Here is a 144179-nt window from a genome sequence, read left to right as displayed (position 1 = left end):
TATCCACTCTGGATAACATGTGCGTAACTGCGCATTGATATGAAAATGCTCACCATTTCCTCAAATGAGATAGAATGACATGCCAGTCCTGCTGCCTTCGGATGGCTGTAGAAATGTCATTAACCACAAGAGAAGGGTAAGATACAGGCAGCACCATAGTGCACATTGTTTTCTCTATAAGACCCGTTTTTGCCAAAAGCCATAGTGATGTTTAACACCAGAGTTGCAGAACACAATGAACACCAGCCAAGAGGGCACTTTTGGAGTGTAAAGGAAAAAGGGCAGAGGGTCAAGCCCTTTTAGGGATATATGTCTGCATGTGCCTGCCCTTCTCTGACCCTCTATACCTAAAAGCTGCTCTGCTGGATCCTTTATTTGGCAGCATGCGGTTGACCCATGATGTTTTGGCCACCGAAAACATCAAGGAGGCTGTGTCTGTGATGATAAAAGGTATGATATGTTTTTGGTAGTAATCCAATTCAATGTCAGTGTAGTCGATCGAACACAGGAATAAACGAAGAAACTAAATTATTTCATAAACATTATAATAATCGGACTGTGGCTGGGTAATAAACTGGACTGGACAACACACACCAGCCACCTGTATGGGAAGACGCAAAGCAGGCTGTACTTCCTAAGGAGACTGCGGTCTTTCAACATCTGCAGAAAACTGCTGTGGATGTTTTACCAGTCTGTGGTTGCCAGTGTCCTCTTTTACACTGTAGTGTGCTGGGGGGGCAGCACATCCAAGAAGGACACATCCAGACTGGATAAACTGATCAGGCGGGCCAGCTCTGTGGACGGCATGAAGCTCGACCCTCTGGTGATGGTGGCAGAGAGGAGGACACTGGAAAAACTGCTGGATATTATAGACAATACCAGCCACCCTCTGCACACCGTCATCAGCGACCAGCGGAGCCTGTTCAGTGAAAGACTGCTCCTTCCCAAGTGTAGGACCAACAGACTTAAGAACTCCTTTGTCCCTCATGCCATCAGGCTGTACAACTCCTCACTTGGGGGGAGGAGGAAATAGGAGGAAATAGGAGGAATAGATAACCGGCAATACTGCAATACTGTGATTTCACTGTGCAATAACTTATTTATCTATTTATCTATTTATTCACATACATACCTGGACACTCTCACTTTCGTGCAATAATTTCTGTACAATGACAAATATACAGTCCTCTACATTTACATTTATTTTTATTTTATTTTATTTATCCTATTCTATCTTATTTTATTTTAATCTATTTTTATTGTATTCTATTGTATTGTATTTTGTTCTATTCCTATCTTTATTTTCTATTTTTTGCTAAGAGTTTATTTTCTCGTGAACTGTATGCTGCTGGAAATTCAATTTCCCTGAGGGAGTCATCCCAACGGGATCAATAAAGTGAAGTCTAAGTCTAAGTCTAATTTGATTGTAAGGCTCTCTGTGCCTCATTGGAATGCAGTAAATCAGCAAAGATATACTGCATTCCACTTTCTGCCTTCTAGACTGTAAAACTTTACCGCACACACTGGCTGTCTCTCTATCGGCTCATCCTTTCATCCCTTCTGGTTCTTGTCCTGACTCTTGGCTTTTGCTCATCACCTTTGTGGGCTCTTTGTGGTGAAGCCCCTCTGTCTGGCCATGTGGCCAACAGGCATTCACAGGTGCTGGCTTTTGATTTTCACTTTTTTACTGAGAGCTGAACGTATTCCTAAAAGCCTGCTGTTTGTCTGGCTCCATGCAACTCAGCTCTGCAGCTTATCCCTAAACATAACAAGACTGGAGAACACATCCTGTGTGTCTCTTCTGTGGCCTCATTCATAAGCCTGGATTCATCATCCTGAAGAAGGGCGGTTCAAGTTCCAGTGCCCAAATTCAGCTGATCCAGTATTTGGACATTTGTGATGGGCAGAGCTTGCTCCAGTTTTGGGCCATGAACAGACACACCCTCCCCTCTTTGTTCAAGAGTTATGGCAGTCCCTGCATCAAGTGCACCTGTTGAACATGTGTTCTGCCAAGGTGGGGTCATAATGCAACCTCAATGCTATCAATTGAAGCTGCTGTCAATTTTAATTTTTTTTGTAAATACAATGCATTTTAAGTAGCTCCTTATATTTCTAGGCAGAAAGATTGCTATGAGCTTGCCCCTTTTGTAATTCCAATTCCATCGTTCATGTGATACAGGGATGAATGATAATTTTTCGTTTTCTTCATGTGTTTTCTTCAGCAGTGTTGCTAATACACATATATGATGTGTTTGGTTTGAGAATACCAACGATAGCTAGCATCTTTTCCATAAAGTCTAAGGAATATTCCCATAGAGATACAAAGAGTGAGCACTTCTTGAAAATTCTGTGCTTATGTCATCATGAGACCAGGTGTGGCAAATGATCTTCACAACGTATGTAGGGACAATTGATTATTCTCATCTGTTGTCATGTGTATTCTGGCTCTAATATATTCCATTAAAAGATTGCATCCCAACAACTCTTTCCACAATGTGGCAGTAAGGTAGGATATTGAGATTTGAAATGAGGAATCAGTAGTGTTGTCTTCTATTTAGAAAACAGGCAAAGTCTTCAGAATTTACCACCGCAGCAGTGCCAACATTTAGGCAGTATTGTAAAGATGGGGAGTGCTCACTCTATGTGTCTATATGGTGGCAAGACTGCTTAAACTGGACAATTTATACTAAAGTGCAATATCCCCTAGCTTTTTGTGGCAAAAAAATCTTGCTAGTGTGGAAATGGACTGGACAATAAACAATGAATAGCATACTCCATAAGATTGAGGCATGCTTGAAGAATGCCATTAAGTGACATTCTAAAGTCATCAATGAGTTGTCATGATTTGCTGTAATAGTAATGTCAGTAAATGTCATTTTAGCCTATATATTGTTATCTTATTGTTTTTTATACACTGATCAGTTGTATCTGGCTTTGATGCAGTTGTGAGAAGAAACAGTTCAGTAGGAAAACAATGTCACAGTATTATTTGAGAACCACCTTGGTTGGAGAGAGTTTGTCAGTTTACCAGAAAATGTACAGTGTAGGTTAGAGTTTGTCAGTGAATAAATGCTGCAGTTTGTAAAGATTAAAGTAAAGCTCCCATGTGTTGTTTCCCAACTGCTGGAAAAGTGAACAAGGTGTTCATGTGGCTTATTTCCCTGTTGTTGACATTGTGGCAAGTTAACTGCTGGAGAGAGTTGTGTGCGTTGTTACTGCTGAGTTCATGAAAATTTGCTGTAAGCTCTTAAATTGCATAGTTTTTACAACTAGTGTAAATGTAGTGCGAATAAGTCTGAGTCAGAAACAGAACTCCAAATGTGGGCCTGTTTTCAGTTTGATGAGTAAACCACCTAAGACTATCCGCCATACTGGCAGTTTATAGTGAAACTCATGTAATTAAAAAACTACGCTGAACGTTTGTCGTATTTTGGTATTGTTTAATTCCATAAAATTACCTTTGTGTCTCTCCTCTGCTGTCTGTGTTTGACACACTCAGGACTTCATGGTGCATTCAGGTACACATCTTAAACTAAGTAATCTACAGTACTTCATACGGCACATAAGTGCACCAACAGGGAAGTCATGGTACATTCAAGTGCACCACGTAAACTCAGAAATCTATACTCACATGGCCATGAAGGTTGTTTCAAATGGGAGTTTCAATTTTTTTTCTTATTTTCCTTAATTGAAATACATAGGAATCCGTGTACCCTTTGTTCTTTCGTTTTTTCGTTTCAAAACCAAATTAAAAAAATGGAAAAACAACTTTGTTTTTCTATTATTCTCTTTTAAACCCAAAATGAAAAAACAGGAAAAACAGAATAACACAAAACCACATTTTGTGCCTGTTATTCTGTTTTAAAACAAAAACAGAATAACGTGAAAATTAAGTTTTTGATTTTTATTGTATCGATATTTTGATCTTTTTATTTAAAAAATATCATTAAAACTCGCGTTTTCCCCTTTCAAACTAGGGTACATGTATTTGTTGTTTTTTGATCAGTTTATTAGGCCTATTTTAGTCTATGCATTAGTCCATTAGATTCCTTCTGATGCTGACTATCGCACAAAAGGGTGTTTTAGAGAAAGTTAATAAGTGTCCCACTGAATAACAGGCATCAGGCTCAGGCCGACCTCTTGTTGTGTCCATTGGCAGCTCATTATGAGAGAGATCACCTCCATCTTCGGTGGGTGACGCACATTTCCTAATATGGACTTCACTCCTGGAGAGGGTGGGTCATTTGTACAACAGGTTGTAGAATTTGGTTTAAAACTCTTGTTAATAAAAATAGATCTGGCAACTAAAGCTTGTTTTTGGCTTAAATATGCACTTTTGTCAGAGTAACTAGAATGGCCAAGACAGTCTCACAGACAGTTTGGGTTTTTCTTTTGTAAATAACTTTGTTTACATTAAAACTACAGGTCTCTCAGTCCATGACTTTTCCTAAATAGTCTATGTGTTGTAAAACATATTGGAGCTTCTAAAAAAACAGCGATCACCACAGCTTCTCATTCATGCCAATCATATTTACCCATTAAAACACATAAGACTGAACAGTTACAAGGAGGAAAACAACAGAGGCGAAATAAAAAAGACGAGGAGGAAAGGTCCGATTCGTTACCTAGCAACCAGAAGATTCTTTGTAGCAATTTAACGTCTGCTACACTAACGGAAGTCAACACAACACATTTCTATTTCAAAATAAAAGCATTTGTTATTGTAACCTATTACTATAATTATTAATCTATTGTCAGAGAAAAATATTTACAACAATATGTAGGCTAATGTTTTCATACTATCACATCTATTTTTACCTGTATAGGCCTACCGGTATGTAAATCGGGCGCGATCGCACGCGCGTGCGAGAGAGAGAAAGAAAGGAGACACCGGGCGTTTACCAGCAAAAACTGAACGGTTAGAAATAAAAAAGAGGGAAATCACAGAATACAGAATATGTCCAGGAGACTCCTCAGGACGTGAGGGAGGAAGGATCAGATGGTGGCTCAGGTAGCGATGAGGAAAATATATATGGCTGCACATCTGTCAGCTGCACTGTAAGCAGGTGTAGCCTACACCATGCAGACATTTCTCAAACTCTATTTTGTAGGCTCAGGACAGACTAGATCATGATTGTATTGGATATAATAGGGTAGCCTAACCTAATAAATCTCTGGGCTGCTGTCCAGTCCGGTAATAACGGGTCTGTGGTGTGTACACTACGTCATCGCCAGGTAGAACAACTGTCAAAAATCTCCCAGCATTCCCCGAATTTTCAGAATATCAAAATAACAATGATTAGATGTTAACATAACATTAATATCCCATTTATTTCAACATGGATTTTAAAAATTATATTTAAATATTGTCAAGTAATCAAATTATTAGCAAATTCAACCATATTCCTGTGCAACAGGTCCCTAAGTATCCTGTCATTTTCAAGTTGTTTTACCGCAGCATTTTAAAATGATTAATTACTAAAGACGAGATGTGAAAGATGTGCCATTAATTAATTGAAAATTAAATGTTATTTTGTTATCACCAATTGTTCTGGACCCCTGTCTTTAACAAAAAAATCAGATGCGGACCTTCTAGTAAGATGTTTGAGAACCCCTGCAATAGAGTATAGTTGAGTCAAGCTGTAACATGCAGTGGACACACACTCTAGTCTTGAGACACGACTTTAGACCGATGCATTAGTAGGCCAAGGAGAAATGGGGTGACCCTCCTGAAGGAGAGCCAGGGCAGGACACTTAACATTGTGATGTAAATGCTTTGTGCTGTACTCCAGTTTTTACGTAAGAGCCCTATGAAGCTATAGGATTTCCATTGCTATTCATTTATGAGACTTCTTAGTAGCCCTTTTCACACAGAGACTCTGCATTATCGTCGCAGCGGAGGCTCGCCATTTCTCCGCCTTTGTTTGTTTACACTGAACCGAGCAGCTTCGGCGTAAAGCCCAACCAATTTGTCAATTGATACAGCACGCCGGCGCTATGGATCCAAAAGAGGCGTGATGGTACAGATCATGACGTTGAGATCTGTGTTTTATTTTCAACGTGTTTCCCAGATGTCCAACTGTTAATCTAAACATGTACCCGCTGACTGTTTATAATCATATGGATGCAGTTATAATGTGTTGTGATTGAGATTCTGACCCACCATACATCGTGTAAAGTTACAATTTTTGCTCTAAATTACATAATAACATAATCGCCATCAGTAAACAGCAGACCCTGTCTGGCTCTATCACTGGCGGGGAGGGATGCTGTCCTGGGGAAAAGTTCACTGAAGTCTCAGTTGGGAGGGCTGACCGTCGCTGGGATTTTTTTCAATGTAAGTTTCCAGAGACAGTTACTACAACAACACAATAGTGGAAGGAGACAAAGACATGGTGAGTTAAAGTTTTTTACTCTGAATCACATCACATAATCACCGCCATTCAACTGTTGGAGCCACCTGACTCTGCTGTGAGGGACAGACGCTGTTTTTCGGGCAGAACTGTGACGAAGAGTTGGTAGGACAGACAGGATGACTGACACACTCCATGTATAACTGCGGTATTTTTTTCCTCATAAGTTGCCAAAAACACTACCAGTTATCTCAGTACTGTTGATAGGTCATGTGAAGTTGCTTTGTGGGACATTTCTCTTTTATTTGATGAGTGAAGGATGTGTTTAGTTATCAGACTCTGAACGCCATCAGACTGACACACCCCTGATCCGTGCCTCTGGCTTATCCATTCACACAGATGCCAGCTCACCTCTGCTGCGGCTCTGATACTACTTCCGGAGGTGGATCAGAGGTGTATCACGCATGATTCCCGCACTGAAAGGGCAGTGTTAATGGGGATAGTGATTGCCACAAAATCTCAAGTATCAGTTAGATTTATGAGGTGTAAAGCAGGCTGCAACAGCTTTAGTTAATGTTGAAAATTAAAACTCAACTTTTCATGACGACTAATTTTAATGTGAAAACTGAGGAAATTCATCAGTATCAGAGCCATTGCTCAGTTCAAGCTAGACTTGACCTGCTTGACTTATATAGCAGGGACTCAACTTGACTTGCTGACTCTCACCATGGTAACATGGGACGTTATTGCAACTTGAAGGTCAAAACTTGATACTTGCTTGTGACCTGCACATGTATGACCTTCTCCCACTCCTATTTAGGCAGCAGGGTTATAAGCACTTGAAAGAAGACTTTCATTGACCCATCACTGTAGGCTGGGACAGAGTTCTTTTTCTTTTAAACAAAGAGGACTTTAAGTATACCGTTATTGGTCACAAATACAGTTGCTAAGACACATTTCTTGAAATTATGTTCCATTTCCCAAACTGAACAAAAATGCATAACTGCACACTCATCTTCACAAACTTCAAACTTCCACGTCATTACCTAAACGTTCCACTCAAAACCATGTAATCTTACATCTAAACAACACTTTGCCTTCAGACATCACACAAAAGTCATCAAATACAAATGCACCACAAAATAGCCATCACACACTGGTTAGATCAATTTTAAACATTATCATAACAACCTGTTACTACAATGGATAATGGCACTTGTGTTTTTTCCCCAAAACAACTTATTTAGGCTACATAATAAACACAATACACAGTATACATATGTATACATTTTCAATCTTGTTAATTTTTCAATGTATTATAGTAAAATAAACTGAAATTAAGTGAAAAAGTTACTGTATTGTAAAAATATGCAACTGATAAATAACGTAGAAAAATAATACTGATTACTGATATAAACCAATGGAGAAAGAATAGTTGTTGACATAAAGAAAAAAATAACATCACAGGCAGTATTAGCCTTAGCTAGGCAATGGGGAAAACCCCCTTGTATGTCTAATCCACCCCTAGCATGCCTCACTTTTAATATCTAAACAAGCCTCCTCCATGGCCTTGAGGAGATGAACATGGCTGTAGTGGTCTTGGTCATAGACCTTCTACCGCCAAGCCAAAATAAAAAAAACTCCACTCCTATGGGGTTTAGTACGGAAGAGGATTAGGTCCACTGTAGAACTTCAGTATAAAGTCAAAATTCTGAGAAATAAAAAGGTCAGAACAAAATCTTTTAAATGTATTTATTTATGTATATATTTATGTACTCATTTATTTATTTATTTATGTTTTTACAGTGGCCCTTATCCTCTCCCATAGTTAAGGAAGGGAGAAGTTGCAGGTAGAAAGACATTACTGAATTCTGGGTTGCTCATGAACCACCCTTCTCTACCATTCAGCTGTTTGCGGATCTATTGTTATAAAACATTTGGAACTGACCCATAGCCCTTTTACCTGTCTATCCTGAGGTTCAGATTGGTGAGTAAACATTTTTTGACTTTTAGTGTTTCCATGTGGGGAGTTATGTGTTACCGTAATTAGGTTGCAGCTGTGATGACTTGAGTTAATGGTATTGCTTGTGCTTTCTAAATGAGCAGACAAGTTCAACAAATCTGAATCATGTGTGAAGACAGTGAAATAGTGTTGATAGTTGTTGGAAACGTGTCTGTTTTTTGGTAGATGGTGTCATGGTTTGGGATGTTTAGTTAAAAGACCCACTTATAATGTTTAAGTGATTGAGAAAAACTGTAATTAGGAACAAAATGAAGCTCAATGTCAAAGAATATTTATGTACTAAAACATATCTGTGTCTTGTCCCTTTTCTGTGATATGGACCAGTGGAGTCCTCACACAAAGGTTCACCAAGTGCAACAAGACATTGGTTGCTGGGGACTGCGTCACTCTGACCTCAGCAACACACACCCTGTAGAGATGAAAAACTTTTTTTTGATCAATAATTCATCCGTGGCTGTTGTTACGTCCATGGTCATGTTTGGAATGTACAGCTATGTGTATGTGTAGTGCATGTGTGTACCTGTGAGGCTTGATTATGTTTGAACTAAAAAGACTTAAACTATTTTTTTTAAGACTATGCAGCTCATCTTTTGTGAATGTGATTCTGTCATTATTACATAAGGCCTGCAGAATGCATGTAATTTAAATATCACATTAAATTAACCATCTCTCATTTTGCATAAAACATCCCTTAACAAAGAACAACATAAAAGTACAGGGTTAAAAGAAAGAAAATAATTTAAAAAAACAAAATAAGTAAATCATGTAGTTGTTGGTTCCTCCTGCAGGTTCTCTTAGGGTTTGTTCTAAATTGCATACTAACATATTGCCTACCACATCTTAAATCACTGACACCGACGGTGTGTTTTTAAAATTTTTTTTTTTTATTACAGTGCTGTTGTTATTCACGTTTTCTTAGCTTAGCTTCCTCAGTATAGCTAGCTTCTGAGGCAGAATACAGACAAGTTACGGCACTGCCAAGATGGTAATGGCCAGACCAAGGATTTGTCTCTGGGTAGATGTACATTATCTTATAATATAATCTAAAGCAGCGCTCAACTTTAATAATGGAAAATACACATAATAAATACGATACAGTAGACAGAAATGTTGCTGAAGTCGTCTGTTGCATCGGCTGCAGAGGTCTGTGTGACAGTGGGGGGGAGCTTGACCAGCAAGGCATTAGCCAACCTGCTAGCTAGCTACCCCCGCATGTATTTGTGAGGCTGCTCAACTCTGAAAATGTTGAAGCATTTTTTCAATTTGCTATTAATTTTGTAAAACTCCTCATATTTGAAATGTACACAGTTGATTTATCATGTAAAGTATTCTCAGAAGTGAAGTTAGTGATAAAATAGCATACAAAAATTGTAAACAAAATAGCATATAGAAATTGTAAATAAAACTCCATTGTGGTGCTTGAACTGTCTGCCTCGCAGTCCACCACTGACCAGTCTAAAGAGACACAATGCATACTGGGGCAGGTGAGTGTGTGTAGTAAACTGTCTCAGAAAATCTTGCTAATACAGTATACATCTGGAAATATCTTCATACACAAAAGCCAGCACATACACAATCTGACATAATTTGTAGGTATGAATAGTGTGTTAGTATGCAACTCTGAATGCAGCCTAAGCCTGTGACAGTGGGTAGGACATACTAGTTAACCTATGATCATATCTACAAGTCTTCAGTTGTGATGCCTTTTGGGAAGCACCTCTTCATCTAAAGGTCAGATGGATTTAACAATCATTTTAGCCTAAAATACACAGTATGTCATTTCTGCCATAAGGGGTCTCTTAATAAAATCAAAATGAAAGGCATATGTAGCCTTGAATTATGGGAGTTGTGGTCACCATGGCCAATGAAAATCTTTCTATGTGACTCAGGCAGAAATACTCATGAACGCAAATTTTATTCACGTTGTTTAGTAATGTTCCCTCCTCACTCTATAAAATTGCATATTTCTCCAGGTTTGAACGATGTTGGAAACATTTAGGATAATGTACAACTCAACAACTATATAAACAGTTTAATCTTTAAGATGCTTTCAGCAAATGTTCACAAAATCTCTCTTGATAATTTTTCACATATTTCTACACCCATAAGCAACCCAATATAATATCATAAAATCTAACAAATGACTTAACATGTTGATCTTTCTGCTTACACCTGCCAGATGGTTTGTTTCACAGAAGCATTGGGAAATTAAAAACTGAAAAGGGCAGGCACTGTTAAAAAATACTTGGCAGGTGATTGGGTGAACCATCTATCGCCTTCTATCGTAGGCTAATGTCAACCAATCAGGTCAACAGTCGAAAGGCGCTAAAGCCACTTGGTAAGTCAAAGCCTTGCCGAGGCCAGTCGAGAGAAGAGCAGAAACATGTTTTCCTTTGAGTAAGGCCTTCAGTGCCCTTCTTTGCTCATCTTTAAATGAAGAAATACTGTCCAGTTGTAATATAAATTATGCTATAGCAGCATCAATGCTAAGCTCTCAAGGAGCAGTCATTGTCTCACTGATCAACACATCTTAATCACGCTCGTAGCTGCCAAAATTTCCTCACAGGATGCTGATTGGTTCAAACCACTGTGATTCTGCCACAAACACATAGCTTGAAGCCTGTCAAGATGGATTCACAACATTACTTGTTCATTGCCATGCTGTGACTACTTCACATCAATTCATACTTTCATTCTCACAATATGAAAAAGCTGGCTGACATAGTTTGCAAATAGTTGTCCAATTAATTAATTTACTTCAGCACAATTTCTAAGGACCGAAAAACAATTTTGAAATTATTTTAATCAATGCAACAGGGTTTCCTTCACATTGCAGACACACAAAGATGAAGAGTTTCCGTAGACTTCGTCTTGTTTTACTGTTGCTTTTCTGTCATTCACTGAGTGAAGAGAATTTTTTCCATGTCGTCCTGTCCAGGAGCTAGTCTTTTCTCATGCTCTACTCATGTCATGCTGCTAGACCAGGCTCCAGTATCGTGCAAATGATGCCCTTTAAATTATTACTGTTGATCTTTCCCAACCCACCAAACCACAATGTGCTATTTATTTTGTCTAATCACTTAACCCTTACATTGCTGTTTGGTGTTGAGTGTGACCACTGTTTGTCAGACACAATTCACATGCATGAGAATACTAATACATTAATTTACTCAATTTCACACAAACACATACACTGATGGTGGGACTTTGAGAACCGTAAGCAGAGTGACCACATCTTCACATCATCTAAGACCTCTTAGAAATACGAACAGATAATAAGATATGAAATGCGATACTCTAGTCCTACCTTTGTGCTGAAGGCAAGTGCAGACTGAGACCCCCTGCCCCCGCTCCTGAGCCAGAGAATTCTTTTATAGGGTGACGCCTCCTGCGTCATCACTGGTTGGTGGTATGTAGTGCCTCATAGTCATCCAATTCTTCTTGTGAGATTTGGCCCTACGGTGATTAGTGAAATTCCAAAATGTTGATTGCCATGTGCGCACTCAGATAGGATTTGAGATTTTATAGGATTACTGCGGTCTTTCCATAATAGATGTGAAATGAGGTTTGTGTTCAAGATAAAGGCCTGGAGGTCATGACAATAAGCACACAGTAAAAGTGAATTGGGCTTTTCCCAAAGAAAATTCAAATATTCACTTTTCTGTAACTGAAGAAACATATTTTTTTTCTCTTTCTGGGTATATATTTAGTTTCTTTTTAAATGATAAAGCCCTGAGACACTTTGCCTATTCATAATTTGAATATGTAAAACAATTTCATGACATAATGATTGATTGAGAGATAGAAACATGATGGGAACAATAGGTATCTTCTTTGACCTCAGTCAGGGAATGGCCCAACACTACACTGGTCATATTGTTGAAATAACACCAACCACAAATTATTTCATGGAATCATTGATTCATAAAGTTGTAATGAGCGTTTATCTTTACAATAGTGTGTCCTTTTACTACAAAAACCTAAATAAGCTGCCAGCTGGCTGGAGGGAGATTGCTAAGGGAGCTCCAAGTGGTAAGAAAACATACCATCTTTAAGTGCTGTTGGCCATATTGTATCATTTCTCGTAGTGAAGCAAATATATATTACAGTATTGAATGTGATAAATGGGTTTTCTGTTTTAAAGCATTTAAAACTGTAGTTTTGCAAACTCACCCATCTTTTATATATCAGTGGTCTCAAAGTAGAAAAATTACATTTCAAGTTGCCAATAGGGGGCGCTATGATTATGGAGCCAGATCAAGGCCAAAAGGTTTGTCAATTTGAAAAAATAAATTGATTGAAAAGATAAGATTTTGATCTTGAATTATATAAAAAAAATTCAGTTACAGTCATATATGGAGCCAGATCAAGGCCAAAAGGTTTGTTAATTTGAAAACAAATTTGATTGAAAAAATAAAATTTGAAACTGATAGTTCAAGTTCTGATCTTAAATTATAATTTCAATTTACATATAATTTTGATTTATTTCTGATATTCTTATTCATTTATTTGTAATTTTCACTTATATATATTATCATATTTAAGCTCTTATTTTTTTCAGTTGCAGGTTTTATCTTCTTTTTGCATTCAAATCTCATATTTTGGTTTCAGATATTTTATTCTTTACTATGCTAACTATATAACTATATTCTATACTAAGCTAACGGAGGCAGACGGATGCCATGCTAGAAGTTATCCACACAGACCTCATACAGGTGCAAATCCACATGCATCTTAATCACACGCTTCTCCAGACATGGACGTATTTCACGTGCAAATCCACATGTACGTTTACCACATGCAAAGTCACAGATTAGCTCCATCGTTCGCAACGTCTGCATGCACAGTGAGCGCACATCTGGTACGTCACCGTGATGTATGACATATGACATTGCCGTGACCATGCTTGTACTCTCCATCAACACCATGGAATTTCAATTCACAGAATGCGTTTATATATTTATTCATTATTTACCTCTGTATTTGTTGACATTCTGATTGTGAAATCATCATTTCATAAACCAGAATGTGATTATGGTGTCTTCTAGACACTGGAAGCGGAAGACACCACTAGGCTAAATTTTTCTGGGAAAACTGAAATTATGTAACATATGAAACCCAACGCTCAGGAATGATCAGCCTCACGTGTTTAAAACAGACCATGAAAAGAAAAATGTTTCTAATAAATGGAAAAAGTTGTTTGTGGTCCTTTTGTTCTCCTACAGTCCTACAGCTGACACAGTTTAGCTCACTGGTGAATCAGAAAACAAACAAAATATAAAACTTGATGGTGATAGACTTGAGTTAAATCATGTTGTGATATATCAGATCAGTCTGATCTGCTGCAGCGTCCAATCAATAACTAAGGGGGTGTGTCGGCCGGTAAAAGACTTCAGGGAAGGCAGCTCTCATGTGTCCTCACTCATCCCTCCTCAAGTGAAGAGTAAGGAAACGAAGAGAAAATAAGAGAAATGAGAAGCACCTATTGTGCAGGGATCGCCGCTGATCAATTCTGATACTGCGATGCGTTCACAGTCTTAGGGTTGTTAAACTTCACAATCTGTCATATTTTACTGCTCTTATATATTAATAATTGCCAAGAGTGGTCTCAAACAGGTTGTTAAATTTGTCCTGAGCATCACTAAATTCACTGCTAATCAAGTGAATGCAGTGTTGAGTCATATTTCTCAACATTTCCTGAAGGAAACGAAATCCGGGAAGGCCCCTGAGCCTTCTTTATTATGCTGTCAATGCCATGGCCCCCACACCAGATCAGGGCCAAAACTCTGAAACTGAAAAAATATGATCCGAAAGTGAAGATAAGATTTGAAAGTGAAAAAAAAGTCTGAAACCAAACAAATGTAGGAGATACACTACCAATAAATGTAATTCATTAATCATTGGCGATTAATAAAACACTCGTTAATGGGGCACCACCTCCGATGTTTTATCTATTTGAATAATCTGGAGGTAATTACTCAAATTCGACTAAACAAGGTTAACTTGTATCAATTCTAATCAATTTCAGATCAATTTATTCAATCTCATAAATGAAGTAGTGAATTCTACACAGATCCATCGGTTCTCCACATTAAAACAAACCTGCACAGACAACGACATACGGTTAAATATGCTTATTTACTAAATAAATCAGGGTGAATAAATGAAAGGGTGATTTAAGCAAACAACAATGATAACAGAAAATGTGGAGACTATATGATCATGGTAAGGGATTATATGAACATGAGCGGATGGTAAAGTCGCGAGTCTGGGAAGCATTCAAAGATTACGGGAGTAATTTTGACACTAACGAGACCCTAACCGGATTTCTTATTAATAAAAGATTACTATGAATGAAAAGTAAAGAGACACCAACTCAGTAAACATGCGTGTGAATCCAGCAGTGTGCAAGGGTGCTTAGCCTACTTTGCCTGGAGAGTTGGGACGTCCACCACTTTGAACCTTTCACCGGAGTTGATTGCTTGACTGCGGGCTTGCAGTGCCGGTCCAAGAGCCGGAGGGAAGTCGCGGCTCATCCAGTACTCAGCAGGAAGGTCCCGGTCCGCTGCCCAGCGGGATGGCACCGCTTGTGAGCGTTGGAGGCAGACCAGTCTCGGCTTGGCACAAAGTCTATCTTTCCTTGCAAACCGCTCACACGGTTTGTTGATGCAGGCAATTACTGCACGTCTTTATTAATGGTGTTGGTCGTAATAAAGGTCTTCTTCTTGCATGGAGTGGTGACTCTGAACTTTTGATTGAACTAATTCAACTTTCTTGACGAAAATAACTAGAGAAAAACGCTGGCCGGGCGAGTCCTCAGTTATTACTCAATATAAGACGAATTAAGTTAAATTAACTTCTACTGAGTAAAATAGTGATACTTAACAAAAACGAAAGCACTTAAGGTCAGTGCGTCCTCCTCGAAATTATAAGATTGAGGTAAAATCGCACGTGGTCAATTGTGCGGAGATTTCTGCCTAAGAGCGTGTCGCAAAAATAGAGAAGGTAAAGGTTGAACAATTTTAAAAGAAGAGCTTAAAAATAGAGTTTAAAAAGAAGAGTAAAAGAGGAGCTAAAGAAGAGAGCGAGAGAGAGCTGTCTCTCGGTTTTGTAGTCCTGAGTGGCAGGCGGGCCTCCAAGGGGCGGGCTGACGATGTTTACGCTGTAGACCATATCATAAGCCTACACTCACGAAACCTAATTAAATTTAAACTATCGATTTAATGTTTCGAGATCGTGCTTCACCTTTCTCAGAACTTTACCATGGCAAAATGAATGGACTTTGTCTAACAATGAAATAATATGACCTGATTAAAATCACTGAACACTTAAAAGAAATTAACACTGGATCAAAACATAAAAACACACTTAAAGATACAGTAGAACTGATAGAATTGATCACTTATACGCATTTCTTCTAGTTCTAGCTTAATACTCGTAAACAAAAACATATTAGAGACTGTGACGGCCCCAGGCCTGGGTTCTGTGTACAGTGCACTGTTGGTTTGTTTGTTTGCTTGTTTGCAGGTCCGAAGCAGTCGTGTCATTAGGTTGACAGGGAGCACCTGGCCCGCGCTCCCAGTTAGGCCTATTTAACCCCGCCTTCCCAGACGCCAGATCTCTCTGCTCTGCTCCCTCCACTCAGCACCAGACCAGCGTGCTGGTCTTGTCTTTCTTTGCATTGCCTTATTTTGCACTAACAACATGCACCACACATTGATCATAACACCCACACACTCACCTACACTCCTGATACTGACTTCCACACCCATATGGTTAAGTAATTTACTTTAATAAATTGTGGTTTGTTTGCAACTGCTTTTGTACATCTCCTCCTTTGTTGCGGCCTACGAGCTGGTCGTAACAAATTGGGGGCTCGTCCGCTTCGAAGGTCGGTTTATTTTCTCATTTTGTGTGATTTAGTGCTTGTTCCTCTTTTTTCTTTTTGAGTAAAGTTTGGTTTGAGCGCTTTTGTTTGTGTGAGAGCACACGTTAGCCCGGGGTAAGTGGCTGTGCCTGAGGAAAGCCCTTAATCGTGGGGTTGGGCTTTCGTGCGAAGGTGACGTCATGGTGAGGATTCCCTGGTCACCGGTAGCTAGTTCGCCCTTATATGGTGAGTTTGATTGCGCTCTGGGAGATGTGCTTTTGTAGTAAGTTGGTGCACCTGTGCAACTCGTCTCCTTGGTGTTGAAGAGACGGGGTTTTGTTGTCGTTCGCTGTCTCGGGTTGTGAACGTTGACGGAGGCATGAGAAGGTAAGTGTCGGTCCACCTGTATGTGTGTTCGTTGAAGGAGTGTTTCCCCTTGTAGGTTTTAGCGGCGTCTCCCCTTTGGGTGTCGTCGGGGGGGCTGGTAGTGTTGGGGTACGGCGGTTAGAGCTTCCTGGTCCCTTTTCCCTAAAACTGCTCGGGAGCACATCCGTGGTTTTGGTGGGGTTGCCAGTTTCTGGTCGCCTCTCCGAACCAGCGGGCTCATAGTGCATAAATACCCGCCACTACGCCTCATGAAGACTAGGGAGGAGTTATGTAGATAGCTTCTGGCTAGGTAGTTAGCGGGGAAGCTCCGTTGAAGGCTACGTGGGCCTGTCGACACTGGGTGAGTCCCGTCACGTTGCATTCTCTTGTGTTCGTTAAAATGGATGAAGTTGTTGAATCATTCGTGCAGGCGCCAGCTGAAGCGTTGCTGGATGAGTACACGAAGGATCAGTTGGTTAAAATAGCTGGCCATTACAATGTTGATGTTGGTGATAAACGGGTGAAAGAGACAGTGAAGGCAAATTTGAAGTTCAAGTTATTGAAAATGAACGTGTTGGGTGCGGGAGAGGCTGTGTCCGTCTCCGCAGGCACTGAGGGCGTGCCTCCGCCGGTAGTAGAGGGTCCTGGTGACGGGCTGTCTTTTGCGCAGCAGAAAGAGTTGCTATTGTTGCGGATGAAGCTAGAGACTGAGAAAGAAGTCGCCGTAGAAAGAGTGCGACAGAGCGTTGAGCTGGAGAAAGTGCTGTTAGTTGAAAAGGTGAGGCAGGAAACGGAGCAGGCGAAGATTGATCTGGAAAGGCAGAAAATGGTCTTAGTTAGAGAAGGGAAAGTTGCGGTGGATGATGTGCTTGCTCACGGTCCTTCCGGTCCGGGTGGCACCCCGGTAAGGTCTGATTTGTGTGATTTGAAGCTGGTTCCTAAATTCAATGAAAGAGACCCGGAAACTTTTTTCTTACTGTTTGAGCGTCTCGCTGAGGCTCGCGGATGGTCTGAGTCCACTTATACGCTGATGTTGCAGTGTGTGTTAACCGGCAAAGCGCAGGAGGCGTATTCTTGTCTCAGTAGCAGGGACAGTGTCAAATATGATGTAGTGAAATCGGCTGTTCTCAAAGTGTATGAGCGGGTTCCTGAAGCTTATCGCCAACGGTTTCGGGGTTGGAGAAGAGGCGATAGGTCTCATTTGGAGTTTGCTCGTGAGTTGTCCACTCAGTTTGATCGTTGGTGTACTGCAGCTGAGGCTGAGTCGTTTGATGGTCTGCGGGATCTCATGATTTTGGAGCAGTTTAAAAATTCTGTGCCGGGGCGCATTGCAACGTACATCAGTGAGCGTAAGGTTAAGACGGCAGCTGAAGCCGCCGCACTGGCCGATGACTATCTGTTGACTCATGGTGGGGATACTTGGTATCCGGGGGCGCGTGGTGGTGGTGCACATAGGGAGAATCACTCAACTGTAGGTGCATGGTCTAGTCGCCCAGTGAGAAATGTTGGGATGGATCAGAGAAATGAGCGTGGTTCTCGGGAGGCTGACAAAATTTGTAATTATTGTCACAAGAGAGGACACTGGAAAAGAGACTGTTACTCTTTTAAAACCAAGAGTACAACGGGAGCGAGGTATCCCAAGCCGGCAATGTGTGTTGGGCCTGTTCCTGACCGGGCGTTGGAGCCTTTAAGTGAGTTAAAACCGCAGGTGGTTAGTCCAGATCTGCAGTCTTATTTGCCTTTCATCAGTGATGGGTGTGTTTCCTTGGTAGGAAGTGATGAAACAGTGAAGATTAAGATATTGCGTGACACAGCTGCTTTTGATTAATTTATTGTGGAATCAGCTCTACCTTTTTCACAGGAGTCCTACACAGGTGCTGTTATACCGGTGCTCGGGATTGGGCTGCAGGTTCTGCAGGTGCCTCAGCATAAAATTATGTTGTCCTGTGGGTTGTTTCAGGGTGAGGTGGCGGTGGCTGTGCGCCCAGCTCTGCCCGTGGATGGCGTGACGATGATTTTGGGTAACGATGTAGCAGGAAGTCGGGTGTGGGCCGATGTTCCTCCTCCTGCTATCATTGTTTCAGCGCCTCTGGTCACCAGTGAGCCTGATAAAAATGTAATGGATTTTCCTGAGGTGTTCAGGGCATGTGCTGTCACGCGCGCGATGAAACGTGCGCAGTTGGTTGAGACAGATTTTTCTGAAAAGGATGACACTTCACAACAGCATGATGTCATATGTTCTAATGTTCCTTGGTCTGTTTCTCACAGTGAGTTGGTGTCGGAGCAGCGTGCTGACAGTTCTCTCAAGAGTTTGCTGGACATGGTGCGGCCTTCTGGTGAGGTAAAAAATAACTCTCAATGTTATTTCATCAAGAATGAGGTCTTGATGAGAAAGTGGGTGCCCCAGAGCGAACATTTTGTGGGTGAACCTATTTACCAAGTCGTGGTGCCATCTAGGTTTCGTACTGTGGTGTTGCAGATTTCCCACGATGAGTCTGGTCACCTGGGCGTCAGGAAGACGTACGACCGCATCCTAAGGTATTTCTTTTGGCCGCGGATGAAGAGAGACGTTGCTGCGTATATAAAATCATGTCATACATGTCAGCTAACCAGCAAGCCTAATCAGAACCTGAAGCCCGTTCCACTGTGTCCGATACCAGCCATAAGTCAGCCTTTTGAACATCTTATTATTGACTGCGTAGGCCCGTTGCCTCAGTCTAGGTCGGGTGCAATGTACCTGTTAACAGTGATGTGTCAGAGCACACGGTACCCAGCAGCGTACCCGTTGCGCACAATAACGGCCAGGTCTGTGGTGCGTGCGTTATCACAGTTTTTTTCCATCTTCGGAGTTCCCAGAATCATTCAGTCTGATCAGGGGTCAAATTTTTCATCTCATTTATTTGCACAGATCTTAAAACAGCTGCGTATTGGTCACAATCAGGCATCTGCTTACCATGCGCAGAGCCAAGGGGCTTTAGAGCGGTTCCACCAAACGCTCAAATCCATGTTGCGCGCATATTGCCTTCAAATGGACGGAGATTGGGAAGCCGGTTTGCCATGGTTGTTGTTGTCTGCTAGAGAGGTGGTCCAGGAGAGTACCGGATTCAGCCCTAACGACCTGGTGTTTGGCCATACTGTCAGGGGTCCTTTAGCGCTTTTGCAGGATAGCTGGAAGGAAGTACAACCACCCCAAAACCTTATTGACTATGTAAATGGATTTAGATACAGACTGTATAAGGCCCAGGAGGTGGCCAAGAGTAAGTTGACGTCTGCGCAGGGCAAGATGAAAAAACTTTATGATCGCCAGGTAGAGAATCGTGTTTTCCTCCCTGGGGATCAGGTGCTTGCTCTTTTGCCTATTGTTACCTCTCCATTTCAGGCTAAGTTTTCTGGCCCATATTCAGTGGTGAAGAAGGTCTCAGATCAGAACTATGTGATAACTACTCCCGATCGCAGGTCACCTACTCAGTTCTGTCATGTTAACTTGTTAAAATCGTACTATACTCGTGCGTCGCAGTTAATGGAGCAGAAAGCGCAGGTGTCTGGTGCCCACCCTGTTTGTATGTCAGTGTCGGTGTCTCCTCAGGCTGTGGCAGGGCAAGAGGAAGATGACTTACCGGGTCCTGATGAAGCTGTACTGTGTGGTCGTCTGAAGAACTCCGAGTCTTTGCAGAATCTGGATGGTTTGCTGTGTCATGTGGATGTGTCGAAGCGTGGTCAATTAGCTGACTTGATAAGGCGGTATCCAGGTCTTTTTGGTGATACACCTACTCGTACACATTTGGTGGAGCATGATATAGATGTTGGGGATTGTAAACCCATAAAGCAGAGGTTTTATCGTGTCCATCCGGAGAAACGTAAGTACCTTGACGCTGAAGTCAAGTATATGCTTCATAATGGCATTTCACAGCCGTCTTCTTCTAGCTGGGCGTCTCCTTGTCTTTTGGTGCCTAAGTCCGATAACACGCCGCGGTTTTGCTCAGACTTCCGTAAGGTTAACAATGTGACAAAGCCGGATGCTTTCCCGCTCCCTAGGATGGAGGACTGTATTGATCAGGTGGGGTCCGCTAAATATGTTAGCAAGTTTGACCTACTAAAAGGGTACTGGCAGGTCCCGTTGTCAGAGAGAGCGAGGGAGATTGCTGCGTTTATTACGCCCACTGATTTGTATGCATATACTGTAATGCCCTTTGGTTTGCGGAATGCACCAGCAACCTTTCAACGCCTTATGAATATGGTAGTTGGAGATCTGGAAGGTTGTTCGGTGTATTTGGATGACGTTGTCATCTATTCGGATAGTTGGAATGACCATCTTGACCGTGTTGAACAACTGTTCGACCGCTTAGCTCGCGCACAGTTAACGATAAACCTGGCAAAGTGTGAGTTTGCCAAGGCCACAGTGACTTACTTGGGGCGAGTAGTAGGGCAGGGCACAGTGTCTCTGGTGCGTGCAAAGGTGCAGGCTATTGACGACTATGCCCCGCCTCCAACTAAGAAGGCGCTGATGCGTTTTCTGGGGCTAGTTGGATATTACCGGTGTTTCTGCAGGAATTTTTCTACAGTTGTTGCGCCCCTGACAAATCTGTTGAAATCCAAAGTAAAGTATGTTTGGTCTCCAGAGTGTCAGTATGCTTTTCAGAACGTTAAGGCCTTGATCTGTAATGCTCCTGTTCTGGCTGCTCCACATTGGGATAGAGCTTTCAAGTTGGAGGTGGATGCTAGTGCTGTGGGCGCAGGCGCAGTGCTATTGCAGGCTGATGACCTTGGGGTGGATAAACCATTGTGTTTTTTTTCTAGGAAGTTCAACAGACACCAACTGAACTACTCTGTAATTGAGAAAGAAACTTTGGCATTGATTCTAGCTTTGCAGCATTTTAATGTGTATGTCAGCTCTTCACCTGTGGTGGTCTTCACAGATCATAATCCTTTAACTTTCTTGAGCTCTTTGCAGTCTCCCAATCAGAGGTTGATTCGTTGGGCTCTCTTCCTCCAGTCCTACAGCCTCGATATTCGCCATATCAAGGGACGGGACAATGTAGTGGCGGATGCGTTGTCTCGGGCCCCTTGTGAATGATTGTGTAATATGTATTCTTTTTTGGTTCTTTTGCCTTCCACTTTTGATCCCATCTTTCTTGGTCTCGCTCTCCTCTTAAATTTGCTTCAGGGATCCAGTTGCTGAGGTAGTGGGAGAACTGAAGTTTGTGAGGGACATAAGCGGTGAGGGGTTTGTTTCTATCTTGTTGTTGTTGTTGTTGTTGTTATTGTTATTGTTGTTATTATTATTATTATTATTATTATCATCATCATCATCATCATGTTAGAAGGAATGCAGCTATTGATAAGTATAGAGCTTGGCAGTTTGGGAGCCAGGGTTCCCTTTGGGGACCCTGACTTTATGGGGGGGGGGGGGGGGTGTGACGGCCCCAGGCCTGGGTTCTGTGTACAGTGCACTGTTGGTTTGTTTGTTTGCTTGTTTGCAGGTCCGAAGCAGTCGTGTCATTAGGTTGACAGGGAGCACCTGGCCAGCGCTCCCAGTTAGGCCTATTTAACCCCGCCTTCCCAGACGCCAGATCTCTCTGCTCTGCTCCCTCCACTCAGCACCAGACCAGCGTGCTGGTCTTGTCTTTCTTTGCATTGCCTTATTTTGCACTAACAACATGCACCACACATTGATCATAACACCCACACACTCACCTACACTCCTGATACTGACTTCCACACCCATATGGTTAAGTAATTTACTTTAATAAATTGTGGTTTGTTTGCAACTGCTTTTGTACATCTCCTCCTTTGTTGCGGCCTACGAGCTGGTCGTAACAGAGACTTTTACTTGTAATCAGAAAAAAACGTATTAGACAAAAGATCTCCCGACAGTCTAATCCATTCGTACCAGGACTCACCACTGGAGGGTACTGTGGTTCCACCAAACACAAGACACATTTAAACATTAAACTTGATTTCAGTCAAATTTCACCACAGAGAAACAGGAGAAAGATCAGTTTTATGAACTTCTTTTACTGACTCTTAATTTGTTGGAATTAAGAGGGTGAGATCCTGACTAAATGGTTAATTAGAAATGGTCTGAAATCTGGAGGAACACAGAGACCATTTAGGTGGAATGTCCCACAGATAGTGAGACCAGATGTGTCGTAAATAACAAAAGACAGAGTAAGAGCATAGAACAACAAGTCAGAAGGTGTCTGGTGTCCACTCTGGAGAGTGTGTTTGTGAATCAGAAGTCAGAGAGACAGAGAGGGTGAGAGAGAGAGAGACATCAGACGTGTTACTTAATTTGCAAATGTAAAGACATTAGTATTAACACAGCCTCTGATGACCAGATAGCTCCGGTCCCTCCTGATGTGGAGAGAGTAGGTGACTCCATGCTCACTCAGACTGACCTGTGAGGGAAGAATTTATCTGTTTGGAGGGGAGAGAAAGTTCAATCATAGGAGTTTAAGTTGTAAATTAATTAAGAGTGTCCTCATCTGAAGTCTTTATGGTTGAGGAAAAACACTGTCCTCTCTGCCAGGAGATAAGGTGGCAGACTTTAGGGCGCCTTCTTCCTGTGAATAGTCTTCATCCAGATGAAAAGAGTTAACAAGAAAAACAGGGCCTCAATGTAATGCAGAGGCGATGGACATGTGTTCCTACATATCCCCCACTTCGATCTGAATGACCGTAGTAGCGGGAACTTTGGATCGATGAAGTCATGATGTCCATCGTCGAGGAGACTGAACTGGTACACTTCATGATCAGAGTTGGTGTCTGTCTTTAGCATGTGCTGAGGTCTAATCATATAAAAAAAATTGTATATATATAAAAACAAAAGAGGGAAAACGATAATAATACTGACGACCCTAACTCGGTTAGTGGAAAGTTCTACTCTTATTCTTATAGGATTAAGGAGCCTATTAAAGAGCTGTCAATAATAACTGTTATTAACTAACTGTAAGAGTCGCTATAACTAAATGATCACTGCACTTGAGTAAGCGTGTTTGCTCTGAGTGTCTGTTTGTGGAAAAATTTAGATTTCTTGATTTTGCTTTCCCATTGATTTGTGTCCAAATGATAGAGCTAAATTTTCAATGTATAGGGTAACGTTCTCTGGTAATGGTGGATAAAATTTCCTTCACCAGAAACAGTGGGATAAGATGCAGAAGAATCTTATTTATGGCTAAGCTGTTCACTGAGGATCCAATGTCTCTCAGCGTGTCTGCCATAACGAACTGCTCAGTTGTGTGTGAGCATAATCAACTGACATGACTGAAAGGAGAATGATTGCTTACATAAATATTTATTACACTGTTCATGTAGATGTACATTTCTGCTTATTTTCTAAGACTGAATGGGAGCAGCTGTAATACAAGCAATATCCCTTCAGGGATCACTAAAGTATTACTGATTTTATAGCAAGGCGAGTTTTATTCAGAGCTTCTGGTCAAAACCCACTGTCTTGCTACGTCTTCCTGCATGTGTGGCCAACAGGCTACTTGTTGGAGTGCCTGGTATGTTGCTTTGGCTCCTTTATGTCCTGCGCATGGGGAGTTATGGGCCTGCATTAGCATCACCCCCCTGTGGCTCTGAGGCACCACGAATGCATGTGAAGTGAGAGCGTCGGAGACATGTACAAGGAGGCCTTCGACAATGCGCAGGGAAGTGTGTGCGTCATACAAGTGTTTCAAGTCAGGACCAGAACCTTTCAGTTCCGAAGAGTCGGCAGGAGCATTGACTGTTGCCTGAGCTTGAGTGACAACACCAACCCCAAGGGTGGGAGGGTTGGGAAGAGATTCAGGGTTGAATTGCCAGGGAGTTTCATCAAAGGCACCAGGTGCCAAGACATCTGGCTCAAGTACATAGCACTGAGTTTCAGTGGGATGTGGAAGATCTATGGGCAGTGGTTGGTGGACCTGTGCCCAAATCTTCAAGCGTTTGAAGTCAATCAGTGGCTCAAATCGGTTGAGGAGATCTTTACCGATGAGAAAAGGGATGGAATCAAAGGGGGACACGTACACAGGGTGGACGAGGTTCATTGATCCCATAGTGAAATTAATCAATGCCCTAGTGGTCAAGGTAGTACCTGTGGGCGAATATGGTTGGACTTCAAGTGAGCAGTGTTGCAGCTTTAAGTTCCTGTTGGATTGGTGTACCATTGTTCGCAGTTTGTTGAAAAGCATTGGTGACATCAGGGTGACGTCTGCACCTGTGTCAAGGAGTGCTTCATGTTCAAGCTCGTTTTCAAGTGTAGCAGATAGGTAGAGTTTGCGTGCAACCCCCCTTTCTTTAAGATTGCCTAAGAACTGTTGAAAAGGTGGTTCAACCTGAGAGATTGACGGGCCTTCATCAGGAGGAGTCTTGTTTGAGTCTAGCTGAACCACTAGGATTGCACTAGAGCCTGGCTGTTTACGCCCTTGGTCTGATTGCTCAGGTGTGCCATTCTTGGCCATTGGGACCTGGTCCTGAGGCAATGCATGTTCAGGTTCAGTGGGGCCCATGTACGACTCCTCTTTCACCACCACATTGGGTTGGTTGGATGAGGGTTTTGGAGAGGAAGTTGCTGGATTCTCAGGAGTCGTCAAGCGAGCAACTACTGAGAGGAGGTCAGCTTTTTCTTTATCTCCTTTGTACACGTGTTCAATCACGCGTTTAATAGCGTCAAGGTCTTTCTTGCTCATACCTGATTGATTCAACTTATCAGGGTTGGTTGGTTCGGCGTTTTCGTCTGTTGCTTCCTCATCAGATGGGTTTTCATGTTGCCCATTTCTGGATGGATAGCTTTGAGACCCACGTCTGTCGTGTTTTCTACCGTTATAAGTTTGACGTTTTTTTCGCTGGTCCGGTGGGAACTTGGTTCGGTGGGAGTCAGGAAAGTGACGTTTTGCACCGAATCGTGGTTGGTACTGACTTCTGTCAGACCGAGATGTTTGTGAATACCTTCGACCTGAATCAGGTCGGTGAAATGAAGGGTTTTTCTGCCCTGTTGGAGGTTGGTAAGGTTGAGAAGGGGGTGTGGTGGACTCACATGGTTCGACACCCGGAGCTCCTTCCAACTCCAGAGGCAAAGACTCAGTGGAAATACTCAAGATATTTGTTTCAGTGGATTTGACCATTGTTTGTCTTTGTTTAGCAAAACCTTTTGTGGCCAGTTCACGTAGTTGTAGACTAGTGAGGGTTTCTGGACATGCCATGACGCCAAGATGATGGCTAGTCGTGGGGTGGAGGTTTTGTACGAACAGTGACTTGAAGTGTAGTTCTTCCTCCATTTCTGTCTCATTCTTGGGTCCGAAATAGGCTTCATGAAGCCTCTCGTAGTACTCTTGAGGGGATTCTTGTCTTCCCTGTTTGACAGCTAAAGCGGCAGTTAGACCTGACTTTGTAGTGTAGCTTTTAAATTCATCCATCAGTGCTTTGCTGAGGGCTTCATAGTTCTCTTTGACATGGCGAGGTTGTCGCTCGATGAATTTGCTGACTCTCTGGTTAGGGGTTACTCTAATTAGGTAGATTTTGTCATCTACTGTGGCATCTGGGAATTTCCTCAGATAGAACTCTATATCATTTAGGTAAGCGCTGGTGTCATGAGTGCCACCAGGCTTGGGTTCGAAACGGTTTATGTTTCGAGCCATTTTATCTAGGTCCCTGTCGGAGGGGCCTCGCGAATAGTGCGCGCTTGAAAAAGGGAGAGGCTGAGGGGAGGAAGACCTTCTAACTCGGTCACGCAAGTCCCTTTCAGTCCGAAGGCGGACGGCGGGATCTATGGGCGACATAGACCGCAGCGAGGACCTGTCTAATTGAGCATTCCTGTGGAATCTGCTCTCTTTGCTTTCCTCACGAGAGTTTGCACCCGCAGGCGTTTTTGGGAATGAACTATACTCGAGAGAATGTTCTAATTCCCTTTTAACCTTGTCGAGCTCTTTCTCTTTCTCCATCTGTTCAAGATGGGATTCGTTAACTTGGGCCCTGGCTTCTGTTAGTGCCTGTCGCATGTCTTGGAGACGTTTCCTTTCACTTTCTCTGGCCCTGTCCCAGACTTTGAGCTTAATTTTTAGATCCTTATTTTCCTCGGTTGCTTCTTCAAGGTCTTTGTTAGCATCTCTAAGATGTTTAGTTACTTCTCCAAGTTCATATTCTGTTTTATCTAGCTCTAGCCCTTGGGCTTTTAGGATCTGTTTTAGCTCTGAGTTTTCTTTCCGCAGTGTAGCTTGTTCATACTCTTGTGCTTTAACTTGAGACTCCAGTTGTTTATTGTAGTCTTTTGCTCTAGCTAAAGATTCCTCTGACTCAGTTAAGGACTCCTTTGTTTCCTCATGTTGCTTTTTAAGAGCTTTGTAGTTGTCTTTCCTGACCCTTATTTCAGCTAAAGCTTTATCTAGCAATTCATCTCTGTGTTTTTGTTGCGCAGCCATAACAACAATCATGCTCCCTAATATTTTCTCTCTGTTTTTTCCTTGCATTGGTTCGGTTAGGGATTGGCATATTAGCGCAGTCATTATACTGTGTAGTTCACTAGGGTCGGTCTTCTGGATTTTGTCAACGTAACCTGGCAGCAAATCTGTTGTGAGCTCCGTTATTACTGCATCTTGCTCGGCTAGGGGATTCAAACTTGCAGCTAGTGAACCGCCAGGATCCATTGATTCGGTCATTGTTTAAGTTTGTTTTGAAAATTTTTTTTTTAAATTTATTTTCTTTGTTACATTTATTTATTTTATTTGGGCTTTAAATTTTTTATTGTTTTCAGTTAGAGGTAGGATTCACTTTTATTTGACTTAACTTGTGAAGTTCAAAAACAAGTAAGCGTTTGGATTTTAAAGAAACAGCTAATGTGTTAACAACAAAGGCTAAAGTATTTGATCTAAATGTGGCTTTCGATTGAAACTACTTGGATGTGTAGTTAACAGCTTAATTATTTGACTTGCATGAGCGTAGCATATCAGAATCAGATTCCAAATAATACACTAAAAAAAAAAAAATTTAATTGAACTTGGATTAAAGTTGTCGAATCTGGTTAAAGTTGTCAAATTTGTAATATACAGCTAGATTATTTTTGATTTATCTGAATAATGAGACACGTTAATTTACTATGGTAGTTATTGCAGTATCACAAGTTTCCAATAATACAATTTAGCAAGTACCTGTGTGAAAATTTTTAGTTTATTAAAGCTGAAGGATCAAATTCAGTTAACCAAGTTAGCCAGCAGAGTATGCTATTTAGACGTATTTGTTCTTAACAGAATCAGCCACCAGGGGTGCTGTCACAAATTTAATAGTCACAGATTTGGTCATTAGAGGAAGCTATCACAAAATAAAAATCTTTTACCGAATCGTCCTACAGAGGGAGCTATCACAAATTTTGAGGTTTTAACAGAGTCGAGCAACAGAGGGCACTATTACAAATTTAGAAGTTTTAATCGAGTCGAGCACCAGAGGGCACTGTTACAAATTTAGGAGTTTTAATAGAGTCGAGCACCAGAGGGCGCTATTACAAATTTGGAAGTTTTAATAGAGTCGAGCACTAGGGGCGCTGTCTCAGAATTGAATTTTAACAAGGCTATAGGAAGAAGAGTCTAGAGGAGGGACCTTTTAGCTCCGCCCACTGATATACCCCCCTGTTTTAGCAGGATTTGGCTCAGTGGTGGTTTGGGCTCTGAAGAGTTCACTTCTCAGCTGTGGAAATGGCAGCAATTGAGTTCACTTTTCGGCACTGATTTCTTATCACAGACAGTTTTTCCAGCACATCAGAAAACATTCAACCAGCAACTAGCATTGCATCCATTTACTTATGTTTTCACAATTTGAGCTGATAGAGGTTTTCTGCCCTCCTTTACACAGCCAAATATACTGTCTTTGATCGGATTGTTGCCACAGCAACCAATCTTGATACTACGGGAGTAGAACAATTAAAACCTCTCACTGTTTACACAGCTGTTTTCTGTTTAGGTAGCTAATCTAAGCCAGAACACACGAGGGTCTGAGCAAGTTACAAATATCTCCGGAACATCGCGGCAAATACGACCTTTATTTCAGGATGATTCTCTAGGCTTTGGCACAGCTCAACAGCTTTGGATTCATCAAACCGGTTAAATTTAGAAGTGTGCGGCGACACTTATGCATGCAAATAAATCACAGACCTGGCACAACACAGGGTCTGTACACGAAACATTAACGCACGGCGGTGCTGAACAACTCTTTAACTCATAGATCTGGTACAACGCAGCATCTACACATTAATTCCAACATGCGGCGATGTTGAAGGCTCTTTATCACACACGGATCTGGTTACAACGCAGCATCTGTACACATTAATTTCATATTAAGCAGCGCGATCACAGCTCGGCGGAGTTTTATGCTCACACACAATTCAAGGTATATGCAGTCAAGAATATGAAGTTAAGTATCGCATTAATCACTCAGTGGACAGCTAAACAACATTAAACAGCTTGGGTTTTGATTTTAAAACCGATGTTTGTCTGTAGCCTACACATCAATTTAATGCAGAGAACTGTGGTTTTAGGTGGCCTCGCACGGACGGCACCATAATATAATCAGTGTTGGGTGTAACGCGTTACAAAGTAACGCGTTACTGTAATCAGATTACTTTTTCAAGTAACTAGTAGTGTAAGGCATTACTCTACTGAAAATAGTAATAATATTACAATTTTCCGGGCTCGTTACTTGCGTTACATTTGCTAGTAGCTACCAGCTACTTCACCACACACGCATCACACAAAACAGCACGGAGGGGGGGGGGGGGGGGTGGGCGTGAATGGATCAGTGATTGGTTGGGGTTTGACACGAGGTATCATTTACCATCACCGATTGGTCGCCAGCGGCACCCGCCAGGGCAGATGGGTAAAAAATGGAAGAGTCAACAAGTCCGGAGCATGTTGCTGCTGCTGCTTCTGCTAGCTCGTGTCCTGAAGAAGGCACCGCTCTGCAAAAAACCTCGTTCGACGGCTGGAAATTCAACCACTATTTTCAATATTAGTTAATATTTCTTTGTATTTGATTGCACAAGTACACTTGTTTGTATTTGCACTAGACAATGTTAATTGAGGAAGTTAAACAGCATGTAGGCCAGTCTGTTGTTGGGTTAATAAAGACCTTCAAGAAGACTCCTCCTTTGTCTGCTCTCTTTCCATCTTATGCATCTCAGGCAATTTTAGAGTAAGTAGAAAAAAAGTAACTAGTAATATAACTAGTAATATAACTAGTTACTTTCTCCAGGGAGTAATATAGTAGTGTAAGGCATTACTATTTTTGAGAGTAATATGTAATCTGTAATATATTACTTTTTAAAGTAACTAGCCCCAACACTGAATATAATGTAGGAGATACACTACCAATAAATGTAATTCATTAATCATTGGCGATTAATAAAACACTCGTTAATGGGGCACCACCTCCGATGTTTTATCTATTTGAATAATCCGGAGGTAATTACTCAAATTCGACTAAACAAGGTTAACTTGTATCAATTCTAATCAATTTCAGATCAATTTATTCAATCTCATAAATGAAGTAGTGAATTCTACACAGATCCATCGGTTCTCCACATTAAAACAAACCTGCACAGACAACGACATACGGTTAAATATGTTTATTTACTAAATAAATCTGGGTGAATAAATGAAAGGGTGATTTAAGCAAACAACAATGATAACAGAAAATGTGGAGACTATATGATCATGGTAAGGGATTATATGAACATGAGCGGATGGTAAAGTCGCGAGTCTGGGAAGCATTCAAAGATTACGGGAGTAATTTTGACACTAACGAGACCCTAACCGGATTTCTTATTAATAAAAGATTACTATGAATGAAAAGTAAAGAGACACCAACTCAGTAAACATGCGTGTGAATCCAGCAGTGTGCAAGGGTGCTTAGCCTACTTTGCCTGGAGAGTTGGGACGTCGTGATTTGTGTGATGTAGGCCACGCCCACTTTCAAGCTAGAATTCCATTTGCAAAACGTCGCAAACCTACTTTTTCGAACTCCTCCCAGGCAATTTCTCCGATTTGCACCAAACTTTGCACACAGCATCTGTGGACCCTCCTGACAAAAAGTTATTAAAAGAATTGTGATAGTCTAAAGAACGCCCAAAATATAAAACAACAATTTCCTGCAAATTGTGGTCAAACAGACAGTCTTGCATATCTTGATCAAATACAGTCCCATTACCACAAAACTTTTGCTAATTGTCTTCCATGGCTCGGTGACGGCTTCTGCAAAATTTGGTGCCAATCGGACAATAGGTGGCGCTTTTATTGCTAAATGACAAAAGGACAGCTTCACTGCCTTCACTTTTCATTGTAAATTCAGGCTTTCTCCAACAGATGGCAGTGCTGCCTTCCTTAATGGACACAAACCTCTGTTTAACAGTCTGTAGGGTCATGCAGTGTAGTTGTCTCATTATTTGTTCTTCATGTATATTGCAGGGAGTTCTTCGAACTTCAGCATACATTATTTACTACAGTCAGGAGCAGCCCACCCAAACACGGACAGTTAAGACGTGTGTACACAATAATTGGGCAATGGGGCCGGGTAAGCAGCACACCCCGACAGCAGCACGCCCCGACGCGCGTGGACTGCGAGGGCCCGTTCATCGCTGCTTGCAGCTTTAATTTTGTTGTTGTTGTTGTTAATGATTTTGTTTTATTTTTATTTTGAATTTAATTCCCAGAAATGTTGTGTTGACACTTTGTGTCAAAAGGGAGGAATGTGAGAAATTAAATAGTTTTCCATTCAGTAAGCAATGTACTGTAAAGACCATATCAGGATGTGAGAGAAGGAGGGGAGAATCCCCTTTTGGAGTGAGGTTCAGGAAGTCAGACGAGAGGCAATTGTCTCTGTCTGGGGTGTTACAGGCAGATAGATGGTAAGATGACATTGTTTGTATTTAAGTCAGAAACATTTGGTAGATGGAAGAGAACACTTCAGGTCTTCTCTCCATGCAGCATGGATTAAAGAGATCTGATTCATGATACTGATTCTGAAATTCTTCAGAGAATTAGCAACTCTCTACCTCAACAAGGAGAATTTCCCTTACAGACTGCAGAGTGAAGGCAAAGCAGCCAACAAGTGCTCAGCACCTCTGGGAACTCCTTCAAGACTGTTGGGAAACCATTCCAGGTAACTACCTCATGAAGCTGATTGAGAGAATGCCAAGAGTGTGCAAAGCTGTCATCAAAGCAAAAGGTGGCTACTTTGAAGAATATAAAATATAAAACATATTCTGGTTTACATACACTTTTTTGTTTACTGAATAATTCCATGTGTTCCTTCATAGTTTTGATGTTTTCAGTATTGATCTTCAATGTAGAAAACAATAAAAAAAAATAAACAAGAAAAAACATTGAATGAGAAGGTGTGTCCAAACTTTTGACTGGTAGTGTACGTTTACATAATGTAACGAGCTGCACATGCAGAGCTGTTCAGCTTTGCTGATGAGAAGATGCCAACCTTTGTTCAAAACATGCCATAAAACTAAGTGGTTTTAAAAAAAATCATCACTTTCACATTTAACATTCATTCAACCTTTGTCAAGGGCACTGACTAGAGAATTAACCTCCACATACATGTTTTGATGGTGGGGGAAAACCAGACTATTTGGAGGAAACCCACGCAAGCATGAGGAGAATATGCAAACTCTGCACAGAAAGGCCCTGCCCCAGCAGGAATCGAACCAATACTAACCATTGCACCACCATGCATCATCACCTTTTGTCATAGGATTTAACACACTTTGACAACAAAATGACAGTCATATTATGGTCGGCCAGAGCATTGCCTCTTGAAACAGGGTCCTTGGATTTGGTGTGAGCTTCACATTTAACAACAGCATAAATGAAGGTAGTTGACATGCATCTAATAATTCACCAACATCAGTTTGCCATGTTTAACGGGTGTCCCTGAGGATGTAATGAATCCTCAGTTCGCCCATAGAGTACCAAAATCATGTAAACATCCAAAAGAATATCTGGAGTCTATGTAAATGGTGACAGTTTTACCTTTTGCTAGATGACAGGTTCTCATCAGTGCGTACAACTCAGCTACTTGGGCGAAACTTGAGGGTGGCAGGGCAGCGCTTTCAATTATTGAAAAATGGCACTCAACTCTCTATAAGCAGAGCCATCAGTGTAGAAAAACAAGATCAGAGTTGGAAAGAGGAGTTTCTGAAAGGTTAGAGGTTTAGAAGAACATGAGATGACATCCATGCAGTTATGGGGATCGCCATCATCTTCTGTAGACAATAGTGTAGCAGGGTTAAGAGTAGAACATCTTTTTAGTATGATGTGTGGAGCAGTGAGTGTCAATACATGTTTTGCCTCTCTTGTCCCTGTCACATGTCTTTGTGCTTCCCTGGAAATCAAAGTCAGTGCATCATGTGGGATTATGACTGTGAGTGGGGAACCTAGGACAATATCAGCAGATTTGTTCATTGCAAGCGCAACTGCAGCTACAGCTTTAAGACAAGGTGGAAGTCCTCTCTCTACAGGGTCTTGTCTTGAAGAAAAATAAGCAACAGGTCTGTAGGAAGAATTATGTCCCTGAGTCAGAAGAGATTGTGCAAATCCACATTTTTCATGAACAAAGAGTATGAAGGTTTGGTTATAGTCAGGAAGCCCTAGTGCAGGAGCTGATAATAAAGTCTGTTTTAGCTTGTCAAATGATTCATCAGATTGTGGTGACCAGGTAAGGGGTGTAGTACAGGTTGAGGGTTTGGATATATCTTGAAGTGGTGCAGCAAGTGATGCATAATCAATTATCCATTGTCTACAATAACATGTCATTCCTAAAAATGTCTTCATCTGTGACATATTTGTGGGTTTTGGCATTTCGACTATAGCTTTTATCCTGGCAGGAGTAAGGACCCTTGTAGAACCAGATAATGTGTGTCCCAAGTATAGAACCTCATTCTGACACAATTGAGCCTTCCTAAGTGAACCCAGAGGAAAGGAAAATGCGAGAAGAGATCTCAGTAATGTTTCGTTTATTTCTCCTAGACAACTCTGAGATCTGTGTGAAACCAAATTGAGACAAGGGCTTATTTCTCCTTTTTCTCATTTTTTTCTCAGGAGAAATATGATGTGCAAAATCTCAACTTAGACTCATTAAAAGTTTCAAGAGAGATCTCATCAAGCTCTCACTTAATTATCAGATTTTCTCAATTTTTATTTCTCTTTTTGATCTCAAGCTGAGACATCAGAGAGATCTCTCTGTGAATTCAATCTACTCTCATCCCAGCCTCCAAATTCATGCATCTCAGGTTTATCACAACCAGAGCAAAGAAAGAGCTATATAAAAAAATCATCTCACTTTACTGTAGTACACCTTCATTTCATTTAATCAATTAATTTGTATTAAATTATTGTGAACTGCTACTCTTTGTAGTTGTCCATACCCAAATAATATTTTCTGTGAAAAAATGTACTTTGATTCATAGACCACTTAATAAAACAAACCATTACATGGTAGTATTACATCTATTAATTAAAAAAAAAGCAACTTAGGTTTATATTTTCATCTCTCAATGGCTTTTTGAAGACTGTTTGACAGTGTCTAATCATGCATATGGTTGGAAGCATAGATTTACTTTGCATCAATATTATCATTGTTATCATTAATAACAATTATAATAATTTAATAGCTTACCGACCTTTTGACATATGAAAATAAGTCCCAGTATGTAAAATCCTCATAAAACCTATAAATATACGATTCCATAGTAATAAAAATATATAAATTCAGAGACTTAAATACATTGTCTTCATTTTAATTGATACTACACACTTTTCCATGATAAAAACATGTAGTTACAAAAGTAGACATCACAATATCTTTTCATGAATAATTCAGCATTGCACACAAGTGATAAAAATATGGAAAATGATAAATTAATCATGAGGATGGTGGCCATACAAAATAAACCATTATTAACATCACTCAGCTGAAGTAGTTCAACATTTTATACCAGAAAAAACATAATTTCAGCTGTATTAAAGTACTGCCAAAATCTCAGATGGCAGCTGTATCTTCTCATGCACTTCTTTGACTTATGTGTTTAATCCCTTTCAAATCTGTTTGGGAAATGTGCCACAAACACAATACCAGGCATTGAGGACAAATTCATGAACATCAACTTTCGCAAAATTGTTTCAAGTTTAACTACAGTCCTTTTTACTGGTACTTCCAGTAGTGCCACAACATGAAAGCATGTCCCACCGGTCAGAGTATCCTGTAGGAAACTTATGTTTGCAACTGAGAATACATTCACAAATGCAAGTTTTATCTCACTTTGACATTCACTTGTTTCTTTGAAGGAGCACAGTAACTCAATCTGGCCGTATTTGATCTGCCTCTTATCACAAAAGAACAGAGTGTAATTGTTCCTTCGTTTGGCTTTCACACACTGCTTTGTAGTGTAAACAGTTTTCCCTACTTTAGCTCTGTTATATGCCTTGGCAACATTATTATGCAAGTTCTGACCAAGAAATTGCTCCACAAGGGACAGATCTTCAGCTTCAAGAGAAAGATTGAATGATGCACAAATCATTTCCACACTGCTGATGACTTTATTTGCTTGATAACTACTATCCATTGTCATTCTGGCCAAAAACTCAACAGTTGCAGTTTTCAGCTTAATGTTTTGCGTAATGCTTGGGAGACATTGTATAGTCTTTACAGCGTGAACCATTTGGACAGGTATGTTCTGGGTACCATGTATAAGACGAAGTAAATGCCCATTTTTGTCTTCAAAATGAAAACAAGAGTGTGTCCACAGAGGTCCAAGAGTTCTTACACTATCTGCTAAATGAACAAGCAAGTGCATGTTGGCTGTCATGTATTGCTCACCATACAAGCCACTCATTTGAGAACAGAAATTCCACAGCAGTTTTTCAGCATGATCTATTTGTGCAGGTGTTATAGACTCCATGAGAAGAATGAAGATTGCTTCGCTAAGGAGCAGGAAGTGGTTGTAGTATAGATCTGCAAGAATGCCCCAGAAAACAACTGGCCTATAAAACAACAAAATGGACCGGTACTCAGATGCCTTAAAGAACATTCTGTGAGAAGACACAGAGCGAGGGAATCTGATCAGGAATGGTGGTTGGATTTTTTGCATGCATTTGTCTACTTCTCTGATTGACCTGACCATGCTGAAAGGGCATCGGGAAAACTCTGTTGAAAACCATAAAAACATCAACAGACACATGACTCCCAGTAGTACAGAATGCATGTAGTCTATGCCAGTACCCAAGACTAAATCATAGTTTTTTAACCTGCTGAGACAAGTTAGACCTTTCACGCCTTTTACAGTGCTTTTGGTATCAAATGCCATCTTTGCGTTATTTACAAACCCATTGTGGGTACGAGCAGGGCCTTTTGGGGATGTCTCCTGAAAAGGGAAGGCATGGACATGACCTCTCTCTCCTGTCTTTACTGTTTGACCAGGCTGCTCACACTTTAAAACCCAAACTGTCCATTGAATTGAACAGAATTAAGTACTAAAGCTTTTGCTGGCAAATCACATGTTCCAGCAATGGTCAAAACTCTGCATATGAAAGGTTCTTCAGCTCCTGCAAACTGAACAGAAACTCCATCTTTTTCAATCTTATTCAGAGTGTCACATAGTGGTTCAAGGAACGTCAACATTGATGGCTTTGAGTCCCCAAACCAAAGACCTGAAAATATCATGTTTTCTCGTTTTGTGCGCTGAGCAAAGCTTAACTCATTTATGACACAATAGAAAAGCCAAACAGAAAACTTTGAGGACTTGAAAATGGGTATGCCATCTGTGTTCCAAGTTAAAGAAATGTTTCTGGGATCACTGAGAGGCCCATTGCCAGTGGTCAATTTCTGATAGACTTCCCCATCATATATTTCCTCGATACTGTTGTGACATTTTTTCTTTCTGTTAAACCTGAACTTTAGTTCCTCCTTAAATCCTTCCTTAGCAAACAGTGACTGCAACTGAGCTTCAATAGAACCTTCAATAAAATAGGAAGTTGAGCCCTCAATCAACACATTTGCTTCACAGGATTTACACTGGGTGTCTGTATTCTCAACAGACATGAGGCATGCACTACAGTATTTGTGCAAAAGTAGGTACGAGGAAGGGAACTGGTCAAAAAATGTTTTGAATTTCTGTAAATTCTGAAGACATTCTGTCTGGATGTCAGGGGGGCAGTGTAGAGTGATTAGTGTGAGCAAGTCACTTATAGCTTTTCCAGTTAATTTGTGTCTGTTGGCAAATGTCATTATGAGAAGAAGGCTCTCTGCAACAGAAATTGGTGCGTCTCTGTAAAGTGGCTGATCTCCATTTTTGTCGAGTTTTTGAGTCCTGTTCCCTCCTCCAAGTTTACTTCTACACTGCCATCAATTGGTAGGTCATCATCAAAAAATGAGTCATCATTAAATGACAGGTTATCATATAAAGTCTCCTCTACAAATTCAGGTAGGCAATCAACAAATGGATCTGTGTGCTGTTCACTCTCTGATTCTGCATTATCGTCTGCGTGATGTGCATCTCTTGCATGTTCATAACATTGGCATAATGTACACAAACTTTTGATTGGAGGATCTTCCTGGTTGGCGGAAACATCAGCTTCCATTGCACAACTGGGTACTTGTTCGGTGCTGCAGTTATTTTGGATAGTTGATCCTAGCAACACAAGACATAATATACAGTCATGGAAAAAATTATTAGACCACCCTTGTTTTCTTCAATTTCTTGTTCATTTTAATGCCTGGTTCAACTAAAGGTACATTTGTTTGGACAAATATAATGATAACAACAAAAATAGCTCGTAAGAGTTTAATTTAAGAGCTGATATCTAGCCATTTTCCATGGTTTTCTTGATAGTAACCAAAATCACTTAAGTTCTTACATCAATAGCTATGGCACTGTACTGCCAAAAACACTGCTTTTAAGCATTCCATGTTTTCTTTTCTGTTTGCTTTAAACACATGATACACACAGGAGTTAGTACTTGATTGCGTAACCATTGTTTTTGATGACTGAAGCCATGCGTCTTGGCATGCTCTCCACCAGCTTCTGACATTGTTCTGCTGTCACAGCAGCCCATTCCTGTTGCACAAATTCAAACAAATTTGCTTTGTTTTTGGGCTTGTGGTTCTCCATTTTGAGTTTGATGATTTTCCATAGGTTTTCAACTGGATTCAGATCTGGTGATTGAGCAGGCCAAGGCATGGTGCGAATGTTGTGGTTCTCCATCCAGGCTTAAACTAACCTTGCTGTGTGGCAAGGGGCATTGTGTTGTTGGAAAATCCAGTCATTCGAGGCAGGAAAGAGTTTTCCAGCTGATGGAAGAAGACTGTTTTCAAGAGTAGCCCTGTACATGACCTGGTTCATTCGCCCTTCACACAATTGCATTTGCCCTGTTCCACTCATACTGAAACAACCCCAGATCATCACTGATCCACCCCCATGTTTTACTGTAGGGGCAAGACAGTCTGGTTTGTAGGCTTCTCCAGGCCTCCTCCTAACCAGTAAGTTAGCTGGAGTGGGCATCAACTCAAAATTGGATTCATCACTGAAGAGAACCTTAGCCCAATCATCAACAGTCCAATCCTTGTGATCCCTAGCAAAGAGTAACCGGGCCTTCCTGTGCCTTTCGTTGATGAAGGGCTTCTTCCGTGCTCTGTGTGACTTCAGACCAGCTTCAACAAGTCGGTTTCGAACTGTCCTTGCCGAACAAGTCACATTTCTCGACAGTGCCCACTCATTTTTAAGGTCCCTGGAGGTCTGACGACGATTCCTGACACAGGAACGGACGAGTGCACGGTCATCTCGTGGGGTAGAGAGACGTTTCCTGCCACGGCCAGGTAGCAATTTGGTAGTGCCGTGTTCGGCTTGTTTTTTCTTGTTGTAATGAACAGCTGTCTTGGAGATCTTTAGTTTTTTTGCTACCTGTCTCTCACTCATGCCAATTTCCAGCAGTGCCAAGATGGCTGCCTTTGTGGCTTCACATAATTCTTTTGTTTTAGGCATTATGTGAGAGCTGACAACTTCTGAGTTGTGCTATGGCTTGAATGTAAGCAGGAAACCACTCTAAGCCTTTGCATGTGCAGTGCTGCTTATGACATGAAATGGCCTCTTATATACCCTGGGAATACAATTAAGCTTAAGAATGTCAAATAGGACATAAAGTATTATGTGATCAGCTGCATTTTTTGTCGTGTTCATTGTATTATACCTTTAGTGGTACCAGGTATTAAAATGAACAAGAAATTGAAGAAAACAAGGGTGGTCTAATAATTTTTTCCATGACTGTATGTGCTCTCCTGTTGTAATCAATAACAAAAACAATGATATCGGTGATAGCTCAAAGTAAAAAATCACGGCAGCACACTGACTGGACTTGCCTATTTTATTCTTGGACGAACAAATGATATTAGTGAGTTTGTGGCTTACTGGTCTCTTGCTTATTTTTCAGTGCAATTTTGTCACTCTAAACACCTTAACAATTATGACAACAAAAATATCACAGTCATAGTTCAACACATGGAAATCTAATTATAGCTAGCAAGTTTCCCTTCAGTAGCAGTGTATTCATTCTAAATTAAAACTACCACTGATTTCTGCTTAAAAGGTCAAAGGGAATATGGGATAACTTATATTACCACTAAATGCTATCTTTGAAACATTACAATATTTATTTTCTAGACTAGAATCAAAATCCAAGGAAAATGCAGGCCATGCTTCATTGATTCATGAAGTCAGAATTTATTTTATTTTGTTACCTGTCTCTTCTACTCCTTCTGTGAGATGCTGAAAATAGAGAGAAATAACATTTGCAGTTAACATTCTTAATACTTGACTGTCATTCAAGCAAAACCCACTTCTTAGATAAAAGTGTGGAGCAATGCTGTCATAAGCAAAGGAGCTGCTGAAATTTAGCAGAGAAAATAGCATATAACAACAAAGGCAAATCCTCACCTTTTTTCTGTATCTTTTGAGTATTTTCTTGGCTCTTGACTTTTCTTCTCCAGCGTGAGTTACAGCTCTGTGTCATTTTAACATTTAATAGGCCTCATCTGTTTGTCTGAACAGCTGTGTGAACAACAGACACATAAAGAACCTCTTTGAATTCAAACAAGCACGTGAAAATTTGACATAGGCTATTTCAAAATGAAAATGCCTCACATGAATCACAGAGACAGACAACAGAAAAGACAAATAAAGCATTGCATTTCATCCACACGGTTAAATATGCTAGTTGGAAGTTACAGTAGTTTGTCCCACTTTTCTGAAAATAATTTGATTACCATGAAATATTATGATCAAAGTTGTAATAATGCTATAATAACAGCATAAAATTAGTCAGCATTAGATCTGTTGCTGGCATTTCATATACAATATATTTGTCTTTTTCAAATTGCAGAGGGCAGTTGATTTCACTATAATGACATTTTGGAGGTGAATTTGGCTGACTACTACTTCTGAGAGGTGTTTATTTTCTTTAGGGTAGACAGTACCAAAATATGCTAATGTTATAATACAGAGTGTTTATTTTAATAATAATTTTGTTATTGATGTGATTATGATAAGTTCATGGAGCAAGCGAGAGAGAAGCAGAGGGAGAGCGCGAGAAGACACCGCGCAGCGCACACCACTAGCAAAAACCTAAACGAGCAGTTATGAAGAGAGGAAAACACAGAGAGTATACGAGTCCAAGAGACAAATGGCTACACAAAAATACACCGAGGGGTTTGTTTACTTATGAAAGCCGACATCCGACGCTGTCTGTGGAAATAAATTGCTGTTTTGAGGGATGTAAATAGCCTTATCATGGCGATGCGGGGAAAGACGGAACTACTGCATAACAGAAGCCATTAAGAAAATATTCAGATTCCTTCTTTTAGACCTAAACTATTAGGGAACTATAGCTCCAGGCTGAATTTGCCCGGAATTGTCCTTTAATCACGAGTAATGTTAAATAAAGTAATATTAAATAATTGTACACTTACCACATTCGGAAGCTGCACAATATTGGCGCAAAAAGATGTAACCTCTGAACCCTGGATCAGCGCTGTCTGCCCTGGATGACTTACGCATGCGTCAGCTTGACTCTTCATTGGATAACAGCATGTCCATCACACACTCTGCATTGTGATTGGTTAAATCCATAGAGTGTATGAAAAGGTGAAATCGTAGGTGAAATGCAAGCTGCTCTGCAGAGATGGCGAAAGGGAACACCAACAGAATAAAAAAAAGAGGGTAAGTGACATCCTTGTTATTTTATGAAATGTTTATTATACTCCTTGTGGAACCTGGTCCGCGTGTATTGTATTGTGTGTTAGCCACATGTGACTACAAACTTAATTGGTCCGCATGGTAGCGTTAGCCATCGATACCCAGCGTTAGCTAGCCTTAGCTATCGATAGCTAACGCTATGGTCCGCATGGCAGCGTACCACTGTACTATAGGGTTTCTATGTAGGTTATGGATTTCATCAACAGTTTGATGCACATGCACGCACACACACAGGTGAAATAGAGGGGCAGAGAGAGACTTAGGCAAAATGCTGCAAAATAATCTGAAAAATATGTATCTGATATTTTTAGAGCAGCTGTTTTTACTGGACATTTATGTCCTTAAAGGTCCATTGTGTAAACTGTGACATCTATCGTTCAGATTCTAGATTGCAGCGCTGACCTCGCCCTTTGGCAAAGTGACGGTGGCCTCTGAGGACAAAAAAACTTAAACTGAAAATATATATTTTAACTCCAAAACTTCTCACTATGCTCTACCGACTAACTACTAACTAACTCTCTATGCTGTTTCCTGCTCCTTCTTCTTTCCTTCCGCCTTCTACTTAGTTGGTTTATTTATGAACATGAAACTCTTGAAAGGTGCTCTCTGACTGGCTGGATTTTCCCTTTGGGCTGCCGTACAAACATGCCGGCACAAGATGGCGTCACTCTCTAAAACAAGACCCTTGCTATATGTAGATATAAAACAAGAATTATAAGGTTATGAAAATCAAACAAATTTTATTGTTTAATGATTATACAGTGACACAAATATATTTATGGGTAGTATATTCAGATTTTGCCAATAAACCTTGACAATTATTACACACTGGACCTTAAGTGCACAAGTGTAACTTTTTTGAAGTATACTAGAGGGTTAAAGTTTTCGAGTGCTTTATAAGTTTAAAGCCATGAGCTAAAATACCTGATTTCTTCTCTTCCTTGACCTCTGTAATGCTTCTGTATCCTGTTTAACAATGACTCTTTCTTTGTTACAGGGGGGTGAAGAACTTCAGGCACTACGGGGTTTTTTGGACAAGGTGGAACAGGCTCAGCTTCAGACAGGGGCTATTTCTCCTCCAAAAGTCAAATCTGGGAAGCGAGAGCTTTTTCAAGACAGTGGCCTATATCTATCCTCTACCCGCTTAGCTGCAATCCATGGAGAGGCAAGAAAAGACTGCCTTCGATTGTTTCATCTTCTCTTCGAAGAATTCTTTACCTCAGAGGAGTGCCAAAATGCAGTGGCGTTCGGAAAACATGGAAAGGTGCCAGATGGGAAGACGGCCCTCAACAGAAAGAAAGTCAGTGGAATTCTAAGTAAGTACAGTGCTCAAGTGTGCATTCATCCCACAAGACTGTCATTTTTATTTTTTTTAAAGTGTTGTATCATTAATTATTCCCCAATACACACAAATATTAGAACATTCTGACCTAGGTTAGCAGTAGAAAAAAATAGGATGAGTGAATGTGTATCATTCATTATTTTCATATAAATCATTTTACATTTGTTTTCTTTCATTTGTGCAGCTTATGTAATGAACTGTGGGACCCTGGCTGGCTGGACTTCTGTTGAAAAAACAAGAGTCTAAAAGGTGTTGATCAACAAATGCCGCATCCGGGCTGCAAAGACTCTTTAATGCGTTGTGTTGGAGGAGAAACCGTGGATCTGCTGACTTTGAACATGCTGTGTAAGAGGATGTATAGAGCTTGCCTGCCTGTGAGAATATGTTGTGTTCAATCTACATATGTTGCCTGTGTGAATATGCTGTGTTCAAGCTACAGATGTAGTCTGAATCTGCTGTGTTCATTCTAGAGATGGTGCCTATGTGAATATGCTGTGTTCATTCTAGAGATGATGCCTATGTGAATATGGTGTGTTCATTCTACTGATGTTGAATATGCTGTGTTCATTCTAGAGATGGCGTCTGAATATGCTGTGTTCAATCTAGAGATGGTGCCTGTGTGAATATGCTGTGTTTCTGCTGCACTAATAAAAGGCTTCAAAGAGAGTGTGTGTATATGACTCCATAATGGCTCCAGTATTGCTCATTTTTTTCCAAAAAGGAGATTTCTCTTTTAAGTCTCAAGTAAGTCTCCACCAGCTACTTTTTTTTGTCTCATTTATTTTTCCTAGTGAATTTTAGGAGAAATATTAGAGAAACATATACAATATAGATACTAAAACGAGGCTGAAATGAGAATCACAAGTTTGTCTCCTGAGCCGTAGAAGAGCAACCTTTGAGCAGTAAAATTTTCCTCTGGGAAGTTTTGTGGCCCTTCACAGCTAAAGCCTTGAGAAGAACAACTGTGTCAGTCTCACAAGCAGCAGCAGAGGGAGAGGCTAGAAGTAAGTCATCAACATATTGTATCAGAGTGGAACCTCCTGGAAATGAAAGATCTTAGAAATCATTGTGTAAGGCACGAGAGAAAATTGTGGGTGACTCGGTGTACCCTTGGGGTAGTCTAGTGAATGTATATTGTTGACCTTCATAAGTAAATGCAAACAGATACTGGCTATCTTTATGTAGAGGAACAGAGAAAAATGCACTACAGAGGTCAAGTAATAATAATAATAATAATACATTTTATTTCATAGGCGCCTTTCTGTTACTCAAGGACACCTTACAGTAAATAAGAGACAATGCACAGTACACAATAGAATAAAATAAGATAAAAATAAAATAAATAAATAAAAAAGAAAGCCAAAAGAGTACACAAGAGTAAAAACAGTTAAAATGGACAGGAAATTCAGTTAAAGGGAAAAGGCAATCTTAAACAGGTGTGTTTTGAGTCGGGACTTGAAATGTGATAGTGTACTGATGTTCCTTATTTCGGGTGGCAGATAGTTCCAGAGCCGGGGAGCAGAGTGACTGAAAGCTCTGCTCCCAAAGGTGGTGAGACGGGCAGGGGGGACAGTCAGCAGAATGGAGGAGGATGAATGGAGGGTGCGAGAGGGAGTGGCGATATGGAGAAGATTGGAAAGATATGAGGGGGCAAGATTGTGAATGGCCTTGAATGTTAGCAGAAGGATTTTGAAGTCAATGCGGGACTTGACCGGGAGCCAGTGGAGCTGCTGTAGGACGGGAGTGATGTGGTGGATGGAGGGGGTTCTGGTGATGACACGGGCAGCTGAATTCTGGACCAATTGAAGTTTGTGCAGGGATTTGTGGGTGAGACCAGAGAGGAGGGAGCTGCAGTAATCCAGGCGGGAAGTGATGAGACTATGGACAAGGATAGCAGTGGTATGGGGAGTAAGGGAGGGGCGGAGGCAGTTGATGTTGTGTAGGTGGAAGTAAGCAGACCGGGTGATGTTGTTGATGTGAGATTGGAAGGAAAGTGTACTGTCGAGGATGACACCCAGACTCTTAACCTGTGGGGAGGGGGAAACGGAGCAGTTATCAATGATGAGGGGGAAACTGTCGGTTTTGGAAAGTGTTGATTGTGTACCAATGAGAAGAATCTCAGTTTTGTAAGAGTTGAGTTTTAGTAGATTTGAAGTGAATCAGGATTTTATTTCAGTTAAGCAGTCGGTAAGGGAGGAGGGCAGGAGGTTGGAAGTGGGCTTGCTGGCGAGGTAGAGCTGGGTGTCATCTGCGTAGCAGTGAAAAGTGATGTTATGTTTGCGGAAGATATTGCCAAGGGGAAGGAGATAAATGATAAAGAGGAGGGGCCCCAGGACAGAGCCCTGAGGCACACCTGAGGTGACAGGGGAAGGTTGGGATGTGAAGGTTTTTAGCTGGATGAACTGAGTGCGGCAGGAGAGATATGATTTATGAGTATGAGTGATGCCGAGGGAGGATAGTCTCTTGAGGAGGGTGGTGTGACAGATGGTATCGAAGGCTGCACTGAGGTCGAGGAGGACGAGAATGGAGAGTAAACCAGAATCAGCTGCCATGACGAGGTCGTTGGTTATTTTTATGAGTGCAGTTTCTGTGCTATGGAGAGGGCGGAAACCAGACTGGAATTGTTCGTACAGGTTGTTGTTGGATAAATGAGAATGGAGTTGAATTGCTACTGTTTTTTCAAGAATCTTGGAAATGAAGGGGAGATTAGAGATTGGACTTAGGTTATTGAAGTTTGTGGGATCTGCACTGGGTTTTTTCAAAATTGGGGTAATTGCAGCAGTCTTGAATGGTGTAGGAACAGTTCCAGTGGAGAGAGAGGAGTGGATGATGGCAGAGATGAGAAGGACCAGGGAAGGGAGGCAGGCTTTGACCAGAACTGTGGGGAGAGGGTCGAGCTGACAGGTGGATGGCTTGGACTTGTGGATAAGATCTGAAATTTCTGAGGTGGTGGGGAGCTGGAAGGAGGAGAAAGAGTGGGTAGGAGGAGGAAGTTCGGATACGACGTTGAGGGTGGTTTGTGAGCTGAGATGTTGGTGGATCATCTGGATTTTCTGACTGAGGAATGACATGATGGAGTTACAGAAAGCAGTTGAACAGAGGTGAGATGGTAGAGATTCCGGGGCTTGGGTGATATTCTTGTACAGTGAGAACAGTGATTTGGTGTTACCTTTGTTGGAACAGATTATGCCAGTGTAATAATTGGATTTGGTTTGGGTAATGCAGTTCTTGTAATGTAACATATGATTTTTGTAAATGTCTTTGTAAATATGAAGTCCAGTTTTCCTGTATAGCCGCTCGAGTTGTCGTCCTTTGGCTTTCATAAGTCGAAGTTCGGGGGTAAACCAGGGAGCGGAAAGGGAGAAGGAGACAGATCTGGTTTTTAGCGGAGCAAAGGAGTTGAGTATGTGTTGGAGTCCAGTGTTGTAGTGTGAAACCAGCTGTTTGAGGGTGACTGAGTTGTGAGTGGCCATGAGGGAGTCGATGCTGGAGGAGAGGGAATCTAAGTTAATGTCCTTAATATTGCGAAAAGAAATGAGACGGGGGAGCTTGCTAGTGGAGAGAGGGAGTTTTACACTAAATGAGAGGAGGAAATGGTCGGTTATGGGGAGTTCAACTGCAGTTAGATCAGAAGGGGAAACACCAGAGCAGCAGATTAAGTCCAGAATGTGACCCTTGGAGTGAGTGGGGGTATCGGTGTGCTGTTGAAATCCAAAACTGTTGAGGCAGGATGTAAAGTCTTTGGTAAGTGGGTTGTTGGTATTGTCCATGTGAATGTTAAAATCTCCCAGTACAATGTCGTTTGGTGAAAGGGTGGATAGGTGGGTGAGCAGAGCAGCAAAGTCATGTAGAAAGTCATTGTTTGGTTTTGGGGGCCGGTAAACAGTTGCAATGATGGTGGGAGTAGGTCCAGAGAGCTGACAAACAGTGGATTCGAAGGAGGTGAAAGCAGGGGTAGGCACCAGTGAGACTTTCTACTTCTCGTGATGGATTATTGCGAGACCCCCTCCCTGGCCGGTGCCACGGGAGTTGAGTTGGGAGAAGTCGTTGGGTTGTTGCCAGGTTTCAGTTAAACAGAAAAAGTCAAACTTATGATCAGTGATGAGATCCTGGATGAGATGGCCCTTGCTCGTGAGTGAGCGGATATTAAGTAAACCGAAGTTGACAGTGGTGCTTTCACAATTGGCAGTGGTGCTAGCCGACCGGGGCAGGGAGGCTAGGACACTGTGGTCAACGGCCCGGCCGGTGTTGCGTGAAGGGGGACGGGAATTGGACCAGATGGATTTTATTGGCTGAGTGGGAGGGACGGGGGCGCTAGAGAGCTGGACTGTGCTTTGTACTGCTGCTGGCGTGGGGTGAGGAAGAGTGACTATGGAGGGGGTGTGTGGTGTAAATAGTCAGTCACGTGGAGCATAATGTACGGAATATTGGATATTGGCTGCAAGCATGCGAGCACCTGTGGTGCTAGGATGGATGCCATCGGATTTAAAAAAGGAGGGGCGGTTCCAGAAGAGATTAAAATTGTCCATAAAGTTAAAACTACGGACTTAGCAGGCAGGTTTGAGCCAGGTGTTGAGCATGAGTAATCTGGAGAAGCGCATGTCGCCGTGACCAAATGTGGGAATGGGGCCAGAAATAAAAACAGATTTTCCACAAGTGCGAAGGAAGTCCAGGAGGGAGATAAAAGCCCGTTTTGTCAGTTCAGAGGCACCCCAAGCCATGTCGTTGGTCCCTACGTGCACAACTAGTCATATAATAATGGAGGACGGGAGAGACTGCAGCAGCCCAGGAAGTTTTCCCAGGATATCCAGGACTGTGGCACCGGGGAGACAACAGGTGGTGGCATTGAAAAAGCGGATATTCCATGTAATGGAGTCCCCAATGATCAGGGTGTTTGGTGGAAAGAGTGGGCGAGGATAAGGTTGAGCCGGGAGGGATGGTGGTGAGCCAGCGTCTGGGGTGTGTGCCGTCAGCAGGATCGGCAACTGTGCCTGGCATGACAGGTGTTGCGGTGGGTCGGCCGCCCCGGCCCCAAGAGGAAGAGAGTCCGCCAGCGGTGTCGGGTGGCGCACGCCTCCAGAGCGTCGGAGAATGGCTTCCTTCAGGAATTTGCGGCGAGAGGTGGTTGTTCTGGAAGACAGCTGGCGATCCGTGGCCGAAGCACAGTGGCTCTGGGCACCGGCGAGTACCGGCGGGGAAGAGGGCCCCGCAACACCCACGGGCACCGGGGGTGCCGCAGGGCCCTCCCTCACCGCCAGGATGATCCCAGACGCAGGGCAGACGGAGCGGGGAGAAGACGCACCAACAGCCGCCGAGGCACCGGGGACACGCGGCCATCGGAGCAGGAAGCCACAGGGACGCCACCGGCCGCAGGTGTAGGACCAGCCATCCTGGATGTGGAGCTGCTCGAGACCGAGTCCGGAGCAACAGCGGTCGCAGGCGGAGAGGGGCCAGCGGCTCCCCCAGGCAGGCAGCCCGCAGCAGCCGTGTGTAGGGAGCAGGCGGCGGGGCCTCCCGGCACCGGGCGAAGATCTGGATTGTCGGCCAGGGCGTCAAAACGGTTGGAGAGGCTCAGGCGAGGAGGAGAGGCAGCATCCTGGGCTCCCTTTCTGCCGCGGATCACAACTTCAGCCCAGGATGACTGGAGGCTGGGGGTTGAGGAAGTGAAAGGCCGCGGACAGGTGGAGGTATCCCATGGAGCAGTATCCTGGAGGGCCGCTTTGAGTGAGACTATTTGCATGGATTGTTCGTGGGCAATGTCCAGGCAGGAGGTCAACAGGGCCTGTTTATTCTGCAACTCCTGGGAGAGTCAACGGATGTCGTCTTTAAGGTCAGATATTTGTTTAATTGCTTTTATGAGGGTGGTGTTGTCAGAAGCCATGGCTGTAGCTCGTAGGCTAGTGTGGGTTGAGCTAGCCGGCTCGGATCGGAGGAAAACGACAAAATATCACCACAAATCCTTCAATATGTACGCATGCTGCACAAACCCTCCTGATCCAGACTTCTCTTCAGTAGAGATCCTGTTTAGATAAGCCAGTAGCCAGCTGCTGCTACCGCCGCAAAGTACCGTATAATGAGTCGAATTGGCTGGTATTGAAGATAATACAGTTGTAGGATTTGGAACTAAAGGGAAATGGGGGAGTACCACTTCATTAACCCTCTAGGCGCCAGAGTTTATTTAGGAAAATATTCTGTTTGGACTGTAAGATTTCAAAAGGCTGTAGCTTGGAAGTGGTGAGAGATAAATTCATAGTGTAAATGAGAAAAATATTCATAATAACCTAAAGTTTGTGATGGGAGTAAATTTAATCATCTAATTTGCATATTGTGACGTCACCAGGTGACTGAAAGTAACTTTCAGTAAAACTGATTTTTGAACATATTTACACAGAAAAAAAACATTTATATTGTCATCTCATCCTCAAAATAAAGGAACAGGAGTTTGATTGGAGTAAATTTACTAATCTAATTTGTATGTCACCAGGTAAAATTCAGTAAAACGGAATTCTGAACATATTTACACAGTAGATTTTTTTTTTTTCATCCTCTCATCCTCAGAGTAAATGAACAGGAATCTGATAGGAGTAAATGTCCTAATCTAACTTGTAAAAAGAAAAGAAAACTCTCGCCGTGATCAGCGTGTGTTGCTTGTGTGACAGTGTGCGCAGCTGCAGCATCGTCAGTCACTCGTCTCTGACGAGCGATCGTCATCAGAGGGCAAATCGTCTCCTTCTGAATCGCGATCAGCAAAGATCTGTGCAAGCACCTCATCCACACTGTAAAGTCTTTTGGGCATTTTGTTTTTATTACAAAAATCACTATCTGTCTCTCGATCTGTCCAGCACACTTCTGCCACCGCTCCGCGGCTCTCTCCTCTCCCACTCTGCCCGCTTAGCCGCTGCCGCTCCGACAGCCGGTGTCGGGTTTCAAACACGCCCCCAAATGACGTCAGGATTGAAGCTGAATCTATTGGCTATCTAGTGGTAGCAAGCAGTAACAGCACAAGGCAGTAGATTTAAAGATATGGGCTGTTTTAATGAGCAATGTTGCCTGTCGCAATAATGCGACTTTGGCGCCTAGAGGGTTAATAGCTCGTAGATCTTGTACAAATCTATATTCTGGCTTGCTTGGTTTTTTAACAGGAAGTATAGGAGTATGCCATGGACTGTTACATGGCACTATTATCCCTTGGTTTAACAGAGACAGAATGGTAGGACGAATGCCTTCTCTCTTTTAAGTTTACGTTGATTTTCCATTCACATTTATCATTAAATTAAGTTCTTCTTTTGTTTTTGCTAATTTAATTGGTGGAGCTTGGGTTACAACTTCACCTGTTTCAATATGGTCACTGTCCTGACAGCTCTACTGGTAAATACTGTGGGGTTGGTGGGTCTTCTATCTGGTTACTTGATGGAGGGGGAGTATGGAGGGCACACATTTAATATAGTGGTAATCAAACCGGGTCTAGACGTCCTTTTATTAACAAGTTGGTGTTAGCAAATGTGTATCTGCAGGGTTTAGGAGACAGACAGGAATCACCATTTACTCCAAATGTGTATTTTCTTCCTCAGCAGCTAACATGGCTTCATTATCTAGCATTTTGCTTTATTTTAATTTAAGATAGCTAGTACAAATGAAGAGATCAAGATTGGCTTTATTTGTCCCACAACCGGGAAATTCACTTGTTACAACAGCTCGAGATGCAACAGTACAGGAAAAAGAATCAGAAAAATATGCATAAAGTTAAATAGAAAATAAAAAGATATTTACAAAAAAACAATAAGATATTTAAAAACAAACAAGTGAGTGGAAAGTGATTGTTCGGGTAGTGCTTGAGTTACATTTACATTTTACATTGAGGGCATTTAGCAGACGCTTTTGTCCAAAGTGACTTACAATAAGTACATTTGTCACAAGAAAGAAACCACAACATATCACCGTCAATGAAGTAGAAAAAAAAATAGAAACAATTTTCAAGCCCTCATCTGAGCAAAGTAGCTGCTATTTACTAAGTGCTATGATGTAAGTGCTAAGTGTAAGAACATACAGTGGGACATCCATGTGATGTGATTGCAGAGCCTAGTGATCTAGTGTATAGTGAAAACAGAAGTGGTTCTAGTACTGAGCCTTGAGGGACACCAGTTTCCAGAAAGCAGGGTTTGGACAAGGAGCCATTCCATATGACCTGAAAGGTGCGATTTGTCAGATATGATGTGAACCAGGTTAGAGCAGAGTCTAAGTTGAGGATAAGTTGAGGAGAATGAGGACTGACGAGTGGGAGGAGGCTCTGGCGGCACGGAGCGACTCAGTCACTGTTAGAAGGGCCGTCTCAGTGGAGTGAGCAGTCCGGAAGCCTGACTGATTAGGTTCAAGGAGGTCGTTTTGTGAAAGGTAGGACAGTTGGTTGTAGACGGCATGTTCCAGGGTTTTAGAGAGGAATGAGAGAAGAGATACAGATCTATAGTTTCAGATGTCAGCTGAGTCTAGGGTGGGTTTCTTTAGGAGTGGCTTTACTGTAGCTGTCTTTAAAGGAGCTGGAATACGGCCTTAAGTGAGGGAGAAGTTGATCAGGGTGGTGGGGAAAGGCAAGATGTCGTGTGAGATGTTTTGGAGAAGAGAGGAGGGAATCGGGTCGAGGGGTGTGTGTGATCGTGCTGGTCGGAAGGTGAGGGGACAGAGAGCGTTTAAAGAGGAGGAGAGGGAGGGTAACAGAGTGGAGGAGGCTTCCTCAGTGGACAGTAGTGAGGAAAGAACAGTTGAGGAGAGAGTGGAGGGAGAGAGGGATTTCAGGTTGCAGTGGGTGGTGACTGTGCAAGGTGTAGGGGCGAGGAAAATGGTGGACTTCAAGGGGAGAGAGAAAGCAACGAAGTGGTGGTCGGACACAGTGAGCGGGGTAACAGAGAGTGCCGAGGTACTACAGGACCTTGTGAAGACAAGGTCAAGTTGGTTCCCTGCCCGGTGGGTGGGTGGAGAGGGGGAGAGTGTGAGGTCAAATGTGGAGAAGAAGCTGATGAATTCAGATGAGCACAGCTTCTCTGGGGGGATGTTGAAGTCACCCAGGACGACGAGCGGTGTGCCATCGCCAGGGGAGCAGCTTAGGAGGGAGTCCATCTCATCATAGAAGTTGCAGAGAGGACCAGAGGGCGGTAGATCACCACAATGTAGAGCTTGAAAGGAAGGGTGACAGAGACAGCGTGGAATTCAAATGCAGATCTGGGTAGGTGGTCGAGGGTAAGGACTTGGTAGGACCACATGGGTGAGATGAGGAGTCGAGTTCCTCCTCCTCGACCTGTTTGTCTCGGGGAGTGTGAGAATGAGTAGGCAGTTGAGAGGGCAGCTGGAGTGGCAGTGTTTTCTGGAGTGACCCAGGTCTCTGTAAGGCACAGGAAGTGTAGAGTCTGCAGGGAGGCATAGGCTGAAATGGTGTCCGCCTTCTTGACTGCAAACTGGCAATTCCATAGCCCTCCTAGTACTTCAAGTTCAGTACTGGTGGAGAATATTGGGTAACAGAGATTGGCTGGGTTACAGCCTCGAGCAATGGGTCTCCGGTGAAATCTTCTCTGGTTAGATGTCCTGACTGGGATTGGGTGGGACTCATGGCTGCAATCTGTGGTGGACAGTGAGTTACTTGGACTTCCTCGATAGACTCCCGCAAAGAGACTCCCTAAGTCTTTGTTCGGCTGTCCTAGCGCTGCAGCTGATGCTGTAGTGACTAGCCCATATGTGCTAGATTTACCTCATGCAGACTTAGCTCTGCCCTACAATCAAGCCTATTAAACACACCTGACTTTGCAGAAGCTCACTGATAGCTACTTAGCTTCAATGGTTTCACAACAATTCACACAAAAGTATCTAGACAAGATTAAATATTTCAACTAACTTTTCTCACAGAATGCCTAAACACTGAATCTACAATTTCTCCTTACTCACCAGCAGTAGTTCACAGCTTCCTTCACCTGGACAAAATGTATCGGTGTGATGGCTGTGGGGATTAATGATCTGCTGTAGTGGTCCTTCTTACACAGTGGGTGTAAGAGTCTGCCGCTGAAAGAGCTACTCAAGGCTTCCACAGTCTGGTGCAGGGGGTGAGAGGTGTTGTCCATGATTGACGTCAGCTTGGCTAACATCCTCCTGTCACCCACCACCTCTATGGAATCCAGCGGACAGTTCAGGACAGAGCTGGCCCTCCTAACCAGTTTGTTGAGTCCCTTCCTGTCCCTGTCAATGCTGCTACCTCCCCAGCAGACCACTGCATAAAGGAACGCTGATGCCACTAGCCCAGTAGAGGTAGCTTCATGTAGCTAGCATTCAATGTGCTTCATGCAACACTTGTTTAATTTTTGTGGTAAGCTACTATCACAAGGCATTTTGATTTCATTTGAAGTGCTTATTAACAGAAAAAGGTTGATGATGTTTTTATAATGTCAGGGTTCAAGCAATCCTCCTGCTGCTGCTCCGGGTGGTATTGGAATCCAAAATGGGTAGATGATAGTGTCAGTAAGTTGGTCTCCATCTACATGAAGCCAGGATAAATCACACACACAACTTCAAATACAATTTATGTGGGTTTTCTTTAATTATTATTTTCTCAAATCATGAGAGGAACTTTCGTATCAAAAAAATAAGTATAAAATAAAAGACAGCTTATGCCCCCCTTTGAAGCTGATTTCCAAGTTATCAGAATCAGAATCAGAATTCCTTTATTAGTCCTGCAAACAGGGAGATTTGTGCGTCACAACAGTCAAAGGACAGTTCAATATAACAATAAACAATAATAATATAAAAAAATAAACAATATAATAAAAAGGTTATAAATAAATAAAAACAGTTAAAAAGTACAAAAAGATATAGAAAAAGAGGAGAAAGCACAGAGATGAGAGAGAGCTGCTCTAACAGGCTGGCACTCACACGGCGCCATCTATAAAATGGTATTGCTCAAAGCAAATAAACAAATCCATTACTATTCCTGTGCAACTACAGTGCAACTACAGCATCAATACAATAAAAATATGATACAAATAAGGCAGTGGCCCATTTCTAATCCACAGATAATGAGCTCTGGTGGCCAACATGTTCTGTTTTCACTCCACGCGCATCAGACATCTGTGCATGGCAGCAGCAGCCCTTCCAACAAAATAGCGCGTAATGTTTTCTTCCTGCATTTTCCCAGCGTACCACTTGGCTACTCAGCACCGCACACTGCCCTGATTGACAGTGGAAATATGCCCTCTACTGTCCAAAGTAGACAACAACAGCACTGCTACAGCAGAAAATAGTGTTTACAGTGGGTTTATTTCATGCATATAAACGTCTTATTTTACCACCAAGTTACAGTTATAGTTTGCATAAAGTGTGATCAAGAAACTTTGTTATGTGGTATATTTTTGCCCCTTTTTCCAGTGTTCTATTTCCTCTCCTGTTTTTCTCCTGATTTTCCCTCCACACCTGTCTGGTATCTGCTTAATTAGCCCAGTCCTGTTACCTGAGTTCTTCCCCAGTCAGTTATCCCTATACACCTAGACTGTATGTCCTTCTCTGGCCCCTCCCATCTTACAGTATTTTTTGGGTCCACCTTTCCTTGCTCCAGCATGACAGAATGACTTGACCAGCCATGGACCCAGCAGAGACTTACCTCCCTGATTTTCAGCCTCTCATCCATCCTCAAGACCCTAATGGTGAGTCTTATCACCAAGTTATAACAATCCATCCATGAAGAGGATCCAGCCCTGGCCACAAGGACGATGGCAGCTCACTGGGAGTCTGTGGAGTTTGTGCTTTCCTGCTACCAGTCCAACCCTCATCCCTGGGTTCCCAGCTCTCAGCCCAAGCCTCAGCCTCAGGTTTCCAGCTACCAGCTCAAACCTCAGCCTTATTTGATTCGGCTTGGGTAGTGAGCCTGCAGCCTCACTGTCCTGGATTGGCTAGCCATTAGCTCGCTAGCCTCTCACCACCTATGTCATCTAGTCATCCACTGGCTAGCTCCCAGCAAGGCTTGTCTTCACTGCTGCCCAGCAGCTCATCTTGCCACTGCCCAGCTGCTTGCTTTGCCACTGCCCAGCTGCTCCGGTGCACCCGAGCCAAGCCTGCCCAACATCCCAGCAGACATTCTGTCCGTTCCAGTGTCAGCCCCGGCCTCCAGAGGTCTTCCGCCTTCGCCGCTGGCCTCCTGCCTGGCTTTCAGAGGGCTTCTGCCTTCACCGTTGGGTGGAGCCTTTATACTCCCTGAGCAATGGGAAGTCCTTGTCTTTGCAGTTACCATAGTCATTGTACATGCACTTGTTGTTGGTTTGGTCTTTACGGTCAATGTTTCCAGGTCAGGGGTGTTGAGCAACTTAATGCTGCAAAGCTTTTCAGCTACAAAACCCGAGTTCTCATGCAAAACATTCATGTTTCCCTATTAGAAAGCCTTGGGTGAACCACCCAGAGTGGCATATGTAAGAGTGTAAAACAAAGAAGAGGAAACTGCAGTAGTTCATGTGCAGGTTCTTCAGGAAGTCCAAAGGAATCTCTTTTGCATCCTGATCTTGGCTTGTGTTACAGTCTGCTTTTTACCGTCCATCAGACAGCTTTTGTGGCCTCTGGTATAAAAGGCTTTTACACTGTCTTTGAAGTCCTCTTCCACGAGGAAACATTCCTTCCTACTGACTTCTGTCACTCTCTGGCGAAGCCAAGGGCACTTTGGGCATATTTCTGTTACCTGTATTTCTGCACAATCCTCCCTGTCAGCAGATTACTGATCAGTCTTCTTTCCTGACTATTACCTGCTTGATGAATGTGTTGCTTTAGGTCTTCAATCAATGAGGCTCTGATTATCTCTCTCAGACAGTAAATGTTGGAACTCTGCCACTTGGTGTTGATTAATGGTTTGCCTCCTGCTAAAAATAGAGGAATATGCCAGAGAGGACACGATGGGAAAGAGACTTCTGTTATTTTGAGCCTTTTATGGACTAATTTGCAATTGTGCAAGAGATGTTAATTACTGGATTATCAAGTTATGCATGAGGATTTGGATACATCCATAAAGAAGCCATTGATAGTTTGTTGTTAACATTAGCAATAATTTGTACCTCCAGCCATCCCCAACTGCCTTAAACTACTGCAAAGCTCACAACATAGGTTTTATTGACAATTTTAACTTGTTTGGGGACAGCCCCTCCATCATCAGGGCTGACGTCCACCCCAACAGGCTGGGTAGCCGAATGCTAGCAGCTAACTTGCAGCACGCTGTACAGTCTTCTACACATGATTGACTATTTACATCCCACACCCCCTCACCGGGACCTCCCTCTTCATCTATGGTGGTGTGGTGGCACGAGGGTCGTACTTTGGGCAGCACTTGATTAAGAATGAATTTCACGCCAAACAACGCCACCCTGTGGGTTTCATCCAGGGACCCTTTTTTTAAAGGACTATTTCCAACCAAAGAAGGCACTTAGGTACGTTTTACAAGCGAGGCAGACACAGCATTTCTGGTTACAAAAATATTTATTAGTTAAATTTCAAAACCTTTAAAGCTCCAACATTAAGGAGTCACTCACTGGGGGCAAAACAAGGGGAGCCAATCAGGGCTGAGACTTACTGGGCAGATGGGTCCAAAACAAAGGGGGATCCCAGGAACACCACACGTGAAGTAAATGAAAGTGAAACAAAATCAACCCAAAAAGTGCTAACACAAAGGGACACCGCCACTGGGGCCCCAATCCGCCACCCTAGACTCAGCACCTGAATGGGGGGACAGCAAGTGAGAAACAAAAGAAATTAGATGCAACTAATCACAAAACACACAAGAAATCAAGAAATTAACTATACAAAGTCTCTAATAATTAACACAATAACAAATCAAATTACACATTAATGAACAGAATCAGTCCTTGGAGAAAGAAGCAGAACTACTTCTGTGATGGGACGACAGAAAGTCTTTTTGGTTCCATCCTTGTTGACTTCCACTTCGACTTTCCGGACCAATCCATCTTCTCCTGGAAAGGTTTTTCTAAGTATGCCCATAGGCCACTCATTTCTCTTTGCTTGATTGTCTTTCAAGAGAACTATGTCCCCTTCTTGGAGGCTCGTCCATTTCCCTTGCCACTTGTGCTGAAGCTGCAGTGTTTTGAGGTATTCACGTTTCCACCTGCTCCAAAACACGTCTGCCAAGCCTTGAACTTGTTTCCACTCTTCTCTGAAGAGATCTACTTCATCATAGCTGCTTGACGGGGGAGGAGGCGCAGTGCTTGTCTTGAGGGTCAGGAGCATTGCTGGGGTGAGGATGAAAGGCGATTCTGGATCCGATGACACTGGGATGAGCGGTCTGGCATTCATGATTGCAGCTACCTCGGCCATGAGTGTGGTAAGAACCTCATGTGTCAGGCGAGATTTCCTCTGCTCAAGCAGCATGCAATCCAAAATACGGCGGGCGATGCCAATCATATGCTCCCACACGCCTCCCATGTGAGACGCTTGGGGTGGGTTAAACACCCAGGTGCAGCCCTCTGTGCTCAGGTACTTTTCTATGCTGTTGAATCCTGGATTAGTCTCGTCCATCTCCAGCTCACGGGAGGCGCCAATGACATTAGTTCCGCAGTCAGAGCGTATCTGCTTTGCCGGGCCCCTGACTGCAAAGAACCTTCTCAATGCATTGATAAAGCTGCTAGCACTCATTGCCTCAATCACCTCGATATGAACTGCCCTTGAACACATGCATGAGAACATCACAGCCCATCACTTTGAGTTAGAGACTCCTCCTCTTGTGCGGCGTGAGACGATGTCCCATGGTCCAAAAACATCGACGCCTACGTAGGTGAAAGAAGGTGCTACTTGTAGCCGTTCTGCTGGTAAGGCTGCCATCTGCTGATGTTCGGTCTTTGCCCTCAGTCTTCTACAAGTGATACATCTGTGAAGCAGACTGCTGATACAGCGTTTGGCTCCCACCAGCCAGAACCCTGCAGCTCGAATGGCACCTTCGGTCAGATGTCTTCCTTGGTGTTTCACTGCTTCGTGGAAGTGGGACACAAGCAGGGTTGCGAGATGATGCCGGCCAGGAATGATAATGGGGTGAGTCTCGTTCATGCTTAGATTCGACCGTCCAATCCGGCCTCCTACTCTAAGAAGTCCGTCTTGGTCTATGGTGGGGTGTAATTTCCACAGGCTACTGGAAGATGGGATGTTGGATCCTGAGTTAATGCACTTGAGTTCCTCTGCATAGCATTCATTCTGAACACTCTTCACAACGCACACCTTGGCTCTAAGCAGCTCTTCCTCTGTAGGACGACAGATGTGCCACCCCTGACATTCATCCTGGGCGGAGTGGGTGAAGGAGCGAGCTACGTGGATCAGGTGTGCCATGGCTGTGAGGAGAGTGCTGAACTTGGAGAAGCGTTCAAAGCGTTGTGGGTGTACCACATCTATGATAACGTGTGTGAAACTTGTCGTCACCTGGGGACGCACGTCAGAATCGATGTCAGGGTCAATGAGATCGTAAGTCTCCTGAAGCTCAGATGGGTGCAAAGATGCATCATGGAGAAACGCTGGTCCTTTGAGCCATGTTGTGCTGCTAAGGAGAGCTGGTGTCACAGTTCTTGATCCAATGTCAGCTGGGTTGAGATGTGTTGGGACATACTTCCACTGGCCAGGACAAGGTGACTGGCGGATTCGCTGGACTCTATTATGTACGTAGACATAAAATCTCCTTGACTGGTTGTGGATATATCCCAATACAACCTTGCTGTCCGTGTAGTAGGTGATTTTGTCGAATGTTGTATCCATCTCTGTGGCGATCATCTCAGCAATCTTGACAGCGAGTACGGATGCACAGAGCTCAAGCCTTGGTATAGTTAGGCCAGGCTGGGGGGCCAACTTTGCCTTCCCAAAGACAAACCCAACCTCAGTCTGTTCTTGGTGGCTTGTCACCTTGATGTAGGCCACGGCTGCAATCGCTTTGATTGATGCATCTGCGAAGACACAGAGTTCTCTCCCTAGCGCGCCTGAGGTGGAGAGGGACGTATAAGGGCGTGGTATTTGGAGCCCTTCTAGGTCTTGGAGTGACTGTTTCCATCTGGTCCACTCGATCTCCATGTCTTTGGGGAGTGGCAAGTCCCAATCCTCTGCTTGCGTGGTGAGTTCCCTGAGTATAAGTCTTCCATGAACCGTGATGGGTGCGAGGAAACCTAGGGGGTCGTAGAGGCTATTCACTGTTGAGAGTACCCCTCTGCGGGTGAATGGCTTCTGGTCATCTTCAATCTGAATCATGAAGGTGTCTGTGCGCATGTTCCAGAATAATCCAAGGCTACGTTGGATAGGCAGATCATCAACGAAGAGATCTAGGCTGTTGACATCCTTGGAGCGATCTTCTGAAGGGAATGTCTCTATCACTGCAGGTCGGTTTGATGCAATTTTGTGTAATCTGAGGTTGGAAGCTGCAAGCATCTGCTGCGCTCGCCTGAGGACACTGATGGCTTCTTCCTCAGTGCTGAAGGACTTTAAAGGCATCGTCAACATAGAACTCACGGTCGACGAATCTTCTTGCGTCGCTGCCGTAGTTGGCCTCTGCTTCCTTAGCTGCCCGTCGCAGACCATACACAGCAACAGCAGGTGAGGGACTGTTCCCAAAAAGGTGAACTCGCATCCTGTAGTCCACAATGTCTGAGGTCAGGTCGTTGTTCCTATACCACAGGAAGCGTAGAAAGTCCCGGTGGTCCTCTTTCACAACAAAACAGTCGAACATGTGCTCGATGTCAGCGGTGATCGCCACTTGTTCCTTCCTGAACCTCATGAGAACACCTAGTAGGCTGTTATTAAGGTCGGGGCCAGTCAGCAAAACATCGTTGAGTGACACTCCTCTATATGATGCGCTGCTGTCGAAGACCACACAGATCTTGTCTGGCTTTCTGGGATGATACACGCCAAACAGGGGTAGATACCAGCACTCCTGTCCGGGCTGCATTGGCGGGGCGGCTTCTGCGTGTGCTCTCTTGAGCATCTTCTCCATAAACTCTAGGAAGTGGGCTCTCATCTGCGGTCGTTTTTCCAATGAACGCTGGAGTGAGACAAGGCGGTCAAGAGCCTGTTTCCTGTTGTTGGGCAGTTGCTGTCTCGGTGACCGAAAAGGTAAAGGTGCGACCCAACTTTTGGAGCTATCTTGGTGGCACTCTGCTTCCATTATCTGGAGAAACTCCAGATCTTCCATCGATGGAGCGAGTCTGTGGTCGTCAGGAGTACGAGAAAATACAGTTTGCCCTAAGTTGTCTCCTATGAGCTTCGTTGCGCCGTGTGTGGAGATTGGTGCTAGATGGTGCTGATCTTTAGGTGCTTGACTGAACACCTCTTTCACTCTGATCACGTTGTTGCATGGCTGAAGATGGCTTGCACGACCGTTCTCTAGGATGGCTGTCTTGTAACTTCTCACCTCCTGTGGTCTGTGAGCACCTCCAAGGCATACATCACCGACGACGACCCATCCTAGGTCAAGCCTTTGCGCGAACGGTGCATCTCCTGGGCCACTTATCTGATCTCAGACCTTGTGCACCTGTAAGATGTCTCTGCCCAGAAGGAGGAGTATCTTGGCATCCGGATCGAGAGGTGGTATTTTGTCAGCAATGCGTTTCAGGTGATCATGATGGTGGGCTGCCTCCGGGGTAGGAATCTCAGCACGGACATTGGGAATTTGGTTGCACTCTAGGAGTGTAGGCAGAGGAATGCTCATTTTCTTGTCTACTGGCTCCACAGAGTAACCACTGGCTCTCCTCCCCGCTGTCTCTGTACATCCCGCACAGGTCTTGAGCCTGTATGAGTAGGAGCAACCAGAGATTTTAAAGACATCGAAGAACTCTGACCGTGCAAGGGATCGATTACTCTGCTCATCCAGTATAGCGTACATCCTTTTGGACTCCTCTCTGCGTCCGTTTGGGAACACACTGACAAGGCAGATCTTAGCACATGCTCTGGAGCTCAGACCTTCTCCACATACTTGTGTACATGTCGACTTGACCTCCTGGTTGTCCGCTTTGTCCTCCTCCCCGCTGTCCTCTGAAGTAGGAGGGGACGACTTAGATTTCCAGGTAGGTGGGTTAGGGTGAAGTGCTGTCACATGGGCAGTGCTCTCACACTCCGTACATTTTATTTCAGCGGTGCAGTTCTTTGCAAGATGTTCTGTGGAGGAGCAACAGCGAAAGCAGATGTAGTGTTCTTTCAAGAGCTGTTTGCGATCACCTATGCTCTTTTCGCGGAAACCTCTGCATCTCCTCAGAGGGTGGGGCTTTAGGTGCAAGGGGCAAAGTTTATTTGGGTCAATTCTTTCTCTGTCTTCTTTAGACTCAAACTTGGCTGTACCTGAGACCTGTGTTTTGTGAACATATACAGATGTCTTTGTGGGCTCCCATTTGCTGTTTCTCTCTGCTGGAACTTGCATGAAGAGGCTAAAGCCTGGGTCTGTGCGAGCCTTTGCCTCTGTGCTGATGAAGTTTACCAACACGGAGAAAGGTGGGAAGCTGACAAAATGTTCGTGTTTGTATCTTGTCCCGTGGTATAGCCACTTTTCTTGCATATTGTATGGGAGTTTCTCAATGATAGGCTTAATGCCTCTGGAGGTATCCAAGTATGACAAGCCTGCGAGGTAGCCATCTTCCTTGGCAGCTTGTAGCTCTGACAACAGGTCGGCTAGATCCCGGAGTCTCTGCGGATCCTTCATTGTGATTTTTGGATGGCGAGCCATATATTTCGTCGAGACGCTCCCATGCCATGCACAATCCAGCAGACGGATTCCTGATGTTTACAGTTTTTACTCTTCTTACTTGTTCTGCTGACTCTTTCCCCAGATACTTGTTTAGGAGGTCTAGTTCTTCTGTAGCAGATAGGTCTAAGTCAGCGATGGCATTTTTGAAAGATGTTTTCCAGGCCCAATAGTTCATTGGCTGGTCATCATACATAGTGAGACCTGATGTCACCAGGTGGTTGCGGGCAAGATATTTCACAAGGTCTAGAGTGGTTGTAGAATGGTCATGGTTAACTCCATAAGGTGTCCCATGAACAGGCAGGTGTGCAGGAGATGGGGAATGTTGTTTGAAGTTCTGTTGTAGTGGTGCTCCACTTGACTGAAGAGACTGAGGAGAGTGGTGAGGCATAATGGTAGCAGAAGCAGCAGCTTGTGTCTGACTTACATTGAGTAGGTGGGGTGTTGAAGGGTTAACTTTGCTCTCCATTATGGTGGATGCACTATTGCTGTGTAGGCTGGCTTGTGCTGACACGTAGGCAGCGGTGCGCTGGTCTTTCATAAACTGAGGGACTGGGTCTTTAGCCTCGCTGCGTACTTCAAAGCCCATTTCTTGTAATCCGGCCACGAGAGTATTTGCCTCCGCTATAGCAGCATCTTTTTCTTTTTCTTCATGTAATGCATCGAGGCTGGCTTGGATACGTGCCTGCTCCACTTTAAGTTCAATTTCCTTTTTCGAATGTGACGCTCTAGCCTGTGCTGCTTCAGCTTTTGCCTTTGCCATGGCGATGGCCATGCTAATCTTTGAGCTGGACGATGTACCAGATGAGCGGCTGCTCCTTGAGCGTGGAGACTCAGAGTGGTTACCTCCATTCCCTCTGTTAGCGCTGTTATGTTGTGACATTACTGAGACTCAGCGTGGTTTCAATATCAGGAGAAGAAAGCTAACGTGAAGCTATCTGAAGCTGTAATGCTAGCCGCTTATCTTTTGATACTGAGTAGCTTCGTAGAATGGCAATCCTTGTGTCCCACGTTAGCTGTGTTGCCGTCTTTTCACTGTCATGGGCTAAGGTTCCATTTCAGTTTAAACACTCCCAGAAACCCCAGGACAAAGATGATTACTTTCCATGAAGTTTACTGAGAATCTTGTGAAAAGACGTTGCTTTAGCAAAGAGGGAGGAAAAATAGCCTGCTAACTGAAGAACTGATGACTGTGCTGACACAACTGTAGCTGCTCATAACTTTAACTGCTCATAACTGTAGCTGCTCACAGAACTGTAACTGCTACTTTGTTGCTATGGTTACGAAAATAAACAAATGACAGAACTATGTTGTTCTAGAAAGGCACACATTTTCTAGGGGCATAACATACATAATCAATGACATTGTTACAGAAGAAAAATAAAGAATATACCATAAAAAGCAACTAATCATGAAGAAAATAAAATAAGAAACTTTCCCACTACACACACACACACACGGATTAAGAGGTGACAGGTCCAACAATACACAATATGGCGTCGCCGAGCAACAATTCGGCCATGGCAACGCTAAAATAAGACCTGAACAAGGAGCAGTAAGCTATTGCTTAGCTAGCTGTAGTGAGCAGCTGGGAGCCAGGCAGACAGCATTAGAGCACCGCGTCAGCGTGTGCAGATAAAAGTCTGAAGGCGAAGCACTGTGAATCCAAGCAATGAGAGTAAGCAATAGCAATGAAACAAAGCAACAGAGTTGCGAGGCAAAGCAGCAGTGATTTCCTGCAGAAGGGTTAGCGGGTGCTGTTCCGCGACACAGGTATCTTTACCCTACAATAAAAGAACAGATATGAGCAACTTACTGATGGCTGGAGGAGGAAGCTAAGGTCACTGTGCTACATACCGGCCAGGCAATCCTGAGCGGCACGGCGTGGAGCGAAGCGCTCGGCTACACGAGGGCGACCAGCAGCGGACAGTGAGCAGCACACAGCAAGCGGTGAGCAGCATGCAGCCAGCAGCAACACCCGAACGAGCCTCTGAAATAAAATAACCAGAATGAACAACTGGATGGACAGCGCGAGACCAGACTGCAGTCGCCGCCGCCAGCCTACCTGCCACCAAGCGAAAGAGGAAATGGAGGGAAGTGACGTGACCCAGGCTCCGTCAACCAAGAGGACAACCAGGTGCCTTCTGCCTGCCTTTATAAGGTGCTCTCTCCCAGCGATTGGCTGGGAAGAGCCACACAGCTGAAATCCAACATACACAACTTCATACTGCTACAGTGGCATCTCAGAGTACTGTCTCCCATGAGAGCTCCCCACTACAGGTCCCTCCTACCACTTATACCCCTATCCGATCATACACATTTTTCTGTCTCTTCTATTAGTCCAAAACCTCCCACTCCCACACCAATAGACATTCCAGTCAGAATCACTGACAGATCCTATAGCAGAGCTAAAGATAAAAATATAAATGTGCCTACACCACTCATGATGAAGCTTAGCTACTATTGCGTGTAGGCCTTTGAGTGTAGGCATGTCTCCTTTGATGTTTTTAGCTCTTTTGAATATCTTGCTACTGTTTTTAACTGTCAACCATATTAACAATCACTGTATATAGAGCACCAAATCACTATCCCAAGTTTGAAATGGATTTTTCAGAGCTTTTATATATATTGTGAATACAAATTACAACAAAATTCTTATTGTTGGTGATTTTAATTTGCACATAGACTTGGTCACTTGAACATCTTGGTTTCACACATCTACATGCAAACCCACAATCGTGGCCATACTTTAGATCTGGTAGTTAGTGAGGGGCTGAATGTTGAAATGTCATTGACGAGATGTTGCTCTATCTGATCATTGTTGTGTTGAATTTAGTGCGTCAGTGCCCAGGCCACAGGTTAACATTGAACCCACAGTAAAGAAAAGACATGTTACACCTGAAGTGGCTGAACGTTTTATTATGCACATGAATCTGTTGCCCTCACAAACTCTCCCTTCATCTGTTGACTCCTTAGTAAATGAGTTTAAAAGTTATTAGAAATGTTACATTTCTTAAAGTTTTTAACACAATCTGTTAAAAATATTCTGTAACTCAATCACATTGATTACAAAACAGTCTCAGAGGTCACCTGGGCTACCCAGAAACATATGTGATTTGCATAGTTTAGGACAACACTTATAACAACATGGCTCAGAGGTGTGTTATTGAGAGAAATGAACCAACTGAATATGTTAATGATTAGCATGTTGAGGGACATAAAGTATTACAGTCAGGACTTGATAATGAGGAGAACAACTCTACAGGTGTGAGGTGATTTTGGTGAGATGACGTCATCATCCACATGACCCAGTGCTTCCGTCCACGCATGTCTCCTCTGTCAGCAGGGAGCTGATGTCTCACCGTCTCTTTTGTCTCTTATTTGACTTAATACTCAATGGTCACTGCTTTTGTCTTCAGGTATTCGTTCAGAGCCTCTTGTCCTGTTGGAGTGACATGGACACTGTCAGTATGTATGGATATCAATCAGGACAAACTTGAGTACTTTGTCCAAATTCTGCAGACAGAGGTGAACCACTGAGTAAAGAGGGATGACAGGCTGATGTTTGGAAATTCAACACAGTGAACAGCTGCGTTTCAAAACATCAACAGCCAGCTTAGTGGAAATGCTGTCATTTAATGAAGCTACTCGCCACCATAATGAAATCCACACTAACTTAAAATACAGTGAAACAGCCAAGAGCTGGTCAGTATAACAGTAGTCTCACTTTGTAATGTAGTACATTTGTAAGGAAGGATATATTGCTCAAAATTACTGATAAAAGTCTATAATATGTAGAATACAGATACATAGAAATGCATTATTATATCACAGTCTTATCAAGAAGGACAGATTTTGTGATGACATCTCCGGATGTTCTGCCATAATTGTGTTGGACATAAGAAGTCATATTCAAGCTTAATGCAGCATGTCAAAAACTTCTCCGTGTCTGTTGAGTATTGTTCCTTAAACCATCGGTGCTCAATTGCCAACAACTGGACTGGTGAACTGTTGGATACACTAAGCTCTGAGTACTGCTTCAGAGTGGTATGACTGACTAGTGTCAGACTAAACATCTTGCATAGCTTCGTAAGTCAACTATTTTCTTTCTACTGAAGCACACCCGACAAACCGTATCAGGACACAGAAGGAAGTGTGCATCTACTAATGGACGAGAGGCTAGCTAACTGAGCTAGCTAATGTTACAGCAAGAAGGAGGCCATTCACTTTAACGTCCCATAATGTCAACACAAGCCTCTCTTCCATGAGTAGATGCGCACTTCCTTCTGCCCAGTGATTCTGCCTCAGAACAAGTTCTGTGGATTATCTTGAGTAATCAGGTCTTAATTTCTGGAAAGAGACATTCCTGTTGTGGTTTTCAAATGTTTTTTTTTTTTTGTTTTTTTTTACGCTTTGAGCACTAGTTCGATTATATTCGAGAGAAGACTCTACAGCCAATATCTCCAAAACTTGGCAGCTCACACCAAAACAATGTAGATGGAAAAAAGCACTGCAGGTAAGTATTTTTGATATTTGTTCTTTTAACTTCTCTTCTGTTAAATACCTCTTTAATTCATCTCAACTTATCTTTCCTGTTTATCTTATTTATGCAACATTTATTCAACATTTTGTGAAATGAGAAGATTCCTGAAACTCTACACTTAGAAAATTTCAAATTGTTCTCAAATTTCTGTTTTTGTACAGTTTAAAGACCTAACATATTAATAAGTGAGCTTTAGAGGTGGTGGCAAGCAGATTAAAGCTAACTGGAAGATGGTTCTAGCTACATATTTAGCATTCAGTCATTAGAGTGGTATTGAACTTCTCAAGTGATAATAGTCTTTACCAAAATATCAAACTAATCTAAGTGTACCTGCCCTGGCCTGAAGGGATCTTTTTTTCCTTCCTCTTTTAATTGAAATGCTTATTCTGTTAACCTACATGAGTAAAAGAACCACAGTGACTCAGTGACAGGAGCAGTTTCTCTTACCCAAGTCTTTGCCGAAGCCAGACTGTTTGAAGCCTCCGAAAGGCGATGCCACGTCAGTCTTATTGTAGGTGTTGACAAAAACTGTGCCAGCGTTGAGCCTTTCACTGACGTACAGAGCTTTGCTGATGTCTCTTGTGAAAACACCTGATGCCAGACCGTACTCTGTAGCATTGGCCCTTCTCAGGACATCATCAACCTCGCTGAGGGACATAGACAGACAGAACACAGGGCAGGAGGGAGAAACAGCGGAAAAGAGAAGAAAAGACAAGGGGTAAGTTTGGTGATGTTTTGCAGCTGTGGTGAATGTATGAAATAATCGTGAGTTTGCCTTACCCGCTCTGGAACTTGGAAATGATCATGACCGGGCCGAACGACTCCTCTTTAGCGATGAACATGTGGTCTTCCACATCAGTAAACACCGTGGGTTCAAAGAAAAAGCCTGGAGGCAGACATTTAACAAGTCAAATTCATCATCTGTCATATCAGAGGTGGAGCTCACTAAACCATCAAGCTTCAGTGCAGATGACGCTGCCTTACCTGGTCGCTGCACTTGTTCGCCACCACAGACCTGTGTGGCTCCCTCCTTGATGCCAGTCTGACAGTACTCCACCAGTTTGTCTAGATGGGCTTTGTGGTTCTGAGGGCCGTGGTCTGTGGAGCGGTCCAATGGATCACCGATCTTCATCTTCTTGACCTCCTCAACCTGAAAGACAAGACATCCAATTAAGACAACCACAAAAGTAAAGCTGCACCCTGTAGACCCCAAAACCTTAGTAAAGTTGACATGCAAAGGATTTTGTAATTACAAATCTTTTGTTCTTAAATCTCTCTTTCTCTTGTTCCAGTATGTGAGTCTGAGTTTTTACTGAACTGACATGTATTTCTGAATTTCAATCAAATCTATTTGGCTTTGTGTCTAGAGTTGAGTCCTGCTATCCTCCTGGTTGCAGTAAGACTGGCTCAGTAAAGCTAGCCTTGTACAGCTGCTCTATGTCTGGGAATAACCACTTGACAATCAATTCATATTATGACTATGTGACTATCAATGGATGCTAAATGACAGGTATATATCAGGTTCATTAACACACTGGAGCTGGACGATATGGCCTGAAAATAATACTGTCATGTTTTTAGGCTCTATCACGATACACAATATACAGCATCTCTCGATATTTTGAAATCTCCTCAAAAGCACTTCAGAAACACTAGGACTGGGCGACAAAATCAAATAATATTGATATTGTGACAGTATTGTAGTGATGACTATTGGTACTTTCACAAAACATTAACCCAATGAGATTGTTGATCAGTAATCATCAGTAATGTGTATGACTAAGTGGGTAAACACATCACTTTACTGTAATGCAAACGCTTTTAAAACCACAGATATGTCACAGTATATCACAGTATAAAGATATGAAAAATCTAAGACCATATATAGTCACATATCATGGTATTGATAACATGTCAATATATTGCCCCGTCCTGTTAGACACTAGATGTAGTAGAAAGCAGATATCAGCATCTATAAGTAAGGGATAATGCCCTACAAGGTGTCCATTATCAGGAATTAATGGACGACGTGGAGGCCTGAATCGTCAAGTCAACAACATTGTGTACGGTCGACAAACAGTAAATATCATTTCACATCATGTTTAACAACAAGACAAACTATCTAACCAGCCATGTCACTGTCCCCAAATAAAATTAAAAACCTAACAAATGAGTGTCCGGCTGCAGACTGAAGTAGTGAGTTAAACAGTGAACAGGATGTGGGAGGATCTCTTGATACAGTCAGCTCAGAGGAACAGTGTAGCAGCTGTAGTGAGGAGTGACACATAAAGTCAGTTTAATTAAATCAAATAGGGTTACTCACCTTTTTATGAGTAATTCATTACTTGTTATGGACAGATCAGCCAGCGGACACTTAGATAACCAACTTTTTAATTTACTACAGCCCTGAGTGTAGGCTTTTTGTTGCACACATAACACATTGTAACTGAAGTTTTATCCGAAAAATGTATACACAGATGAAATTCAATGTACTTATTATATTTATTATAATAATACAAATTATAAATTATTTATAATTATTTTAAATGTTTTTTTTATTGGGCTATTTAAAGTGGCTGTATCATTCATTCATTCATTCATCACATGTACCTGTAACAGTGATCTCAATCACCATCACTTGACTACCTTAAATCCAAACACAAATTAGGCTGAAATTAGCTGAAGTAGTTATTGTTATATTCTCTCACTGAAGTATGCATGAGGTGCTCACATTTTTGCTGCACTTCACACATTATAAATATGTGGGGAATGGTGTATGTATGGTTTGGTATATACATCTGGCTATGAATATGTACAAAATTAGTTGTTTGTTCCATTTTCCCCTGAGATTACAGTCTCACCAAATCTAAGTGAAAGAAGCAAACATTGTGGGATTGTTCTATTCTACAGTGAAGCTGCTTTGGCTCCAAACTCATGAAAACCACCTCTGAGGAGTTACGTGTGTTGGCAGTGGCACTAGTGACAAACTGTGTATACAAATCTAATGGTCTCATTCATAAAAACATACTTACAATCATTTATGATCTTAAATATGACTTAAGCAGAGAACAAGTATAAGTAGTTATCTATAAAAAACGGTCTGTGACGTGTAAATGATCTCATCTCTAAGTCTAAGACTAGACTAAGTCTTGAATTTACTGATGTGGTTCTTGTTGTGTTGCTACCTATAGGTCTATATGCAAAACAATTCTACATATGCAATCACAGAGCACACTGACACACTTGTGGCTGTTTCAATCACTTCTTCTGGACTTCTTTTATTGCACAGAGAACTCAACAAGTTACAGAGCGCAGGTGCCACCTACTGGTGACTATTCATGTAGCGCAACATTAGTTTCATACATAGCATTTCCTCCCCACTAAGATATGTTGTCAATAAACACAAAGTATAGTTTCTTTAGCACAACATAAGATACGTTTTTTTTTATTTTATTTTTTTTTTTTACCTCAAATAAAAAATGGGAGTTATTCAACTTGTTGTAACTTGTATGTTGAAAACAATATTTCTCAGAACTCAACCTTACACCCTTATTTGAACTATTCGGTGTGTTCACTCATCACAGTAACAAACTGGTGGTTTAGTGATCCTCACAGGATAGCGTCCAACAGTCTCTGTCACCTCAGTCTGTCTCGTCTGTGGTGGTACATTAGACTGATTAATCTTTGGTGATTCAGTGGTCTCAGAACCTAGATCATCATTCTTTCCAGAGTGAGTGGTGCTCGTGTGAAGTTGAGGGCAACTACCACTCTGGGGTAGTAACACTGGGGGGTTTACAGGTAAGTTCACCGCAGTGTGCTGGGGCTCTGGATCAGGGCGTGCCAACATTTGATCCACATGTCGTTTCCATACCCCGTGTGCTCCTACATTCACCTTGTATGAGACTGGTCCAGTCTTTTCCATAACAACCCCTTGTGACCACTTCTCCTCCCCCTTCCTATAGTCACGCACCAAAACTGACTCTCCAACATCAAACTGTCTGTCCTTAGAGTGCTGTTGGCGCTGTAGTTGTTGGGCCTCCTGTGACCTGTGCACGGCCCCAGCCACACTGGGTTTCAGGAAATCCAGCCGAGAACGCAGCCTGTGTCCAAGGAACAACATAGCCGGCGTTTCCTTCGTAGTGGTGTGGGGGGTGTTGCGGTAGGACAACAGAAATGCATCAAGGCGTTGCTGCACAGGCACTGTGCCCCTGGAGGATTTTAAAGCATGTTTGAATGTTTGCACAAAACACTCAGCCAAGCCATTGGCGGCAGGATGGTATAGTGCCGAGCGGACGTGTTTGACTCCATTGAACTTCAGGAACGCACGGAATTCTTCAGAACAAAACTGAGGTCCATTGTCACTCACAAGTACGTGGAGAGTGCCATAGCGACTAAAAGGGCGCCTAAGCACTTGAATGGTCTTATTGGCTGTGGTACTGTCCATGACATGCACCTCAGGCCACTTGGAATGCACGTCCACCGCGACCAGATACACGTCCTTCAAATGGACCCGCAAAGTCCACATGTATCCTTTCCCAAGGACTGGAGGGCCACATCCAAGAGTGTAGAGGTGCAAGCCCAGGCTCTTTTTGTACCCTCTGACAAGAGGGGCAGGATTTACCCTGGAGCTCAATTTGAGAGTCAATGCCGGGCCACCACACCTGGATGTGCTGTGTGTAGCTCCTTCAGAACCCGGGGGCGCAGTTTAGGAGGCACAATCACCCTAACACCCCACATAAGGCATCCCTGCTGTATTGTGAGATCATGCCGGCTCAGCAGATAGGGATACAGCTCTTCACCTGTGTCTTTTGCAGCCGGAAAACAACCAGTTGAAACCATTTCTAGGACACGAGACAAGGTGGGGTCAGACATGGTGTCACGTCTGATCTCAGGGTTACTTACTGACTGGTAATGTGTCCAGCTGGGCAGAGTCGAACACCTCTACTGCGCCTGGCTTCTCGTGATGAATGTAAGGGAGTGGTAACCTTGAAAGTCCGTCCGCATTAGCATGTAAGGAACCTTTCCTGTATTGAATGGTGTACTCATGCGCTGACAGGAGAAGCACCCACCTCTGCATTCGGGCTGCAGCCATTGGTGGTGTACTTTTTAATGGACTCAGGATGGAGGTCAGTGGACAATGGTCAGTGAGTAAGGTGAATTTGTTACCATAGAGGTACTGGTGGAACTTGCATACTCCAAAGACTATTGCTAATGCCTCTCTCTCTATCTGAGAATAATTTTGTTCTGCCTTGCCAAGAGTTTGTGATGCAACGGCTATAGGTCTTTCGGTGCCATCAGGCATGATGTGTGAGAGCACAGCTCCGACCCCGTATGATGAAGCATCACACGCAAGGCGAAGGGGCAGCTCAGGGTTGTAGTGGATCAGTACCTCTTGTGATCCTAGTAGTGCTTTAGCTTTCTGGAATGCTGACTCACAGGCTGACGTCCACTGCCATTTCTTCCCTTTATTGAGCAGTTCATTTAGTGGTTGCAGGACAGTGGCTAGGTCAGGAATAAAATGTCCATAATAGTTTAACATCCCTAGAAATGAACGTAGCTGACTGACATCACATGGCGCTGGTGCTTCCACAATGGCACGTACCTTGTCTGGAGATTTGTGGAGACCAGCCGCATCAATGATATGGCCCAAGTATTCCACTGACTCCTGGAAAAACAAGCACTTCTCCTGCTTGTGGTGCAGGCCATGCTCCTCTAGCCTGCCCAGGACTGCATCCAACGTTTTGAGGTGTGACTGTTCATCAGGACCACTGATGAGGATGTCGTCAAGGTAACAGTGAGTATACGGCAGTCCAAGTAGCACCTGATCCATAGCCTTCTGAAATAAGGCAGGTGATGATGCTACGTCGAATGGTAAATGATTAAAACGGAATAGTCCTTTCTGTGTAGAGATAGTCAGCAGCTTCCTGGACTCCTCTTCTACCTCCATCTGTAGATAGGCATTTGATAAATCCAATTTACTGGAGTGTTAAGTGTTGACCTCCTGCTAGTGAGGCAAAAAGGTCCTCAATGCGTGGAACGGGGTATTTATCAACACAGAGGGCTGGGTTGAGGGTGACCTTAAAATCCCCACACAGTCTCACTGTGCCATCCTTTTTGCGGACCGGCACCACGGGTGTGGCCCAATCACTATGCTCTATTGGTGAAATCACCCCCAGCTCAGTTGGTTTTTTTTAGCTCCACTTCCACTCGAGGTCGAAGAGCATAAGGCACGTTACGTGGAGAGCAGAATTTGGGTACACTGTTGGGTCTCAGAGTCAATCTGGCTTGAATTCCTTTCATTGTGCCTAGCTTTTTAAAGAAGACAGCTGAGTGTCTAACACTGTCTCTAAATTGTCTTTTTCTCTTTGCTCAATGGCATGCACAGTCTTTAAGTCTTTCCAGTTCAGTTTAATCACTCTCAGCCATTCTCTACCAAACAATGGAGGTGCATTTACTTTCACTACGTACAAAGGCAACTTAGCACATTGTTTATTTAGTTTTACTTGCACTTTGATGACCCCTTCTGGGGCCAGAGGTTCTCCAGTGTACGTCTTTAGCATGACATCAGTGTGTTGTAGGGGCAGTTCGCTCAGCGTGTTTCTGTACTGTTCCCAGGGAATCAACGACACTGCAGCCCCTGTATCCAATTCCATCTCCATTTTCTTTCCATTTACTATAGGCAGCACAGCGATTCGTGAATATTTCCCTTTTTGAGGCAAAGAATACAGTCCCAACTCACAGTCTGTGTCAGATTTAGTTTCCTCACTTTCACTTTCTCTTGCCTCTACATGATGAATTCTCCTCTTTTTATCTTTTGCCCTGCGTGTAATTGCATTACCTTTCTTTTCCGATTTCTCCACTTTTGGTTTCCTTTCTCTGTCTTGGCTGCTTTTGGCTTTACTCCTACACATGCGCTCGGTGTGGCCTTTCTTCCCACACTGGTGGCAATCACGATCCTTGTACCAGCAGTCATCATCAGTGTGATTCGTTTTCCCGCAGCGGCGGCATCTGTCACCTCTTTGTGAAAACACCACGTTCACTTTGAGAGAGCTGCTTAACTGCTGAAACATGAGATCTTTCTCAGTCAAAAGACGCTTCTTCCAAATACGCATCAAACTCACAATGTTCTGACAGTCCCTTTATTACTGCCACATGCTGTGCCACTGTTTCCTCCTCCCCCTGATTCCGCTTGTGGAACCGGAATCTTTCCGCTATCACCAGTGGTTTCGGAGCTAAATGGGCTTGCATAACGTCCACAACGCGGTCATAATCCAGCTCCCTAGGCTTGTCAGGAGCAACCAAACTGCGGAGTAGTCCATACGTTTTAGGTCCCATCACACTAAACAACACGGGCACTTTTTTTGCGGTCCGAATCTTGTTAGCCAGGACGTAATGTTCAAAACGTTCAATATACGTCGTATATTTGCTCTCTGGCCTCATCAAAAGGATCCATATGTCCAATTACTCCAGCCATGATGCGTCTTTCGGCAGACTGTCCCGACCTGTTAGCCTCGTCGGAGGAAGAGCGGCTCATTACCTCTCAACAGCCCACACTAGCATACTAGCTAGCTGTTCCATGCAGCGTGGTTGATCTTTTACATCCAAACTTGACCCACACCGGAAGCTCACTTGCAGGTCATGAGAAAAGTCTTCTGGACTACACAACTCATCGCCAGTTTATGTTGTGTTGCTACCTATAGGTCTATATGCAAAACAATTCTACATATGCAATCACAGAGCACACTGACACACTTGTGGCTGTTTCAATCACTTCTTCTGGACTTCTTTTATTGCACAGAGAAGTTAACAAGTTACAGAGTGCAGGTGCCACCTACTGGTGACTATTCACGTAGCGCATCATTAGTTTCATACATAACAGTTCTCTTGCTGGTTATGTCTGGGTATTGCAGTTTGGGACACAATTGTGTCTAAGCCTGTGGTGAACTTTGTATGAGCTTTATGAACAATTTGCAGCGGTGACAGTCCCAAGCTGTGTATTGAACCAATATTTAGTTCACTGAATGATACTTGTTGGCTGGCTTCTGTCTCCCTTACCGTCGCTGTGAAGTTTGATTATCTCTTTTTCTTTTGTACTGCATTTATATAAGAGGAAATCACACAGATCACAGGTGTGTACATTACAAAGTGGATTCTTATAAACTGTATAAGCAAGGAAGCAAGAACATAAGCACTTTCAAACCAAGTGATCTTAGGTCTAAGCTTAACTATAGATCTAAGAACATTTTGATAAATCAGATGAGACATGCACTAAGATAAAGATGAGAAATTAATAAAATGCCACCAAGAAGCTTTTTGCTGTTCAGTTGGGTGAATAAAATGTGAAACATCAGCAGTGTGAAGTAAGAAGACACATACCACTCTTTTTACAAACTGGTCATGAATGGTGTCCTCAACAAACAGTCTGCCAGCTGCGATGCAGTTCTCTCCCTTGTTGAAGAACACTGAGCTCATGCCCTGAAATGCACACAGAACACACAGTGGTTTTCTCTTCAACTGTTTCAATGTGTGCAAAAAAAAAAACAAAGATCATGCTCCCATGAATGAACTGACCATGCGCACAGCTTTGTCCATGTCACAGTCACTAAAGATGATAAGGGGAGATTTTCCTCCCAGCTCCAGAGACACTTTCTTTACATTACTGACTGCACAGCTTCAGATGAAGAAAACACAGGCACACAAGGGTTAGCAGTCATGTTACATTTTGTTTTGATAGAGTTTTTAAAAATGTGCTTTAGCCCTCACCTCTTCATGATGTGTTTACCGATCTCAGTAGAACCTGTGAAGCCCAGTTTACGGACATCAGGATGGTCAGACAGGCGCTGTCCCACCAGAGCACCTAGAAGAAAAGGAGGAGTTTAATAAATATATATTCATTAGCCCATTAATGTCCACAGGGAAATTTCATCATTTTCTTTACAGCACTTAAAAGCACAAATCCATTAACGTTTTTCAAATTGGTCGAAGTACAAAGCTAAAGGTTTTCTTCACATTTTTAATAGTCAAAAGGATGTTAAACCACCTTTTTGTGATTGTTTGCATTTCTGTCTACCACCAGTCTACCAAAACAGGATAAATATGTGAAATCAAATAAGAAATGGGAGATACCCCGTGCACAGTAGCGCTCCTCTTCTGGGTGCGACCAGTACAGCGCAAGTCACAGTAGAGAAAAAAATATCCTCAGAATGAAGTACAATCTAATTCATAGAACAATTAATAGAGAGTTTTGCCACCCTCGTACAGGTAAAAAATACAAGATTAAAGAGTTTTTTACCTGTATGTCTACACATCTATATGCTGAAATGTCCATGTGGCTTTATATATGTAGGCCAAACAAAGCGTAATCTGAAGTTGAGAATAGTTGAACATAAAGCAGCCATAACAAATGAGAACATGGATTACGCTATGGCTATGCACTACAAGGAAAGAAATCATGGTTCCGCTGCTTCTTTTAAATTCATAGAGATTGAGAGGGTCACTCCTAACCCTCGGGGTGGAAACATCAGAAATCACTTATTAAAAAAGGAAGCATGGACTTCCGGTGGCTGCCCAAGCGTGATGCGTGTGTAGTTCTGAGCTCCGTCTCACAAGTCCGATAATACATGAAATATCCTACAATTCAGAAACTATTCTAGTTTAAATTATTATTAAAGTATCGCTACAATATGTCGAGCAGGAGAGGGGCGAAGAATAAATCGTCCACAGACGAGACAGCGGGCAAAAAGAAAGTTTCGGACCAAGAACCGGAGGATACTTCAAACGCAGCCGTCTTGTTAGCATTGCGTGAGCAAGAAGAAAGGCTAACCAGAAAAGTTAAGTTGGCTGTGAGAGAGACAGTCGAGGAAATGCTTGCCGGTGAAATTCAAACCCTGAAAGCTATGATTGAAGCCTCCAACTCGGCAGTGAACAAACTCAGCGAGGAGATCACACAGCAAGCCGAGGTCGGTAGGAAGCTGCAGGGGAGGCTAGACGCTAAATCGGCTAACATCAGAGCGGTGAAACACGATGTTGGTGACCTCCAGAAAGAGCTGCTGAACCTCCGCCAGAAAGTCGCTGAGATGGAGGACAGATCACGGAACCTCCGACTTGTCGGCCTGCCAGAGTCAGCGGAGGATGAAAATGCCATCCAATTCTTACAAGATAACTTGTCCGTGTGGATCCCCTCCCTGGCCGGGGAGAAGATTGAAATTCAACAGGCTCATCGTATATTTACCACCCAGGACAGGACCAACCGTCTGCGGACACTCATCTTCTGGCTACTTCGTTACCAGGACAGGGAGAAAATTCTCAACGGAGCCAGAGCCCTAAACACCTCGCCTATACACCAGATTTCCAGCGAGGGGCGGACATTGACATCCAGGCTGCTGTTTTTTCCTGACTACAGCAACGATACCGCGCAGAGGAGGAAAGCCTTCGATGTGGTGAGAAAACAGCTTGCCAACAGAGGACTGCGGCCGTTCCTGAGATACCCAGCAACCCTGAAGGTTAGACACAACGGATCGCTGCACTTTTTCGAAAGTGTGGCGGATGCGGAGACATTTATGGCCATGCTCGACCGCAGCCCTCGCCCAACATCCAGTGAAGCCGGCACCCCCCGCATCTCTTTCCCCACCATACCGGATGACGAGGAACCCTCGGCGGATACTTCTCCCGCTCCAACTTGACCCAAACAGAGGATTACTGAAGGTGTCATGCTGCTTACCCTCTTCTGGACTGCACTGAGTATTTGACCTAAGTCTACTTAAGAGGTAATGTGTACAGGACTTTACTTTACAGGTTTATGGCCGTATATTTGATGTTTTATAAATGCCATTACAGGACACTGTGATAAACTATAGTTTTGATTAGTGGGGATTTGGCACAAATGATGAGTGCTTCTTTTTGTTTTCATCCCTCCCTTTTCTGTATCATGGCCCCTTTTTTAATTTTATACAAGCATACTACCTCTTAATACTGAGTAAGTCACTTTAAGTATTCAATTCAGGTTAATGTCAACTGATTCTGAGGAGATAACCTGATTAGAGCCCAATTTTGCTTTACAAGCGGAAGGATAATTTTTCTGATACCCATACGGACTCGGACAGGAGACGTGTATCACTGTTGAAAGCCACAGTTAGTCAATAAGAAAGTCCCTTTTTTATTCCTTTTTTAAAATTATTTTCTTCTCCATCCTAAGAGACCATTTATCATCTCTTGCGGATGGAATGTTTTGTTGTAATTGTTCTGTGTTTGCTGCCAAAGCCTTGCCATTTATGTAGAGACTGTTATACTTTTTTTTTTTATTTGTCTGCTTCACGATTGAGGAGTACGTTGGGTTACAGGGTAACCCTGGTTCTCTGAGTATAGAGAATATCTCTCCACCACATATAGAATATATGTTATGGGATTGCTGACATCCTGGCAGCTGACGTGAATAATCATTTAAGACACACCACGCCTACCGTGGCGTCCCCTGCGCCGTCTATAAGTAGACCCCACTGCGCAGAGTACCGTTGATTACTCTGATTTGAACTGGTCCCGAGCGGCCTCGATGTGGAGAGATATTCTCTATACTCAGAGAACCAGGGTTACCCTGTAACCCAACATTCTCTTTCGTATGAGAATATCTCTCCACCACATATAGAATATATGTTATGGGACTCTGTAAGACACACCGCGAGGGTACCAAGGAGACAGAGCAGACGCCGCTCCTATAGCCACTCACTCTGGTATTTTCGAATGAGACGTCACCGCCACCGGGTGCAAAAACCAAACAAAAACACAGTGTGTGTAAATCACCCAAGAACTATATACAAACATTTGGGACATCACCCTGGCTGGTCTAACACCAGCACAGGGGCATAGTGGATTCTTCGTCTATTTCGAAGTGGCCCTCAGCACACGCTCACCGAAGGAGGTACTGGCAGCCACATTCAAACAATAAAACCGCATAAACGTGGTCGGGTCGACCATGTAGCGGCTGCACATATCTCTGAGAGGGTGGCGCCCCGCCATAAGGCCCAGGAGGTCGACACGCCCCGCGTGGAGTGTGCCTTTACTCCCACTGGCACCGGCTCGCCTGCTTCTCTGTATGCCTGTTGAATTGCCTCCACGACCCAATGGGACAGCCTAGCCTTAGACACTGGCTCACCCAGGCACTGGGGCCTGAAACAGACAAACAGCTGATCTGTTTTCCTGAATGCCGCCGTACGCTGAATATAGATCTTCAGTGCTCTGACCGGACATAGCGCTGACTCCTCCTGACCCTCGCCTGCCTCCTGGGAGGGCCTAAGGGAGCGCAGCTCCACTGACTGACTCAGGTGAAAGTCGGTGAGCACTTTCGGCAGGAACGCCGGATTCAGACGCAGGATGACTCCTGTGTTGTCTGGCAGAAACCTACAGCAACTCTCATGTACAGAGAGAGCCTGCAGTTCCCCCACCCTCTTGGCTGATGTTACTGCCAAGAGGAATGCCACTTTGAGCGACATCCACTGAAGGCTCACAGATTCCAGGGGCTCAAAGGGCTCCTGCTCTAAGGCAGACAGAACCCGACCCAGGTCCCACGTCGGGCTGGCTGGCCTCCTGCTGCGTGGCACAAGCCTCTGCGCACCCTTCAGGAACTGTGATAGAAGGCCGCTGTCATCCACAGATAGCCTAGCCTCACCCACACGAGAGGCCTTGATGGCTGCCACCACACCTCTCAGGGTTGATGGTGATTTCCCCGCCTCCAGGAGCTCCTGCAGGTACCTAAGCACCTCTGGGGCCGCACATGTCACTGCGCTGATCTTGTTAGTGGCACACCATGACACGAACAGCTCCCAGCGATAAGAGTATGCCGCCCTGGTCGATGAGGCTCGAGCACTCTGCAGGGTCTGAACCACAGAGCTTGTGAGCCCCATGTCTAATAGACCGGCCCTCTCAGGGGCCAGGCCCAGAGATTGAGCCCCTGGGGAAAGGGATGAAACAGGGTCCCGTTTGCCTGGCTCAGCAGGTCCCGGCGAACTGGCAGTTTCCATGGTGTCCCGTCCAGGAGTGGTGTCACCCACGAGAACCATGTCATGTGGGCCCAGTCTGGCGCCACCAGGATCACACGGACCTCCTCCCGACTGATCCTCTGCAGCAGGTTGTGCAGAAGGCTGAATGGGGGAAAAGCGTAGAGCAGCCCCTGAGGCCACTGGTGTGCCATGGCGTCGATGCCCAGAGGAGGCGAGTCCCTCCCCACGGAGTAGAACAGCGGGCAGTGAGCATTGTCTCCCGAGGCAAACAGATCGGCCACCGCTCTGCCGAAGCGGTACCAGATCTCCTCTACCACTGCTGGGTGCAGCCTCCAGTCCCCAGGATGTGGTCCACTCCTGGAGAGGAGGTCTGCCGCTACATTCCCCACTCCTGGCACATGCATGGCCCTGACTGACAGGAACCGCGTATATGCCCATGTCCACAGATTGTGTGCAATCCTGCACAGACGTGGAGAGCCCATGCCTCCTTGTCTGTTGACATATGCTGCCGCCGTGGTGCTGTCGGTTCTTACAAGAACATTGTGGCCCTGCAGCCTCGGCAGAAAATGCCGAAGGGCCAGGTGAATTGCCCTTAGCTCTAACGCATTGATATGCTGGCCCTGGCTGAGGACACCCCAGCGCCCGCTGGTGCCCCTGCCTTCGTGGAGAGCGCCCCAGCCCTTGAGGGATGCATCCACAGACATCACCTGGCGACGCAGGACTGGACCCAGCCTGCTGCCTCTCGAGATGTTCGATGGCACCCTCCACCACCTGAGGGCCACACACAACCTCCTGGTGATCAGTACCATTGCCCATAGGTCTCCCTGCTGGCACAAGCCCAGACTGTAGAGACACCGCTGCACTGGGCGCATGTGCAGAAGAGCTAGTGGTACCACCTGCACAGCAGCAGCCATGAGGCGGAGACACAGCCTCCAAGTGACTCTGGCCCCTAGACGAAAATGTGTGAGACAATCGCTGAGGGAGTCCTGTCTGTCCTGAGTCAATCTCACCAATCCCGTCCTGGCATCCAGCCACATGCCTAGGAACTGGGTGGTCTGAGCTGGCTGCAGACTGCACTTTCTGTCGTTGATGCACAAACCCAGGTCCTGGATGTGTGACAACAACATTTCCACGTGACGACGACATTGCTGCTCTGTCTGAGCGCATATTAGCCAGTCGTCGAGGTAATTCATTACCTTGAGACCCTGCCGCCGCAGAGGCCCCAAGACTGCGTCCATGCACCTGGTGTAGGTGCGGGGAGCTAGTGAGATGCCAAAGGGGAGGACACAGAATTCGAAGGTTTTGCCGTCGAAGGCAAACCTGAGAAATCTCCTGTGGCCCTCCCAAATTGGTATTTGGAAATATGCGTCCTTGAGGTCGACTGTTGCAAACCAGTCGTCCACAAGGACAGCCTGTTTCACTCGTGGCACCGTCAACATCTTGCACCTCAGAGGTCGGAGGAACTTGTTCAGGCCCCTGAGGTCCAGAATTGGCCGGAGTGTCCCATCGCGTTTTGGGATAAGGAAATAATGGGAGTAAAATCCTGCCTGCCTGTCTTCCTGCCCCACCTCTCTGATAGCCTTTTTGGCCAGAAGAGTGGTCAGTTCTGAGCGCAGGACCTCTCTGTGCTGGTGATCTGCGACAATGGAAAATGCAGGCACCGTAGTCACAGGAGGGGTGCTAAGAAACTGAAGACGATACCCCTTGGTCATTGTAGAAACAACCCAGGGGTCCGCCCCCAGGGCCTCCCATGAAGCCTGAGACCCCTGAGGGCGGAGGCAGGCTGGGGGAGATGTAGCGTCAGGATCGGGACTTTGGGCCTTGGGGTGCTTTACCACCACGGCCCTTGTTCCCCTTTCCACCACGCCGTGCCGCATCCAGCCTAACCCTCAGATCGGGCAGGGGTTGACTGAACCGCTGCTGCTGCTGCGGCTGTTGCAGCCGACGCCCTTCCTGCCAGCTGGTGTTCGGCCTCAAAGTGCTAGACATCTCTCGGGCTGCGCGACGAGCCTCCTGCGCCTGCTGAATCATCGCTGTCGCGTCTGGTCCAAACATAGCCGTTGGCTCCACCGGCAGCCTGAGTAGACACGCCTTGTCTTCAGGCTGCAACTGGGACTGCGACAGCCACAGGTGGCGACGTGCCTGCCAGAGCCCTGACAAGGCCTTGCCCGCTGCCACCCCTTGCTCCCTCATGATCTTAGGGAGAAGTGAGGAGACCTCCTGTAGTTCACCTACCAGCTGTCCCCCACCCTCTTCTGATAGTTGCTGGACCAAATGCCGCTGATACAGAGACAATATGGCTGCCGTGTTGGCCAGTTTTGTCTGAACTGCCATCGCGCTATGCATTCTTTCAAGCAAGCTATCCATTGCGCTGCAGTTCTTGCTTCGGCTTTTCCCTTTCCCCAGAACTGAGTTGGAGGGAGCCACCAGAGCTGCCAATGCCGTGTCCACAGAGGGTGGTGGCCCGCAGCCAATCCTCTCTGGAGCATTTACTGCAGTCATGGCTCGACAGAGCCCAGACCAGTGACCCACTGTCAGTGGTGTCTTAAACTGCTTCCTGACCACATCCTCAAAATCTGAGAGGAGGGGCACCAGGAACCGCGGCGTAGGTTGAAACCCTCCCATCTCGTCATCAAAGCGCGATGGGGCAGGTTCTTGGCCGGGTGGCATGTCCACCTCCAAGGCAGCCGCGGCCCTGCTGATAAGACCTTGTAGACGAGGTGACCGCTTCTCGTCAAACTCCTCCTCCCCTTCCCGTTGATCTATGGAAAGGATATCTATCTCCTCGTCCGAGGGATGCAGGGAGAGACTGTCGTCCTCGTCCCCCTCCACATCTATCAAGGGGCAAGAGGGATGGAGATCTATGACATCCTCATATGAGGGCCCAGCCCTGACTGGGCGGGGTTTAGTCACAGACCGCACCCCCCCTGCTGAGCAAACAGTAATAGAGGCCTGTGCAGCGTCTGTACCAGCCCTCGACCCCACTGTTGCAGTCGCAAGCCTAGACCGCTTGGCAGGCTGCGGCCCTGCAGAAGGGGTGACTGCCCTAAACAATCTGCGGCGTGCCTCTCTCTGCCTTGCTGTCATGCAGAAACAACTCATACATGCAGCAGGATCTTCCAGTACTGCCTGTGCATGGTCCTCCCCCAGACAATAAACACAAATATCATGGGAATCTTCTATAGGGATTTCCCTCCTACAGCCCAAGCATGTCGGGCCCTCCCGGCTTGCCATAGCCATGACCTCACTGTCACGTGACCAGGAAGTGCCCACAATGTTTTGATAACACCGGCAAGTGCTAGCCCTTTCCCTTTCAGTGACCTCGCTTTGCCGATATACCAATAACTGAATAAATGGAGGGGGAGAGACAGCCGACAGCCCTTCGCCATGCGCTGCTCTTTATTCAAGTTTTTTTTTATTTTTTTTGTAACGCGAAGCAACCCAGGGGGAGGACGCCGGCCATGCCCGCGACTCGTCGCTTCTCCGGACCAGCTGTACCGCACGCGGTACCCCCTCCCGATGGAAAACTTCAATCGCCCAAAGTGGAAGAAGAGGAATGTAGTGAGAGAGGACGCTGGCTGCACCCGCGACTATGTCGCATCCTCAGACCAGCTATACCGCACCCGGTACCCTCAGCTCACTTTTCCTCTTCAAAGGAAAAGAGAGAGCAAGACAGCGACTTTGCAACCCTGAGAGGAGCCTAACGTTAGACCAACTCTCGACCCAAAGGTAACGGATCACCCGCAAAGCCACCGTTCAAACTCCCCACTCTTCCTATTGTTTCTGTCTTTGTTTTTGTTTTTCACGTCGTCTGATCTGCAGTGAAAATCAGAGGATCAACGGTACTCTGCGCAGTGGGGTCTACTTATAGACGGCGCAGGGGAAGCCACGGTAGGCGTGGTGTGTCTTAAATGATTATTCACGTCAGCTGCCAGGATGTCAGCAATCCCATAACATATATTCTATATGTGGTGGAGAGATATTCTCATACGAAAGAGAACTATTTTGTGCAGACCTACATGTGATATCCTCCAGTTGATAAGATGGCACAAACTTGAATACGAATAACTCCTTTAATGTAATGTCGTGGAATGTACGGGGCCTAAATTCTCCAGTAAAACGTACCAAATGCCTAGAATTCCTTAAACGTAAAGAGATCTCCATTGCTCTGATCCAAGAAACACATCTGAAAACAACTGATATTCATAGGTTTCAGAATAGATTTTATAAGTGTGTTTCTCACTCTTCTGCGACAAGTAGGACAAGGGGAGTGGCTATTTTATTCAGTAGGAAGTTAGGGGTGAAGGTGTAAAAATCCGGCAGTGATGACATTGGCAGACTGTCTTACGCCTGTGTTACGATTAACAATACTAAAATTTGTCTTGCATCAATATATGGCTCAAACATCCACGATCCAAATTTCTTAAGCACAATTTCTAATATTCTCTTAGACTTTCCAGGTCATCAGCTTATAGTCGGGGGTGACTTTAACCAGGTGTGTGACATGAACTTAGACAGATCGGTAAATTCAAGTTCAACTCAGGACTCCCTTCGTGGGATTAACACCTTTATTTCTGAGCTTAATATTATTGATCCATGGCGCTTAAGGAACCCTCTAGTTAAGAATTATACCTTTTTCTCGGCCAGACACAAGACATATTCGAGAATTGATTACATCTTCATTTCTGCCTCCCTGAATCATTGTATCAATTCCACTGATATCCTTCCTATTGTAATATCAGATCATGCCCCTGTACTATATAACTTTAAATTTCTACGGACCCACAGTAAAGATACACACAGGTGGCGTTTCAATACAACATTACTCCAGAATGCAGATTTTTTGAAAAAACTGAGAAATAATTTGAAAGTGTTTTTAGAAATTAACTCAGAGACAGCAGCCTCACCCCAAATACTTTGGGAAACAACTAAATGCTTTATAAAGGGGAGAGGCCTTGTCGTTTGCCTCCCATCTGAAGGCGACCAGGAGGCGCAGGGTTACGCAATTAGAAGATGAGATACGAACTTTGGAATCTGGCCTAAAACAGCAGTTTTCTGAACAAAACCATTCAGCTCTCTCTGCCCTGAAATTTGAACTGAATAATTTGCTCAAGGCTAAAGCTGAGTTTATAATTCATCGTACAAGACTCACATATTATGATCAGAGCGAAAGATGATGAAATAAATAATACTTTTGCAGAATTTTATTCCCATCTTTATACAGCGGACCCTGCTCCTGACTTGGCTGACCTTAAATTGTATCTGTCAGAGCTTAAATTACCATCACTGACGGACAATGATGCAGAATCCCTTGAAACACCACTGACGCTTCTAGAACTTAAAGAGGCACTGAGATCGATGCAAAAAGGGAAATCGCCTGGCCTTGACGGGCTGCCTCCAGAGCTGTTTTTGGAACTGTGGGATATCGTTGGGCCATTGCTTTTAAATTCTCTTAACTATGCTTTAGACATTGGTTTCTTCCATCGTGACCAGAATACATCTCTCATATCAGTAGATATGAGACTTGGAGACTTGCATCAGACAATGTCCGACGCCTTTTGTATATAATACATGCGTCAGAATCGGATACACACCCCGCAGCTATATTCAGCTTGGATGCGCTAAAAGCCTTCGATCGAGTGAGCTGGATATATCTGTGGCAGGTTTTGGAGAATTTTGGATTTGGCAAAAATTTTATATCAATGATCAAAACATTATACACCAACCCTTGTGCAGTTGTACAAACAAACAATATTCTGTCTAAAACATTCCCTCTGCAGCGTGGAACTCGGCAAGGTTGCCCACTGTCCCCGCTCCTTTTTGCTTTGTCACTCGAACCGTTAGCCCAGATAATTAGATTAGACCCGCACATTTCACCCGTCAGTGTACAAGGTACACAACATAAAATTTCGCTTTACGCGGACGATGTATTACTCTTTTTTACCAATATTTCTGATTCTCTACCTCAAATACTCAAAGTCTTCATGCGGTTCAGTCTATTTTCTGGTTATAAAATTAATTTGGATAAAACCCTGCTCATTCCTTTAAATGCCCCTGCAAAACACCTCACTTTACCAGTCATTCAACATATTCAATGGCATAACTCCGCATTTACATATCTAGGCATAATTGTAACCAATTTCTCAGATATATCACAAGCAAATTACAATAAACTTAAAACAGAGATTGCATCGGACATTCAGAGGTGGTCTGATCTCAAGATGTCACTGCAAGGCAGAATCGCGATACTGAAAATGAATGTACTCGGCCGACTGAATTTCCTGTTCTCTATGATCCCTATGCCTCCGCCACCTAAGTACTTTGAGGAACTACAGTCCCTGACCACTAAATTCATATGGAATGATAAAAGAGCTCGTATTCGCCTACGCACGTTACAGCGACCAAAACGTTCTGGAGGCTTGGCAGTACCTGATTTTAAATTATACTACTGGGCATTTCAAATAAAGCAATTGACAACTTGGTGCAATGAGAATGTTGTCACACCCTGGCATCAGATAGAGAAAGAGATGGTAAAACCACATAGGATGACAGATATACTATTTTGTGGGTTAAAATTTAGATTTGTGTGTAGAAAGTTTGGGCCAATCATAGGCAATTCCTTGAAAACTTGGTTTGCTGTTCAGAAACATATGGGATGTAACATAAAGTTCTGTGACCGCTCTCCTGTTTGGTATAACAATTTATTACAGCATTCTGGTCCCTATTTTAATGACAGTTGGGCTTCTCGAGGAATTCACACTCTCCAAGACTTGTATGACAGAAATGGCTTGATTTCACTCCAGGAGCTCAAAGAACGTTATTCTCTCCCTGGGTTTCCTTGGTTCTTGTATTTCCAGCTGAGATCTGCAATCCGTGCCCATGGAGTCCCATGGGATTCACCTTTACCCTCTCACCCGTTGGAGACTTGGATTTCCTCTCGAACACCCTCTACTGGATTAGTGTCCGTTATCTACAATGACCTGCTCTCTAAAGGTGTTAAACCTTTGGGAGTGATCAGTTCTTGGAACCGTGAACTTGAGGGTCAGGGTTATGACCTGGACTGGGACAATATTTGGACCAACATACCCATCTCATCAAAGAATCCAGCACATCAACTTATTCATTACAAGTTTGTGCACAAATTTTATGCCACACCATACAGACGCTTTATAATGAAACTGACAGATGATCCCAACTGTACAAAATGTGATCAGAATATTGTAGGCACATACCTTCATGTTTTTTGGGAATGCCCCTCTGTGTCTGGCCTCTGGTCCAAGGTGCGTAGTTGCCTTGAAAATATTTTGGGATTTCCCATTCCTATGCACCCCCCCTACTTCTATTCAATGATGACTCCGTTCTTAGTGGCAATACCAGACTGGCACATAGGAAAGTCATATTTGCAGGATTGACTGCCGCTAAAAAGACTATAATACATTCTTGGTTTTCCCCAGACATCCCATCGGCAAAAGAATGGCTAAACCATTTTAGAGACATTGCTCTTTTAGAAAGGTCATTGGCTGTTATACATAAAGCATGAGCGTCTACTGTGCAGGCCTGGGATGCTCTTATCGGTTCTCTTTCTGACATAACTTTGCTTGCTCGCATATAAGGTGTTACTGTGAATTATATGTTTTCTGACTGCAAGACTCTCCTCACATAGGTCATCTAATGCAATGGGCTCCGACTGGTGGATCAGGAATTTTTTTTTTTTTTTTGCTTACTTTATCTTTGATGGATTTGAATCTTTAATGGCAGAGCTATGGCACTATGTTTGTAATATAATGTTCAAAATGTTCAATAAAAAGTTTGTCACAAAAAAAAAAATAAAAAAGGAAGCATATTGGATACATACTCTTAACTCATTGGAGCCACATGTGCTAAATGAGATACTAGACCAGTCCATTCTTGTACTGTGTACTTGTATGTCTAACCTACATTTTCTCTGTGCCTACAGGTGACGTATGTAGGTAAAGTTGAGCTACAAAAACACCCCTCCTGGCACAACCCCTCGCCCTACCCTCCCCATTTAATAGGCATGTTTATGATCTCATTATTTTTGTATTAAATCATGAATTTTGTATAGTAACCTCATATATTTTTTATATTTCTGATATTTTCTGGCATTGTATAAATTCTGACTTATAATGTAGTGAAGTGGATTATCCTTTCCTGTGTATATATACTTTTTGTACTACTTTTTTCTCCTAAATTGATATGATATGAGGAAAGTTATGTACTTTATACATATTTATGATATCCTATGAAATCATATACATTCTGCATCTAGTTTTCTGTGATCAGATCAGCCTTATTTTGTATTCTGATGTTATTATTATTATCATTATTATTATAAATTGTATCTCATTGTCTTATAAAATGGTAATGTGGGGCACTGTTTAGCTCAGTTGGTGGAGCAGGTGTCCCATGTACAGAGGCTTTGTCCTCGCTGCAGCAGCCCCGGGTTCGAGTCCCGGCCTGGGGCTCCTCACTGCGTGTCACTCCCCCCCCCCCCCCCCCCCCCCTCTCTCTCCCTCATCCTGTTTCCCGTCTATCAATAAAGCCATATAAAGACCAAAAAAATACTTTAAAAAAAAAAAAAAGGGTAATGTAGGTTTATGTTTTTTTACAGTGGAATTGTCATGGCTGTTGCCTATTGTTTGCTGATATAGTACAGTACTAAAAGTAGATAAAGAGAACCCAATTAAACAAATGAGACAAAAATATTATACTTGGCCATTTATGTATTGAGGAAAATGATCCAATATTACATATCTGTGAGTGGCAAAAGTATGTGAACCTCTGGGCAGTTAATTTGAAGGTGAAATTAGAGTCAGGTGTTTTCAATCAATGGGATGACAATCAGTGGGTTCTATTTAAAGAACAGGGATCTATCAAAGTCTGATCTTCACAACACATGTTTGTGAAAGTGTATCATGGCACAAACAAAGGAGATTTCTGAGGACCTCAGAAAAAGAGTTGTTGATGCTCATCAGGCCGGAAAAGGTTACAAAAACATTTGTAAAGAGTTTGGACCCTACCAATCCACAGTCAGACAGATTGTGTACAAATGGAGGAAATTCAAGACGTCGGCGAGGTCACAAAGCCAGAAGGCTATTGGAAAAATGTTTTGTGGATGGATGAGACCAAAATAGAACTTTTTGGTTTAAATGAGAAGTGAAAGGAAAGGAAAACACTGCATTCCAGCATAAGAGCCTTATCCCTTCTGTGAAACATGGTGGCGGTAGTATCATGGTTTGGGCCTGTTTTGCTGCATCTGGGCCAGGACGGCTTGCCATCATTGATGGAACAATGATTTCTGAATTATACTAGCAAATTCTAAAGGAAAATGTAAGGACATCTGTCTGTGCACTGAATCTCAAGAGAATGTGGGTCATGCAGCAAGACAGCGACCCTAAGCACACAAGTCGTTCTACCAAAGAATGGTTTAAGGAACGGTGTAGTTTCTTATTCCTCAAAGTGCAGCTGGAGACCCGCGGGGGTACCCTCCTGCAGCTAAAATCCATATAACGGGCGTCAATGGCGTCCGAGATGAAAAGGTCCATAAAACTACACAAAAACTTTGTAATATTCCTCCATACTGCGCGTCCGCTGCAATCCAAGTGTCCTGAAGTGGCAACATCCAGAGTTTACTCGAAACAACGTTATTTAGTACATTTTTCTAGCCTAAACAGTCACTATACTATATCTGCCTGGAGGCACGCTCCCGCGTGCACGTGAGTCTCCCTCACAGCGGTTTGCACTACAGAAGCCGCGCCAGACAAGATCAACGAGAACTCGCGATAGATACACACCGGTATTTACATCCAGCTGTGAGCGACCAAGCGACACACAAACACAAGAGGGATCTGCCAGCACTAGTGATTTGAAACTTTGAAACTCACAGCAGGATGTAAATACCATACTTTTGCCACTCCCAGATATGTAATATTGGACAATTTTCCTCAATAAATAAATGACCATGTATAATAGTTTTGTCCCATTTGCTTAATTGGGTTCTCTTTATCTACTTTTAGTACTTGCGTGGAAATCTGATGTTGTTTTAGGTCATATTTATGCAGAAATATAGTAAATTCTAAAGGGTTCACAAACTTTCAAGCACCACTGTATCTGTATTGAGGAATGTGACTTTGCTGGATTCTCTACTGCTCAGTACCTGATTATTTAAGGAAACACCTGTTGACAATTAAGTACAGAGGGAATCTGAAGAAGCTGCATGCCAAACGCATAGTTGGCTCCTTTTTGTTTTAATGTAACTGATAACAAAATAGTGTCAATACGTTCTGGTGTGTGCTGGAATATTGACTTTTTTTTTTCTCTAATGTGAAATCAAATATTTGGATTTTATCATGTGTAGCCAAATGTCTTAACAGTTTACACACCAAATTTTGTGTTTTCACCTCTAACAGAAAAAAAAACTCTGTGGGGCTTTTGTCATTAATAGGTTAGTCAACCTCAAACTACAGTGACCAGTGTCTGAGCATGTGTTCCTACCTGATCCAGGCAGAATGTTAATCACTCCTTTGGGAAGCCCCGCCCTTGCTGCCAACTCAGCAAATTTCAGTGCTGCCAGTGGAGTCACCTGGAAACAAATGGCTTGGTTTTAGCCACACTAGCAGCCGAACAGGGATGGTAATGTCGGTCTATCAGCAAGTCCACTGCTGTGGTCCAGAACACTGAATTATCTTGACAACTTCTGGGTGGACTGCCATCACTTTTGTTTAATTGTTCATGTTACCAGTAAGATTCATTCCAAATGTATTAAGGTTTTCAGTTTTCACTTCTCTCAAACAACTCATGACATTCCCATCCAACTGAGCTGATTAGCAAATGTTAGCATTCTAGACTAAGATGGTGAACATGTTAAATGTAAACTATGCTGGATTTTCCTTTAAAAAAAGAAAAATGATGGATAGACTCACAGAAATAATTTATGACCCACTAGAAGAAGAGTTTGTATCTGTAGAGGACCTGCCATCCGTTTGTATTTTTTAGTTTTACTGAGTTTATTTACTGAGTTCAGAATGTTTGCGTGTCAACCTTTGGACAGTTGTGTTTAGCCCTTAGCCAATAACAGCAAACAGGGTATAAGGGTGGCCAGGTTACATCTGTCTCTCTCCTCTATTTGTCTGTCATGGATGAATTAAGAGCTGCAGGTCTGACACATAGTTGGCTCCTTTTTGTTTTAATGTAACTGATAACAAAATAGTGTCAAGGAGCGAGACAAGTGTGTCATTAGTTGAGGACACACCTTCAAGCAGGTAGCCCAGTTTTGGTGGAAATACAAATCCCTGCCTTGCCAAGTCAAACTGAGTAGAGCCAGGCCAGCAGATGTGATGGAAAAACAGCACAAGTTACTTGACCACTGCTGCTTTCTCTCTGTGTCTCGCCCCTTGAGCCAGGGAGGAGGGGCCAACTTTGAACGGCGTGTGTACAAACAGCAACTGACAGATCCTGCAGAGTACATCTTTAATATTAACATGCTAACTTCAGTTAGCCATGTTAGCCACTTCATTGTGTCATTATGAGGAGCGACATGGGTAACAAGGTTGCTAGCATGGCTGAAGACTCCTAGTCTTGTTTTCATTCACTCAACAGGACTACTGCGGACTGCACTGCCATGTCCTTTAGTCCTGTCTGGACCGACTGCCAGTGTGGAAGCTGACCTGAGCAGGTTTGAGGACAACTGTGTTTCCAGCTGCCAGGCAGGCTGCTGTCTTCCAGGCCAGCATCATCAGAGGGTAGTTCCAGGGAATCACAATGGCACACACTCTGAGAAGAAAGAAGGGGAGGATGCAGGTGTTTTTTTTTTTTCAGCTGTAAAAAAATATTTATTCATGTAATATTGGAAATAAAACATTGGGATGACTCTGATTCAAGGTAACACCTTTAAGCCTCATATGTTCAAGACTTTTTCCTTTTGCTTCCGTTCCCATTTTACTAACTTGAGCCAGAAAAAAAAAAGAGAAACAAGGTGAATGATAATTTATTTCTACTGATCCATCTTCACACACACACACACACACACACACACACACACACACACACACACACACACACACACACACACACACACACACACACACACACACACACACACACACACACACACACACACACACACACACACACACACACACACACCAGGAAATGGGGGAAACAAAAGTGAGTTTTATTGGATCCTAGATCCACAACAAAACAAGACAAAATGCAAAGTAGTAACTAAAAGGCTCAAAAGGCAAAGTGCAAAGAAAAGCAAAGTTCAAATCAAAACGAGAAGTTGGAGACCAAAAACATACCAAATGGGAGACACAAGGAACGACAGACCAAGACAGGGTAACCAGGAACAGACAGACTGACGGCGTATCAGGGGACATCACAGACAGAGGCTGGCGGAAGACGGAACGAACTGACAAAGACAAGAGGGAGGACAAAGACTATATACAGACACACTAATGACAAGACGAGAAACAGGTGAGGAGAGTGAGGAGGGAAGAGGACAGGTGAGGTAACGAAGGGAAAGACACAGAGGGAAGAACACACAGGAGAGACTGAAAAGGAAGAAGAGACACACCAGGGCCTGATTTCAACATAAAACACAACAAAAAGACATTGAATCATAACACTCACCCTATTGGTTCCTTCTTGGTGAAGGTAAGGTTATGGTTGGGCCTGGCCTGGTTGATGGGGATGGTGCTGCCCTGTGAAAAGATAACATCATTTAGTATTTCCATGTATTTATCCATGTTCTATTACTGACTGGCCATATATTGCTATCATTTGGTGTTCATTAAAGTTTTTTCTGAATTTATGAGTGGCACTGTCTTACTTGGATTTTGTCACACCAGCCGGCAAAGTAGCGAAAGGTCTGGATGGACATGCCCACATGAGTCTTCAGGGCCAGAGTGTAAACAGCTCCAGAGTCGATGGCTTCGATGGTGGCCAGCTCCTCCTGGTGCTCCTCCATCAGGTCAGCCAGCCTGCGGGTGGATAGAGGAGACATAGGGTCACTAACATTACGGATCATGCATGAAAATGTGGCAGTATTACATTATTTTTCTTTGCCCAGTTGCACAGAATGACCAAATTACATTGGGATTAATAGTATCATTTAAGTATGTTTTCACAAACAGAGAACATTATTGAAATGAACAGTATGTAATTTGCTGCCACTTGGGGTCTTTCAATCGTTGCTGAGTTGTTGTCTTCATTGTTAACCACATCTGCCAATGAAAATCTATTTGACATGAGGCAGAAATGTTCATCGACAAAGTCATGTTTTAACATTTTATGTCATGTTTAGTCATGTTCACCAACTTGTATGTTTATAGACATTTTAATGCAGAAATGTTGCATAATATTATATATCTTTAAACGTGAAAGACCCCTCTATGATTACCCTCAGTTAATCCTATTTTGGAGTTTTCTGGTTAACAAAGTTATGTTTACATTCACTTATTCCCACCAAAACACACTGGATGTATCATAGAAGTCTAACAAACACATTAAAAGCATTTCCTTCCATATTAAACATTTGCACAACTAATATCTTGGAATATTTTAAAATATCGTTTACATTATTGATTGCTTGCTACAAGTTTCTTCTTCACTATCATTCCTGGCACCTTGCTACGATTCTTGGTATGTGGAATAACATGGACCTGGCAGCAGGATTGTGTATTGTGGTGCCTGCATACTCTGTCCTTGTGCTCACACATGAGATGCAAATAAGAAACAACTTATCCAAACATTCAATAACTCCATTAAGAAAAAGAAAAAAAGGTTACTAATTGTCATGACAAGATTAAGCTGGTGGGGGCCCTTAGTTAATGACTTGTGACTTGGAACCATGGTACAACTAGAATAAGCAGTTAAGGTATAGTATGTGGCCTACATAGACAACAGTGTATGTGTATTGATGTTTTGCCTTGAGAGCTCAAAGCGGGACCATAATGACCAGAATTGAGTTCAGTAAGAACAAGTGCACTGACTGGTAGATGAGTCTGCCTCTGTCTCTGGGGTTCATTTTGCCCCACTCTCCTTCTTCAAAGGCCTCCTTTGCAGCAGCTACTGCCTTGTCCACATCACTTATCTGAGCCAGAGACACGTCACAGATGGCCTGCAGGACAGACAGATTAAGATACATCAGGACATCAAATCACAGAGCCAGCAGACTGAACAGCAGCACTCCAACCAGAGGGGTTACATGGTGTTCATTTTGTCTTAATCTCCGTCTTTCCATCCTTACCGTGCCGTCAGTGGGGTTGATGGTCTTGTATGTCTTTCCTCCATCTGCATCAACAAACTCTCCGTTAACAAACAGCTGATGAGGCATATTTATGGTCATGTTGTTGATGTTCTTCTCCACCTGAGGAATTTAAGTGTACAAGACAGCAGTCAGCCCGCTGTCTACCCTGTCACCAGTCAGTAACGGCAGTTCTGAGAATTTAAACAGCCAATTGCGCTCACATAGTCGATGACCAGTTCTTCTTCATCATCCTCCCCTCGGAGCTTCCTGACACACATCTGGATGAAATCCTGGAAAGTGGGGTTCATGTAGACGTCCTCATTCTGCAGCTGGCAGCTACTGGCCCGAAGCTTCACCTCCTCCACAAGTCTGAAGAAAACAACAGCAGACAGAGAAGAAACAAGATTAATTCATAGGGATTTGTTGATCTGAATAAATCCTCTGCTCACTAGTGGTATTGTAAGCTAATGTTTTTCAAACAAACTCCAGCCCATCCTAACCCTTAGTCAGCCTTGTACATCCTCTGGAACATTTTGTACACATTCATGGTCCCAAATGTGCCAATCCATCTGGTAGATGTTGAGATATTTCACTAAAGAAGGAAAGACTTTGACCTGCTGGTGGCACTACAGGAAAAGACAGGGGATTGGCAAATATGTCACTAGTTTCATGGAAATCCATCCAAATATACCTGTATTTAATTCTGAACTGCCAAGTTAACGTGCTGGTGAGACTAGAGGAAAAGTTGTCAGGATTCACTCTCTGGGGACCATAAACATCTATACAAGATTCCATGGCAATACATCCAGAGGTTGTTGAGATAATTGAGTCTGGACCTTATTACAGTTAGACTCAGCTAAATAACTAAAGTGTACCAGATAAATTAGATTAATTCTATTTAAGGAGATCTTTCATCCTTTTTCCATTACCTCACTACATCCATGGAAGCAGCACCAGACTTGAAGAAATCTGTGGAGTCTTCAATCTTTGTGACATTAGACAGAATACTTTGCCACACTGCCTGTGAGGAAACATTATCAAATGTCAGTGTGGGACATTTTTTTTTGTGGATAAATAGATATGAAGATGGCGAACTGCCCCAGAATAAGGAGGAGAGGAGGCCCTACCTTCATCTGTTCAGCAAAGGTTTTCTCCTCTTCAGTGAGCTCCACAGCAGCACTGCTCCCTGAGCTAAAGTACTGTGCTGCAGCAATCATCTTCCCATCCTCAAACTGCAGGTTCTTCACCAGCAGCTGTTGAGACAGAGAGCATGGCATGATCATACTGATACACCCTAAGTGTGTGAAGGAGAGGTATCGCAGGTCCTTCCTTCCTGCTTCTGTCAGACTCTGCAATCAGCACTGCTCCCAATACACCTCACTCTGCACTCTGCACTGTCAATTTTCTTAATACCCATATTTATTATTTATATTGTAAATAAAAAATTCACTGCTGTTAATTTTGTACAATATCATGTTTATATGTATATACAAGTCTATTCTATTTCTTGCCTTTTTAATTTATATTGTTAATTTTTGGCTATTGTTATTGTTTTTTTGTAATATTCGGTCCTTTGGCTGCTGTGGCAAACAAATTTCCCCGTTGTGGTACAGTAAAGGAATACTGATTCTGATTCTGATCATAAAGACTGAGTGAATGTGAAACCACTTTCACCTATAATCTGCTTTAAAAGCTTTAGATTAGCAGTGCTATGGTCTGTGTCAAGTCATCTGACACTGTATTCATGAGTTAATGGAAATATTTTCATGAAACACCATTCAGTGTGCTGACTGTTTTTAATACATTTTAAGGACATGCAAGACATGAGCAAGCACTGAGTCATCCCTCCTGAAGTGATACAACTCATTGGCTCATAAATGTCTGACAACCTTATACACTTCAGGCTGTTTCACCTGTGACAATACTGAAGAGGCTTACAGGTTTACAGTAAGTATTTGTAATAGAAAGGGTAATGGTTTCTTACAGGTAAAATCTGATGTTGGGACTTGTTTTAAAATGTGTCACTACTGCAGTCCTGAGACTTAAGAGAGTCCATTTTAAACAGAAGACGCCTCTTGGATGAGAGGTGAAACGTCTTCGAGACACTAAAACACGTCCAGTTGCCTACGATACCGCACTTAAAATCACCATGACCTGGATGACTAAGAACCTTAATCAACATGAACAGAACAGTATTATACACAGTCCACTGCAGTAGGTGGCGCTATGGCCCTGGTAAGATATTGTATGTTTGGCAAGGGCTGGTACACTGCACAATTCACAGCCTGCAAGCGGACAGCTGACGGTCAGGTTGTAAAATGGCAAACGCCACACTTCAGTCATTTAACGTATTTCTAACAGATAGATTGAGTGCAGCTGCGGTGGACATCTATGGATTCGTTGAAAAGACACTAACAGACTATCAGGAGGAGGTGTACCGAACAAAACTGGAGAACCAGAGGCTGCTGCGGCTGCTGGATTTGGTCTATAAACCGGAGATAAGACTGCACAGAGCAGGTACGTCTGTCCTTCAACACTGCACCATACCCTGGTCACTCGGCTAACACTGTAGTTAGCCATTAACTAAAGCACGGAAAGTTCAAGATGTTTCTATTCGCTTCATCAAGCTACGTTAGCAAGCCATGTTAGCTTACGTTACTCTTTCCCAGCTAATTACGTTTCCGGTCGAATTTCAAAATAAAACCTTATTTATACGTTACGTGTGGAACCGTATCAAATACTATAAGGACAATTACAGTATTCGTGGTAGCGAGACACTGCGGCAACATAACAAGAAGTTAATGTTTTCCTTTTAATTCAGTACATCCAAATATTTTTTAGTAGCTACTAATTTTACATTAACGTTACATTTTACGCTTGTATTTTTACCATCACTTAACGTCTGGGCTAACGTATTGGGGTTCTTTTTGAACAGGGGGAAACGCCAAACTTACTTAAAGAAAATGTTGAGTTAAAAGTGACTTTACATACCAGCATACATGCGCTATTTGTATAACAATTATATTTCACAAAATACATGACTCAATGATACACGGGGAAATTCGGCATACATTTGATCCACATAACAGTGCCCAATTTTATTAAATCAACTTTTTAAAAATGTGATATTTGTCCTCCGTCCCAGCTGTCCTAGTTTGGTGGAAGATGGCACGTGAAGGCCAGTGGGGGATTAATGTTAAAAAAGTAACCTACATAAATGTATTTTAAGTTAAAAAATTTACACAGTTTGTTAGTCGGCCAATAAGATGGCCGACTAATATCATTTATTGATATTGATGTTTATTCTAGATGTATTCTTTTATCTCCTTTGTGTACGGTGTCCTTGAGTGTCCAGAAAGGCGCCTTCCAAATAAAATTTATTATTATTATTATTATTAATGTGAACATAAAATCCAAGGTTGCATGTAAAGCATTAAAATGGTGTTAACTATATTTTTTAATGGTATGCCTGTTGTAATGACTGTGTTGATGTGATGTCACACACTGTATCTGCATTTTGGATCTCTGTTTTTCGTTTGTACTTCTAACCTGTGACCTTTGTATGGTTATGTTATGATACTCTGGAGTTAGACCCTTAAACTCTCGTTCATTTTCTAGTGGTTTGCCAAAAGCTTGATGGGACTGTGGTAGGGAGTAATATCATTGGCCTGAATGGGTGAAACAAAGCTGCACTGTATCTAATCACACCTCAGATCCAAAAAAAAGAAAGAAAATTAAAGTTGCAGTAAAATGTATCTAGAATCAAGATGACGGGTCAAACCTCAAATGGCTAATGCTATGTTCACGTCATATTGTAGTAATCTGAATTTTGCATTTCTGACTTGTAAACAGCAATTATGTCAACTCCTATGTCCACCAAACAAATATGGACACCTCATATTAGCCAAATAGGGTAATTCAATGTAATTAAACCCTAGTGTGGCGTGGTACATAAGACTAGTTTGTCAAAACCATGGATCTAACAAGGGAAACCAGGATACAGCGCTGGAGGCAGAGCCCTGTTCATTCCTATGAAAGCTGCTCAATGGCGCATGAAGCCAAAAAATACTTTATGCGTGTAAAATTACCCACATCTTCCACATAACTCCTGCATTGTGTGTGCCATAGAGCGCGGGCACAAGAGAGTGGCTAACTTCTGTTTTAGCCCTCTGCTTACTTGAATGGGAATAAAACAATTTAAATGTGCAGCAGTTTACTAGACTTTTCAAATGTCATTGGACCAAATGGCTCAAATTCTGACAGTGAAATGATTCATTTCACAGGAGTTGTATCACTCAAAAAATGTATCCACCATTTTACAGCCACTTCTTTCACAATGTGAGCTTATGGAAAAAGTATTTTTGGGCCTTAGAGGTGTGACTCTTCACTGGCCACACGATTCGATTCGATTACAATTCAGCTGTCAACGATTCGAATGCAAAACAATTCTCAATGCATCTCAGTGTATGACATCCTCACTGATCTATATTAGTGCACATGGATACTTTTTCATCATTTAAATTCCCTTTTTATTCAAAGTCCTTCCAATAATCAGACTACAGCAGTCTACAATATAAAAGCTGCATCTTTTCAATAAATAAACATTACAAAAACGAAACATTTATCCATCTGCAGTGCCTTACACGTTTGTCGTAACCTACGATAATAATGTTTTCACATGGCAGCTTAAGATAAGTCATTTATGGACTCTGCTGCACACACCTTTCTCAGAGTTGGATGGCAAAATTGACAGCGCCTCTTCAGATCTTGGCTGACTGGCTGGGCTCACTGTTACAGTTATTGTTTATGGCTGCAGACGTTAGCCTCAGGTGAAAATGGCTTACATGATTAGTAATTGTTGTGAGGCAGAAGTCATGATGATCCATGATGGATTTGTCCAGTCCGTGCTTCCCAGCAAGTTCATAAAATCTGACATGTGCAGATGTCCGTTAAAAAATACTAAGTGAGTTTTGGGTTTTTTTTGCACTCACAGATGATATCTGCCTCCCTCCAACGTACCTCCTACATGAGTAACGTTAGCTTAATGTCTGTCCACAGTTCAAAGCATGGGAGCAACGTTGCAATGTAACTTTACTGTCCAGCTGAGGCCAGACAAGCTACAGACTCTTATTTATGCTCTGTCTCTGCATTGATGCAGAATCTTCCACTTCCGTATCTCGATGCATTTTATAGTTTAGAAATTTCCACATGTCTAGTGTGCACTGGGTCATGTAATTACACAGTTTGACTGCTATGGCACATTAGCTTCAAAGCCTTTTGCTGTTCCTGGGGCTTGGTCAAGAAAAATGTAGCCTCATTCAAGGCTTAATTTTTGACCTTATTGTCAAACTTGTTGACATGCATATAGTTAGATTTCAGACTTTCTGGACTTTCCTCCAAGTGTGACACCAGTGTACTTTCAGTCAAGGCTGAATTATTATTTTGTGTCTATGTGCTGCAGTACCAACATGCAGATGCTCTCTTGGGATCAGGGAAAGTTATTTCATAGTATAATTTGGGTATACATACAGTATAATATATGTATGACCCATCCATCCAGCATTTTACCCAGTCCCAATTATGAGCCATGTGTTCAGGTTTCTTCCTTACCTATGGGATCACTACATTTAGGGCTGCAACTAAGGATTGTTTTTACTGTTGATTAATCTGTTGATCATATTCAAGATTAATCAAGTAGTTATTTGGTCCATAAAATGTCAGAAAATGGTGAAAAATAAGTGTTTCCAAAAGCCCAGGATGAAATCTCCAAATGTCTTGATGGTCCTTAACCCAAAGATAGTCAGTTTACTGTCAGAGAGGATTAAAGAAACTAGAAAAAAATCACATTTAATAAGCAGGAATCAGAGAATTTTTGGCTTGTCTTCTTAAAAAATGAAACCGATTGATTATCAAAATAGTTGGTGATGAATTTAATAACTGACAATTAATCTATTAATTGTTGCAGCTCTAACTGTGTCGTGATCGATAGGGTTACTTTCCTCAAAGTTATTCTACATTTACCATCTAAGATGAGATCTTTCTTTCACTTTAGCCGCACTCCCTACAAATATTGCAGGTGGTTATTTGAGAAAATTTCTAAAGTGAAATCTCAGGAATGCAAATCTTAAGAAAAGCATAGATTGATATGGAAAGTTTCCACCAGCTCACAAGACCTGCAGTCCCACGTGTATTGGCCTTAAATAACTGCCATTGTGTAAATCAACAGTTCACATATTTGAAGCACACACTTTCAACGGTCCAAATCTTAAGATAAAACATCACGTTATACTTAAATTCTGTTTCTTTCATAGTTTTTTAAGCCTGATTATGATATTATGGATATCTGATAATGTGCAGTAATCATGTGAGAGTGTGAAACACACTTGCATCATGGCACATGGCCTCTATTGTGTTGCTGGTATGCTTTTCTCTACTAACTTTTGAAACTTTTATTTTGAAAAGATAACTTGCATTTGCTTTTGTAGGACAGACGTCACTACTGGGAATCATTCAAGTTTCTCACCATCTAGTTCAAATGTGATCAAAGAAGTGTTTTTTGTAGCTGCTACCAAAAACGTTTTCCTATCCACTGTTACAGATACAAGGCAGATCGATTTGCTGACACCAACACAGGAGGTGTGTGCTCAGGAGCATCAGATACAGAAGGAATGTATTCCTAGTGAGGTCAACAAGGAGCCAGTCCTCTTGCCCAAAGTCAAAGAGGAACTAAGTGAACACGCTGGACCAGGTCTGTGGAGACACCTGCAAATCTGTCATACAGCAGCGGAACAGACACGCTAACTCAAATGGTCACAGTTGGAGAGCATGAAGAAAACGAGATGTCAGACAACTTTGAATCAAGTTGTGACAGTCGGAGAACGCGCAGAATACGAAGCCCGAGACAGCCCAACTCAAATCGTGACAGTCAGAGAACACACAGAGTATGACATATCATATAAAAATGGCAAAGCATCACCATCCTTTGGAGTATCTTCAATATATACAAAGAAGAAGAACATGTTTTTTTTGTAATATTTGCTGTCAGCCTTTTCAGAAAAAAGCCGAGTTACAATTGCACCTTGCAGCTCATGCACCAAACAGTTCACCAAAGTCCAACAACAAAGCGTTCAGTTGCTTTGTCTGCGGTAGAGAAACAGACAACAGGTGTCAAATGATCTACCACATGAGAGCACACACCGGGGAGAAACCATTTGCCTGTCCCATTTGTGGGAACAGATACGAACTGAAAGGTCATATAAAAGAACATATGAGGACTCACACTGATGAAAGGCCTTACACCTGCTACATCTGTAGGAAAAGCTTCAACAGATCATCGACCATGAGTAAACATGCCAGGATTAAACACAGGGAGTTCATGCCGTTCAAGTGCATGGAGTGCAACCAGTGCTTCCCTTTGCTCCTCGTGCACAAACGGCACATGAAGACGGTGCACAATGTCACCTTCTCTGTATGAGATACCCTGGATGTAGCAATGCTGACCAATGTTAAAGGATAAGTTTACCCAAAAATGAATATTCAGTTAATATCTCCTCCCCCCCATGCTGGTGGAAAGTCAGTGGAATTTTGTAGTCCACAAAACATTTCTGAAGCTTCACAGCAAAACAACGTTAAAGCATTCTTCTAAACAACTGAAGTTGCTGGGGACTAATTGTGGGGAAAAATGACTGAAAAAAACACAACATGGTTCCATACAGATCGACCGGTGTAATCCAAGTCTCTGAAAGCTAGAGTTCCCAAATTAATTTGAAAGGAACCACCATCATCGTCCCTGTGGCTCTCACCCTCATTGTGATGAAGAAAAACTACGAGAAACTGGTTCTCCAACACATCAAAGACAACATCCCTGCTGGACAAGCTGCAGACTCTCAATTATGCTGCGTCTCAGCATCGATGCAGAATCTTCCACGTCCGTATGGCAATGCATCTTATAGTCGAGAAATTTCCATACCTCTAGTGTGCATTGCGTGATGTAATTACACAGATTGGCTGCTATGGCACATTGACTTCAAAGCCTGGAGCTGTTCCTGGGGCTTGGTCAAAACCTGAGAAAAGTGTAGCCAAAATAGCGAAGAAAAGTTGAATTCATTTAAGGCTACAGATGTTTCACCTTTGATATGACCTGTTTGCTTCTGCGTTACCGTGGTGACGCTGTGGCGGTAAAAGGGGGGGCTGCACTTGATAACTGTAGATGCTAGGTGGCAGCAGAGTGCTTGAATCCTGATGATGACAGTAAAATCCTGATGACAGGATTTTATTTTGTAATCTGTTTGACCACAATGTGCTCAACAATGGCAGAGTTGCACTGTTCATATTTTGGCTGGTTGACTCCATGAGAAGCGGATGTATGTAGTCTAATGCTATGTTAATGACTGCTTCGACTGATGTTTAACTTTAACAGCTCTTCTGTGAACTAAGTTAAATAAACTACAGATGTCTAATGTTAAGTTACTGTTTGTACTTGCATAAGCCTATAAGTGAAACATACAGTCTGAGTTATATGTTTATGTCCAGCTCGAAGGCAGTGGGGAGATCGCTGTTAATTAGCTGTGACAGAATGCAGTACGCCCAGATTAACTTGCGATATAACTTTAACCAGTGGTGCAGGTATACGACATATAATTACTTTTCAGTACTTTTCAGTCGGCACTGCGTATGCCCACTTCTAAATCCCCTCTGATGCGCATCTTCGTTACATTGTTTGAGGGAACTATAGGGAACTATAGGTAACTGCATACTTGTGGACGCAACCATCACTAATGCTAATGTAGCTCCTCGGGGTTATTTTTCTAATTTTGACAATCTAACCCGCAACAACACGTAAGTTAAGGTTGTAAGGACTATGGCTGTTGGTAGCTGTTGTTGATTTTCAGAATCAGAATCAGTATTCCGAAATTTGTTTGCCACAGCAGCCAAAGGACCGAATATTACACAAAAAAAAAAAAATAACAATAGCCAAAAATTAACAATATAAATTAAAAAGGTAAGAAATACAATAGACTTGTATATACATATAAACATGATATTGTACAAAATTAACAGCAGTGAATTTTTTTTTTACAATATAAATAATGAATATGGGTATTAAGAAAATTGACAGTGCAGAGTGAGGTCTATTGGGAGCAGTGCTGATGGTAGAGTCTGACAGCAGCAGGAAGGAAGGACCTGCGATACCTCTCCTTCACACACTTGGGGTGTATCAGTCTGTTGCTGAAGGAGCTGCCCAGTGCTGTGAAAGTGACCTGCAGGGGGTGGGACTCCTTCACCAGCAGCGATGATTGCTTGTCCATCATCCTGCTCTCTCCCACCACCTTTACTGGGTCAAGAGGGCATCCCAGAATGGAGCTGGCCTTCTTGATAAGTTTATCAAGTCTTCTCCTGCCTGCTGCTGAGATGCTGCTGCTCGAGCAGACTACTCCATAGAAGATGGCTGATGCCTCCACAGAGTCATAGAAAGAAGTCAGGGGTGCCCCCTTTATGTATGTATGAATGTATTTTATTCAAATACATCAAATTGTAATTTTATGGGTTATTGTTCTTCAGACAATGGGGCTAAACTAGCTAATATGTGCTAATGGCAGGTAAACGTTATGGGCTGATGGAATGCAAATACTATAGAGTGCAGAATCAGGCTACATTGTAAATACAGATAAGATCCCTTGTATTCAGCACAGTATGCAAGATTTTAGTAGTTAGAAAACCTATAGAAAAGAATACCTTTTGATATATCGGAATGAATAATTATTTGGGATGATTTTGGGATACTGTGATAACTAAGTAACTAACTGATGAAAAAACTAATAAGAGGTCATTTGAACAGTGCAGTTGCTTGTCCACAGATCGCAGGGCCAGAGGTTTGATCCCCGGTTCCTCCAAATGTAGCCTATTTTATTCAGTGCCTTGTTAGTCAGCCACACACACAGTTATTATTACTGTTTTTGTCTGAATTTTCACATCTCTATTGTACCTGCTATTCAAGCTCACCACAGAGGAATGGTTTTAAAAACAAAAAAGATTACAAAACACCAAATTTGTAGGGTTACAAAGGCTCTTGCTCTCAGTGTCACAGGGCATCTTGTGGGTGCTGGAAGACCTGTTGGATGATGGCCCATTAAAGTGTAACTCTTGCCAAAATGCAACCTAGGCTTTTTTTGTGAATGTACCCGAGTCAACCCTTTGTGTAAAAGCATAATTACGGCGAAAAAGCCACTTTTAAGATTTACCGTAGTTTCGTTTTCGGGTCAAAATCATTTTCAATTGCGTGCTATGGCCAGCTGTATGGTAGCATCAAAATCGCTATTTTTAAAACACTAAGAAGACTCGACACAACATGAAACTTTGCTCGTAGTATCACCAGGGTCTCTACACATGAACACGATCATTGAGAACATTGTTTGTGTACAGAGTTTACTAAAAAGAAGGTTTTTGAACATCTCACGTTAGCAGTAGCAGTAGCCGTCCTGCCAGTCGAGAAGAGTCGACCCCTGAGTGCGGCATAACATGGAGCTTTCTCCTCCATGTTGATCCAGGATGATTTTGACCCAAAAACGAAACTACGGTAAATCTTAAAAGTGGCTTTTTCGTCGTAATTATGCTTTTACACGAAGGTTTGACTCGGGTACATTCACAAAAAAAGCATAGGTTGCATTTTGGCGAGAGTTACACTTTAAGTGATGAGGTGTGGGTGGGTGGAATAATTCTTTAATGAGGAATATATTGCCTATGAAGGTGCGTCTTACTATATGAATACTGAGCACTCTATATAGCAGGTAAAACACTGCAACATTGAGTTTAGATCAAGGGCCCATCTTATTACTGCAAACACTTTCTGCTGCTCCGAGATGCGCCAGCAAAGCGCCTGATCACACTTGCGCTGCGCTGTGCGCCACTTCAGTCAGGAATAAGGCCCTAATGCAGGAGGATCGCAGGAGGATGTTCCTCATCAAAGATTAATAATTTCACCCACCCATCCTCTTTTAATCAGAATGATAGTCTGTATGTCCTGTCCTGTGCGATCAGAGGACTGAGATCTGAGCACCACATTATGCACACAGAGACGCACCGCAGCGCTCCTCCTCCTCCAGTTAAATAGAGCATTTTGCTCATATACAGTCAAATGGAGTTGTTGTTATCATCTTTATTGATTGATCACTATCAAAGGCAAACTCCATGTAGAAAGATAGGACTGTCAGTGGCTGTGCTGGATTGCTTGTATCCATGGTGCCTCCAGCTGGTCAATGAGAAGAAGGCAAAATCCGTGCACACAGATTGTGAATCTGAGAGTACAGATTTGCAAAACCATGCGCACTGATTTATAAATCCAAAAATAAAACGGCATGTCTGGTTCAAGTGGGAGCAAAGAGAAACTCAGGGCCCTGGTGTGTTCACTGTAGTCTGGACTGCTCACATGTGCCACCTGGTGGTTGTTGGTGTGCACTGCAGCTAATGCCAAATCAGCTGGATGAAATAAAAGTCCCCCTTCCTTTTCTGTTGTGTGGCAGCATCTTTAAACCCGCGGACCTTTCTACCAGTGTGGCACAAGTGTACTTTCAGTAAAAGCTGAATCATTCTTTTGTGTATAAGTGCTGCAGTACCAACACGCAGATGCTCTCTTGTGATCAGGGAAAGCCATTTCCAATACAAACCATGCGTCACAAAGTCTATAGTATAGTTTGGGTATACATACAGTATAATATATGTATGACCCATCCACCTACAGTGTAATTGTGGTACTGCACTCCCTGAGATCAGGAGAACGCTATTGTGAAATATGCAGACGTCACCTCCATCATCGGCCATATTATAAGGAAATCAAAAATCCTGCAGAGTGGTGCCCAGAGAACAATCTACTGCTCAACTTCAGCAAAACCAAGGAGCTGATTGTTGATTTAGAAAAAAAGGAAGCAAAGACACACCCCTGTCTTCATCAGTGGAGCTGAGGTGGAGCAGGTGAACAGTTATGGGTTCCTTGGAATTACTATCACTGAGAACCTATCTTGGTCATCACACATCACCACCCTGGTTAGAAAAGCACAAAAAGGCTCTACTTCCCATGCAAACTTAGGAAGGCTAAATTCTGGAGCCAGATTCTGGCAATAGAATGTATCCTGACTGGAAACATCACAAACTGGCATGGTTCATCACAGCCCAGGACAGGAAGGCTATACAGCGGGTGATTAAAACCACCCAGAACATCACTGGTACCATGTACAGAGCATCAGTGACATCAGTGAAGTGAGATCTCTGCACAGAGCCCAAAGATACTAAAAGACAACACCCACAGCCACAGTCTGTTCACCCTGCTGCCATCTGGCAAAAGATACAGTAGTATCTGCTGCTGTACCAGCAGACTACAGAGCAGCTTCACTCTCCAGACTGTGAGACTCCTCAATTTATCATCAACAACATTGTTTAAAAAAGATGTCGCAGGACTCAAACTTTGTTTCATTTTTTAAACCATTGTTTAAAAAATGACATTAAATTGACCTTATTCCTTTATTTACACCCTCGAAGTGGGGTCAAGCTTCTGTATCCATTTCAGATGGGGTGCATGCTAATGCTCTTAGTTTAGTAGCTACAAGAGAATGTAATTAACATCTTTTAAATCAATTCAGGATCTCGAGGCTTCTGGAGACTTGGATTACACCGGACAAGCTGTATAGAGCCATTTTATGTGGGTTTTTTTATGCTTTAAAACAAGTCCCCATCTAGTTTAGTTGTTTAGGAGACTGCTGCAACACTGTTTGCTGTGAAGCTCCAGAAATGTTTTGTTGACTATGACACTTCACCTGACTTTCCATCACCATGGGGGTGAGGAGATAATGACTGAATTTAAATTTTTGGGTGAAATGCTCCTTTATTCCAATAACAATATTGAATTTTCATTTTAGGATGAACTCTTCTTTTAGGGTTCTGATCTTACACTTAATTAGCAGACTGTTTAATCCAATCTGGGCATGATTGCTGTCTTTGTAGGTTTGTCTTTGTGACTGTATGGACTTTGCTGGACTTTGAGTTTGACTGACTTTGGATAAAGCTACGCATACAAATAAAATGAATGTCAAAGGCTTATATTACTATACAGAATGTGTTTTTTGGCACTGTGTTTTGATTGACAGTTATACTGTCTTAATTTCTGCCTTTAATTCATAGGTGACTTTGTTCTCGCCGGTGATGTTTGTTCTACGACAAATACATCATTAAATATCCCACAATTTAATTCTAAAACTTGTACGTGTCTTAAAAAAGGCCGTTGCTAACAAGTGTTTAAATGAGACTACAGAGGCTGTCGGGGACATTTTACGTCATCACAGCAAACATGGAGATTCATCTACTCACTAGTCCGTATTTACAGGCCAACTTTAGTTCACCCTATTCTAACTCTAACTTTACAACTTGTACATTAATCAGTTTACAGAAATGTGTATACTAACTGTGCAATAAGACGCTTGGTGGTGAGATTTAAGTCATGTGACCATGATGCAGTCTGTTTATAGCCTAACATTAGCTTTTTACTTCTAGAGATTTAATTTATGCCTCAAAAATTAAAAAAAAGTGGTGTTCATCTGTGAAGATTATCTTGCTGAATAAAACATGTAAGTATCATAAACTTGTGTTTGTCACAGAGATTATTTTTTGCAATAACCAAAATCCAATTGAAAATCTCACAGGCTTTTTGTGGAGGGAACCAAGGCGATGCTAACTTCAGGGTTAGACTACAAACATAACCCGTCATCTCTACACCACTCTATTGGCTACTACTAGCATAACATGCATGAATTTCATACACAACTGTTGAGTGGTCAACTTGCATTGTGTTTAACGTAGGCACAAGGTTTTGACAGCGAAGAAAAATGTGAGGAATTCAAAAACATATCTCTTGTTCTGCTGCATCAATTTTGATACATAAAGTATTCAATTGTGTGTATAATTCAAGTGCTAAATCTTTGGTGAAAGTTGCACATGCGCATTACTTAATGGAAAGGATGTAGCTAATCAGAGGCAGAGTAGGGTGGGTCATGCCAAGCAAGGTAGTGTGATCTTTATTAACGCCGCTACAGCAGTGGCAACTGTATGTCTGCTGACTGACTGGAGTGTATATATTTTATAATAAATATATAAAAATATATATTTATACAGCGCCTGTTACAAAGTGACGCACATACAGTCATGGAAAAAATTATTAGACCACCCTTGTTTTCTTCAATTTCTTGTTCATTTTAATACCTGGTACCACTAAAGGTATAATACAATGAACACGACAAAAAATGCAGCTGATCACATAATACTTTATGTCCTATTTGACATTCTTAAGCTTAATTGTATTCCCAGGGTATATAAGAGGCCATTTCATGTCATAAGCAGCACTGCACATGCAAAGGCTTAGAGTGGTTTCCTGCTTACATTCAAGCCATAGCACAACTCAGAAGTTGTCAGCTCTCACATAATGCCTAAAACAAAAGAATTATGTGAAGCCACAAAGGCAGGAATCGTCGTCAGACCTCCAGGGACCTTAAAAATGAGTGGGCACTGTCGAGAAATGTGACTTGTTCGGCAAGGACAGTTCGAAACCGACTTGTTGAAGCTGGTCTGAAGTCACACAGAGCACGGAAGAAGCCCTTCATCAACGAAAGGCACAGGAAGGCCCGGTTACTCTTTGCTAGGGATCACAAGGATTGGACTGTTGATGATTGGGCTAAGGTTCTCTTCAGTGATGAATCCAATTTTGAGTTGATGCCCACTCCAGCTAACTTACTGGTTAGGAGGAGGCCTGGAGAAGCCTACAAACCAGACTGTCTTGCCCCTACAGTAAAACATGGGGGTGGATCAGTGATGATCTGGGGTTGTTTCAGTATGAGTGGAACAGGGCAAATGCAATTGTGTGAAGGGCGAATGAACCAGGTCATGTACAGGGCTACTCTTGAAAACAGTCTTCTTCCATCAGCTGGAAAACTCTTTCCTGCCTCGAATGACTGGATTTTCCAACAAGACAATGCCCCTTGCCACACAGCAAGGTCAGTTAAAGCCTGGATGGAGAACCACAACATTCGCACCATGCCTTGGCCTGCTCAATCACCAGATCTGAATCCAGTTGAAAACCTATGGAAAATCATCAAACTCAAAATGGAGAACCACAAGCCCAAAAACAAAGCAAATTTGTTTGAATTTGTGCAACAGGAATGGGCTGCTGTGACAGCAGAACAATGTCAGAAGCTGGTGGAGAGCATGCCAAGACGCATGGCTTCAGTCATCAAAAACAATGGTTACGCAATCAAGTACTAACTCCTGTGTGTATCATGTGTTTAAAGCAAACAGAAAAGAAAACATGGAATGCTTAAAAGCAGTGTTTTTGGCAGTACAGTGCCATAGCTATTGATGTAAGAACTTAAGTGATTTTGGTTACTATCAAGAAAACCATGGAAAATGGCTAGATATCAGCTCTTAAATTAAACTCTTACGAGCTATTTTTGTTGTTATCATTATATTTGTCCAAACAAATGTACCTTTAGTTGAACCAGGCATTAAAATGAACAAGAAATTGAAGAAAACAAGGGTGGTCTAATAATTTTTTCCATGACTGTAAGTCTTGGAAGTAAAGGCTCGACTCCAGACCAGGTGTTTCAGGCAGTGCAGGAGCAGTGTTTTCTGTGGGAGAGAATAACTGGACTGTGGGCTTTTTCACATTGCAGACCTTTTGCATGCACAAAAATGCTACATAACACAATAACAGAGAGGCAAAAACCCAAAAAGCATAATATGACCTCTTTAAGTCAGAGGAGTACTCTTAAAGATTGTGACCAAGACATAAACTGAGGAAGACATTTTATTGCAGAAAATTTAATATGCCAGTGCTCTCTGGTGGAGGCAACACTGTTGCTTAATTATGTCAAACATCTTTGGCATTTCTGTTACTTATAGGCCAGCATATGTGAACTCCAATGTGTGATAAGTTTAAGTCAGACGTTGATCTGCTAATATACCAGCTGATTTTTAAAACAAAACCCCTGCAGTGCACCAGTGTAGTGTGATTTCATGGTAGAAAATTGCCCTCAGGTAGATCAAAGTTGCTATTCATATAGTTCAATTGTTGAATGGTCATACTTAAATATAGAATGCTTTGATCAGCATTTTCTAAACTATGCTTGAGTTACCTTAAGAACACATTGCTTATATGCCAGTTAAAGGTGTGTTCAAACTGAACAAGAAACAAACTGTAGATAGAGTATGGCTGTATAGATGATTAGATAATTTTCATTTCTTGCTCTCTGGCATCACTAAAAAAAATCCCTCTCTCACCTCCAGGTCATCCAGAACTCTGCAGCCGGTATTTTAACTTGGGTTAAGAAACATGATCACATTTCATCTGATCCTGGCTTGTTTACACTGGTTACCTGTTGCTTTCAGAATTGATTTCAAGCTATTATTAATTACTGACAAAACCCTGAGAGGCCTCGGACCATGTTGTTTTTGTTGCAGCTGAAAGAAACTAGGTTAAAATACAAAAGTTCAAAAATATATCTCTACATAAATATAAAAAACAAACATACAGAAAATGTAAAAAAAAAACTAAAAAAAGTAGTGGTTTTATGGGAAGTTAGGTGCTGTAACAATTTCTTGGCACAGTGACTTCCTGCTGTGTTTTTAAGAAATAAATATTGTTTTTCATGATAAATAATATATTTATAGAGAAATATGATCAATATATGAAAGCAGCTACAAGAAGTTTCATTTTGTGTTGGTTTTGGCAACCTCTGTGGACAAAAGCAGATGATATGAGCACCACCACTTCCTGTGGTAAAGCTCTTGATCTGGCTAACGCGTAATGGAAGAAATTTAAAGAAGTAAACTTTACACTTAAAGTAGAAGTATCCTATTTTTTATTTCAGAAAAATAAAAACAGCTGTTTGCAGGACACATGGGGATGATGTATTTTATCCATTTGTCATTATGTGAGATTAATAAGTGTAATACAATGATGGTGAAACAAAGTAAACTTTGTTTTAGGGCTGTACCAACAGACAACAGAGCAGCTTCTCTCCTCGGCCTGTAAGAGTCAGTTCATCCTCAGCACTCCACCATAAAAATTGTTTTAATTTTAAGACTTACCCAACCTGGTGACAAGTGTTAACAATAACTATAACAACTATATACAGTAGAAATAGGCAATCATCTCGCTGATGGTGTTTGTTTGCTTATGTAGGTCACAGAGAGGCATCGGTATTAAACTGAGACTGTTTCATAACCAGTTAAAAGTTCCTCATAGTAGAAGCCTCCAAGAAGCCTTTTGAATGAGAGGTGAAACGTCTTCAAGAAACTGAAACAAGTCCAGTTGCCTGTGATATAGCACTTAGAATGACCATGACCTGGATTTCATTTCTTGCTCTCTGGCATCACTAAAAAAAATCCCTCTCTCACCTCCAGGTCATCCAGAACTCTGCAGCCGGTATTTTAACTTGGGTTAAGAAACATGATCACATTTCATCTGATCCTGGCTTGTTTACACTGGTTACCTGTTGCTTTCAGAATTGATTTCAAGCTATTATTAATTACTGACAAAACCCTGAGAGGCCTCGGACCATGTTGTTTAACAGACTTTTTTTGCCCTCTGTCCCTTGCCGCTGCCTGAGATCTTTGGATGTGTCGGTCTTTGTTATACCAAGGTCCAGATAATAAATCAGATGATAGAGGCTTTGCAGTCTGGGCGCCTAGACTTTTGAATGACCCGCCTGATAAGATCGGAACTGCAAACTCTGCTGTGTCTTTTAAATCATATTTAAAAAACCCATTTTTTAACATTTGTTTTCTCAGTTATCTCATTTGTTTTATGACATTTTAGTCCATTTTACTTAGTGTTTTATATATGTTTTTTAGATTTCAAATGGTCAAATGTAAAGTAAAAATGCTTGGTTGTTTGGGGAGAGAATTTTATTTTCAATTTCAACAAATGACGTGCAGTGAAAATTTACAGGTCTAACACCTCTTTAGACTTAAGTTGTTATACTGTGTATGTTTCGAGGTGCCTTTAGAGAAAGACACCTTAATGTATCCAGATCCTGTACACACACGTCCTTTAAATTCACACCGCAAATGAAATACTTTTTGATTGTCATTGTTATGTTTTGGTGTAAAACACAATCAGACTGATCAACTGATTTCTAGTCTGAGGCTCTACTGACTTGCATAGACTCTTGACTGGTTTGTCCCTTCATGAAGGTGATGTGGCTCTGAGGCGGCTGATCAAAACTATCTCAAAGGTAAAACTCCTGATGAGTGGACTGATGGGAGCACTATTTTGGTGCTGACCACTCTGTGTAATGCATTTCCTTTTTCATCTTCGCAGATGCCAAACAGCCAACTGCCCCTAAAGAGCAAGACTGGAGCCTGGTTGTGTGTGAGGAGGAGCCAGGACCCTCCCAGATTAAAAACGAGCTGGAGGAGCAGAAGGAGGAACTGTGGATCAATGGGAGCGAGGAGCAACCTTCAGCAGAGGACAGCGATGACGGGGACGCCTTGACGAAAGAACTCATCAAAACAGTGCAGCAGTTAGAAGACTGTAGAGCAGCAGAGGAGAGCAGCGAGCTAAAAGAAACAACCGAGGAGGATCCAAAGCTCTCTGAAGACAAGACCAGTACCACCTTATACCGCTGCCACATATGCAACTACATATTCACCAAAAAAACTGTGCTTACATGGCACCTCAAGACGCATGAAAGGAAGTCGCATGACGGCAAGGGAAACTTTGACTGTCACATATGTGGCAAACGCATCCCCTGTCAGAGCAATCTGCAGAACCACATGAGAGTACACACAGGAGAGAGACCCTACAGCTGCAATTTCTGTGGGAAGTGCTTTAAACTGAAAGGGCACATGACAGAACACATAAGAACCCACACCGGAGAGAAGCCCTTCACATGTCACATCTGTGACAAATCTTTCAACAGAGGTTCGACTCTGAGGAAACATGTATTAGCCAAACATAAAGAGGAGAGGCCATACAAATGCGGGGATTGTGATGAGTTGTTTACTGAAAGGCTGCTGATGAAGAGGCACATGAGGAAAGTTCACGGTGTCAAACTGTCCACAACTCAAAGCCTTGCTTAGAATTTGTGGATGGATGTCACTGATGATGCATGTTGCATTAAGTCTGAAACCTGAGTAGAAAAGAGGGCTATTCAAATTTTTCAATACTAGCACCAGTGAGTGTGGTGCCAGATAATACAAGAGCAAAACTTATTTTAAAACGTTGCTCTGAGAATTTTAGAATCCTTTTTTTTTTTCACATGAAGCCAAATGTTTTCAAAAAATGTTATCCACCATTAAAAGCTATTCAAGAACTTAGCTTGGAAAAAAATATATCCTGGAATGGGCAAAATTATCATTCAAAAGGAACACTTTGAAATTGTAGGAAATGTGCTTCTTTGAGTTCTTGCTAAGAGCTAGATAGAGTGATCTCAATCTCATGTAGGAAGTGATTAGTCTAGCTTAAAGACTGAGCAGCTGAAAGAAACTAGGTTAAAATACAAAAGTTCAAAAATATATATCTACATAAATATAAAAAACAAACATACAGAAAATGTAAAAAAAAAACTAAAAAAAGTAGTGGTTTTATGGGAAGTTAGGTGCTGTAACAATTTCTTGGCACAGTGACTTCCTGCTGTGTTTTTAAGAAATAAATATTGTTTTTCATGATAAATAATATATTTATAGAGAAATATGATCAATATATGAAAGCAGCTACAAGAAGTTTCATTTTGTGTTGGTTTTGGCAACCTCTGTGGACAAAAGCAGATGATATGAGCACCACCACTTCCTGTGGTAAAGCTCTTGATCTGGCTAACGCGTAATGGAAGAAATTTAAAGAAGTAAACTTTACACTTAAAGTAGAAGTATCCTATTTTTTATTTCAGAAAAATAAAAACAGCTGTTTGCAGGACACATGGGGATGATGTATTTTATCCATTTGTCATTATGTGAGATTAATAAGTATAATACAATGATGGTGAAACAAAGTAAACTTTGTTTTAGTGCTGTACCAACAGACAACAGAGCAGCTTCTCTCCTCGGCCTGTAAGAGTCAGTTCATCCTCAGCACTCCACCATAAAAATTGTTTTAATTTTAAGACTTACCCAACCTGGTGACAAGTGTTAACAATAACTATAACAACTATATACAGTAGAAATAGGCAATCATCTCGCTGATGGTGTTTGTTTGCTTATGTAGGTCACAGAGAGGCATCGGTATTAAACTGAGACTGTTTCATAACCAGTTAAAAGTTCCTCATAGTAGAAGCCTCCAAGAAGCCTTTTGAATGAGAGGTGAAACGTCTTCAAGAAACTGAAACAAGTCCAGTTGCCTGTGATATAGCACTTAGAATGACCATGACCTGGATGACTGAGAACCTTCATCAACTTCCTTATAGGTCATTTAAATAATTAGGTATATTATTGAACTTGACAGTGCCAGGCTAACTGTTTACTCTTTCAGTCCTTATGCTAAGCTAGGTGGTTTCCTGGCTCTAGCTCCACAGTTAATGCACAGAGATGGAAGTGATATGGCTCTACTCATCAGAACACTTTTCCAAAATGTTAGACTATTCCTTTAACTTGGGTATATCTGATCTAGGAACAAGTAAACAAGATGATGATATAAAGAGGCATACTCAAGGCCACAGACACGGTTGAGTGTGGACCAATAATGTGCTGGTGTTCAATAAACAGCCCTTTTAGGGAATCAGTAGATTCATACTATACTGTCCTCACAGGTCATGTGACTCTACAGAGTACTGGAGCTGCATGCTAGAGGATGTTTAGGCCTGCCTCTTTGAAACTGTGGACCACCTACTAATTCTTAAATGTATTTTTTCTTTGTAAATCAATGTGAACCATAAAAACATATACAGCTGTGCTACATCCTCTGTTATTTAGTGAAACCTATGTTGCAATGTCATTGTTTTATACATTTATATATATTGTAAATATCACTTGTATTTTTTTTGTTTGCCAAAGTTCAGTCATATGATGAACCTGATGTAAATCAGCTTTGTGAACATGACAATATAAAGCTAGAAAAAACATTCAGGTGTGAACATGTCTGGCTAAATTATCTAGCTGTCTTTTTTTCTTCTTTCTGTATCACATTTTTGTGTAATGTAGCAGTACAGAAGTAACCCCAGTTTTTAGGAAGGACTACATTTAGACTTAGATGTAACACTGGTGTGGAAAATTAGTTCCAGACTTATTGAATTGTGTCCATTTCATGTAGAGATTTTCTCTAAACAACAAGAGAGACAAAAGATGGAGGAAGAACAACATCTGTAGGTTACATTCCAATTAGATGACCATGTCTTCTTGTGTCTAATTGAGTGAAGTTGATAAGGAGGTTCAGGTGCAATCGTTTCCAGTCTCAGGTCAAGTTTACATTTGTCTTTTTCTCACTCTGCGCCTTCTTGCACAACCATGCACTGAATACCCTGTCATGACTGAACGAAAAAGTAAGGAACATTAATATAAAAGACACCAAAGTGCTGTCACTTTAACAGACAGAAGAAACCACCAACCATGTTTCCATGGTCCATGTGGTCAGTGGGAACAGGACACTCTCTTACAGCCACATCAACTGATATAAGCCCTGATAGTTTATATAAACATCTTGCCACAGCTTTAAACGCTTTAGGAACTGTCTGCTCTATAATGCTGGTAATTTAGATTGTATAACCATGTTTCTATCCAGATTTCCTAAAATTCACATTTCTAAAAAAAATATGTAATTCTCATTAGAGCCATCATCAATTGCTCTGTTAAGCATTTCTTCAACAAAAGTGTGTCCCCAGCTTCATAAGAGTTGTTTTATTTATTTAACATAATAAACATAATATCACTCAGATGATATGCATAGCAGTTCTTAGTTACTCAGTTATACTATGGTAGTTACTTTGTCCATACTATGGGCCCCATCGATAACATGTGGACTATGCTGAAGAAACAAGTCTGTGCCAGGAAGCCAACAAGTTTAGCTGAACCTCACTGATTCTGTCAAGAGGAGAGGACTACCAGAAGCTTGTGGATGGCTATCAAAAGCACCTAATTGAGGTGAGAATGATCCAGGGACATTTGACCATATATATACATACATACATACATACATACATACATATATATGTATCCACGATATATATATACATATATATATATATATATATATATATATATATATATATATATATATATATATACATATATACATATATATATATATATATATATATATATATATATATATATATGTATATACATATATACATATATACAGTGGGGAAAAAAAGTATTTAGTCAGCTACCAATTGTGCAAGTTCTCCCACTTAAAAAGATGAGAGATGCCTGTAATTTTCACCATAGGTACACTTCAACTATAAGAGACTGAATGGGGAGAAAGAATCCAAGAAATCACATTGTAGGATTTTTAATGAATTAATTGGTAAATTCCTCGGTAAAATAAGTATTTGGTCACCTACAAACAAGCAAGATTTCTGGCTCTCACAGACCTGTAACCTCTTCTTGAAGAGGCTCCTCTGTCCTCCACACGTTACCTGTATTAATGGCACCTGTTTGAACCCGTTTTTAGTATAAAAGACACCTGTCCACAACCTCAAACAGTCACACTCCAAACTCCACTATGGCCAAGACCAAAGAGCTGTCAAAGGACACCAGAAACAAAATTGTAGACCTGCACCAGGCTGGGAAGACTGAATCTACAATAGGTAAGCAGCTTGGTGTGAAGAAATCAACTGTGGGAGCAATTATTAGAAAATGGAAGACATACAAGACCACTGATAACCTCCTTCGATCTGGGGCTCCACGCAAGATCTCACCCCGTGGGGTCAAAATGATCACAAGAACGGTGAACAAAAATCCCAGAACCACAAGGGGGGACCTAGTGAATGACCTGCAGAGAGCTGGGACCAAAGTAACAAAGGCTACCATCAGTAACACACTACGCCGCCAGGGACTCAAATCCTGCAGTGCCAGACGTGTCCCCCTGCTTAAGCCAGTACATGTCCAGGCCCGTCTGAAGTTTGCTAGAGAGCATTTGGATGATCCAGAAGAGGATTGGGAGAATGTCATATGGTCAGATGAAACCAAAATAGAACTTTTTGGTAAAAACTCAACTCGTCGTGTTTGGAGGAGAAAGAATGCCGAGTTGCATCCAAAGAACACTATACCTACTGTGAAGCATGGGGGTGGAAACATCATGCTTTGGGGCTGTTTTTCTGCAAGGGGACCAGGACGACTGATCCGTGTAAAGGAAAGAATTAATGGGGCCATGTATCGTGAGATTTTGAGTGAAAACCTCCTTCCATCAGCAAGGGCATTGAAGATGAAACGTGGCTGGGTCTTTCAGCATGACAATGATCCCAAACACACCACCCGGGCAACGAAGGAGTGGCTTCATAAGAAGCATTTCAAGGTCCTGGAGTGGCCTAGCCAGTCTCCAGATCTCAACCCCATAGAAAATCTGTGGAGGGAGTTGAAAGTCCGTGTTGCCCAGCGACAGCCCCAAAACATCACTGCTCTAGAGGAGATCTGCATGGAGGAATGGGCCAAAATACCAGTAACAGTGTGTGAAAACCTTGTGAAGACTTACAGAAAACGTTTGACCTCTGTCATTGCCAACAAAGGGTATATAACAAAGTATTGAGATGAACTTTTGTTATTGACCAAATACTTATTTTCCACCATAATTTGCAAATAAATTCTTTAAAAATCAGACAATGTGATTTTCTGGATTTTTTTTTCTCATTTTGTCTCTCATAGTTGAAGTGTACCTATGATGAAAATTACAGGCCTCTCTCATCTTTTTGAGTGGGAGAACTTGCACAATTGGTGGCTGACTAAATACTTTTTTGCCCCACTGTATATGCAGTGGAGGAAATAATTATTTGATCCCTCACTGATTTTGTAAGTTTGCCCACTGACAAAGAAATGAACGGTCTATAATTTTAATGGTAGGTTTATTTTAACAGTGAGAGACAGAATATCAAAAAGAAAATCCAGAAAATCACATTAAATAAAAGATATAAATTATTTTGCAATTCATTAAGTGAAATAAGTATTTGCTCCCCTATCAAAACATTAGTTAGTACTAACCCTTGTTGGCAAGTACTGAGGTCAGACGTTTCTTATAGTTGATTACCAGGTTTGCACACATCTCAGGAGGAATTTTGGACCACTCCTCTTTGCAGATCCTCTCCAAATCCTTAAGGTTCCGAGGCTGTCGCTTGGCAACTCGAAGCTTCAGCTCCCTCCACAGATTTTTTATAGGATTAAGGTCCGGAGACTGGCTAGGCCACTCCATGACCTTAATGTGCTTCTTTTTGAGCCACTCCTTTGTTGCCTTGGCTGTATGTTTTGGGTCATTGTCGTGCTGGAAGACCCATCCACGACCCATTTTAAGTGTCCTGGCCGAGAGAAGGAGGTTGTCACCCAGGATTTCACGGTACAAGGCCCCATCCATCTTTCCCTCGATGCGGTGAAGTTGACCTGTCCCCTTAGCAGAGAAACACCCCCAAAGCATAATGCTTCCACCTCCATGCTTGACGGTGGGGATGGTGTTCTTGGGATCATAGTCAGAATTCCTCTTCCTCCAAACACGGCGAGTCGTATTGATACCAAAGAGGTCGATTTTGGTCTCATCTGACCATATCACCTTCTCCCAATCATTCTCTGAATCATTCAGGTGTTCATTGGCAAACTTCAGACGGGCCTGTACGTGTGCCTTCTTGAGCAGGGGGACCTTACGGGCGCTGCAGGATTTTAATCCATTACGGCGTAGTGTGTTGCCAATGGTAACACGAGGTGAGATCTTGTGTGGAGCCCCAGACCGAGGGAGATTGACGGTCATTTTGTGTTTCTTCCATTTTCGAATAATCGCACCAACAGTTGTCTCCTTCTCACCCAGCTTCTTGGCAGTGGTCTTGTAGCCCATTCTGGCCTTGTGCAGGTCTACAATCTTGTCCCTGATGTCCTTAGACAGCTCTTTGGTCTTGCCCATGATGGAGAGGTTGGTGTCTGATTGATTGATTGATTCTGTGGACAGGTGTCTTTTATACAGGTAATGAGTTGAGACTAGGAGTACTTTCTTAAAGCGAGAGGACTAATCTGTGGGAGCCAGAATTCTTTATGGTTGGTAGGGGATCAAATACTTATTTCACTCAATGAAATGCAAATCAATTTTTATCTTTTTTTTAATGTGATTTTCTGGATTTTCTTTTTGATATTATGTCTCTCACTGTTAAAATAAACCTACCATTAAAAGTATAGACCATTAATTTCTTTGTCAGTGGGCAAACTTACAAAATCAGTGAGGGACAAATAATTATTTCCTCCACTGTAGATATATATATATATATATATATATATATATATATATATATGTATATATATATATATATATATATATATATATATATATATACATACATATACATACATACACACATTAGGGCTGTCAAAGTTAACACTTTAAGGCAAATTTCTCTTAATGCCGTTAATTTTTTTTGACGCGCAAATAACGCAAGTTATGAACCTCAGCCCGCTCCATAGTTTGGGAAATCAGGAAGCAATGCAGCAGTAACGTTGTGGATATCAAGCAGCCTGGAACTATATAACATCAACAGGACACTAAGAGACTTCATCAAGAACTCAATGGGAATGTGGAAGGCAAATCTAGAGGCCAACTCAAAGCCAATTGTGGAAGTCACCATCAAGTGCGGGATAAACCAAGGAGATGCTCTGTTAGGCCAGTCAATCTAGCCCAAAAAAACAAAACATTTGCAAAAAAAAATGTCTCATAGTTTTTATTGGTTCTAATACCCTCCTGAATCATATACTAAAAGTCTACCACCATAGATGGAGTGGAACATATTTTTTTTCGAGATTAAAGGCCAAAGTTGTGCCCAACACTCCAAGTAAATTGAGTAGAATAGGGGAAGATTTTCAATTAATAGCTATCACTATGAAACTTCTCCAGTCGATTAGTGACATCATACCAAAGAAAAAATGTATTGCAAGCTTTTGAGATTTTATGTTTATATATGCAAATTAGTCCTTTCTTCATAAAATGTACCATAATTTGCATATATTACAAAACACAAAATTTGAAAAATCGGATGAAGCCAGATTAAAAATTATTTTCATTATGTTGACAAAATTAAAGAAGGGACTGTGTCTATGTTTCTCTATCATCCCATACATTAGAAAATACTATTTAGAGTCATCAAAAAATCTATTTTCGCCATGTTTTTGGTATAAAATGTAGAAAATATCAGGCTATTGAAAATATATCAACAGAACTCCTCCCTAATCAAACACAAAATATAGATAGGAAGAAATCTATAAAGAATAGTTTATGTAGGTGTTAGTGAAGTGGAGATTTCTCCTCCACAGTGTACGAAAACCTAATTTTGAGAAAACACCCTTTAAAGATTATAGTGAAAGGGAATCAATTTTTCAGAGGAAACCACTATTAACAGACAAGTTATTGATATTGAAATCTATAAATAGACAATACGTACCCAAAACCACAACTCAAGAGACAGATGTAGAAGAGAAAGCCCAGTAGGCACTTTAATATACAAAATAGGAGGTAGGCCATAACACTTATGATTATGATTGATTATTGATTATGATTAGATTTGACTCTGTGGCAACAACAAAAAAAGTTTAATCCATGTTCTCATCCAAGTTTTCCGACATATTTGCACATACGCCTCTGCACTCTGTGCAAGCTAGGGAGCAGTCGAGGCCTTGACGACGGCAATTGCAGCGCATTGTGCTGCAACCAGACTTGCACTTGCAGCGCACAAGCTTGAACAAAGATTGAGGTGCAGGGTCCTGGTCAGTATGGACAGGAATGAGGCATGAGTCTTGGATCCTCCAGCCCCATTCCTCTGGTGGTAGCAAGTTTCCCATCCATTCTTGAACTTGATGGTACACTCTGAAGCTATGAAACATAGCAGATGAAGATGTTGGTGGCAAGTTGCGAGGATGGATAGCCGTTTTGCTGTCAGTCACCTTACTATAAAAACGTTTCAGTCTGAGGTCATTGAGAGAATCTGCTTCTTTGCCTTTGTAGATCTGTACCATTGCTTTTTCCCCTGCAGCAGCAATTTCCTCTTTAGTAGCAGATTGTTTCTGAAAAATGCTGGCCTGTACTCTGAATGTGTCACTTTCTTGAACCAGACGCAGAGATACCCCTTTCCCAACTCCAAACACTCTGGATGTTGTATCACAACCAAGTATGGCATGTGCGAATAAAATGTTGCTGCTCACATCATCACTCAATACATCTCTTGCATGCCCTATGTTCAAAAACCTGCGACTTTGTAAAGATGATGACTTGGGCTCTGACATGAAGTACAGCTCTCCTTGCCGAAAGTAGTGTAACAGAAGGATGAGAAAGTCTGTGTCATCGCCAACCAGAACAGTTCTTTGTTTCACTGCTACTGTCACTGCTGTTTGAACAATGAGCACATCTGCATCTCCCTGAGCATTGTGAATGTCAAACCCGGCACGTTGTAGGCCCTCTCCCAACAGGTTTATGAAACGTTGTTTGTTCTCATTGTTTGACAGAAATAGCTGTTTATTCAACCTCAATGGCATGGTAGATGTGAATGAAACCTTCTGGCCAGTCGTTGCATTCCTCCTTTTATGGGCAACGTCCTTTGTAGAGAGCTGATTACTGTACCCATCAAACACTATCACCACTGATTGCCCATAATGTGTCACTGGTGATAATTTTACACGTTTGACTTGACTTGACCCTTGACTTGAGCTGACCAAAAGAGGAGATGGAGGCCACTGATATCAAGACAAGGAAGCTCCAGGAGGTTATACACTAAGCAGAAGGAAGGAGGTCAAGGACTAGTGAGTGTCGATGCCACTGTCCAGGATAAAACAACAAAGATCCATCATAAGACATCAGGAAGATGGCCCGAAGTGATGAACTGCTAAGTGAATACCTCAGGCAGCAGAAACTCTGTGAGGAGGAGAAGGAAGAGCAGGAGGAAACATCATGGAAGGACAAAGCCCTGCATGGTATATACCATTGATAGATTGAAGAAGTGGCTGGGAAAAGCTGGACTGAAAGACAGCACAGAGGCACTGATCATGGCAGCACAGGAACAGGCGCTCAGCACAATATTGATTGAGGCTGGGGTCTACCACACCAGACAGGACCCCAGATGCAGGTTGTGCAATGATGCCCCTGAGACAATCGAGCACACACAGCGGGTTGTAAGATGGAGCGCCATAGCCACGTAGCTGGCATAGTGTACAGGAACATCTGTGCTTGAAGCCCCTAGTTCAGTAGGAGACACGTCAGAAGGTAGTGGAGAATGACCAAGCCAAGATCGTATGGGACTTCCAGCTACAGACCGACAAACTGGTGATGGCTAACCAACCGGACATAGTTGTGCTGGACAAACATCAGAAGATGGCAGTGGTGATAGATGTAGAAATCCCAAGTGACAGCAGCACCCGGAAGAAGGAACATGAGGAGTTTGAGAAATACCAAGGGCTGAAAGAAGAGCTGGAGAAGATGTGGAGAGTGAAGAAGGGGGCTAAGGAGGGGCACGACCCCCAATCCTGGCAAAATATGATTTACCTCCCCAGTATATCACTGTAAACACTAGCAGTGTTTGCAGTATTAATTAATATTTCTTATCAGCAGGGTGTTGGAGTGTTTGAGTTACACCACTACATTTGCTGTCCTCTTCAAGTTGCTCTTGAGAAAATTTCATGTAGTTGTCCCCTCCAAAGGTGATATTTAATTTTTGCCTGTGCAGATTGAAATTTTCAGATGAGTTTAAAAGACTGGCTCATCACACCTCATATGTACTTTTTGTACTTATAGTTCTTCTATTGCCAGCAGACACATAGAAACCTCATATATGGATGTCTTTCAGTCAGACAGGTTTATGGACATTGGCTACCTATGCAGTAAAAATGATGCAATCAGATTGGTTCATAGACCCATTTTAGGCAGTATCAGAGCAGAACAACCCTAGCTCACGATTAGAGGGTCTGTTTGAAGCCAGGGTCTTGTAATTGCGTACTTGCTTACTACTATGAGGATGTTTAGTAAATGTTTGTCTCTGATGCCCAGCTCCTCAGACCCAGCTTTGGAAGTTTACTTACCGCCTTGTCATCATTGCCAAACAACACCAGGCCTGCCTTGTTGACGATGCCAGGTTTGCTGGCTCCAGGGATCTCCAGGGGCTGACCTTTAGCTGCAGAGCCGTTATCCACCAGAGTGGAGCCGTAGAAAGTCACTTTCTACAGGAAGAAATACACAAAACAGCATTTTAGTGTCATTGAAATATGTGTGTTGTTCGACAGCAGCCAAAATTCTCACCTTGCTCTTTATTTTTTAGTTGTTATGTTGAAAAATCACTGACAGCTACAGGCATTACTGCAGTGCACAAAAACTTGACATCTAAGTATTTCTATTTCATGACTAAATTAGCAGCTATGCTTTAGGACTTAAAGTAAAAAAAAACTCAGCAAATCTGCTTCACCAGATTCTGTAATCAGAGTCTCATCCAAATGTTGCTAAGTCCTTATTGTATAATGCATGACACCACCCTTTTCCACAGAGTCCCACCCACCTCAAACCAGTAGAGAAGCACAGAGTAGAATTACAGATATCTTCTACTATTCTAACTTCAGTTGAATTTGATCATCTGAACAAGACTGGAGCCAAAAACTAGAATCTATGAACATTCTAATGGTGATACAAGATGCTTAATGCTGCTAAAAACCACAGTGTTAATGACATTTATTTATTGGGCCTGGCATGAGTATGCATTAATAAGACAATTAACAGGAGTGCCTTACAGAGGACTACCCAGGAACATGAATTATACTTTGTTTGTTCATAAAACAAATTAAGATTTCTTAACACTTTGGATGCAAAAAAATCAAGTCAGTTTTCAATCATATTTGAGCAGCTATGAAAGTGTGTAACATGATGATATCATAAGATTATAGTTATCCCTCTGTTGTAACAAAAAAACTTAATAAGAAGAATTATTAATTAAATCAATAAAAAGGGGCACCACCCTGGAATCAGGGACCGATAACCAGACCGAAAAACAGTTGGGAAAGAAGGGTTCACTTGAAATGTAAATATTTGTAAAATATTTAGAATTAAAGCTGCAAGCAGTGATGAACGGGCCCTCGCAGTCCACGCGGGTCGGGGCGTGCTGCTGTTGCGACAAAGTATGTGGGAGTTATTAGCCAAAACACACTTTCCTTGATTATAGCGCCACCTAGTGCTGAAAATTCACAATGACAACAGATTATAAAATTTTTCGCCAGGTCTGATCTATATTCCAAGTTTGATGAGTTTTGGGGTATGTTCAGGCAGTGAAAAATGCGATCATTTCGTCAGAAGAAAAAAAAAAAAAATAATAATAATCACTACAATTACAATAGGGACCTCGCAGGTTCCCTGCTCGGGCCCTAATTAAAGGAACAGTGAAGGAAATGAATCCGAGCACTGACGATCACAACCAGCAGTTACCGCAAAACATATGCACAAATAATTTACATTTACATTTAGGGCATTTAGCAGACGCTTTTGTCCAAAGCGACTTACAATAAGTACATTTGTCACAAGAAAGAAACCACAACAGAACATACAAGTGCATACGTTTGTTTGTTTGTTTGTTTGTTGTTTTTTTTCTATTTTTTTTGGGGGGGGGGTGTCATGCTACGCGGGGTCGAGGTGAAGTCTGAACAAGTATGTCTTGAGTCTCTTGCGGAAGATGGCGAGTGACTCTGCTGTCCTGACATTGGTCAAGAGTTCGTTCCACCACTGAGGCGCCAGAACAGAGAAGAGTCGTGACTTCGCTGAGCGACCTTTGTTTGCTCTCAGTGATGGCGGTACCAGCCGGCCAGCTGATGTAGTGGAGTGGAGTGCTGGAGCGTGTGGTCTGACCAGTGTTTGGAGGTAGATGGGTGCAATTCCGTTGACGGCCTTGAAGGCCAGTACCATCGTCTTGAATTGGATGCGGGCTTGTGAAAAATGTAATAGTTTTCCATTCAGTAGTCAATGTACTATAGAAAACATATGAGGATGTGAGAGGAGGAGGGGATAATCCCCCTTAGGTGTAAGGGTCAAAAAGTCACATGAGGGGCAATTCTCTCTGCCTGAGGTGTTACAGGAAGGTAGATAGGATGACATTTACTGTCCTAATAAAACATCAAAGGGTCACTGTCCTGGGAAAGGCATGATCAACCCAAACATCAGGGGGTCATTGTTTTGGGAAGGAGTAATTACCAACTGTTGTAAAAGTATGTGACCCCTACTTTGTTGTATTTAAGTTGGAAACATTTGGAAGACTGCAGAGAACACTTCGGGTCTTCTCTCCATGCAGCATGTATGAAAGAGATCTGATTCATGATACTGATTCTGAAATTCTTCAGAGAATTAGCAACTCTCTACCTCAACAAGGAGAATTTCCCTTACAGACTGCAACAGGGAGCCGGTGGAGGCAGGGAGGAGGGGGGTCACATGGGAGAATTTGGGTAGATTGAAAATGAGGCATGCTGCAGCGTTCTGGATACGCTGCAACGGTTTAGTCACAGAGGCTGGGAGTTCAGCCAAGAGCGAGTTGCAGTAGTCCAGGCGGGAGATGACCAGCACTTGGACCAGGAGTTGCGTTGTGTCCTTTGTGAGGAAAGACCGGATCCTGAAGATGTTGTAGAGGGCAAATCTGCAGGATTGGGCCACAGCAGTGATGTTGGGAGTGCAGCATAGTCTGTCGTCGAGGATTACGCCCAGGTTCCTCGCAGTCGATGAAGGCGATACTGTGACATCCTCGACAGTGACTGACAGATCCATGCGAGGGCAGTCTTTCCCCAGGATGAAGAGGAGTTCAGTTATATGAAGGTTGAGCTTGAGGTGATGCACAGTTGTCCAAGCGGAGATGTCTGCCAGACATTCCGAATTGCGCATTGCAACATGGGGAGGTCGGAGGATGGGGGAAAAGAGAGGAACAGTTGGGTGTCGTCTGCATAACAGTGGTAAGCGAATCCATGTGATGTGATTGCAAAGCCTAGTGATCTAGTGTATAGTGAAAACAGAAGTGGTTCTAGTACTGAGCCTTGAGGGGCACCAGTTTCCAGAAAGCAGGGTTTGGACAAGGAGCCATTCCATATGACCTGAAAGATGCAATTTGTTAGGTATAATGTGAACCAGGTTAGAGCAGAGTCAGCGATGCCAAGGCTTATTGTACGCTCACAAGGCCACAAAGCTAACACTTTAGCTCCACAGAGTGGAGAGGCTCAAATCAGCTCTTGATGAGCACAAAGAAAAGCAAGCAAGCACAAAGTTTTACAGTGTAAAACTAGCAGCAAAAAAAGGACTTGGCAGTCCACAAACACGCTAATTTCTAGTATCTGCTCAGATACTAAATAAGCCTCACTTGTGACCGCACTGGTGGCGGCTAGCATGTGTGCTTCTGTCTCCTCAATCCAGCTTGCTTCCTCAGTGTGGATTAACGGCGTTGGCCGTTTCAGCGTCCTGTGGGCTGACAGCGTCTGTTCTTGGTGTTGAAGTGAAGGAAACAGCAGAGTTGATGTGGGCAGAGAAAACAGGGCAAAGTGGTTGTTTTCTGAAGGGACATCCTCACTTCTGTAGGGATGAGAGGCTGGGTTGCACAGCTCTCCTCTGGATCCTGAACAGGTTTGGTAAACACAGGGCAGTCTTGGCTCGTCCAGCAAGACAAAAGACTGCGGCCTAGGCAAAGGTAAAATCCAAACGTTTGGTTGCTCCCTTTTACGATGGGACTGCCTTGAGACGGGAGTGCAGCTGTTTTTAGCCTCTGTGCTGTGGCGCTGGAACTGACGGTGCATTCAGGTGTGCTCTCAGACAATTAGAGAAGGGAGTTTTCAAACCTGGGGGGACAAAGCATGTTAGGCCTTGGTGTACATGCAGGTTGCTCTATTATTATAACCATGTGGTTAGGTCCAAACATCCCCCCTTTGGTCCGAAGAGTGAGATGCTGTCCACAGTCTTTGGAGCAAACTAAGGGCCAAACAGTCCATGTGGATGGTAACCTGGGGGTTACACAGTCCATGTATCCTCTGAACAGGGGAGGTGTTCAAACAGTCCATGTGTGTTCCTAAAAACACAGGGCAGGTTGAATAATCCACATGTCCTTGAGGAAAAGAAAGGGTTGTAAAAGTCCATACAGTTCAACCAGTTCATGGTCTGAGGTTTTTGTGTCTGGGCACTAGAACATTCATACTGAGGCATGTCTGGGCAGATGATTCCTAACTACATTATGTCTAACTACGATTTTCTATCGTACAGTCATTAGCAACCACTAACCTTTGTTCATTCCTTTGCTGCTTTTAACCCACAAATAAAAAAAACATGAAAATGCAAGGTTGTGTTGTGAGGTGCACATGTGCTGCCTTAAAAGAAACAAAACAAACACCAAACCACCACTTAACAGACTTGTAAGTCTGTGTACCTTCTACCTGCCTATGATAGATGGGTAAATTCTGAAGGTTTCAAAAAAATGTTATTGCACTACCAAGACTACAGGTCAGATTTATATGAAGATTGCACAATAGTGGTAGTAGCAGATCTAAGGGTTGCTCCATGAGACAAAGGGGACCAAATGGAATCCTATTGTTCAGGCTGTCAACCTAGAAGCTAGTATTCTCCAAGGGGGGCATACAGAAGATCTCTAGCTGCTTGCACTTAAGCTACATCTTCCCACAACTGTTGACAGGGTCTCCAAGGCATGCAAAAAGGGGCTATCATGCTAGGCAGGAGAAATGGTGTTAATACATGCCGATGGGGTGAGTTGGCATGTGGTTGTCCCATGTTGTTACTGGCAGTTGCCACTGAGGAGGCCAGCTTGTGCTGATCTGTTGATTACATCCAAAGTCAAGAAGAAGTAGGCTGAACGAGTGTTCAGCTTAAGAAAAGAGCACAAGAAAAACCTGTAGTGGTCAAAAGAGTTCTGGCTGCCAGCCTGTGGTGGCTGTGTGCTCACGGGCAGGACAGAAAGGCCAGAGCTGGAATCAGCCTCTGAAATAGACAAGAACCTTGGTGGTAGCCCTCTGGACTCCTGGGTGAAGGTGACTTGAGAACCAGGGTGCTGACGCACCAAGGTACTAAACCGAGTTCAGCTCTCATGCCAGATGTTTGGAGCTGGCTCAATGTATACATTTCCATATAAGGACAGTCAGGTCAACTTTAGGTTGCAAGCCCCAAGTAGTGACATCAGCAGAGTTAGGTAACTTACAGATGATGAGCTATTCCAGAGGGATCGGAGGCAGATCAACTCCTCTTTCGCCTATTGGATAGAGGGACCCTCAATCCACCAAAGTGACCAATTAGAAGAAGTAGGTAAGTGCGGGCGAAAGGACTCTAAAAAGGCCCACGCAGACAGAGAAAGTTAGGTGGTTATTTGTAGATTTCCTAGATCGAAGGCTCGAGAGGATTTCTGGTAGAGCAGAGGGCAAAGCCTTAGGCAGAACTTTGCCAGATATTGGGAACACCGGGTGTGGCCACACTTGTTCGGACGCAGGCTTGAAATCTGTTTCAGTAAAGATTGCGCTATCATTCCACCCAGCCTTGCCTCCACAGATTCATTTATCACCAAACTACACGCCGACACCTTTGATGAAGACCATAAACAACAAGTGCCCGATCCGGTCAGGCTGAGAGGGGACTGGTGACGGCCTCCTTGAAAGGGGTCCAATAGCGTGGGTGAGTGACGAGGCTCTACAAGCTGTCCCACTGCTTCAGTCAGACATCTCCACAATAAGTCTCATTTCCGATCTCAAACCTGTCCCGCTGGGTTTCATCCAAGTCATCTGGGGTACCATGTTCTCTCAGGTCGCTGTGGCGATGAGGGCTGTTTGCAGGGGGGCCGAAGACTGGTGAAAAGGTGGGCATGAGTCACACTGTGCGTATAAGTTGCTCGTGGACGGGGGCCCAAAACTATTTACGCTGCATTGGACTCAGTGGTAACCTTTCTTCCCTCTGGGTTGGGGTGACAGTGTCAAAACGTAAGGTGGTGCAGCTGAAACTGGACTGCGGTGCACTGCACCTGGGCACCTGTGTCCATCAGGCAGGCCACTAGAGGCACTGGATAGCCCTCCGGTGTCAAGCGGTCAAGGACGGTACCACTGGGAACTGCAGGGCTGCTGGCCGTGGTCCCCGAGTTGACTGGGGTGGCCTGGATGGGTTGGCCAAGTTGCTGGGAATCTTTGACTGAGAGGGCTGCTTCTTTCACCTGAGAGGCTCGAAGCTTTGCACGCAGTGCCTCAGCTGGATCCTCTTGGAGCAGAGGTCCACCAACTGCATCTGGGAGGGGGCCTGTCTCCATGTCAGGTGACTCCTGGTTCAGCGGGACAGGGGCCATACTTACATGGCTGACCTGTGTTCCATCCATCCTGGCCTCTGCCTGGTGTTGGGGGGCCTGGACTGGAGTGTGTTGGAGTTCATCTGTCTGTTGAACTCCACACAACATGATAACTCCAGCCTGGACTTCCTGTCGCAGGCGGGAGTTATCACGCTGTGCGGCGTGATAGTTGGGCAAGCCGTTCTTCATCCTGCACGACTTGCACCTGGGCTTTGCCATGATATAACAGCGCTATCTGACCAAGCACCTCTGGGATGGGTGTGCTGCGGCTTTCCATCCGGATCAGTCAGATAGCTTATTAGCTCCTGTAATTTCTCATCGCAGGTGCTAATGTCATAGCTATTTAGGTGGCCTCTATCCTCTATGGAGAGGTGAAGGAGACCAGCGACCGCATCCTGCAGGGCTGGGTGGTCTGACTCATGAGGAGCTCCAGCTCCTGTCATACTGGGGTTTTGTCTACTCTGACGAAGGGTAAATGCGTCAGAGTAGACAAAACCGATGTAGGGTAAATGCACACACAGTGTCATTAGCGACTTGTTCATTGACGACCCCGCTATAACATCAGACACGTGTGTTGCAATAGCACCTACACAAAATTCGGAACATCAGAGTCTAGCTCTGTCCAAACCACACCGTGATTAAGGCATGTTAGGTTGACAGACACTGTTCCGCCATTGCTTGTTGAAGCCTCGCGCAGTCACCTCCATTGACCAGCCCTTGGCATGGCGTGGCAAAGTTCGCCATCTTGAACACACAGAGACTCTCATCTTCCAAGAGATCGCATTGGCCATCTTGTCCATCATCTTGGCTCTCTCTCCCTCTTTGTCACTCTGACTCACACACACACACACACACGCTTGTTTGTTGTTTGTTGCTCAAGTTTGTCTTAGTGTTTTAGTTTCATAGTTTAGCTGTTGTAGTTGAACGATAGATATTTGTTGATTTAAGTGTCATTGATTATTGATCAATTTGCTAACATTAATAAATTCTATTATAATGTACAGAGCAGTTTTCTGTGATTATTTGTGCATATGCTTTGTGGTAACTACTGGTTGTGATGGTCAGTGTTTGGATTCATTTCCTTCACTGTTCCTTTAATTGTAAATATTTTACTAATATTTACATTTAAAGTGAACCCTTCTTTTGAGACTGTTTTCCGGTCTGGTTATCGGTCTCTGATTCCAGGATGGTGCCCCGTTTTATTGATTTAATTAATAATTGTATTATTAATAATTACTTTTAGTAATTATTAATTGCTAATAACCACACCTGCCCTACCTTTGTTCCCCAACAAAATCAATATGAGATATCAAATTCGGTTAGAATTGAGCATTCAGTCCAGGAGTGTGACAAAGAAACAAAGGGTGGAGATGAATGATTTACCTGTCTATCAACCTCTGCCCACGCACCAGGAACTTTGTCATTTCCTCTGATCCAGTTGTGGAGAGCCTCAGCCGACTGGTTCCAGTCAATCTGCCAACACAGAGAGGGATCTGTTATTTTAATGTCTTCAGATTCAATATACAAAAATGTAAAGCAATCAAATATAAACCATTCACTTTTAACAGGTTCTCAAAATCAAACAGAAAATCCAGGTGTCTGAGCTGATAAGAAAGGTTTGATTCAGGCTGGACTGCATCAGTTGTGCCATTCAGCCGGATTCATTCATTCATTTGAGGATTGGACACCTACATTTTCCATTTCAATTTGCCAATCTTCAAACTCTTAAAATCAAGCTTTTGACTTTTGACTAAACTGCACAACATAAAATCACAAAATTAAACCACACATACACAGAATAGATGTTTTTCAAAAGTCCAATGCTACACATTCAACAGCATTTAAATTTTACCATCAGGTACTACCAATTGTGGATTAGGTAACTGATTAAAATCCTTATAGCCTTTCTTTGCTTCCACAGTCAATGACCAAATGCATGCTAAATTATGCTGTCAATTAAACATATGCAAATGTGGTTACCAAATATTAACGACAGTTTTCTACTAAATAAATTATTTTTTATTGATGAGATGGTTTAAAGCTGTAAGTGTTAAATAGCTCTGTATTCCAACAGTAATCACTGTTGTAGAGTGTCTGGTCAGAAACTCTCTCTCCTCCCCTGCTTATGCAGTAAAAGAGAAAATAAATTTTCTGGTATCCCTGCCCACTTGATCCAACCAGGACAGAGAACTCCATTAAGAGGCAGTCCTCCTGTTTGCTGCTGTGTCTGGCGATTAATGCTCAACATTCATGTGGTGATGTAGAGAGGAGGGAAGACATGCTAACTGCAAAACGTAAAGGAAGTTAGCTTAAACTACAACAACACTTACAGCAGCTTTATTCATTTTATTTTATTCACTTTATTCATCAGTACTGGATTATGAGTTTATAGAATTTCTCTATCTGGATGTCCTTGTATATTACCTTGGAATTATCTTTCTTCTGAATACACTCATATGTGGCTCCCTCCTGTGGCTGGGTTATCCTTGGGGCCTTCCCCTCTGCAATCAGCCTCACGGCTTCCACCTGGAACCAGAACAATGCACTTCAAGTCATTGAAGCCAAACATGAGTGCTATCTCTATGGACTTTGCCATCACAGTGGTTGTTATGTTGGGAGGGGAGATGGCTGCAGGCAGCTGACAGTAGAAACGGGGTCCATTACATGATACACTCATTTATCCACTTGTCTGCTTTTATTTAGCTACATGTTGTGACTCGTCAAGCCTTTCAAAGAGATTAATCTTTTTTTGTTGTTAATGAAAAGAGATGCTCCTTATATTTTGTACTTTGAACATTATTGTGTTAAGTTTTAGTTAATCTTGCTGCTTTAAAGGACATGTCACTGGTTTTGTTTGATTTACTATAAATCACATAAAATAACACAAAAAACTTTAGCAGCTGTTTATTTTACAAACCACATTGTAATGTTTTGGATTTGTGATTCCATTACCAGTGTCTTAAATGAGGATAAACATCAAGTTAACTTACGTTAATGTTTGATTGATTGAAAGGTCTGCTCTGTAATCCTTCCTAATGGAAATGTAGCTTAAATAATGTACATTTAATGTTCGCTGCCATTATTTACACAATTCAATGGAGTTTTGAGAGGTGACTCATGAATGTAAACCCATGGTACAAACAGATCTAAAACTGTACAAGAGGTTTTCATTTGAAACTGAGGAGCTTACCATCAGTGGTATAGTCTTTTAATCCTGTAATAATCAATATTTTGGTCGACAATAGGTTAAATGCATAATGTCACAGTAGTCTCTCACAGCGTCTGATATCACTTAATTTGTTTCGTTAGAGTTACATTTGTTGCGTGGCCTCAAACACCACTCCATATGAACACTTATGTTGCTATATGTCTGCAAGATGTGTGAACAGGCAATGTTAGCTAACATGTTAGCTTTGTCAATAGGAGTGGGACAAAATATTTATATGGCAATATATTGTATCACAAGAGGAATATCGTATCAGATTGAAAAAGAATTTAGTGAGGCATGGTTGTATGCTTCCTTGAAACATTTTAACTACAAAAATTGTTCTGCTTCCTGGAAGTTCAGCCTTTAGCCGGTTTATGGCTGTTTTATACTGGAATGATAGCACATGACAAGTTGCAGTCTGTGTGTGTATGTTAAAGAGGCACTGAGCTAAGACTATGCACTTTTTATACATAGTTTCATCTCAGTTCATGTCAAATTCTGTGAAACTGACACCACACTGCAGTGAATAAAAACCCAATGCTTTTTTAGGGGTATTTTATGTTCTTCAGTTCAACAGACATCGTGATGTGTAGTAGTTGATTGTCTTACAATGTATCAAATATCACAGAATCACTATATTGTGATACTATTAATACCGTGTGCAACGTGTGGTGATCGTAGTATATGGAATAATGCTATTAATATCAATTATGTGAGTTTCAACTATTTTTTTCATCCACAATGCCTTTCCCCATCACTACACTTACTGTGCCCTTGACTCCCTCTGGGAAGAGGAATCTCTTGTATATTGTGTTGACGGTGTCATTGGGTTCAACATCACACTCCCTCTGCAGCAGGATTGGTCCGGTGTCCAGTCCGTCGTCAGCCCAGAACACAGTGAACCCGCCCTTTTTGTCACCATGGATCAGGGTCCTGTGTGTCAGAGACGGCAGCTAAACAACTGCATGTGTCACCATGTTTACCCCAACCTGATAAACATGTGTATCACTCACCAGTTGATAGCAGAGGCTCCCCTGTGGCGAGGCAGCAGGGAGGGGTGGTAGATAATGGAGCCGTGTTTCGGGTAGTCAATGACCTCCATGGGAATGAACTGGGAGCAAAAGGGCAGAACATTCAGCTCAGCACCAGTGGCCTTGTACTGAGCAACCACCTCTGGGATGGCCTGGCCCTTCACACGCCAGCGGGGGAACTTGAAGACAGGAACACCATCCTTCTCGGCCTCAGTTGCTGTGTGACCAAAGAATGATCAAACTCTTCAACTGTGTTGCACAAAATGGTTTTGGTAAAAATACAGTTTTTGTACATTTGTTGTCAGTGTAGTGTTAAATGTCTTAAAGGAACAGTTCTCCCAAAAAGTAAAATCCAGTCATTATCTCCTCCCATGCTAAAAGAGGGAGGAGAACTTCATGTGAAGTTTTGAAGTCCATAAAACATTTCTGGAGTTTCACAGCAAAACAGAGTTGGAGCACCCACTTCAGACAGGGTGCATGCGAACAAATTAACGTCTTTTCTAATCAGTTTGGGATCTTGGGGCTTCTGGAGACTTAGATTACACTGGACAAGCTCTATGGAGCCATTTGATGTTTTTTTTGGGTTGTTTTATCCATTTTAAAACAAGTCCCCAGCTACTTCAGTTGTTTAGAGAAGATAATGCTGCAATGCTGTTTTGCTGTGAAGCTCCAGAAATGTTTTGTGGGCAATGAAACTTTCCATCCTGATATTATTAGGGTGAGTAGATAATGACAAAAAAAAATATTGAATTGTTTCTTTAATCTGTATTACCATTTCTGACTGTATAAGTCAGTATAAGTATATTTCCCAAGAGTATGTAATATTGGATTTTGTTGTACAATGGTATAAGTGATGAAAGTAAATCTACAGCTGTTTTAAGCTTTGATATTAAGCTTTTTCTGGCATAAAGTTAGACTACAGGTAATGACAAACAGTACTTGGACACAAACAGTAATGACTATGCAACTTTTAGGGGACCAAAGCGATAACAACCAGTGGAGTGAGGAGTCCAAATTCCATTTGGCAGCTGTTCTGAATGATATTACTTATTTTATTTGGAGACTTCAGTGACAGATTAAATTCTACTCTAACTTCTCCTACATCTCTTTATGGCAAAGGTAAGGTTTGAAGGTCACAGTCACAATTAAGCACTCACCCAGTGGGTCAGCCTTGCCATCCTTGTCAGGGATGGTGAAGACTCCGACAATGGTGTGGCCGTCCTTCCTCAGCTCCTTGTAAACCTCCTGGCCGAACAGACTCTGACCAATCACTGCGATCTTCATCCTCACAGCTCTCTGTGTTCTGGAGAGGCAGAAACACACACCAGGACCACCAGAAAATATGTTTGTAAATGGAACAAGGAATCAGACTGTATTGGTTGTGTCAAACATGGGACAAAAGTGCCATTTTATTTAGCAAGAGGGTTTCCTGAGCTGTGTATATTTTTTTATACTTTGCAACTATGAAGCAACTGAAATGTGTAAGTGTGTTCCAGTCTTTCTCTGGCAAAATGGTGCTTAAAGCTACAAGAGACCATGAAGTTGATTCAGCTCACTGACTTCAGAATACAATCAACAAAGTTATGCGTCTGTTAGTTTTGTGTGTGTGCAGGTTTTTCATGATAAACTGTGTGGTCTGCTGTTTTGAAAAGACTGAGAGGTCAAAAGTCACTCATGAGTCTTGACAGTGTGAATGAGTCCAAAGAGCAAACTCTGTGGTGGCTTCAGCATGAAACAGTTTGAAGAAAAACACCATGTGCAGAATAATTATTCATGTGTCCAATAGTATTTTTGGATAGAAACACTCTCTGAAGTTTAAGCACAAACTAATGTGAGGAAGAATAATCACGTTGAACCGCCAGCCCTCTCTACAGCCATGATGTTGCACTGTAGTTTTAATATTCTCCACAGCTGCGGCAAACAAACTATCTTTTAATACAAAGACAAATAATCTGTATGCATGTGTCTATGTGCGACCAATCAGCAGTCTGCTCTCTCACCTATAAGCATTATGCATCATGCAAGGAATTATGAAAGAGAAGGAACAAACTCAAGTATGGTCCTTACCCCTTGCCTGTCTGCAGAACCAGCACTCCTCTGCTTGCCTGGAAAGAGTGATTGGACAGAGACAGTTGCTTTAAATTTCCTCCCCTCAGCCACACATGCAGGCAGCCCAATTACATAACATGCAAATGGAGCAGGGTGATTGGACGGGATGGGCCGTGAGGCTTCAGGGGGCAGCCTATCAGCTGCCACTGGCTGTGAACAAGCCCAGCCTCACGTTAATGTCAACTCTGATAAATCACCACAACATTTAAGTTAACGCCGATTGTGTGGTTTTCATGCCATGTCAGTTTACTTTTTTCAATGACCACAAAGTATGTCAACAGAGAGGAATGTGCAGGCCTGCATGTAAACAAATCTATAATGTTCAACATACATCCACAATTTACAAAAAATTTATTTAATTCCCAAAGAGACCTGAATATTATAGAGATACTGCTGTGGAATTGTTGCTACTATGACAAAAAATCCTACAATAATTTCTATGAAAATTGAATCAGTTGGTCAAACGATTGTTCAATTAAGGAAAACAATAAATGCATTTTAAGTCATTTAAAATTGAAAAATGAAGTGAAACAATTATAAGTGAAGAGAGAAATGACAGACAGAGAAAGCAGTTGTTGATTGCTACTACTGCTGCTGCTGCTGCTGCTGCTGATGATGTCAATGACGATGATCAATTTCTTTCCTTTTTAAAGTGTGACTGAAAAAGAAAAAGGAGAAATGGCCCTCTTTTCCTCTTACAAATTAAAAGCTGAATTGATAAGAAATTAAATGCATGCACGTTCACTTCCATTCACTCAGACCAATAGTTTATGTTGGCTAATGTAAGCAAATGATGGCCAATTACAGGTATGTTAATAGCCCACGGGAACAGACTTTACCCCCTCCAGTTTACTGACTTCAGCACTCTAGGCTACTTGTGCTACTGTACAGTAAACTTCAGAGCATCACTACTTGTGTAGTTTTACCACAGTAAACTTCAGAGCATCACTACTTGTGTAGTTTTACCACAGTAAACTTCAGAGCATCACTACTTGTGTAGTCTCACCACAGTAAACTTCAGAGCATCACTACTTGTGTAGTCTTACCAAAGTAAACTTCAGAACATCACTACTTGTGTAGTCTTCGTTTGAGCATTATACTCTCATACTCATAGTCATGTAGCCTTATATGAGCTGGACTGGACCGAGGCACAGACATAGACATGTAGTGGGTTGGAAATCCTATATGTTACGTTTTTATGTAAACAGACACCCCCCTAATTTTCTGTAAACATTTGAATTATTCTAACACTGTTTACACAGACTTCAGATCAAGTTGATACACAAACCAGTCAGTAGATGGCGCTCTGGTGCTACTGTGGATCCTCTAGGAAGACTGCAGCTACATGCTCTGCTCATGCGCAGCCCAGAAATAAACGAGCAGTGGCCTGAGCAAGATGTTAACTTTGGTCCTCTCTCTATCAATCCACAGGTACTGCAAAACTTGTTTTTCTATGTTTAGCTTGGTTTTGTATCTAATATCAATCCATTACTAATGGTCTGTCAAATTTTAATATCTTCTTTTAATTTATGCTTTCTAATTAAAGATCTCCAGACCCTCAAAGATGATTTTACCCATGGATTTTCCACACTTCTCATTACTTGCTCCATTGTTTGCAGCCTGGTTTCCACGTTGTCAGTGCGACCTTCTGCTTCCCCAATTCTCTGATTCGTTTTGTTAATTTCATCTTTGATATCATCAAACTGATGGTTGTTCTCTTTTCAGAAGTCTTAAATCTCCTGTAGGATCTGCTCCATGTTCACCTTTGGTTTTTCGTTGCCTCTCTGCCGTCCGCCATCTTTTGCCTCTGCAGCTCGTGATTCTTCTTCATTCTCACTTAAATCTGCCATATTTTTCCTGCTCTTCTCTCTCGTCTCCATTGCGGTCCTGCTATCTGATATTTGTAGTACTTAAGGGCGTTTATTCTCTAATCAGGACGTTTTAATATTCTGTCGGAGGAGATCGCTTTCTATGCTGCCATCTTGGTGGTGGTGGAACCGGAAGCCCGTGGAAGATTATTTTGAATTCATGTCTACTTATTTTTCTTGAGGCAGAATGTTTCATATTGTTTATTGACGGTCTGGTTTTCGACATTTGTTATTTAATTTATGTGTTTTAGTGTTTTGGTATGAATGTGATATGAACCTAAATTAGAAAGCTTTGAGTAGCTGATGTGACAGAGTTTATGTAGATGTGTCAGAAATAAATGAGCACTTGCCTGAGCAACACGCTAACTTTGGCCCTCTCTCTACCAATCCACAAAGAAATGTTTTATTGGCTACGCAGTGCTTCCTAGCTTGTGTATCCTGTGCTGCTGGTCCAGGATTTCCCCCAGGTCTGCTGCTGGTAACAGACACATGTCTTGGACCTCCTTGCCACAGGCAGCCCAGACAGAGTGAAAAAGAACATCAACTGTGTAAATTAAATAATATTTTAGATATATTTTAAAATATTCTAAAAACAGATGATTCAAAAATATAAAACTGCATAAAAAACTAAATTTCAGTGTTTATATATTTATTTATTCTTTTTTATCAAACATGCTAGCAATATTGTGCAGTAGTAGTATATATTTTGAAGTATTTCAGGGGTTTCACCTCAGTGACAGTCTTCTGTCACAAGCATCTGTAAATGTAAGGTTTCCATTTCAATATCTAAATCTGAATAAGTATAGTCACAGGGTCGTCCTAAGCTGCAGTAGCTCTGTTCAGTGAACGTTGGGAATTACCTTCTTTTCACTCAAAATGGCGACAGGATATTTTTCCTATTCAAAAGAAGAAGGTGAGAGCATTTTAGTCTCAGACACTTTTGTTTGATCAGATCCCTGTACAGACTACAGATGGCACAAAGCTGTTTTTTTAATCTTAAAAAATCTTCAGAGAAAGAACTGAAATTACAGCTGCACATGACATGCACTATCAGACTACTGGAGAGAAAATGATACAGAGAGGAGCTAGTGTCATTGCTAGTTTCAGACGACGCAGTTGTCTTTTTCACGCCCACTGCCTACGTTGTGTAAATAGCAAATGTACTTGCGCCCACCTGTGCGCCCCTGGGCATGTTGGTCTTAAAGTGAGGCGCACCAATAGCGGATTGCTATCTGGAGGCAGCAGAAAGCAACAGCGCCATAGACCAACAAAAAGCTGGGCTAAAGTCAAAAGCGCAGTCTGTTATTTGCTATTTAAAGGATGCATGACACCGGATCACACCGTTCATACACTCTGATTTTATAATTTGAGAGGCTGCTTTCAGTTATTTTAAACAGGTCACTGTAACAAATATCATGGCACATTTAATCAACAAAACTAAAAGCTGTAGTTATAAACTCTCCAAAGGAACCGAGTCAGGAGTTTTAATCAATCAGTGAAGTTTATCACGTCCTGCCTGATCCACAGACTGAGATGCGCGCACACAGCAGCGCTCCTCAGTTTTATATCAGTTTATTTTTTCATATGGAGTCAAACTGTTGTTGATGGTTGACAGATGATTGTGAAATAGCGGGGCAGAGGGTCCAGCAGCCAAGGATCACATCCCTTTCCCTCAGTCAAGACGAATGCCACTGGTTAATATGTGCCATGTCCTGGCGCACCTGGCTCTAAAAGGGAAGACGACACTCGGATTGGTTTGATTTATGTTCCGCCCAAAACACACCCATGACTAATTCAGAGTCTAAATACCACCTCTTTGCACTGTGCGCTGCATTTTGTGCCCAGATTATCAGATGTTTAACTTGCGAAAATGACTTGGATCATTTCAACCAGCCATGTCTTTGTTCTAAAGGTCCTACTTTTGCCCCCACAAATACAACCAGAGAGTTTCATACAAAAGTAGATTTATTTATCACAACCTCCAGCTCAAAGTTTGGTATCATACCAACCCAGTCAAGCAGTCTCACGCTGCTATGCTCAGCAGGATACATCAAGAACACCATTCAAGCCCAAATCTACTTTCATGCCAAACATATAAAATCACACTCTCAACACTTTTGAGTCACTTTTTTTTTTACAAAAAAGTGACTTACAAAGTGGACAAACTGTTTACATTTAAGTGAAAAAGTGATTATAATCTGTCCAAGGAAGAAAAAGAGGCTCTAACATGGCTGTCGACTAATGAAAAAGTAATAATCAAAAGAGCTGATAAAGGAGGAGCAGTGGTGGTGTGGGGCAGAGACCAGTACATCACAGAGGCTATGCGACAGCTGGATAACTGTGAGTACTATCAGCCTTTTTTATTGTGTGACAGTCTAAGAATCTCTTCTTTTTAAATGCTTCCAAAAATACACAAGAACTTAGAGAATCCACCAGGAATCTCAATTATCAGCGGAAATGAGCCTGTCACAGAACCAACATCAAAGTTTGTTGATTTTTACATCAAACCACTTGTGTTAAATCTGCCCTCTTACATTCAAGACAGCACACATGTTAAATTAAAGCAATTTTTAGTGACCTTGGATGTGGAATCACTATATACCAACATTGATCATAAAGAGTGATTAGAGGCTTTATCACATTACTTAGAAAAAAGACAACCTCAACAGATGCTTCCCACAGCTTTCATCGTACAACTTGCAGAATGGACTTTGAATAATAATGTCTTCTTGTTTCAGAATCAACTCTTTAAACAGAATAGGGGTACAGCGACGGGATCCTGTTTTGCACCTAACTATTCTAACCTGTTTGTAGTAGAAGAGAGTAGTTTTCTGAACCCTTTTGTTCCCTGAAATCTACCACTGGTGGCTGAGTTGGATTTTGACGCGTGCAGATGAAAAGATGAGTAGAGGAGTGTTCCAAGTTATGACCATTTTTTGTTACAGGTTTTTTGGTTGGTTATACAGAAAACTTAATAATAAAATTAATAAAATAAAATAATGTGAGAAAGGCTTTCAATATCAGTCCATAGGCCACATGTTATCACAAACGGTCATGCACAGACACACGGTCAAAAAACTGTATGCCCTCTCAGCCACGCCCAGGTGCAGTGGCTTCAAGTTCTTATGGCCTTCCTCCTTGGGCTCCACCTTCAGCAGCCTCCCAAGCGACCTCTAGATGGGGACAGACACAATCACTCACTCAACCATTCACTCAACCATTCTCATATACAAACACACACGCACGCAGAGCACACGCACACGCACACACACACACACACACACACACACACACACTCACAGACTAATAACAAGAAAGAAAATATAAGAATCAACATAAAGCTCAATTTGGCTCCTACAATATTTATGGGATTATGGGAAGAAACATTTGCGTAGTCTAGCCTAAATATCTACAATAAGATTATATGGTGGGACAGGTACATAGGTGATATTCTTCTACTGTGGTCGGGGTCAGAGGCAGAACTTTTACAGTTTCATTCATATCTAAACAACACGAATAACAATTTTAACTTCAGCTTACATTTTTCTTTAACAGAAATCCACTTTCTTGATTTAAAGATTTTCAAAACAAACTGGAGATTTGCATACTACCACATTTAAAAAATAACCGACCGCAACACCATTCTCAGGGCAGACAGTTTCCATCCTCCATGGCTCATAGATAATATACCTTTGGGCCAGTTTCAGAGACTTAGAAAATGCCTCTAATTACTTGCATGCCCTCGGACAGGCCACGCACAGCCACCGTACTCTCCTGAGATATTGGTGCCCTGCACTTAGGGCAGACATCATCCCTGGCCATGAGCAGTGCCAACACAGGACCTTCCATTTCAGCTGTAATGACAATAACAACAAAGATGTCAAGTTTATTTCAAATTGATGAAAGAAACCATACACTAGAGAGTGTAGTGCTATTACACTCATTTAACAGTGGTCTGCCTGTATAGCAATGATTGAACTACCACTACAGGAGAAGATGTGAAATTAACATTAACAAATATAAACAAAGTTCAGACTTCTTATTAGTTATAAATTATCATGTAGAATAAGTGTAGCTGCTGCATCACTCATTTCAGAAAAAAGGATGTGTGAGGATTTTGTTTTTTAGCTATAGTTGAGCAGGCTGGAGTTGAGGAAGCTTTGTAGAGTGGTGTGCAGAGTGGAAATGATTCTTGTCCAAGTTTAGAAATAAAGTTTGAAAAAGAAATTCACTTTCTCCAAATAAACTAAAAGACTGCATAAAGAAAATATATGGCCGAGGTTCATCTTTCCTCTTTATTTTGATGGTGTCAACTGTACATCCACAGATGAACAGTGTATTAATTGTAGCTTTAGTTTTTACTCACTAATTATAGGGATACATGACATTAATTATATTATTTAGAATATTTCTTTACTTTGCAGTCCGTCTGCATGCACAAACACTGCTGGTAACATACATTTGTGAACACAGACCACACTACACCACACTTTAATACATCAAAATTAATATCAAAACACCCCTAAGCCTCACTTATATGACTGGGCAGGGTCCAGTTAACTCACTTCTAGCATAAGGTTACAACAGCTGTTTAGCTACAACAGCTAGCAACTTTACCTGCAAACAAAATAGCATTGTTAGCATTGGCTATGTTCTGAAGTTAACAGCTAACTGCGTTCCTGGCAGGTCAACACATTTAAACAGTGTTTGGTTGGAGACGTTTGGTGGATAAGGTGAACAAAAAAAAAGTTTGACTTACCGGTGATTATCTCTCTCAGTTGTGGGAAAGTTGCGGAAATATCACTGTATAACAGTTATGAATTATCTAAATTATTTAGGCTATTTGTTGTTAGGTTGTATTTATTTCATTTCGCTCTCCTTAAACTGACAGCTCCGGCTAACACGCTTCAAAACGCCCAACTTTTACTTTGAAGGCTGTTTCCGGCACTCGACTTCCTTTTTCAATGTTCATTGTACTAGTTGGATAAAGGAACAAGTTGCATTACGCGTCTTACGACAATGAAATAGGAAATACCCCCAAAATGGGATGTTTTACTCTACAACGTAAACAATGGAGATTCAATTATACTTCATGCACGGACCGTATTTCTACTGTGTGATGTGTCTTTCTAATGTGTGTTCTGTATTTCTACAGTCTATTTCTACTGTGTGATTTGTAATTCTATTGTTTATTTCTACTTTGTTCCTAATTATGAAACAACAATATACATTTATATATATGTATGTATATATATATATATATATATATATATATATATATATATATATATATATATATATATATATATATGTGTGTATATTTGAAAATTCGGGAATGTGACAATATAGTTTGAGATTTGACTTTGACTTTACTGACGTTACCCACATCTATCAAACACTTGAACTTGCCCAACGTATGGTAGGAAATGTTAATTTGGTCGTCACGTCCTTTCCCTACCTGGGTAACTAAAGAGACGGACGTGTGTCTGGACAGTGAAGGCATCAGCTACGTGCTAGTAAAAGCCAGATAACCGATCCATTGCTCATCCAAAAGACCTGTGGTGGTCACAATTCTGCTGCCATTAGACAAAGGAACATTCTTGGTGAGTTGACTGAGATGCTAGTATGTGATTTCGGTTTGTGTGTGTAAAAAAAATAAAAGTAAATTAGCGACGCAGCTTTCCAGCTAGCTTAGCAACATTAGCATTAGCGCCGCGACTATCGCGCTAGCTATATTAGCGTCATTAGCACTAATCACGTTAGCTTTGCTAGCTTCAGTAGTGACTTCTATTAGCAGCTCAACTTCATAGTGCCCAGTTGTGATGCCACAGAGTGTGTTTATAGACAACTAATCATTGAGTGAGTTGGTGTTGGCATGTTCCATGGCCTGTACTGGGATTGGAGGTGCCTGTTGCTATTTCAGGCTAAAATTAGCTAAAGCTAAGCCTATGCAATGTATTGTGTAGAATGTGATGCGTATTTCTAATGTGTATTTCTATCGTGTGATGTGTATTTCTAATGTGTGATGTGTATTTCTACTAATTAATGAGTGGTGCCTGAATAATAACATAGTAAAGAAAACTAACATTCAAATAACAGGGAACAAAATAGATATACTTACCCAACAGGTGGATTCCCGGTTAGACCTGAAAGAAGTGTGTAAGTCACAAGAGAGTGATTATTGTTTTGTTTTGTTTATCTTTAGTCATTTTTTTTTCTACTGTGTACTGTGTATTTCTACTGTGTATTTCTATTGTGTGCTGTGTACTTCTACTGTCTATTTCTATTGTGTGCTGTGTATTGCTACTGTGTATTTCTACAGTGTATTTCTACTGTGTGATGTGTATTTCTACTGTGTATTTCTACTGTGTGATGTGTATTTCTACTGTGTGATGTGCATTTCTACAGTGTATTTCTACTGTGTGATGTGTATTTCTACTGTGTGATGTGCATTTCTACAATGTATTTCTACTGTGTGATGTGTATTGCTACTGTGTGTTTCTACTGTGATGTGTATTTCTACTGTGTATTCCTACTGTGTGCTGGGTATTTCTGTGTATTTCTACTATGTACTGTGTATTTCTACTGTGTGCTGTGTATTTCTTCTGTGTATTTCTACTGTGATGTGTATTTCTAATGTGTATTTCTATCATGTGATGCGTATTTCTATTGTGTGATGTGTATTTCTACCGTTTATTTCTATTGTGTGCTCTGTATTTTTACTATGTATGTCAACTGTATCCTGTGTATTTCTACTGTGTGTTTCTGCTGTGTGATGTGTATTTCTAGTGTGATGTGTATTTCTACTGTTTGCTCTGTATTTCTACTGTGTATTTCGACTGTGCTGTGTATTTCTAATGTGCATTTCTACTTTGTGCTGTCTTTCTACTGTGTGATGTGTATTTGTACTGTGTGATATGTATTTCTACTGTGTATTTCTATTGTGTGATGTGTATTGCTGCTGTGTATTTCTACTGTGTGCTCTTCATTTCTACAGTTCATTTTTGCTGTGTATTTCTCCTGTGTGCTCTGTATTTCTACAGTGTATTTATGCTGTGTGATGTGTATTTCTACTGTGTGATGTGTACTTCTTCTGTGTATTTCTACTGTGTATTTCTACTCTGTGATGTGTATTTCTACTGTGTGCTGTGTATTTCTACTCTGTGATGTGTATTGCTACTTTGTATTTCTACTGTGTATTTCTACTGTGTTTCTACTGTGTGCTGTTTATTTCTACTGTGTATTTCTACCGTGTGCTGTGTATTTCAACTCTGTGCTGTGCGTTTGTAGTGTGTATTTGAACTCTGTATTTCAACTGTGTGCTGTGTATTTCTACTGTGCTCTGTTTATTTCTACTGTGTATTTCAACTGTGTGCTGTGTGTTTGTAGTGTGTATTTGAACTCTGTATTTCAACTGTGTGCTGTGTATTTCTACTGTGTATTTCTACTGTGCTCTGTTTATTTCTACTGTGTATTTCAACTGTGTATTTCTACTGTGTGCTGTGTATTTCTACTGCGTATTTCTGCTGTGTATTTCTACTGTTTGCTGTGTATTTCTACTGTGTGCTGTCTTTCTACTGTGTATTTCTACTGTTTGCTGTATATTTCTACTGTGTGCTGTGTATTTCCAATGTGTATTTCGACTGTGTGCTGTGTTTCTACTGTGTATATTTACTGTGTGTTTCTGTGTATTTCTACTTCGTGTTCTGTCTTTCTACTGTGTGCTGTGTTTCTACTGAGTATATTTGCTG

At 42.3% G+C, this 144179-nt stretch overlaps 1 protein-coding gene and 2 long non-coding RNA genes across 3 annotated transcripts; all 3 read right to left on the bottom strand.

The window, feature by feature from the left end:
• Positions 1-36589: 36589 nt before the first annotated feature.
• LOC140998429 (uncharacterized) lies at positions 36590-39679 on the bottom strand. Its single transcript, XR_012179429.1, has 3 exons — positions 39564-39679; positions 39368-39395; positions 36590-37265 (listed from the first exon to the last, which is right to left on the bottom strand). It is a non-coding gene; the product is annotated as an uncharacterized lncRNA (long non-coding RNA).
• A 10177-nt stretch (positions 39680-49856) lies between these two features.
• LOC140998547 (uncharacterized) lies at positions 49857-63209 on the bottom strand. Its single transcript, XR_012179440.1, has 2 exons — positions 62801-63209; positions 49857-55944 (listed from the first exon to the last, which is right to left on the bottom strand). It is a non-coding gene; the product is annotated as an uncharacterized lncRNA (long non-coding RNA).
• A 637-nt stretch (positions 63210-63846) lies between these two features.
• On the bottom strand, positions 63847-134572 carry aldh1l1 (aldehyde dehydrogenase 1 family, member L1). The gene is made up of 23 exons (XM_073468862.1): positions 134519-134572; positions 133609-133754; positions 132434-132668; positions 132188-132353; positions 130637-130738; positions 129596-129685; positions 121959-122096; positions 93875-94000; positions 93677-93768; positions 92969-93116; positions 92748-92867; positions 92491-92618; positions 91329-91479; positions 91130-91200; positions 90166-90271; positions 88994-89081; positions 74250-74343; positions 74058-74157; positions 73863-73961; positions 66471-66636; positions 66267-66372; positions 65934-66133; positions 63847-64385 (listed from the first exon to the last, which is right to left on the bottom strand). The coding sequence occupies exons 2-23, from the start codon at positions 133733-133735 to the stop codon at positions 64330-64332; spliced, it is 2709 nt and encodes a 902-aa protein (XP_073324963.1). The 5' UTR covers positions 133736-133754; positions 134519-134572; the 3' UTR covers positions 63847-64329.
• Positions 134573-144179: the final 9607 nt, after the last annotated feature.

The sequence above is a fragment of the Pagrus major genome, chromosome 6 (assembly GCF_040436345.1).
Source record: "Pagrus major chromosome 6, Pma_NU_1.0".
Lineage (NCBI taxonomy): Eukaryota > Metazoa > Chordata > Actinopteri > Spariformes > Sparidae > Pagrus > Pagrus major.
Note: the sequence above shows the minus strand (reverse complement) of the source record. Positions and strands in the feature narration are given on the sequence as shown.

Coding starts and splice junctions, on each gene's coding strand:
- aldh1l1 (XM_073468862.1), bottom strand. CDS start 133,735: ATGAAGATCGCAGTGATTGGTCAGAGTCTGTTCGGCCAGGAGGTTTAC. Junction 122,097..129,595: donor GGGCAGAGGTTGATAGACAG/GTAAATCATTCA, acceptor TTCTTCCTGTAG/AAAGTGACTTTCTACGGCTC. Junction 92,868..92,968: donor AAGAACTGGTCATCGACTAT/GTGAGCGCAATT, acceptor TAAATTCCTCAG/GTGGAGAAGAACATCAACAA.